The 124,954-nt window shown below is 42.1% G+C and overlaps 3 protein-coding genes across 7 annotated transcripts; 2 read left to right on the plus strand and 1 right to left on the minus strand.

The window, feature by feature from the left end:
- The first annotated feature begins 9,253 nt into the window (after window positions 1–9,253).
- On the plus strand, window positions 9,254–10,582 carry GJA8 (gap junction protein alpha 8). The gene has a single exon (XM_045776275.2). It carries the CDS (start codon window positions 9,254–9,256, stop codon window positions 10,580–10,582), a length of 1,329 nt encoding a protein of 442 aa, XP_045632231.2.
- Window positions 10,583–22,330: 11,748 nt separating this feature from the next.
- Window positions 22,331–79,181, plus strand: GPHRA (golgi pH regulator A). Of its 2 annotated transcripts, none has more exons than XM_045776273.2 (14): window positions 22,331–22,537; window positions 32,103–32,162; window positions 33,575–33,678; window positions 37,723–37,829; window positions 38,264–38,365; window positions 45,759–45,879; window positions 46,751–46,831; window positions 60,446–60,555; window positions 62,850–62,944; window positions 64,070–64,162; window positions 75,567–75,662; window positions 77,329–77,418; window positions 78,349–78,414; window positions 78,542–79,181. In XM_045776273.2, exons 1-14 carry the CDS (start codon window positions 22,496–22,498, stop codon window positions 78,746–78,748), a joined length of 1,374 nt encoding a protein of 457 aa, XP_045632229.1. In that variant the 5' UTR covers window positions 22,331–22,495; the 3' UTR covers window positions 78,749–79,181. The 2 variants fall into 2 exon arrangements, with proteins under 2 accessions (XP_045632229.1, XP_045632230.1); XM_045776274.2 differs by having other exon boundaries at window positions 22,332–22,537; window positions 62,856–62,944.
- Window positions 79,182–79,345: 164 nt separating this feature from the next.
- Window positions 79,346–115,142, minus strand: PDZK1 (PDZ domain containing 1). 4 transcript variants are annotated; one of them, XM_045776267.2, is made up of 10 exons: window positions 115,018–115,140; window positions 107,915–108,062; window positions 99,463–99,679; window positions 98,525–98,774; window positions 96,735–96,871; window positions 95,691–95,886; window positions 92,705–92,901; window positions 88,343–88,591; window positions 81,768–82,058; window positions 79,346–80,188 (listed from the first exon to the last, which is right to left on the minus strand). In XM_045776267.2, the coding sequence occupies exons 3-10, from the start codon at window positions 99,670–99,672 to the stop codon at window positions 80,135–80,137; spliced, it is 1,584 nt and encodes a 527-aa protein (XP_045632223.2). In that variant the 5' UTR covers window positions 99,673–99,679; window positions 107,915–108,062; window positions 115,018–115,140; the 3' UTR covers window positions 79,346–80,134. The 4 variants fall into 4 exon arrangements, with proteins under 4 accessions (XP_045632223.2, XP_045632224.2, XP_045632225.2 ...); XM_045776268.2 differs by having other exon boundaries at window positions 107,915–108,065; XM_045776269.2 differs by lacking the exon at window positions 115,018–115,140 and adding an exon at window positions 109,610–109,640.
- Between the last annotated feature and the right edge of the window lie 9,812 nt (window positions 115,143–124,954).

Below are 124,954 nucleotides of genomic sequence, written 5' to 3' on the forward strand. Positions count from 1 at the left end.
CCGTTTCTGCAGCCTGCGCTCCTCTCACCATGGTGATGGGGTAGCTGAGGAGAACCCAAGACCTTTAGTGGGGAGAGGGGAGGAATTAGGGGGGCATGCTGAGAGCCAGATCGAGGCCTGGTCTGGGTCCTGCTTGCTCTGCATGCTCAGCACAAGGACGGGAAGTGTGTCCCCTTCTGCCTAAGCAGATCGGGAAAGATAACTTTGTTAGCAGGAGAAGCCGGGGCCGAGGGGTCGTGCTCTATAGAATTGGCACAATCTGCTCTCATGCATGAGCTGCTCTGTTCAATAGAGTGCCCGGCCTTGTCCTGACAACCGTCTGTGCGGGAAATCCTCTCCCCGGTGAAAGTGACCCTGTCCCCCGCTTCCAGCCCACCCCTTGCCCCTCGGGGCACAGGAGCCCTTGAATCTCAGCCAAATGGCTGTGATAAAGAAGAATCTCTGGCTCACAACCAAACTGGCCAGGGAGGAGGGGCAGAGAGGGCAGGGGCTCGCCTCTGGGCCTCTCCAGGTGGCGCCAACGAGAAAAAGCAAGCATTGATCTCTCTGGTTAAGCAAAGAACCCTTGATCTCCTCTGGTAGTAGCCAGACCTTTCTCCTACTAGTGGTAATGGCAGTTACTACTCAGCCAGTGCTCACCGAACTAAGTACTAAACTTAGTTTTACGCACATTGTTTCACTGAATCACTCTGACTCTTTGAGGAGACGCTGGTTCCCATTTTTCAAGGGAGGAAACTGAGGAGGAGCCGAGGAAAGTCCCGTGAGCGAGGTCCAGCAGCTGACTGGGGCGATGCTGAACCAAACTCACTCCGAGGCCCGGCGTTTTACCGCTTCTCTGTTTAGCTTCCTAAGAGACGCAGGCCCCAGTTCTAAGGCCAAATGCGGAAACTGGGGCCTGGGAGACCAGAGCCCCCTCCACGTCCTCCCTCTCCTTGGGCAGATGGACGCAAGGCCTCTCTGCACACTCCGTGGGCTAGACATCACCTCAGGGCCTGGCCTTCATCCAACTTTGTGCCCCCAGCACAGTGCCAGGCACACACTGACCACTGCGCAAGCGTGTGGCGGAAGACAAGGGCAAAGTTGCACGCTGGAGGCTGGATGTCTCGTTCCTTGGTGTTGTCGACGTTTTGAAGACACGAAGGTGAACAAACCATACACGAATGAACAAGCAGGAGACGAAAATCACATCTCCTGGCATTTCGTCCACACCCACTATTCCAGCCCCGCCCTGGGCTGCCTGCTGCTGCAAGACTTGGCCTGGTTTATTCCTGCCCCTACACCCTCACAGCTCCCTCCCTCACCCTTTTTAAAGTGAGCTCAACCACATCTTCTCGGTGCGGTCTGTGTGAACACCACCTCTCCCGCACCGGCTCTCCCAATCCCTTCCCCTCGACATTCTTGTCCATCTGGCGGTAGCCCCAATCACCTCCTAACCTACTGAGTCATCCCCTGAGTTACTGCATTTCATGAGAATCAGCCACCTCCCCCACAACAAGAAGCTCTGCTATGGCAGGGGATCTTTGTTTACTCGTTGATGTGTCCCATGCATCTCATAGGGTGGGAGCTCCGAAAATGCTTGTGAAATGCATCTCCAACATGGCGCACCAAGTCAGAGCCAGACCTGGACATTCAGGGAAATAACCCAATTCACCCACAGCACCTGGTCCCGGGTTTCTCAGAGACTCGTTCTCCCTTGCACACACAAGCAGCTGGAAGAGAGAGATTTTGTGCCTCCTAATTCCAGTCATTGGGATTGACTGAGAACGGTCCTCTCAAGCCCCATATATCTGTCTGCCTGCCCTTCTATCCACAATAGGGCTCACCTGGTTCTCCCTAAGGAGCCTTGCTGCTGAGTGAGTCTATACCCCCTACACAGAGGCATCCAGAGCCAGGGAATGTGCCCGGGCCTCAGAGCAGCACCACGACCTCAGCATGTCATTTCCACCCTGAACTGGCTTCCCCCACCTGTAAAATGAGGGAATTGAGGCCCACAGTTTCTTCTGGTCTTGTCCAGTTCTGACATTTTCCCTGTGGAAGGAAAGCATATTATGACTGTAATCAAGGCACACTTAGAAACAAGCCGACCCATGACCCTAGGGCACAGAACACAGCGAGACTCAGAGGGGGAGGAGATCACAGCAAATGTAACTAATAAGTGGACAGAGATCCACAGCACTGCATGGGTTAGATCAGTCGCCACCATCATTATTAAAAGGCATTTTCACAAAACAGGAAAGACAGTCATTATCAACTCTCTTCCATAGTTGAGAAAACTGAGACCCAGAGACGCTGAGCAAACTGCTCACAAATAGAAAGTGAAAGGGCCATACCCAGAGCCAGGTCTTCCCACCGAAAATCCCATGATCTTCCCACGCATAAGTGCTTCACTGCTTCCCACACACATCCTGGTAAAAGAATGCCACCGTTACATTATCCAAAACATCAGTGATCTAATAATCCAAATTACAGAGCGTAAAAGTTGCATTTGCATTCGAAGGGGGATTACGTCCCATGTTCTAGAGCTTTATTTGCATCAAATAAAACAATAGAGCCACCACAAGAAGACTTCCCACTGAAAGACCTGAGATACCGACTCTAATTGCTGGTTAGGACATCTCTTAATGACAGATGAGCCTGGGATGAGCCTCTCTCCCACCTCTTTCAAAATGCTCCTCAAGAGATAAGGGATTGAGTGTTTATGTTTTCAAAGACTGCAAACAGAAGAACTGACAACAAAAATAATTCAATCAATTGGGCACTATTAGCAGAGTGTCTTCAACACCCATGGAGTAAATAAGCAAAGAAAGTGCTAAATTACAACTCTGAATTTGTCCAAACGTGAGAGGTTAGTTCAGGGCTCTGATGACATTCCTTATTTTTCCAGACTCGAACACATCGTCTATGACCATCTCTCACACAATGATGTCAGGGGATGGGGCTGCTCTACCACGCAAGCCAAGTTAGCCCGGGAAGCCCCAGATGAAGAAGTTCGTCTGAAGAGAAGTTTGCAGCTTCTGGAATATCTCAGAGAAAGCACAAGCTTCAGCAATCACTTAGCAAATGCTCTCAACAGAAACCCTGATTAGGTTTCCTTCCCTCTCTCCTCTGACTTCTCGCCTCATTGATATTGGGGAACAGCCTTGACCAGTTGTTTTTAACTGAGGGATTCTCTAGAAGCCTCTGGCCCAGTTAGACTAGTCCATCAAATTTGAAGTCTGAAAGAAATCAGAATTCTAAAGTAAATAAGGCTGTGGGCTAGCGAACATTAGAACATGATTGGAATTTGAGACTCATACGACTTTGGTACCATCCCGCTTCAAACCACCACCATCAAAATGCAATATGCCCAAGAGACCAGAAAGGACAGGAAATGAGGGTAGAGAAGAGGCAAGCACTTAGATTCTTTTTTTCTGGTTTACCCTCAAAGTTGCCTTCCATACAGTAATCATACATTGTAGATTTCCTAAAACAAATCCAGTTTCAACTATTTTTGGCTCCACTGTTTCCACACATAAACTTATATAATAAAATGCCCCACCCAGTTCGGGGTTTGGAAAATGTGGTCAAAACAACCATTTTTCAAACCAGTGCAATGGTCAGTCCCAGGCAATGGGAAGAAGGTGCGCCTCGGGGAGGCAGAAAGCACGCGTGCATGCCCTCCAAACTAGCTTCCCAAACATCATTCCTCATTAGGCCACACAGGTATTTCATCCCAGAGCTTCTTGCTGACCCAAACTTCATACCCCCATTTCGCGGTTGGAGGCAGGAGAGTCTAAAACTGTTAGCTGACACTGCATAATCCCCATGACTCCGCAACTTCTCAAAAGTATTTGTAATTATGAATAAAACAAGGTGGGGAATGTTATTATATTGACAAATGACACCGGAATTCTTTGGAGTATTAAGGCTCCTTTCAAAGAAAGAAAATCTGAGACACAAGAACAAACCCCCAATAGAAGATGATAGATCAACTCTTGAAAAGGACCAACCACTCATTTTCTTGGAGTGGGGGACTTTGGTACAGTCTGACTCGGGGCAGGGGAATGCACACCGGCAACCTCTTACTATCCCTACTTCCCGAGTATTCTCTAAGCTGATGATAAGGTACTGGGAAAATACCCCCAGGCTCAGGCCCTCTGGTGAGAAGCCAAAGGGTTTCTGCAGTAGAGGGCCAGGTCTGCTGCTAAAAGACACTTTTGGAGGCTATCGAAGCCCGTCTAAGCTTTCCCACATCAGCTTTTCCCCACCCGCCTCCCCTCTGTGCCCAACACAGCTCTCCCATTCTCTCTCTCCTATTGTTTTCCAAACATCCCTCCCTTCATAAAAGCTGTCTGGCTGGGAGCTTAAAATATTGCTGGACAGTAAAACCTACCCATCAGGGCCAATCCAGTCATATCTGCTCAGTCGTGCAGCACAGTAGGGGCGGGATAGAGAAGTGGGAGGTGGGCTTTTAGGTGCCAAAGGAAAGAGGCCAAAGTTGCCATTTTGCTGCTGAGCGCCAAGAGAGAAAGAGAGCACTTATTTCTCCGGGGGACCCTACTCCTATTGGCAAGTTTTCCTTGGGTTATATGGGTTTAGAGTCTTCCCCCCTGCAACTGGGGCTTCTTTTCCAGCCTAATCTAAGGGCCATATCAGGGCTTCTACAAAAGGAAAAAATTGTCACTAAGGTTCGGTCTTGGGTTGGGACGGCTGGATTTAGAGTCCAATTCTGAAAACCTTGGAATTGGCCTGAAAGCTGGCAGAGGTTTGGAAGGGAAAGGACTGTAGGAATGGGGGAGGGGAAAGGAGGGGAGATGCCCAAATTCTAACTATAACTTGACTTTTTAAGGTTTTCTCATTTTTCAGAATGAATTGACATGCCTCCAGGAATCCCAAGGGACCTAAAACAAGTATTTGGTGTTTATGAAAGAGTTTTGCACTTTTTCCCTTGAGCTCTGTGATAGGTGTAACAGTAATAACTATGGGTTATCAGTGCTGTGGGTGTAGAGGAGGCTTCATGCTCTGCATTTTCAATGTTGGAGCATTTAATGGCGCACAAGAACAGGTCTAGCTAAAGACCACAAAAGTCTTCCTGGGAGCCGGCTTTGTTGGCTCTCTAGGAGAGCTGCTCTTTAAAGTGGCTGCTCTGGAGACATGAAGGGAGGCTCATTTACACTCCCTTACCAACCAGAGTGCTAAGTGGCTCTCTAATCCTTTGGGGAACTGGCTAACATGGATGTAAGTGTGGTGCTCTGCCCCTTCACAAAGCCAAGAGAAGATGATGCTATACTGGAAACTGCCCAGGGCTTGAAGCTGGAAGACCAGGGCTCCCACCCTTGCTCTGCCCTCAATAGCTGAGCCCCCTTGGCAGACTTATTTAACCTCCGGTCTGCCTTCCTATCTGTTAATGGAGGCTGAAAATGCCTGGTTCACTTGCTCTCAAACAGTCGTTCTGTGGACCCGTCAGTTCCAGTCCAAGATGAACTTTTCAGCAGCCAGGAATAATAATGTAATAATCAAAGTAGTAAATTTTTCACCAACTTAAATGTGTTCAATTTAAGGGCCTTTTATCCTGAAATTATGTCTTTTCTAGTTTTCTGGTATGAAAATTCCCCTGTTATGAAATGATGGTGAAAATCCTCCTTTTATGAAATAATGCAGTCATAATTAGTGATTTAATAAGTTTCTTATTTTTATGGCCTTGCTTGGCAAAATTAGACGTTGGTAGCCCAATGTTGGTCACCCTATTCTGCCGTTGTTATTTTACGAGTCTGTGAAGTCCAAGTCTGAGAATCACTGGCCTCGTTTACAGGTTTTTACGAGGACTGAAATAAGATATGGAGAAGCATATCAGTTATAAATAGACAAGGGACACCCAAACATAAGCTGTCATTTTAATCATTACTCAAAACCATAATCCTCCGGTGGAACGTGCTGGTGGTTGCCCTGGGGGTGGAGGCTTGAACTTCATCAGTTTATTTTCTATCTGTAAAAGATCTGTTCTTCTTTGAAGACGAGAAAAGAAATATTCTTCCTTTGGTTTAGATTACTCCCTGCTCCAGTGGAATAGTTTGTTCGGATATACTCTGATCTGACTTCCATAAGTATAATTTTCATTGGTAGAATTCAGGACCCAAGGCACTTTCCCTTAGCACCACTAAAGATTCTCTTCTTTAAAGCATAGTTGGTCTGTTTCAACAGAATGAAATTGGAAAGATTTTGTCCTAAGTTAGTTTCCCTCCTTCCATTATTATGAGAAACTTTGTAAATAGGTATTAAAACACACACACACACACACACACACACACACACACACTCAATCCTAGCATTGCAGGGTAGGGTGTGGAAGGACAGCCCTGTTGGGCTTTAGTTTGGAAACTACTGAGGGGGTGGTCAGAAGGGTCTTCAGTTTCATGAATATGTGTCATGACAGTCACATGTCAAGAATAATTGTCCTTCCAGTTTATTTATACAAAACAGTCCCTCAAAACAGCTAGTTTTGGATCAATTTACTATCCTTTTTTTTTTTTTTTTTGGTATTTAGCATTTCTTTGCAAGTTCTCAGTCTCCCCACTGCTAACTGCAGCAAAGACGACTGGAGTTCCCTAGACTTTAAGTAATACTGGTACTATATGCACTCGGAGATCGAGAATTTCAGATTTCAAATTATTACCGTTGGTCCCATGCACTGGTATTTATGGAGCGCCCACTCTGTGAAGGTCTTTGTTTTGTGTCATGATGGTTCACAGAAGATGAAGACAAAATGATCCCTGCCCTCCAAGAGCTTTTGATTCTCAAAGGGAGAAAGAAGACTGATAGACATGCAGTCCTGAGAGTGTGTGCTCGCCGCGCACGTCCATGTAGGTACATGAGTGAAATACACACAGAAATCCCAAAGGACTAATACGGTACAATACAAGGAAGAGTGTCAAAACTGAGTTGCCATATCAACGGGGATAAGACATTAGCACACTAGATGTAGAGTGCGTTAAAGCCAGACTTGATCTTATAGGAATAAATTACATAAATTGTTGTTTTCACATGAATGTTCGATTGAACCATGTGATAAGAAACTGGGGTTTTCCTGGCTCTTCCATCAATAGGATTTACGCCTGGGCTGCTTACCTGATTGTGAGGTTTCCCATCTTTTCCCCCCAAAGGCGATGGAAATGGCTGCCTCTCACTATAGGGCAAGCACTAGATTTAACTGCACTTGGAGGAGTGTTAAATGCAGAAGTCTAACTAGACACAGGTGGTTGGGATTCCGAACATGCTTGTTCTGAGTAGAGGACCCTCCCCCACTCTGAGTCCCCCATTCCTACAATGAACTCTCCCCAATGCTGGAGTCATGACTGGGAAGCCACAGATGCTCTCACCTTCCCAGGGGGAGAGAAGCTGCTGTTGGATGCCCTACCTAACTGGGAGTTTCTGGGGCTCCAAGAGGAGCAATGCCCTGTGCTCTTCAACAAAAAGCAGGCAGCGGTTGTGCGTACCCTGAGAGCATAGGTTCGGCATGCTCATGCCTGCAATCACTGTCTGCCTCCAAGTGCTGTCTGGCCAGGCTCCAAACCACAGGTTGGAAGGAGGCTTTAAGGTGCCACTTTCTTTATCCTCTCCTAGCGATGAAAATCACACCTAATTTAAGATATGACTTTTCATCACTCATTCAAGTGTTTAACAAATATCACTGTCATTAAAGTGGTGAGCATATTCCTTAGCCCAGGTGGGCTTCTGATCCTATAGGGTGAGACATGGCTGAAAGAAGACCAGAGCAGCGTCCCCAGCATGGGTTCTTGCCCTGGTCTAAGAGCCACGATGAGGAAACACTACAAATCAGAAATGTTCAGGCTTGAAGGAGCATCTGCCACAGGTTGAGGTGGAAAGTTGTTTTTTTGTTTTTTTGTTTTTAAGTTTATTTATTTAAGTTATCTCTACACCCAAGTTGGGGCTCAAACCCACAACCCCAAGATCAAGAGTCCCACGCTCCTCAGACTAGCCAGCCAGGCACCCCGAGGTGGAAGTGTTGATCATAGTCCCTCATAGGTTAGCACACGTTTGCACTGGGCAAATGTCCCAGTTTACACACATCACCCCCATCAGTTCGATCCCATGTGCATTAGTCATTGCTGTTGCTAGGGGCATTATATGCTATCATGTTTAATGGTATTTTTTTTCAACAAATGTTTAGCTCTATTAAAGTAGCCACATGTTACAGACCCTAAAACCTTTTCATTCTGTGGGACACTAAAAATGTCTCAGCGGACCTTCCTCACCTGGTAATGGTTCCTCCCTGAAGCACTCTCCCCATTCTTCGGAGTTAAAAGAGTAATAGAAAAAACATAAATTAAGAGTCCAGGAGTTGCAGAATTTTGTAGTTCTGATCGAAAGCAATGTATCTCCAGGGTATAGTGGAAAGAACTCAGCCTCTGGGACCAGGCAGACAAAACTGGTGCTATTTAACTGTCTGATCTCAGTTTGTTTAACCTCTCTGAACTTCAGTTTTCTCATGTGTTCAAATCAAATTGATTAAATACTTTTTGAGCTTTCACTAGGTACAGGGCTCTGTGACAGGCACTGAGTACGCAGCAGTAAATGAAACAGGCATGGCCCATCCCCTTATGAAGACTATAGTCTAGCAGGATCAAATTAAATGAAATAATGTAATGTCAAAAGTCTGTCACAAAGTAGATGTTCAAAACACCTTTCTTTCCTTCCATTTGCCTCCAAACACATCATTATACATTCCAACACAGTCAAAAGTAAGATGCCTACAGGCAGTTTCACACATCCAAGAATTCTGTTGGGGGCCCAGGCACCCACAGTATAGGGTATTCTTCAGCATTATGCCTCTTGAAGCTTAGTTTAGCTTGTCGTCTTGATTTAAATCCGTGTCACCATGGGTTTCTACGTACGGTCAACAACGAACCCTTATTTGGGGTGGAATTCAAGGAATTATACACATATTGCCTCATTTATACTTTCAGACCACCACTTGCACAGTAACTGAGAACAGGTGTTAGCATTAAACCCATTTTTCAGATGAGGAAGTGAATGGAAGCAGATTCTTCATGCCACTCTTGTCCCCTCATCCTAGCCTGCACAGAGGAAGCACTCGATAGGTACTGTTTACATACTGACGGTTCCAGCAACTCAGAAAGGAGAGGTACCCCCCACCACCACCACCACCACCTAAGCATTAGCAGAGAGAGACTACCTGGGGATTGCACCGTGGCCGCTCAGCTCTTGCCTTCTCCCTCCTCCAGGTGGGTGAGAAATGGGCGACTGGAGTTTCCTGGGGAACATCTTGGAAGAGGTGAATGAGCACTCCACGGTCATCGGCAGAGTCTGGCTCACGGTGCTGTTCATCTTCCGGATCCTCATCCTGGGCACCGCCGCGGAGTTCGTGTGGGGGGATGAGCAGTCCGACTTCGTGTGCAACACCCAGCAGCCCGGCTGCGAGAACGTCTGCTACGACGAGGCCTTCCCCATCTCGCACATCCGCCTCTGGGTGCTGCAGATCATCTTCGTGTCCACGCCGTCGCTGGTGTACGTGGGCCACGCGGTGCACCACGTGCGCATGGAGGAGAAGCGCAAGGAGCGCGAGGCCGAGGAGCTGTGCCAGCAGGCGGCGGGCGACGGCGGCGAGAGGGTGCCGCTGGCCGCGGACCAGGGCAGCATCAAGAAGGGCAGCAACAGCAGCAAAGGCACCAAGAAGTTCCGGCTGGAGGGGACCCTGCTGAGGACGTACATCTGCCACATCATCTTCAAGACCCTCTTTGAGGTGGGCTTCATCGTGGGCCACTACTTCCTGTACGGTTTCCGGATCCTGCCGCTCTACCGCTGCAGCCGGTGGCCCTGCCCCAACGTGGTGGACTGCTTCGTGTCCCGGCCCACGGAGAAGACCATCTTCATCCTGTTCATGTTGTCGGTGGCCTCTGTGTCCCTGTTCCTCAACATTCTGGAGATGAGTCACCTGGGCCTCAAGAGAATCCGGTCTGCCTTCAAGAGGCCCGTGGAGCAGCCCCTGGGGGAGATCCCTGAGAAGTCCCTCCACTCCATTGCCGTCTCCTCCATCCAGAAAGCCAAGGGCTACCAGCTGCTGGAAGAAGAGAAAATCGTGTCCCACTATTTCCCTTTGACTGAGGTCGGGATGGTGGAGACCAGCCCGCTTTCTGCCAAGCCTTTCAGTCAGTTCGAGGAGAAGATGGGCACGGGGCCCCTAGGGGACCTGTCCCGAGCTTACCAAGAGACACTGCCTTCCTACGCTCAGGTGGGAGCACAGGAGGGGGAGGGGGAGGGGAAGCAGCAGCAGGTGGAGGAGGGGGCGGAGCCAGAGGTGGGAGACAAGAGGCAGGAAGCGGAGAGAGTGAGCACGGAGGGGCAGGAGACCTTGGCAGTGCCGGAGGGGGAGAAAGCGGAGACTCCCGAGGTGGGGAAGGAGGGTGAGAAGGAAGAGCTGCAGGCTGAGAAAGTATCAAAGCAAGGGCTGCCGGGGGAGAAGTCGCCTTCACTGTGTCCAGACCTGACCCGGGATGACACCAGACCGCTGAGCAGGCTGAGCAAAGCCAGCAGCCGGGCGAGGTCAGACGATCTAACCGTATGAAGTGAGGCCAAAGAAAGAAAGAAAACACCAGAGCTAACATAAGGCAAGATGAAACGTAAAGACGCCCCCATGATCTGAGTCTTCTGTCCCTCTCCTCACGCCCACCCCTGATTGGACAGGTGCTGCAGGGGCACAGTACTTGCTGTACAACTAGGAAACCACATTTCCCATATAAAAGGGCCACCAAGATAAACCCATTGTCCCATCAAAATCCCCAGTCTGGAATGACTGCCCTGCCCCTCTACCCCAACTACAATGGGGAGCTCTGCTTTCATCCCCATTTCTCCATAGAAATCCCTCCAATCGGAACTGTGGTTGCCTCATAGCTTTTTGCCAGTCATGACTCAAGCTCACTAGCTCAGCCAGATTTTTATCAGGCCAGCACTTCCCTAGCAGACACCACATGACCATATATCAGGGGGCCCAAGCTCAGATGCCTACACGATGCAGGCAGGTGTTTTCAATTGGTGGGGTGGGCCTGTTCTAATGCCATCGGACATCTAGGACTGTGAAGACTGGGGGGCAGAGGGCAGCTGCTGCTCAGCACGAGGCACTGATTACCAGGTGGTGTAACCTGACCATCTGATCTTTCCAGAGAAGCCAGAAGTCCAAACTTTCAGTGAAATTTTTAATATTGCCAATTAAATTTTAAATATGCCATGGGGGCCAAACAAAATGTGTGCAAGCCAAGTTTAACCTATGCGGCACCAATTTACAAGGTCAGCCTACGCTAGTGAGCCCAGCTTTCCCGTGGAATTGGTCATATTACTTATGGTCTCAACTTGTGTCTATGGCTCCCAAATCTCATTTCACCATTTTGGAATGTTTGGTTAAAATCATCAGTCCAGGAGATACCCAGTATTCTCACTGACCTTTCTTTTGGGTCACTGTAGCCCCTGGGTTCTGATTCAATTATATCCCTTGAATTGGTGGGGATTCTGCCCTGGGCACCATCAGAGAAAGAGAGCAAGACTCCTACCCTCTCCCTGAACTGAAAGGGCCTCGAGGTCTGGTTGCAGTTTTCTTCCCTGAAGAAAGAAGATCCCCTTCTTTCCTTTCCTTTTCCAGTATCAGGGCTCACCCTGAAATCCACACCTCCTTTCATCAGGGGCTGGGAGCAAGCCAGTCTGAGCCAGCAGATAAACTGCCCATTGGCCTGTCTTGAGGAGAGTCAACTCTCGGCCTTGATGAGACACAAGATGTGTACAAAGAGGACCATCACAGTGGTAGTAGGGAGAGCCTCTTATAAAGTGGGAGCTCAAACTGCCAGAATCCCAAAGTCTAGTCTCAGACCAGGCCTCATCTCTGGAAGGGACATAGAGACTAAAGGGAACAAGAGCGATCTCGAAATTCTCCTACCCTTTACCCTCACAACCAACACTCCTCAAACATAGAGTCCAGTCCAGGGAAATCCTCAAGTACAAGTACACATTTCACACGGGGAGCAATTTTTACCTGGAGCCAATCAATTCTCAGAGCTGAGGGACAAAGTGATAACCGGGATGGTTTATCTAAACCAAAGCTAGCATCATGGGCTCCAGTGCCAGGGCTAAGGAAGGTAGGATAGAAACCAAAGTGACATGGCAGAGATCTGGACAGGGGACCACCAGGGAACACAAAAGAAGTACCCAGAAAACTGCATTAATTCTATCTTTCCCTCAGCCAGCACCATCCCAAAGCTCGCAAATCCCTTGTGCTGCCCTCTGGTTATCACCTTCCTTTTACGACATTCATTCTAGATATGCTTCTCCAGAGCAAAGCCTCCTCCACAACTATTCCTCCCATGTGACAATATTCCCATTCCTTAGTGTCCCATTCCAAAACAGAGTGGTCTAAAAATTAAATTCATCCTAAGGTATGATTGTTTGATCATTACTCTGAGAAATTTTACATTTTAAAAGACAGCCTAAAATATATTTTACCTAGGTCAACCCAAAGTGACAAACTTTCAATGAAAGAACATATCAGGCAGTGGATAGTTGAATAGAAGAGGTATATTTATCTCAAAGACATGTGACTTTCTGGCTATGGCTTGAATCTGCCCTTTGCCAGCAACACTTTCCAGACCTTCCATCTGGGGAGACAAGTAGCACAGTCCCAGGCCTGAGAACGTGAGAGACTGTGTCACTGCACTCATCCCGACGGCCACACTGTTGCTCCTACAGTTTTACTCCCGAAGACTCATTTTAAGAAGATACAAACTCAGAGCCTGAAAAGACCTTGATCGTCACCAGAACGGAGTGTCTGTCTCAACTAGGACCTAACCCGAAAGAGGAAAGGAAAAGAGAAGGGCACCCTGCTCTAGATGAAAGCTGCTCGGTGCTGTTTGGAAGCCGTCGCAGGGGCCTAGGTGAAGGCTGCTGGCCTCCTGGTCTCAGCGAGGACAGAAGCCTTTGAGTGAGTGTATCTCCTTGGATGAAGCAGTGTCCTGCCTCACGGTCCGTACCTACCCCACCACCATGGAAGTTGCCATTTTCCCTCTTAGTCTCCCCAATAAAAGAGGAAGACTGTCTGGGGGAAATAGACATAGGCTTCAAGGGACCAGGATTTTTGTTTCTATTTCTGCCGTTTAGTAGCTGCATTATTGTCATCCCTTAACCTCTCTGTATCTTGGTTTCCTGTCTACAAACTCAAGATGGTATTCACCACCAACCTACCTCCAGGGGTATCATGAGGAGTAATGAGTTGGCTGCCAAGTGTGGAGCCTGCCAAGTGTTGCCATTCCCTGAAAGATTCGTCTAGCAGCAGGGAGACTGGGAAGAAAAGGAGGTGGGTGGTTTCCTTCCCACCCTCTCAACCTCCCTTGTAGTTACCCAGTGAGAGCTTTTCAATATGGAATAGACACTCTGGAGATCAGTTTTCTCAGAGAAGACTCAAAATAGAATCTGGACCCCATATGTTTAATAGGAACCTGAGGCTCTTTGACCTTGAGAAATGACGGGGGGACAGATTGGCAATTACTTTCATCCTCCGGAAAAATGTCCCAGGTTCCGTTCACAGGCAGCTGTGCGTCCGTGGAGGCCCTTACCCTATACAGCTGGATCCCTCAGTATCTGTTTCGAGGCAAATAATTACGACCAACTCAGGATTATAATCCCCCCCTGGGCTCCATTAGGTCGAGCTTTAAATCCTACTCCTGGTCCATCCCTTGCTAGACTAAAACCCTTAGGGCACATAGACCCACTGATAAAAAGAAGCAATGGACCGCTGCCTCCAGGGGAGAAGGGCCAACAACTTAATAGCAGTTATAACACGTCTATCAGGGGAGATCTGTGACCAGGAGGGACAGAGTTACTCACAGTTCAGTTAGAAACTTCAAACCTGGCTCTGTAATCCCTAGGCCTAGCATTTGGGATATTATAAAAAGGCTTATCTGCTTTTCACTATGACTTTGTCACTTGCCACACAGATGACACATCCAACACAGAATTAGACAAAGGCTCCTAAAGGTCAGTGTGACCTAGGGGGAGAAGATTTTCCCATGAAAAACAATGAAGTTCAAGTCAGAAGCGTTGGCTACCCCTTGTTGACTCTCAGGACCCCAAGTGTCACTTACCTGCTCCATATGACAATTTCCCCTAGGTGAATCGGAGGTAACAAATTTTACCCCTCCTTCACAAGGCAGAACAAGTGAATTGAAATCCAGGAAACACTGAGTGTACTAGAAGAAATAAGTGGGTGTTTTTAAAAACTCACTAACCTGGAAACAAAAGGAAAGGGAGGAAGGCCTTATCCAAATTTGTGAGAAGTCCTTCCTGTAAAATGTAGACTGAAGCAATGACAGCCACCACTTCCAAATCCTGCACAGATTGTTGACTAAGATCCTGACAAAAAGTGAGCTACTAAGTAAAGGGAAGGAAGTAAATGAGGAAGGGAAATGGTCAATATTTCTGTAGTCCTGAATTCCTAAGAATCCACTGCTCAAGGTGGTGCTACAGAGAGTCGGCTTCCCAGGGCTCACATGAAGAGGCACACCAGCCCCTGAGACTGTCTCTGACTCATGGCAGAAGTGAGCCCCTGGCTACTGAAAAAGCTATGTGGAGGAACTCTTCAGATTTAAGCCATGTGGAAGGCCTGGGGCAAGGCTAGTGTGGGCCGTTGCTCTTCATGAGTTCCTGAGGAGGGTCGTCAGGTCATGCTCGGGGTGAAAAAGGAGCATACCACCCACACGGCACATCCCATCGCACTCCACATCTCTTCCTCTCTCCTTCTCCTCATCCCGAATTATCCCTCTATGCGTACTGTGTACAAATGGCCACACAACCCAAGTTAGCAAAATTTAGATGAAAAAGGTTTGCCCGGTTGGGTGGAAAACTCCTCTAAGCGTAAATACAATCTGTAAAACAAAGTAAGTGTGTGCCTAGAAGTGATACTGAATAGTCCGGGAGACTCCCCCGTCTTGTAATTATCATATTTTAACTAAATATGTAACCGGGAAGGAAGGAGAAAAAGGAAACAAAACTCTAGGTTGAGCAGTTAGATAAGATGAAAGAAAGATTTTTATAAAAGATGAGTCACTCTCCACTGCCCTAGAGACACTGTAGCCCCCAAACCCAGCCACCAAGGTAGCAGTGGTGTAAGCTGCTGTAAGCTCCAGCCCCACTTCCTTCTGGAAGTTCTTTCTCTAGGGCAAACAAAGAGAATTCTGGAAAAATACATGAAGTTTCCTGGAGGCAAAAGTAGATGGCTGCATTGCCTTTTTCTGCAAAAGTTTCCATCTATGACGGGATTAGTAAAGACTCAGCTAAGAAGCGCATTCATTAACAAACTTCCTGGGAAGATCTTTGGCAAGGGAGAGAGGCATTATTGGGATTGTGTCCTGAATTCTCCAACCCTCCACATCCTTATGTTAGAGCTAATAGTCACATGTTAGACTGTTGCAAAACAAATAAAACTAACTTGACTTTTCACCATCTTTGTTTTGTTTTTTTTTTTTTCTTTTGACTTGTCAACCAAACTTGACTGTGAAGAGACTCCCAGGTTCTGGTTATTCTTCCTTTGGAATTAAGGGGTTGGGGACCAAGAGGATTGGGGTATGGGGAGGGGGCAGTGGTATTCTGGTAAACATTCCACAACTTGCTCTCCGTAGGATAAAGATGTCCTTCCTGGTTTATAGTGTTCGTCAGTTTCCTTGGTGTAAATTCTCCTACCATTGCCCACTAATTTCAGGTTCCCAGCCTAATGTCACTGAACACACAGCTGGGGAGAGATGTAGAGTAGCACAACATTATTAAATATTTCCACATTTTAATACATATAAATAACCCATTAGCGTAGATAATAATAAAATAATTAAGAAGCAATGAGCTTTGAAAATTTACTACCTTGTGTTTCATATTTTCTTTATGTTTTATGTGGTTTGTTAATAATGACTGTAACTTTAACAACTGGCTCGCAAAATTCCAGGAAATTTAGCAAATGATTCTTAGGGGCCAGTATAAGCCTGTTCCAGCTCACCGCTGGGTAGAATGGAGGAGACTCTGATTCAGAAAAAACATGAAAATTCTCCTTATCAGTGAGATTTGGTCATTTTGTTCCCTGTTTTTCTCTATACAAACATCAGGAAAAACCAAAAAGTATACTTACTTGGCCTTCTGGGAAGAGGCAAAAGAATAGGATTTGTTCTCTTCCATGTTTCTGACAACTGTAGAAGAGTTAAACTATTCATTACAGATCAAAATAAATAGATAACTCAAAATAAAATTGGCCAAAAAATTCTGCCTGGGATTTACCACGTCACTTCTCTGCTTAAAATCCTTCAACAGCTCCTCATTACATACCCGATAAATTATAAATTCCTTAACACATCTTACAAAGCCTTTATAACTGACTTCAACCCACCTAGATAGGACATCTGTTTTTACCTGCCCAGAATCTATTCTCCCTTTTCCTATAATAACATCTCGATTTTATCTAGGAGAAATACACTTCCTAGGTTAGCGATTGGCTTGGTAGAACTCTAAGCAACGTTTATCCAACTTCTCCTGGTTAAGGGTCAGTTTCCTTTCTTTCTTTCTTTTTTTTTTTTTAAACCAAATGGGCCAATCATACCTTCTCTCCCTGGAATGCAGAATCTTGAGTGGAGTAACAGAGAGCTCTACTGCAACTTGGTTGGAATACATTAATCTTGACAGAAGCCCCTGAACAGACCCACAATGAGTTCCTGCTTATCTAGATTTCTGGGCCATGCTTGGTGCCTCTTTTTCCAGATCCTGGTCATAGCCTTCCTTCAGTTTGCTAACTATCCCAGAGTTTTGTTTGTTTGTTTCATTTAACCTAGCCAAGATTATCTCTGTTGTTTGCAAGGCCTTGACTTCTGTACCACCTTTGTAGCCTCATCTCCCACACCTACCCACACCCATATGTGCCCCAAACTTCTGGGACCATTGGCCTGTCCCTAGTATAAACAGGCCTGGCCCATGGTGGCAAATGAATTCCATGATGTTTCAGGACTCTGCCCTGGCCTGCCTTTTTCTCCATGGTCAGCTTCTTCTCAACCTTAAACGTTCAGCTCAGTTGTCTCCTTCTTTATGAAATTCCACGAACTTCTCAAGACAGAGTTAGTTGCTCCCTCAATACTGGTGTGCACTTCCACCATAGCATCTATCAAATTGTTTTATCTCCTCCTTTTCTCTCATCTGACTGCAAACAAATTTAGGATAGAGATTACTTCCTATGTAATTCTGAATATTCAGTACTTATCAGAGTGCCTACAGTAATGTTTGGTGAATGCATGAATGAGTACTGAGACATCTCCCAAGGCAGGAAGGAGATAACTGGCCAAGCACTCCCTGTCATCAAAGGGATGTACTGTAGGCTGACACTACATAGGAATATTTCTGAGGAAGAAATTCCCTAAAGGTCCCAGGGGTTCCAGGCTTAGAAGCAAGCGGGCTTGCTTTGTCATAAATAAAGGAAGGTGGTGGGGAGGGGGATTTTCATATGAATTGCTGGATGTCATCACCCAGAGCAAACTTGGAAGCCATATGTTGAAGATGGCAGTCAAAGTATTTGAATGATTGTAGTTCAGAGGGCCTTCCCATCCCTATCAATTTATAACTGGACTTTTGAACTTTGAATTAAATAAAAAATAAACTTTGTAGTGTTAGTCCTCTGAGATCTCAAGATTTATCCATTATAGGATCTAACAATACCTTACCTATTATAGAAACTGAGGTTAGATGTGGTTACAACAAAAACCTAAAATCTGTTGCTTTGGCTTACCAGTTGACAGTGAATAGTGAAGAGATGAAAATCAAATGTTACAAGGCTAGAGCTCCAGGCTATGCCATGCAAATATTTAGTAAAAATGTCACCTGTGATGATTGATGTATTAGCTTTCTGTTGCTGAGTAACAAATCTTTCCAGAACTTAGTGGTTTAAAACAACAATGAGCATTTATCATCTCTCACAGTTTCTGTGGGTCAGGAATTCTGGAGCAGCTTGGGATCTCTCACGAGGTTGCAGTCAGATATTGACAGGGCCTGCAGCTGGGGTGGTAGGACCGAGTCACTCACATGGTTACATGACTAGCAAGTTAGCACTGGCAGGTCGGTTGCTCTTGGGTCTATGAGGGTCTCGTGAGCTGGTAGCCACTTTCCCCTAGAGCAAGGATCTAAGATATCAAGGCAAAAGCTTCCAGTTCTTTTATGACCTAACCTTAGAAGTCACATACCATTACTTCCATCATATTTTATTGGTCACTTTCCCTCGGACTGTCCCAACTCCTATGGAAAGAATGAACTAGTGAGGAGGAGGATTTGAGGTAAAGACATCAAGTATGGCTCCTTTTTCTTTGTTTTAAGGATTTCATTGTATACGTGATATGTGTTTTAATCTGCTCCAAATGGTCTTGGGAGTAGGCAAGATTTGAATAGATGGTAACTATAATGCTAATTCCAGATGGCTGTGCAATTGCTACCATGAGGGAAGCCCTTAGCCAAGGATGACGTCTGGTCATGACTCCTTGGGCCAGGACAGAGTTTTGAGGGGCATCCCCCCCACCAGCTCCTCTTTCACTAACACTCGTTTTCCTGAAAAATGTTCAGTTTTTCTAATTCATCCAGGTTTTCCAGGTCTATTTTTCTACCTTTCTCACTTGCTACAGTTATCATCTCTACACTGGCTGGACCTATAGATGGAAAAAAGACCCAGGCATCTCCAGAATTGAGTTAGATTAATAAAACCAACAGAAAATGGCTGAGATCAAATAAGTGTAAATGAGCTGAACCCACAGAATATAATGTGACCCAAAAAACCTCAATCACGTCTGTAAGGCAGACACAATGACAAAGGATGTTCTTATGGCATTACAACAAATATGGACATCTCTAATGTATCTCAGATCAGAGCTTCAACTTTCTCCAACTTCTTTTCTCATGATTGTAACAGGCTGAAGCCACAATTTCTAGGACAACTGTGTATTATTCTTGAATTGAATATTAACTGTCTTCCCTTTAAGTATTTTTTAGTTACTCATTTATCCAGTAGTCAAAGACCCTTCTTCTTGACTTTTTAAAAATCCTGTTGAGCTAATTACTGTGTCTAGTTAGGTTCCACAAATATACTGAGATAGAAGAGTAAGAGACAAGGAAAACAGCTAACAGCCTGAAGAAAACAAACAGTGGACACCAAAATAAAAGAATAGCATAATTTCAAAAGGTATTTACTTAAAAAACAAAAGTAAGCTTAAAATCTGTTTTGTGCGCTCAAAAAATTTTTAAAGAAAACATGGACTCCATAAAGCAAGAAATGAAGCAGAAGATAATAAGACTGGAGTTGGAAAGGGAGCTGGCAGAATTAGTAAACAAAGCCACAGCAGAATTTAAGAATAAAGAGCAAAATTAGCAACACATAAAGCCAAATCAGTGCCGCAAAGAATCACATCAGGAAGTCTCCCAGAATGCCAAGAGGAGGAACAAAGGTATGAAAATTATTACAGAGGAGATAAAAGACATGGGGAGAAGGCCATAGAAATCCAACACAGAAATATGGATCCTCCTGAAAGACAGTCAAGACAAAAGAACCATAAGCATCAAAGATCTAATGGGAGAAAGCTTCCTTGGAAAGTCTGATAAAAGACCTGAAATCATAAACTGGAAGGAATTCATCATGTCCCAGGGAAAAAATCTAGACAAATTTTGATTTGCAAGTAGAAAGGCAATCCTACAAATTTAGAAATATAAGAAAACAGCCCCTGATATTGTTTGTGTAATGCTAATGAACAGTTATGTTGTCATCTTCTTGTCCAATTGTGAACATAGAGTAAGATCCTACCCTGTCCATAGGAGGTGAGGCTTCCTGGGAAGAAAATGGATATTTCAATGTCAAATCCTGAAAAGAGAAAGATTCTAGGATGAGAAAAGAAATAGGAAGAAGAGGGAACTCCTTTCTCTGTCTGAGCCTCATTCTCCTAGGCCTGGAATCCAACGAGTGCCAATGTACTCAATATGCTTCCAAAAGAAACAGAACAAGTGTGTCTGCCATATAGAGGCAAGTCAGGAACTAAGGGAGTTAATGAGTTAGTACATTTCAGGATCTAAGAATAGTATCTGTCACATAGTAAGCACTTGGTAGATATTATTCTACGTGATATAATGACTGCCATAGTCTTGCATATGACTAGCAAAATTTTATTGTGAAATGATGTAACTTAGACTCAGCCAGAATACAGAGATTTAAGGGAAGGGTCTGTGCACTTGTTCCGCAGGGATTGAGAAGAGAGATCTCCTTTCCTCTCAGAGGCCATTGTTGGTCATGGGGATTGGTAATAGCTCTAATAGGAAAGAGAAGCGAAGGTGATGACAAAAAAGCAAGAACTCATGGCTCTTGGTTTCAGCCATCCCTCCCAGTGCTTTCAGAGGTGAGTCAATTGGACATAAATCTAGTATGAAGGTTTCTGGACACATTCTGCAATCAAAAATATGGGGCAGTAGTTCTTTGGGTCACCAAAACCTGTCCTTGACTTGGACCCAGGTGTTACAGCAGGGAAAATCCTGAATGGTGCCATTCAAAGCTTTGCACAGGGCTGGGGCCAGTGAGACTGCATGCCTTTCTCGGCTATGCCAAGCTCACTGAGACCCTGAATGCCACCATGCATCCCAGTAAGCCACCAAGGTAAACTGTTTGCCTTGATATGCTCTCCCAGAATTCTGCACTATCACACAGCCTTGAATCTCAGTTAGATGAAATTCTAATTCATCATGTAGCATCTGTGCGGGCATCTACCTGCATCCTTGATAGATGTAGCCAAGGACATGAAGTTCTCTGGTTTGATTCTCCCATAGTAGGGGTACCTCCATGGTTTTCTAGCCTTCTGGATAAGGGATTAGACATCTGACAGGTGGTTTGGGCTGCTTAGTATGGCAGAGTTCAATTCCAAGAAGGAGAGACACCTTCCCTTGTGTGTAATAAATTTGTGAGTCTCAGTTACTCAGATTTCAGTAGTCTAAACACTCAGGTCCTCAATGCCAGGTGCACTCGAGGCTGTGCTTCCAGGTATGGACTACAGCAGCTCCCACACTGGGTCATTGCTATATGGAGCCAGCTTCGAGTGCTGTGAGACTATAGGAACTACAGGACTAGCTAGAGCCCTAGTGCAAAAGAATAAGCCTCACAGCAGTGCATTAAGGCTCATGAAATGAGTATCGAATGGATGAAGTGGTGATTCAGTCTATATTTGAGCAACTACAAGGGAGAGGGACTATTTCCTAAAATAATTCATCTTTAGACCCTTAAAGAATTATTCCTTGTTTTGAATTAAATCTAGCTTCATTTAACTTCCAGTCCTTTGTTTTACATATATTTCCAGGGGCCATATCAATTCTACCCATTCTTTCACACAAAGATAACCATCATGTTCCTGAGTCTCCTTACTTCAGTTCCTTCCATCGGTACTCATCTGGTGGCTCACCTCTGAACATGCTCCAATACATCTCTATGCCTCTTGAAGTGTGGTACAAAAATGCAGTACTCCAGGTGTGGGCTGATGGGTACCAAATTCAATGAGATTATCACTCTGTTATAGATTGTGTGCTTTTTTGTTGTTGTTGTTGTTGTTATCACATCAGAAATTTACCTGTTTAGCTATATTTGCTAAAAATATCATCCGCCTTTCCACTCTTCCTCACCTGTAATTAAGTAGTTGTTTGTGTAGCCAAATTATAAGTAGTAACATTTAAAACACAGTGCCTGGGGCCCCTGGGTGGCGCAGTTGTTAAGTGTCTGCCTTCGGCTCAGGGCGTGATCCCGGGATTCTGGAATCGAGTCCCACATCAGGCTTCTCTGCTGGGAGCCTGCTTCTTCCTCTCCCACTCCCCCTGCTTGTGTTCCCTCTCTTGCTGGCTGTCTCTCTCTCTGTCAAATAAATAAATAAATAAATAAAATCTTTAAAAATAAAAATAAAAAAAAAAAACACAATGCCTGAATTATGGTCTAGCTCATTATGATCATTAACTTCATCTTATTAGTCATGACCATTACAAAATAGAATTACCACTTAAAATAAGATATTAGCTCAGGCCCCACCATCTTCCACCTCAGAAATGAAATGCTACTTTGCATTACATCAGCTATGGGATTCTCAGACCATCTAATTGTATCCCGCCCCTTTTTGCCAGGCCATCTCTAATTAAGCCACGCCCCCAGAGCCCCGTCTCCTTGGCCCCGCCCCCGGAGCCTCTGCTCCCAGGAGCCTCGCGTCCGCCCCGCCCACTCTTAGCCCGGGGCGGGAAGCACTAGATATAACCACTGATTGGTTGACTGGGGCGCAGCTTGATGGCGTCGGGCTGGCTAGCCGCGATCCCGGTGGTGGCCCCCGGGCGAAGGCCGCCTTTGTGAAGGGGCCTGTGGCCCGAGCTTGCTGTGGCCGCAGGGAGTGGAAATTGGAGGCACGAGCCTTCGCTACACTTCGCCATGAGTTTCCTGATAGACTCCAGCATCATGATTACATCTCAGGTGAGCTATTGCCTCCCACCCCGGGACCCCAGCCCCGTGAATTGTCTTCTCGGGTTTCAGTGACGCCGGCTGGCCCAAGATCTCGCTGTCCTCGTCCACTGCCTGGACCTGCCTCATCGGTTCCCAGAGCTCGGGGAGAGTGTGGAATTGGCTGAGTCCGGTTCCCTCAGCCCTCATAGTGGGAAGGCGCCCTGCGGCCGTCGGCGCCCCCACCCAGCCTCTAATCTTCCCGCTCTGTCTTCCACTTTTGGAGAGAATCACGCGGCCTCGGTCTCAGAGCCGGTGCCGCGAGAAAAGAGCGATCCCCATAGCGCCCCGGAGCTTCTGGACTGTCAGTCTGACCCTTGGTTCGGGGAAGAGTGTAGTTCCGGGCGTGGAGTACGCAGCCTACCAATGGGAGCTGGCTCCTGGGGACACGTGAGGTCCTTGCTGGTTAGTTGTCAAATCCTGAATCCCCTTTCGCAGGAATTTGCCGTGGTTAGCTCAGAGACCTTAAAAGTACTGTAAGGTTTGGTTTGTGCACCAACACCTCATCCTTTAATCCTCCTTCTGCTGCCCACGCTCTTTGGATCTTTTTCTTGACCCACCTTTCTTACCCATTGGGCACCTTCATTCATTCGCACTGTCAGCAGACTTTAATGGACCATTGTATAAAAATTCCCAGGGTACAAACCTAAATAAACACTAATTCCTTGTTCTGTACAGCTATGTCTAGGAAGCCTCTTGCTTTTTAATTTAAATTAAATTAATTAACATATAGTGTATTATTAGTTTCAGAGGTAGAGTTTAATGATTCATCCTTGCATGTAACACCCGGTGTTTATCACAAGTGTCCTTCTTAATGCCCATCACCTAGTTACCTCCCCTCCCGCAACCCTCAGTTTGTTTCCTATAGTTAAAAGTCTCTTATGGTTTGTTTCTCTCTCTGATTTAGTCTTTATTTTTCCTACCCTTCCCCTATGATCCTGTTTTGTTTCTTAAAATTCCACATATGAATAAAATCATATGATAATTGTCTTTCTCTGACTTATTTTGCTTAGCATAATACCCTCTAGTTCCATCCAGGTCATTGCAAATGGTAAGATTTCATTTTTTATGGCTGAGTAATATTCCGTGTGTGTGTGTGTGTGTGTGTGTGTGTGTGTGTGTGTGTGTGTGTGTACCACATCTTCTTTATCTATTGGTCTGTCGATGGACATCTGGGTTCTTTCCATAGTTTGGCTATTGCGGACTTTGCTGCTATAAACATTGGGTGCATGTGCCACTTCGGATCACTTTGTTTGTATCTTTTGGGTAAATACCTAGTAGTGCCATTGCTGGGTGGTAGGGTGGAAGCCTCTTGCTTTTACCAGCTTTCATTTGTTCAGCTACTCTGTTTTCTTCATAGCATTTATCGTAGCACTGATATTTATGAATTTATTTTCTTTGAGGTCCTGTTTTGTCCAAGACTTATCTTCCCCTCCCCCTTTAAGTACAAGTACTAAACACAGTTACTTGCTGGCCAACTGTTAATATTTGTAGAAGCTCAGAATATCTAATTATTGATTTCCCCCTCATTTCCCCAGTAGTTTAGAGTATATTTCAAGTGGCAAATGACAGAAACAGTTCCTTTTGAAGGTTTTAACGAAACTAAATCTTTGATCCAGCTTTCATATTCCTTCATCCTAATGCTTCTATCTTTGGAACAGAGCACTGTTCATGTCTCTTGAAAAACTTTAATTACAACATTTTAGAAAATATGAAACAAGAAACACTCTAATAAGATAACTTTTAAAATTCACCATCCTTGGGGCACCTGGGTGCCGCAGTTGTTAAGCGTCTGCCTTTGGCTCAGGGCGTGATCCCAGCGCTCTGGGATCGAGGCCCGCGTCAGGCTTCTCCGCTGAGAGCCTGCTTCTTCCTCTCCCACTCCCCCTGCGTGTGTTCCCTCTCTCCCTGGCTGTGTCTCTCTCTCTCTGTCAAATAAATAAATAAAATCTTTTAAAAAATAAATAAATAAAAGTAAATAAATAAAATTTACCATCCTTTATATAGTTTTCATAATTGTTTTTATTGGCTGAATAATATTCAAATGTATTAACACACAAAAATCTGGACGCATAATTCTCTTGTTTTTCTAATTTTCTTAAGCTTTTCTAATTTTTCTAAGGCTGATTGCCCTTTGTGACAATTCAGGTTTGTTTTTAGCCCTACTACCAACTCAGAAAAAAATGACACTATTTCGGTTGCATTTTTTTTACTCAGTTCTTAAAAAAGAATGTGGATGAGGAAATTGGCATTGCATTGTAGTCTCTAAGATTTTTAACACAGATATAATAAGTTGAAGCAAGAAAGTGGCTTTCTGATTTTTTTACATTATATAAAACTTTAATTTTCACACATGCATTCACATGCATTATTAAATATTTAACGCTCTTTACAAATGAGGAACTAAGACCCAAAAATTCATTTGTGTGGACTGTTCTCTGACCATATATTTATGTGGCTACTTCATCATTATTTTGATATCAGTAAAAATATCACTTTAGAGAGGTTTGTCCTGACTCCCTACCCCCATCACAGTAGCACCCATTCCAGCCACCTTCAATCCCATTTTCCTGTTTTATTTTCTTCTTAGCCTCCATCACTATTATTTATGTCTGTTAGATGTAAACTCCAGGAGGTCCAGGTTATTCTTTCTTATTCTCTGCTGTATCCCCCAGCATCTAAATCAGTGGCTGTTAAACAGAAGCCTAGTAAATATTAAGTAAATAGAGATGTAGTTACGTTAGAAATCCCTCTTCCTCATTTTTCCTGTTTTATGTGAACTGAAAGGTTTATTTTAAATGAAGTCTGTGGGGTGCCTGGCTGGCTGTCATAAAGCATGTGACTCTTGATTTCTTGTGAGTTTGAGCCCCACATGTGGTATAGAGATTACTTAAATAAAACTTTAAAAATCAAACAAATAAATAAACAAACAAACAAATAAATAAATAAATAAATAAAATGAAGTCTGGGGGCACCTGGCTGGCTCAGTCAGTAGAGCATGCATCTCTTGATCTCGGGGTCATGAGTCTGAGCCCCGTGCTAGGCATGGAGCCTACTTAAATAAAATTAATTAAATAAATATTTCAGACTTCATTTTATTTATTTTTCTTGAAATAATCAGCTGTTTATTCCATTCCCCTCATAATTTCTCTGAATCTTTATCACTGTCCTCAAAGCCCCCTTTTCCATGCTCATCTCTTAAACTCTAGCAGATGACCTTGCTATATGACCTTAGCAGATGACCCTACTGTATCAGTAAAAGTGAGGACAAAAGATAACAATCTCCTTCTACATCCTAGGTCTTCATCTAAGCATTTATGTATGTCTACAACCATTCCCAGCTGCCTTCCTCCCATGTCAGAAAATAAAGTGCCCCTTACCCCTTCCTAAGGTCATCCTCTCTACCTGTGCCTTTGATCTTAGTGCAGCTTATTGTAAAGTGCTTAAAAGCACAAGCTTTGGAATCAGCCATACAGACTGCAGATTGGATCCTGATTTTGACAATTACTATAAATTAATTAACTTCTATAAACCGCAGCTTTCTCTGAAGTGAGGATAGTCACACATACTTTAGGGTTTTATGATTTATTGAGATTACAGTGCTAAGTACTTAGAGTTCCTAGGATATAGTAAATGGTCAATAAAGGTTAGTTGCTGCTAATCGTAGTAAATTATTAACATTGTCAATTCAGTTTCCCTGTAAGCATCTTTGTCACAAGTATTTTTGCCACATAACTAATTGGCCATAAGGCAATTTTATGTAAAAGATAAACTCATCAAAAATAAAATGGGACATTCATTTTTTTTTTAAGATTCTATTTATTTATTTGACAGAGACAGCCAGCTAGAGAGGGAACACAAGCAGGGGGAGTGGGAGAGGAAGAAGCAGGCTCCTAGGAAGGAGCCTGATGTGGGGCTTGATCCCAGAACGCTGGGATCATGCCCTGAGCCGAAGGCAGACGCTTAACGACTGCGCCACCCAGGCGCCCCATAAAATGGGACATTCATTTAAAAGGACATAATGAAATGTGAAAAATGAATAACAAAATTAAAAAGACTTCATTGTGAAATACAAAACATTTGAATACATCCAAAATATGTAGTATAAATTCATGGCAATACTATGCAAATAAAATGATTTCATTTTGTGGATTGTACCTAAGCACTTGTCTTCAGTCTTTCATTCATAGCATTATACATTTTGTTTGTTTGCTCGTTGAGTTGTCTCCTCATTTGGTATCACATTTTTTTTCTTTTTTCCCTAAAATTTCTCCCTTCATTAAGAGAAGTATCATTTTCCAAATACTGGGATATATATTTGTAACTAATCTTTGCATTGTACTGTGAAAGCCTTCTACAATGTTGTTTGTTCTTGGTACATTGTCACATGCCCATTGATAGGTGGATCAAACTTCTATGGTCAATGGGGGTACAAAACTGTGCCACTGTATAGACCATTATGAGGGCTAAGATTTATATAATATAAAAATGGAGGTACAGTATCAATGAAGAAATGAAATCAAACTGTCAACCAGCTATTTTTTCTTTTACAGCAAAATTGCATTGTGGCAAATTAGTTATACAGCAAAAATACCAGACGTGATAGCTCCTCCTCTAGTGTCCCATCGGTCCCTTCTCACATGTGTTCACCCCCTCTTACTCAAGTATACTACGTTCTTCCCTTGGCCTATAAACTTTCCCTTTTCCCCACATCCTTCCCTAGGCTACTATCTAATATTTTCTCTGTTTCATTCTTTTTAAAACAATTTTTGTCTTGTTTTTTAATTGAAGTATAGTTAACTCACAAAGTTACATTAGTTTGAGGTGTACAAAATAGTACATGGTCATCCACAAGTCTTGTGAGTTACCCTGTGCTCACCACTACTGTAGCTACCCTCTGTCACCATATAATGCTATTACAGCAACATTGGCTGTGTTCCCTAGGTTGTATCTTTATCCCCATGACGTTCATTCCATAACTGGAAGCCTGTATCTCCCATTCGCCTTCACCCATTCTGCCCATCCCCCCACTCCCTCCTCTCTGGCAACCGTCAGTTCTCTGCATGTATGTGTCTGTTTCTACTTTTTGTTTATTTGTTTTGTTTTTTAGATCCCGCATATAAGTGAAATCATGTTATTTATGTCTTTCTCGTCTGACTTAATTTCACTTAGCATAATACCCCCAGGTCCATCCATGTGGTCTCAGATGTCAAGATCTTATCCTTTTTTATGGCTGTATAATATTCCGTAGTGCATTTGCACATGTGTGTGTCTGTGTGTGTTTGTGTGTACATACACACCATATCTTCCTCATCCATTCTTCTATCTATGGATCCTTGTGTTGCTTCTGTATCTTGGCTTTTGCAAATATGCTGCAATAAACATAAGGGTGCACATATCTTTGCGAATTAGTGTTTTTGTTTTTAATTTTGTGAGAAACCTCCATACTGTTTTCTGCAGTGGCTACACCATTTTATATTCCCACCAACAGTGCCCACGGGTTCTTTTCCTCCACATGTTTGCCATCACTTGTTATTTCTTGTATTTTTAATAGTAGCCATTCTTCCAGGTATAAGGTGATAATCTCGTTGTGATTTTAATTTGCATTTCCCTGGTGATTAGTGATGTTGAGCATCTTTTCATGTGTCTGTTGGCCATCTGTATGTCTTCTTTGGAAAATTGTTCATTCAGTTCTTCTGCCCATTTTCAATTGGAATATTTGTCTTTTGGTTGTTGAGTTGTATAAATTCCTTATATATTTTGGGTATTAGCCCCTTATTAGATATATCATTTGCAAATACCTGCTCCCATTCAGTAGGCTGTCTTTTTGTTTTGTTGAGGGTTTCCTTAGCTGTGCAAAAGGTTTTTTTGGTATGGTCCGAATAGTTTTTGGTTTTTTGTTCTTTGTTTTAAGATTTTATTTATTAATTTTTAGAGAAAGAGCACAAGCGAGAGTGAGGGGAGGGGCAGAGGGAGAGAGAAAGAATCTCACGCCGACTCCATGCTGAGCACAGAGCCCAACACAGGGCTCGATTCCATGACCCTGAGATCATGACCTAAGCGGAAACCAAGATTCAGATGCTCAACTGACTGAGCCACCCAGGCACCCCCCCCCAATAGTTTATTTTTGCTTTTGTTTCCCTTGCCTGAAGAGACCTATCTAGATAAATGTTGCTAAGGCCAGTGTCAAAGAGATCACTCCTTGTGTTTTCTTCTAGGAGTTTTATAGTCTCAGGTCTCCAATTTAGGTCTTTAATCCATTTTGAGTTTATTTTTGTGTAGAGTGTAAGAAAGTGGTCCAGTTTCATTCTTTTGCATGTTGCTGTCCAGTTTTCCTAGCACTGTTTATTGAAGAGACTGGCTTTTCCCCACTGTATATTCTTGCCTCCTGTGTCATGGATTAATTGACCATGTAAACTAGGGTTTATTTCAGGGCTCTCTGTTCTGTTCCATTGATCTGTATGTCTGTTTTGTACCAGTACCATACTGTTTAGATTACTACAGCTCTCTAGTATATCTTGAAATCTAAGCATGTGATACCTCTAGCTTTGTTCTTCTTTCTTAAGATTGCTTTGACTATTCAGAACTTGTGTAATTCCATACAAATTTTAGTATTATTCTAGTTTTGTGAAAAATGCTGTTGGTATTTCTCATTCTTGGCTGTCCCTAGGTTAATTTGTTCATTGTCTCTATTGCCTTACCCTCTTCAACCTCAGCCCACCTGCGGTCTGGTTCCTGGCTCCATTTCAGTATTCACTGTTTTCCTTAAGGTTAGCAGTGACCTTCAAGTTACCAAATCCTTTGAACAATTTTCAGTCCTGGTTTTATTGCCCCTGTGCTTCAGTTAACATTCCTTGAAACTATTCCCTTGATTTCAGGATACCACCCTCTCCTGGGTCTATTCTCTGTCCACTCCTCTGTCTCCTTCCTGCTCTGTTCTTCCCATTCCTACCCTCCGCTGTTTTCTTGCCATATTGCTCTTCTCGCTGTACATACTATTCCTGGGTGATCTCATGTACTTTGGTGGTTTCAACTCTTGGGTGTATCTGAGCTCTGCCTTCATCATCTCTTTTATGTTGACCTGATGGCCCTCAGGCACTTAGCACATCTAAAAGTGAACTCCTCTCTTAATCTCACAGCCTAGTTCCCAGACCTTTTCTTTATCCAATATTCTTTATATAAATTGGGTGGCCTCGTTCTTCGTTGTATATTCCAGACTAGTCAAGCTTGGTTCCTCCCTGCTATTTAACCTTCTAAGTACTCAAATCTGTTGCCTCCCCTCCAGCCACCGGTGTCTTAATTCAGGCCTTTATCATCTATCATCTGGACTGCTGCAGCAACCTCCTGTACGGTTTCTCTTTCTGCAGTGTTGTTTCCTTCAAATGCATCTTCTACATGGCCACCATAGCGCTCCATATAGAGCAAACTTGGCCGTGTCTTCTCCCTACTAAAATATGACTCATCACCTACAGACTGCAAGCTCCTTAGGGTGGCCTTCAGGCCTCTGAGTTGTTGGTTTCCTGCTCCTCCTCTCTAAGCCTCATTTTTAACCACTTCCTTCTCGAAATTTTAGCTTCCAGCAGTACCAAACCATGTGTTGTGTATAGCCATGTATATTCCCAGCATACTCCCACGTAGATGCCATGCAATTTCTTAGTTCTGTGCCTATACTTATGTTCTTTGCTACCTGGAAAGAAAGCCAGGTCTTCCTACCCCATCAGCTGTCTTTTACCTACCTACTGCTTTTTCATCCTTGAAGAGGGTAGTTCTTTAATATTTTAGCAGTGGTAGAAACCTCTGAGTGTGTGATAAATACCTTAGAGCCTCTCTCTAGAAAAATACAAATATTCTCCAAATTTGCACATGATATAAGATTGTAACCCGAAATTAAACACTCCTTCAGCTAAGGTATTATATTTTCCAGAAAATCCATCCTAACTCTCTATATATCTTTTTGCTCTCCCTTTTCCCATATTCTTTTACATGATGTATATATTTTTATCATTGCATGTCCCATGTGACATTATAATTATTTAGTGTCTTCATTACTATACTTCAAATTCCTTGAGGGTGGTGACTATCTTACTCATCTTTGTATCCCCAGAGCTTAGCATAGCATATATCAGTTATCACCAAAAAATTGAGGTTGAGTGTTCATAAGAACAAACCGTCTTTCACTGTGGACCGTTTACCTATTCAGCAAACATTAATGAAAAGCCTGCCATGTGCCAGGCATTGTGCAGGGTGCTGGGAATACAGATTAACATTAAAATATCCTTGTCCTCACAGAGCTTACAATCTTATGTCTAAGAAAGTGTGTTTAAATTAGACATTACAAAACTGTGTGGCAAGTGCTTTGGAAATACAGGATAGAATAGGATTCTATAAAAAGATCAACATATCTTTGAGACTCGGTCAGAGAAGGCCTTCCCGAGGTAGTAATAATCAAGTTAAGACCTGTAGGCACTGCAGAGAAGTTCCTGTCAGAGGACAATGTCCGTAGAGGTCTTGATATGAAAGAAAGAATATTGTACCTAAAGAACCATAGGCAGTTCCGTGTGGCTGAAAATATGAGTTTGGTGGGCAGGAGGGATGCAACAAGAGCCTGGAGGAGTCTTCTAAACCATGCTCAAGAGTTTACGCTTCCTTCTAAAGTTCGTGGGAAGGCATAAAAGAATTTGATTCTTAAAGTTCCTAACTAATAGAAGAAAAGAGGAGTTATGGGTCACCTGGTTGCTAAGTTAGCAGAGCATCTAAGTTGCTAGAGCATCTCCAGGTGGGTGAGCCCCACGAAGGGTGTAGAGGTTACTTTAAAAATAAAACGAAACTGTTTAAAACAAAAAAGAAGAAGAGGAGTGTGTCAGAATGTGTGCATATGTGTATATAGAGAAGGTTCTGCTCACCAGTAAAAAACAACCAGCTTTTAGAACACTGAACAGTGTGTCATGTGGCTGCTATCTGATGCCAACTTGAACCAAAACTGACAAAGTGGGATCCTGCAATCTCTTGGCTCTACACTGAGATGGAAACCACTTTATATAGATGAGGCAGGATTATGGAGAAGCTAAGAAAGCTCCATGAAAGGAAATACGTTTAAAAATCAGTTTTTCTACCACTTTCCTTTTTCTTTTTTTTTTTTTTTTTTAAGTTTTAACTCCTCTCCCATAACGTTTTGTTTTTTTAAATACTTGCAAACAGGGATCTAACATAAGCAAGTTTCACTGGCTCCTTTTCTGTTTGCTAGCTTCTCTGGCTAAAATGATAATCATAAGATTGCAGGAAAAAATATATACTTTCATTTTTGCCTAACATAAACAATGTTCTAAGACATGGATAATTTCAAAAATTGAAGAGCATTTTGTCATCTTCTCCCAGTGTTATGGACTTTAATAAGTAGATCTTATATAAGTGGATCTTGTCTTTAATCTCTGAAATAAGTTAATTGTCTGGTTAGAAGACCTTTTATCTTAAAATAGTCTGTATTGGGCATTTCTCAGAAGATTATATATATTGACATTTGATCTTCTTTCTCCTCCAGATACTTTTCTTTGGATTTGGCTGGCTTTTCTTCATGCGCCAACTGTTTAAGGACTATGAGGTAAGAAGAGATCATTTTGGTTATACTGCTACTATATGAATCTAGATTGTTTTAAAATGGGCAAGAATGGGGTGGCTCATTCCACTGAGCACCCCACTCTTGGTTTCAGCTCAGGTCATGATCTCAGGGTCAGGAAATCAAGCCCCCTGTTGGGCTCCACACTATGCATGGAGTCTGCTTGAGATTCTCCCTCTCCCTCTGCCCCTCTCCTCTCTTGTGCAAGCGTGTTCTCTCTCTCTCTAAAATAAGTAGATCTTTAAAAATAAAAATAGGGGCGCCTGGGTAGCGCAGTCGTTAAGCGTCTGCCTTCAGCTCAGGGCCTGATCCCAGTGTTCCGGGATGGAGTCCCACATCGGGCTCCTCCGCTGGGAGCCTGCTTCTTCCTCTCCCACTACCCTGCTGTGTTCCTTCTCTCGCTGACTGTCTCTCTGTCACATAAATAAATAAAATCTTTAAAATAAATAAATAAATAAAGTAAATAAATAAATAAAATAAATAAAATGGATAAGAAAAATGCCTCTGTTCAAGAAAGGTCATGTTTACTTCCCAGATAGGAAGTTTTAGCCAAATGAGTACTATATAATTCTTAAATTGGAGAATACGATTAGGCTTCATTGTTTAAAAAAAAAAAAAAAAGCAATCCTATAGCCCAGGAGCAAAACCGGCAAGCCTTAGTAATATCAGTATATAGAACAACAGCAGACAGTTATTTTTTGGAAGAGAATTTAATATACAGTGTGTCATAAATGTTCCCATTCGTTCGGGTATCAGACCATCAGTGTTAATGACCTAAGTCATCCTAAGTTAATATCAAAATCTTAAGGCTGATCTGGTTCCTAAGCCGTGAGTTTGTAGAAACACCAGCCTAGACTGGACATTTCCTTATTAATCCTCATTTAGTGATAAGCTCAATGATTGTGGGCTACTTTTAGATCATTTCTAAGATGTTCACCATTAAACCTCTCCAAGGAGTTTGGTTTGTTGTCTGAAAGAGCCCAGGATTCTAGAGATTCTGCTCTGCTCGATACTTTAAGCCCTCCCAGGGGAGGTTCCAGAATTGGTCCAAGGTCCGCAGAGTGTTGAAGAAACCCTTTTAGCACTAACCTATATACATGTGTAAATCTATCCTTTTTATGTCAGTGCATCAGGAATTCTAAGTGCTACTTCTCACCCTGGCACTTCTTCTTGTGCTTTAATTGTCCATCCACAAGAGGGTAATGGTAATAGTGCCCCATGATTTAGAAATACTACCTACTTACATCTATTTCTTTAGTTCCCGGCAGTATGCTATTATGGCCCTGTTTCCAATGACTTGAGAATTTTTTCATTGAGTTTTCTGACTTGTGACCAGATTATTAATTCAGTATTTCACACAAGGAAATGACTTGTATTCTCTATTTGACTTTTAATAGGTACGTCAGTATGTGGTACAGGTGATCTTCTCTGTGACTTTCGCATTCTCTTGCACCATGTTTGAGCTCATCATCTTTGAAATCTTAAAAGTATTGAACAGCAGGTGAGTGATACTAATTAGCTCTTCTCATGAAGAGAACTGTGGGGTCAGGTGGAAGACTTACCTGAATTCCGTAGCTGAAAAAACCCACCATGTGGTTAGTTTAGTTTCAGTAACTGTAAAAATCGCAGCAAATAGGGGTCCCAATCACCTAGTAACTGGTTTGACACAGATTGTGAAATAAGGAGGAAAAAAAAAAAAAAGTCTGACCATTAGCTCTGAAGAGCTAATTGAGAATGAGGCTGTGAGAGTCTAGGCCCCAGGCTTCACTCCTAGAAGTTTTATTTTTCTCAGGCTACTCTTTGAATCCTGCTAATGACCCTTCATATTGTTGTGCTAATGAAAAAAATCTCTACCTGAAAAGATCGGAATTCCTCAGAGTTAGTTAGTTATGTATGGGCTTCTCTGAAGTCTCAGCTCCAGCTTTTACTAACTTAGGTTACCTTTGTTGATTTCACAGGTACGGTGAAGTCTGATTGAACTTAGTATTCTTTTAAAGCATTTTTTAAAAGCAACTCCTATTCCCCTCCAAATAACAGACCTGTTTATTAGACAGCCTGTCCAAAATATTTCTAGCTTGTTAAACTGCAAGCTTGAGTTGTTTTAGACCATTGTTTGTATGTAGAGTACATCAGCTCTTCCATGTTGAAAACTACTTTTGTAGTTTTTATCACTGCGTGGAAAAATCTTTTAATAAAGTGGCATTTGACTCTGTAATCAGGAATCAGTGCTGAGCTAAGCTATATAATTTGTTTCAGACTCCTGATACTTGAGACTTACAGAGAGACAGTATTCTAAGATTCCCTTGAGAATCAGAGTTGATAATTAGTCTCTTGATAAATTAAGAATTTGTAGTATGATAAAACAAGAGTATATCCTGACTCTTATTTTAACTAGTTCTTTAATAATCCAAACCTTTTTTGGATGAGCAGGATACAGATCCTATGACTATCAAGAAGAGACAAGTGTTCTTTTACTTGCTAATTACAAATAATAAATCACAACCAGGAACTTTCACTGCTCTCTAACCAGAGGTCAGCAAGTCATTCTGTGAAGGGCCAGATAATAAACATTTTAGGCTTTGTAGGTAAAAGGTTTCCATCACAACTACTCAGCTGTGCTGTTATAGAGTGAAAGCAGCCATAGGCAATGTATAAACAAATGGGTGTGGCTGTGTTCCAATAAAATGTCACTTATAAAAGCAGGTGTCAAAAAAATAATTAAAAAAAAACAATACAAGCAGGTGTCTGGCAGGCCATAGTTTGCCATCCTCTAATCTAAGTATCAAAAGAAAAGACTATGGCTCAAATATTCTATAACCAAAATTATTTTTGATAGATGGTGTCCCCACCTTTTAACTCATTTATAATTAATCCATAGAATAAGACACATCACCCAGTTACTGTGATATGTATTTCTTAAATAGTTTATCTTAAAGAATATAGGAAGTTGCATTGCTAAAATCTGGTTGTTCTTTGGGTGCTTTTTGGGGGGTTGGGTTTGTATAGACTGAGACATGTTCAGTTACACCTATTCCTTTCATACTAACATTTGGCCCTACAATGTAACAGAAATATGAGCCTTGATCATGCATTATTTTGGTGCATTGACTTCATTCAGAATAGTTTTCAAAGAAGAATCTTGGCCCTAACAAAGAGTATTCTTTTGACACCTCTGAGCAGAAGTGGTGTGGTCTCCTATTCAAATATATAATCTTGTTAGGATCCTTAATTTTCTCAAGAGAATGTCATTTACTCTCAGCTCAGAAAAAAAGTTAAAATACATGTTCACTTTTAATTGGCAATATGGGTCACACTTGTCATTTCAAACCCACTGCCTCCCAATATCTTTTAGAAATTTAGCTGAAATACTAAGTACAGTTGCCCAGAGAATGTGCAGCTTATTTGTTTCTTTAGGTGCTCTAAAGTGGATTAATCCAGAAGAGTAAAAAGCTGTCAATAGATCTAGACTGAATGGTATTGGCTTTTGGTAGCATAGCTTTTAATGAATAGCTCTTTGTTTTATGATGCCTGCTGCCTGTATTGGGGGGGAAACGGACCACCCTCTGAAACTCATCCTGATATTTCTCTTGAAAGGATGTTGTTGAATACTTTAATTGCCTTCACATTTTCTTCTTTAAGAAATCTTTGGAGAAATTTCATTCTTGGTAATAATTCAGTAATAATAAATCAGTAATAATTATACTTCCTTGAAGCAATGGGTTTTCCTATAACACTATCACTTATTGAACTGATCAAATTTTCTATTTCACATCGACCATTAGAAACTTCAAGCTAAATTTATGATTCACTGATAATCAAGTTTCTAGAACTCTGTGGTGGGTATTTTCATAATAGTCATCAGACCTGGCCTACTTTTATACCTATCTTTCCCATGTTTTTCCTTTCTTTTCCTACTTTCTTACAGTTTATTTCATCATCCTTTATTTCATATATCCTCATAAGCCACTTAACCATTTAACTTTTTGAAACAAGGCCCAAGTATAAGTTTAAACAAAAGACACTATCAAGAAAGTGAACAGATTCCCCAAGAATGGGAAAAAAATTTTGTAAATTACTTACCTGATAAGAGACATCTATCTAGTATATATAAAGAACTCTTAATAGTTCAATAATAAAAAGCCAACACATTGAAAAATGAGTAAAGGATCTGACTAGGCATTCCTCCAAATAAGCTACGGATGGCCAGTAAGCACATGAAAAGATGCTTAGCATCATCAGCCATTTGCAGGGAAGTAGCAGTCAAAACCATGATGAGACACCACTTGATATCCCTCAGGAAGGTTGTAATCAAAAAGACAGTAACAAGTGTGGGCAAGGCTGTGGAGAATTTGGAACCCCCCTGTACTACTGGGGAGAATGTAAAACGATGCAGCCACTCTGGAAATAGTGGCAGTCCTCAAAAAATTGAATAGTTATCATGTGACCCAGCAGTTCCACTCCTGGGTACATACCTAAAGAGAAATGAAATATGTCCACACAAAAGTTTGTACCCAAATGTTCATAGCATCACTGTTTATAATAGCTTAAAAGTGAAACAATCCAAATATCCAGCAACTAATGAATGGATAAACAAAATCTATATCCATATCCATACAATTGAATGAATATTATTTAGCCATAAATAGGAATGAAGTGCCTTGAAAACATGCTAAGTGAAAGAAACCAGACATAAGGTAACATGTAATGTCCAGAATAGGCAAATCCGTAGAGACAGAAAGTAGATTGTTTCCCAGGGCTTGGGGCAATTAGGAGAGAAGAAGAGTTAATGGGAACAGTTCCACTATGGAGTGATGAAGTGTTCTAAAATGTATTGTGCAGATGTTTGCACAACTTTTTGAATATACTAAAACCATTGAACTGTACACCTTAAATGGGTGAATTATACCTCAGTAAAATTGTAATTAAAAAAAAAGTCCACGGTCAGGGGTTGGGCAAAATGGGTGAAAGGGAGTGGGAGATACAGGCTTCTAGTTATGGAATGCCTAAGTCATGGGAATAAAAGGCATAGCATCAAAAAAAAGTCCTAAAAATATTTTAATCAATTCATAAAATACAGTTTATAAGCAGTAATAAAAGTAGTCATGCAAATCAAATGTTTATATTGAAGATGCAAAAGAAATATTTAAGTCTTTATAGCACATTTACTATTTATAGCAATTACTATTAACATTTATTTTCTTTTAATGATGAGACTCGCAGTGGTAAATGAAACAATAGTCATTTTCTACCAGTAATAGTATATGTTGATATGTTATTATACACTGCCTATGAATATAACTAGAGCATTAACATTCTCATTTGAATAAGTAAAATTCTTAGGAAGTTAGGATGTTCATATATACTTTTCAGAACTCTATAATATATTCTTTAACCTCTGTAAAGAAGCAGGCAGTAACAGCCTACTTGACTAATTGGATGGGATATATTTGGTATTGAGTTCAAAGAGTAAAATTTAGAAGACTAAAGACAATGAAAGTTGCTGCCTTCTTCCCCTCCTAGTGATGTTCTTTGATATTTATTTCAGTTCCCGTTATTTTCACTGGAAAATGAACCTGTGTGTAATCCTTCTAATCCTGGTTTTCATGGTGCCTTTTTACATCGGCTATTTTATTGTGAGCAACATCCGACTATGTGAGTATTTGTAAACGTGAGTATTTTACCCTCTCATGTCAGCACATAGATTGAGATGAGGATTTGTGAGGCTTGAGGCTGGAGAGCTTCATTTCTATGTGACATTCAGTAGCAACTGTTGTTTGGGGATGCGTCACACACAGCATCTTAAAACGCGTGGCACAAAATCAATGTCGAATGATTAGGTAATTTGTGCTGCTACAGCTGTATTTCTTTTTGTACTGTAATATCTCCCTTAACTCAACCCACATCTTAAATTCAGCCAAATTCCTCTTACGGTGATTAGGATGCTTTCTCTAAAAACTGTATCATTCCATCACTCATTTGCCTGGTGAACAACCCAGCCCAATACTGGTATGATTCCCTATCTGTAAGTAGAGCAAGCTCTTTAACATAGCTCTGTTTAACCTTACAGTCTTTCTCTTCCTTCCTAGTGCATAAACAGCGTCTGCTCTTCTCCTGTCTCCTGTGGTTGACCTTCATGTACTTCTTCTGGAAACTAGGAGATCCGTTCCCCATTCTCAGCCCAAAACATGGTAAGTGTGTATGTGGTGGGGAGGGGGAAATAATTGTTTATCATTTTCTAATTTTGAAAAACAACTATTTTAAAACTTCTGATTGTGGGAAATATAGCAAGTTATTTCTGTAAAAACAGTCTGGTTTTAAACTGAATTTCCTTTCATCCTAGGAAATACCAAATACTGGCTTTGGAAACTACTTCTATGCTGTTAGAGCAAGAGTTTTTGACCTTAGGTTAGTGAATGAACTTCAAGAGAGTAAGGGGTGGGGAACATTGTCTTTAAATTTAAAATTCCTGATATTGTCTGCAGAATTATGGGGCAATATTTGTATGTATATTTGGAGCTAAAGTATCCACAGGCTTTTATTAGATTCCCAAAGGGGTCAATGACCCAAAAGATAAATGACCACTGCTCAAGTAATGATAAATATTGTCTTTAGGGAGTGTATGTATTTTAGGAAAGAGCAGTGACATAAAACAGCCAAAATTAATAGTTAAAGAAAAGCTTTCTAGGAATCAGTGTCTCTCCTTACACAAAAAAGTTCATTTTATTTTATTTTTTTATAATAATATTTTTTTATTATATTATGTTAGTCACCATACAGTACATCCCTAGAAAAAAATTCATTTTAAATACAAGAGCAGAGGCGCCTGGCCGGCTCAGTTGGTAGAGCATGCAACTCTTGATCTTGGGGTAATGAGTTCGAGCCCCACGTTGGGTATAGAGATTACATAAATAAATAAAAACTTAACAAAATCTTTTAATACAAGAGCAGATCATAAAGCCCTAATTTCTGTGCTAAAAACCATGAACAATGATCTGTCAGCTAAAAGTCCTTCCAGAACTACTTCAGAAATATATATGTGAATATATATATATATGCCACCTATAATGAATATATTGGCACTTTGATACTGGAGGTTTAAAAAAAAATACACATCTATTCATTTCACTGTCCTGCTGTATCAGGATTCTTATAGCAGAAAACAGAATCTACTCTAATTTAAAGCAGAAAGTGATTTATTTTAGGGTATTAGGGAGTTTATAGAATTTTTAGGGAAGCAAGATGTCAAACTTTTTTTTTTTTTAATTAATGATTTTTTATTATATTATGTTAGTCACCATACAGTACATCCCCGGTTTCTGATGTAAAGCTCGATGATTCATTAGTTGCGTATAACACCCAGTGCACCATGCAATACGTGCCCTCCTTACTACCCATCACCGGTCTATCCCATTCCCCCACCCCCCTCCCCTCTGAGACCCTCAGTTTGTTTCTCATAGTCCATAGTCTCTCATGTTTCATTCCCCCTTCTGATTACCCCCCCTTTCTTTATCCCTTTCTTCCCCTACCGATCTTCCTAGTTCTTATATTCCATAGATGAGAGAAATCATATGATAGTTGTCTTTCTCTGCTTGACTTATTTCACTTAGCATTATCTCCTCCAGTGCCGTCCATGTTGCAGCAAATGTTGAGAATTCGTTCTTTCTGATAGCTGAGTAATATTCCATTGTATATATGGACCACAACTTCTTAATCCAGTCATCTGTTGAAGGGCATCTCGGCTCCTTCCACGATTTAGCTATTGTGGACATTGCTGCTATGAACATTGGGGTGCATATGGCCCTTCTCTTCACTACGTCTGTATCTTTGGGGTAGCAAGATGTCAAACTTAAATGCTGCAGAGTGAAGAGTAACATTCAGTCATGCCACAGTAGTCAACTGGAGAAAACCCCACTGAAGTTGTCACTGCCACTGGGGACCTATGACATCAGGGATCAGATAGTAGGACTACTTCAGTGACCGCAGTCCCAAGTGCTGTCCACACTCCCATGTTATTCACTTCTGTATTTGAGGTATCACATGGGCATGTGAATCTGTACAACCTAGGTACATTCAGAACCTTAGTTTCAAGGAAATCTGGGAAAGAATATTTGGCTTTCCAGATTCTGTAATACAAGAAGACATGCTAGAAAGGTATTAGAATGAATGTTGAGTAGATCAGTGTCTAGAATCTACCATGAATCCATCTGTGTCTACTCCTTGCCTGTAGCAGGGATCTGGAAGAAAGAAGTTATGAGATTATGCTGCAGGAGGATCAGAGAAATTGCATGGTTTTAAAAAGCATATGCAGGGGCATCTGGGTGGCTCAGTAGGTTAAGTGTCTGCCTTCAGCTCAGATCAGGGTCCTGGCATCGAGCCCTGGGATCGGGCTCTCCCACTGCCCCCCACTCCCTCCCCTGCTTGTTCACATGGTCACTCTCTCTCATATAAATAAATAAAATCTTTAAAAAAAATAAATAACATATGCAATATCCTAACTATTTTTAAATTAGAAATAGCTACTTGGAAATTTCAGATAACATTTAAGAAGGTCAAAAAAGTTAAACACTAGGCTACCAAAAACATTCAAACTCTTAACATGACGTACAAGACCTTCCGTGGCCTGACTACTCTCTTTCTCTGTGTCCGTCCTCCAGTCCTACTGAATTACTTAAAGTTTCTAGAGCTGTTCTGTCAGTCAGGACATTCCTTCACCTCTTGTTTATTTAGAAAATGCCAATTCTTGCAATATTCAACTCTTATCAATTCCAGATTTTTCTGGCCATCATTAGAAGATATTAATTGCTCTCACCTCAGTGTACTTATATCACCTATAACTATTATAATGACTTGTTACCTTTTCTGACTTCATGAACTCACAAGCTCCCTGAGGACCCTGGGGTCAAAAACTATATCTTACTTGTCTTTCTATTCCCAGTGTCTAGCCTGGAACCTAGCACATAAATGTTTAATGCATGTTTATTGAATCAGTGAATTAAAAAAAACAATTTTGGTCTCTCCAAGGTAGTAGATGAGTTTAAGAATGTAACAGTCTGGATAGGAATTTAAGATTTGCTTATGTGAGTAGCATGCACATGTCCGTAGGGGGAAAGATTTGGAGTATAGAGGCCCTGACAATATAGCTCTCATGTAAACTTTCAGATAAGCCCAAGAGAGACAAATTCGTGATATCAGAAATGAGGGAACAAGAATTATAAAAAGACCCCAAGGCTGCTTACAATGATAGCACAAGCTGACATGCACCCCAAAGACAAGACTCTGATGTCTGTCTCCAGCTTTCTCCTTGTAAGCAGTCAGTTCACATGACCAGTGTAGCCAGACCGTGCCTGGGGGAAGATGAAGACCATCAAATCTTTTGTATCTTCGTCCTTTTTTCAAAATTCTGTGGAGATATCCTAAAGAAGACACTGGAGGGAAGAGCTAGGGAAATAGTTTCAGTTTTAGTCTTCCTTTGTGCTCCAGAAAATAAGCATTTTGGTTTTATGTTTGATGCCTAATTCATGTGACTAAGAGAAGTAAGTAGGAAGAAAAGTTTAGGCAATGGACAAGAAGCAGCCAGGCTTACCCTGCCATCTTAGAGCTTTTCTAGGACTGTCTCAATAACCAGTATGATTTATTACCGTGGAGACCACAAAAAGACTGTAAGACCCAATCTTTATCTATAATAAAAAGATGTCTGTGAAAGTACTCCTTGTGCAGTGCCTGAACCGAGGAAGGTTAGAAGGCATTCCATAGTGGGAAAGAGTAAGGGAGGCTAAGAAAGTATATGAAGTGTGACCAAAAAATAATAAAACTTAAAGTGTATGAAGCTAGAAGGAATCTGTGTAGCAAATGGCAACAGTGAGATGGTCTTCTGCCTGCCACTTCATCCATCTGACTTTGCACTTACTAGCCAGAAAACAAGTAAAGGTCATTAACTTCATTGAAATGCTAGGATAACGTAGATAATATCTTCAAAGTACTTTAGACCGGGGAAAGGTATTTAATAAAGGGACACCACCTTAAAGGGAATAAAAGTAGAGGGGACATTTTTCTGGTTTTTTATATTTAATAACCTGTATTAATCTCTTGGATTTTGTTGTTGTTGTTACTGGATAATTATATATCTACAGTCAATAAACACTTGCTGAACACCTTCCATGTGCCAGGCAGATCAATAAGATATGATTCCTTTCTAGAAAGAGGATGTAAAGAGGTTTGTGGGAAGTAGAATGAGCAGAATTTGGATGAGGATTTAGTCATTCATATAACAGTCCACAAATACTTTTTGAACACCTAGTTTTATTTTACATGCTGGAGATCCAACCATGAACGAAACAAACTTGGTTTCTGCCCTCCTGAAACTTACCCTCCACCAGGAAGGACTGAACAGTAAATATATAAACAAATAATTGCCAGTTGTGATCATTATCAAGGAGCAAACAGGTTACTGTGATAGACAACAGTGCAGATAAGGATGCCAAATTCGATGCGAATGGTTAGAGTCAGCTTTTATGAGGAGGTATTTAAACTGAGATTTAAAGGACAAGACCAAAGGCACAAGAGACATTATGTAAAGCCCTGAGGTATAAAAGACTGCTATATTCAAGGGGGAGCGAAAGACAGAATGGAGACTAGAGGTATAGATTTTTCTATTTTGGTGACTAGATAGTTGATGATGCCATTTTCTAGGATGGGCAATGCAGGAGAAGGTAGATAATTCGAACTCGGGATACGTTTTATTTGAGTTGCCTGTGCACATCCAAGTGGTGTTCAGCAGGGAGCTGGGGACACAAGTTGGCAACTTAGGAGAAAGGTATGGATTTATTAATCCTATGGAAGTAACTCCAGGAATCTAAAAAATTAGGCACCATCAGATAAACGTTATTAGATGAACCTGGGGAAACTGGCAAGATCACACATGGAAAATGTACAGAGTGAAGTGAAAGAGGATTCTGGCTCATTCTGAGCAGAGAAAGACCAAGAAAATAACAACTAGAGAAGTAAAAGGGATAATTGAGGTAAACGGTATAAAAGCCAAGAAAGGAAAATGATTTCAAATAGCAATGATTCAGGCGCCTGGCTAGCTTAGTCGGTAGAGCATGAGACTCCTAAATAGCAATGATTCAGTGTCATCAAAGATCAAATAAAGCATGGATTGGAAAATGTCATTGAATTTTCCATCAGAAGAAAATGCGTGACCATATTATAGTAATGGTTAAGAGCATAAGTGGTAGAAGTACACTGCTTGTGTTTGAATCCTAACTGTGCCACTTACCAGCTGTGTGGCCTTGATTAAGTTACTTACCCTCTCAGTGCTTCTGTTTCCTCATCTGTAAGATGAGGCTTTCGCTGATACCTGTCTCACAGGGCCGTCATGAGGAGTAGATGAGCTCATACTGCTTCAGACAGTGCCTGCTATGTAGCAGGCGCTTGATGAGTTTTGCTGTACTATTGCCATTACAATTATTAGTGAAAGCAGTTTTCTTCAGGTCGGAGCATGGAATGAAAGCTGAATTGCAGCCAGTTGAAGAGTAAATGGAGGTGAAGAAGAGGGGATAGTAAGTGTAAGTTCCTTTCGAAAAGTTTGGGTATTAAGGGGGAAATAGAGGATTGGCAACTAGAGGTAAACTCAAGGCTAAGGACAGACTTGCTTAGGAAGGAGACTTGAAACTGAAGGAAAAGAACCAGCAAAGGAAGAAAGATTGAAGACAAGAGACAGGACAGGTGATGGGACAAGATTCTGGAGGAAGTAGAAAGGAAGTAAGATCAAAGCACCAGTAGAGAAGCCTTATCTTTGGACACTTTCTTGTTCTAGGGGGACAAGTTGGGAAGATGATTGCAGATGTGGATATAGCAGAGTGAAAGGAGTAGATGTCTAATAACTTCTGTAATAAGGGCATTAGCTAAGGAGAGCAAGGATTGGGAAAATGAATTAAAGATTTTCTGCTGGGTGGGGGTGGTGTGGCACCTGGTGGCTCAGTCAGATAAGTGTCCAACTCTTGATTTTGGCTCAGGTCATGATCTCAGGGTTGTGAAATCAAATCCCATGTCAGGCTTCACACTCAGCAGGGAGTATGCTCGAGGTTCTGTCTCTCCCTCTCCCACCGCCCCTCCCCACCCTATGCTCATGCTCTCTCTCTAAAATAAAAAAAATTTTAAAGATTTAATTAATTTATTTGAGAGAGATGGAGCAGAAGCAGGGGTGAGGGGTGGGGGAGGAAGAGCAAAGAGGGAAGGAGAAGCAGACTCCCCACTGAGTAGGGAACCCAACATGGGGCTGGATCCAGGACCCCAAGATCACAACCTGAACCATAGGCAGATGCTTAACTGACAGAGTCCCCCAGGTGCCCCTAAAATAATTTTTTTTTTAAGATATATCTGCTAAGGGGAGTGGGAAGAGATGGCTGACCAAGGGCAAGAAAAGGATTTCTCAGTAGTGCCATAAGCTCTGTTAAGACTAGAGACCATAAACCTGTAATGGCACCATTATCCCAATGCATTCTAGCTGTTTCAGCAGCTCAGGCATGGGCACAGGGAAGACGGAGTGTTAGATTGATCCAAGATTGGGAGTTTTCAGGATCAGCGCTGAAGAAGGAGCAGAGTCCTAACGAGAGAGGTTGAAGCAAGTAAACTTGGAGTTCAGGCTCAGTGAAGAAGGAAATGGAAGGTAGGAAAAAGCAAAAGACTATAGAGACCAGAGGTCACAAAGAGCTCTAAAATAGTATAGTGGAAACACAGGAGCAGGAGGACCGGAATATTGGAATTTCAGTTTCAAAGCTAACCAAATTCCTGAATGGCAGCTCTGGTGTTAGGTCAGAGTGGATAATGCTGAAGTGGATTCCATCCTAGAAATAGAAAGTGAAAACAAAACTCGTTTTGTCCTGCGATTCCAAACTTCCTGGCTTATTCTTCAGCATCGCTTTCCCTCATTTATCCCAAATATCAACACATTTATTTTAACTACATTTTCAGCATTCTCAAATAATCAGAAACAATTGATAATTAGAATACAGCTGATAATCTAAAACTCTCATATCTGCCTTTAAAATACTCATTCATGTATAAATTCAGCTTGTCCGTTAGATGTCTTATGTGTATATTGACAAAAATGAATAAGACATAAGCTCATAAGACCTAAAGAGCTTATTATGACCTAAGGGGGAAATGTATATATTGATGGTAAGTATAGTGGAAAGTGTAACCTGGTATTTATACTTTTCCAGCAGATTTACTTTACTAATATTTTTTTGCCAAAGCTTTAACTAAAAGTAGTTTGCTTTGTTAGAGTTCACACTACCTTGAGTAAACAAAAAGTATGATTTGCAAATATTATTTTAATATTACCATTGCCTAGCAATAGAGATGATTCTGGAAACGTATGGGATAGGAGGAAAATCAATAGACTTTTATACATTTATTATGGAAGAGCTACATATTGATAATTAAATTTAATTTTAAATTTAATATTGATAATTAAAATTTGGCTTAAGTTGTATGTAATGGTTGATGTTTTCTGTGATGCTTCCTCTTGCAGTGCAAGCATCTTTATCACCTGACATTAAGGTGCTTTGATGTTTTTAGGGATTTTGTCCATAGAACAGCTCATCAGCCGGGTAGGTGTGATTGGTGTGACTCTCATGGCTCTCCTCTCTGGATTTGGTGCTGTCAACTGCCCATACACTTACATGTCCTACTTCCTCAGGTAAAAAGAACCTTGTCTCTTTTTTTTCCTATTACTTCACGAATATATATGTTCTATCATGCCATCATCATTAATACTTAAATATTAGATCTGTGACACTGGCTTTTTATTCTTTCCCTTGTCCTTATGGACATGTCCTAGTAATCTCTCCAAATATAAGTCTTATCACTTATATTGTTTGCTCTTTGTTTGTCCTACATTCACTTATTTTTAAAATGGTTATTTCGGGGCGCCTGAGTGGCTCAGTTGGTTGAGCGTCCAGCTCTTGATTTCGGCTCAGGTCATGATCTCAAGGTCGTGAGATTGAGATTGAGCTCCACATCGGGCTCTGCACTGAGCAGGGAGTATGCTTGAGATCCTCCCTCTCCCCCTTCCTCTGCCACTCCCCCTGCTTATAGGCATGCACGCACTCACTCTCTCTCTCTAAAATAAATAAATCTTTTTAAAAAATGGTTATTTCAGTCAAATTCTCTTTACTTCCTCTTATACTTTTTAAAGGCACATTTCTCATGGACAGCAATGTGCTAATCCCTACTTCAGTAAATCAGTTCCTCCTAAAAGTGGAATGGTAGAAGACTATGCCAAGTTGCAAGAGTGCTTCCGCATACATCATAAATGTCACTGGATCAAAGCTAAGAAAGCCGATAAGAGAGCCAGTTACCTTCTACTGCCCTGAGACTGCAAAACTTTTAGCTATAAAAAATGACAGCAAAAGTATTTTTGCTTTTTATAGTCATTTTAATATTCTCTAGAAAAAGTTCCTTGAATTACTGGGTAACAACTAAAGTTTAGGTGTTTCTCCAGCTGCCTTCTATTTATTATGCCCAAGGATGGGCTCCCAAAACATTGCTAACCGTTGTGCTTATTATAGAAATGTGACTGATGCAGATATTCTAGCCCTGGAACGACGACTGCTCCAAACCATGGATATGATCATCAGCAAAAAGAAAAGGTAAGATATCAGCACATTAAAAACCTTGTACTCTTAGAATTTCTCAACAAGAAAATGTGACTATGAATTGGGGCTAATAGGGAATTTTATCTTATTCGTTTTTATAATAAATTAAAGCACCATCAAAGACTTAGTGTCTAGTCTTGCATGAAAGAAATTTTCAAATTCCGTTTATTTCCTGACTTTAGATAAATTCTCTTGAGATAAACTGTTAGTATAACGTTTACATTTGAAGGTATTCTGCACTCGATGCTTTAAAAGTTATTGTCCTACATTTTTATAAACATTTGTATGCCTGATTATTTCAATCTTTTCAACTTCCTTTTCTCCAGCTACTTTGAAAAATCCTTTAAGTCTTCTGGCTGTTGTCATTTTTATCATTTAATAAGTACTTTTACAATGTATGCTTTTAAAGTGGCATTCTTAGAAATCTGTATCAGGTGGGTTACAGTCTAGGCTGTAGACTCAGACTGTCTGAATTTGAATCCTTGGCCCACAATTCACAGTGTGGCCTTGAGGCGTTACTTTCTGTTCTTGGTTTCCTCATCTGTAAAATGGAAATAATGAATTGACATGTAGCACTCTTGGAACAGAGAACCATAAAGAGCTAAAGAAAACTATTGAACTTACTAATAATAGTCTCTGGAGGACAATGATTAGGTTTTAGTGCTTTGTCTTCATTTATTCATTCATATATTTTCATTCTCTTAATAATTATAGGAAGCCTAGTTTATGCTAGGTACTGTACTAAATGCTGAACTCAATACAGATAGAATGAGGAATAAGATAAGTTTCTGGGATACTGGGTGGCTCAGTTGGTTACGCATCTCTCCTCGGCTCAGGTCTCTATCCCAGAGTCCTGGGATCGAGCCCTGAGTCATCAGGCTCCCTGCTTGGTGGGGAGCCTACTTCTCCCTTTGCCCCTGCCCCCCCAGCCACTTGTGTTCTCTCTTGTGTGAGCTCCCTCTCTCTCTGTGTGTATCAAATAAATAAATAAAATCTTTTTTAAAAAAAGATAATAAGTGACTGTCTTCATGAAGCTTCATGAAGACAGTCTACTGTCTTTTTTAAAGTTCTATTACCCAAATAAAAACAGTGACATAGAGGTTTTAAATTGCCTGAGTGTTTCTGCGTTCATGTTTTGTCTTTCAACATTTTTCTATAATGAGACCCATAGTCAGGTCAGAGAAGGCTTAATGTAAGAGATAACAATAGACTTTAGAATGATAAAGAGGGCCAGATTTACCAGCTCATTATTTGTCTCCATTTCTGTACATCTGTACTAGGGTATTGATAGTAGATACACATGTTGTATATACATTTATTCTTTGCATTTTGTTCACATTCATTCTGTACAGTTTATTTTACATAAAAATGCGAATGTAGATTTAAAAAAATAACAGTAAAAGCAACCTTATTCAATATTGAAAGATAATTATAAAGGAATAATGGATAAATAATTATAAAGGAACCCTATTTTGGTTCCCGTGATTGTTCTCCCGTTTACTGGATTTCTTTCATTCATATGGGGAAATGAAAGTAATGACCCGTGTCAAGTGCGGATGTACATTTTTTTTTAAGATTTTATTTGAAAGAGAGAGAGCATGTGTGTGCATGTGGGCGCGGGTGGGGGTGGGCAGAGGCCAGAGGGAGAGGGAGAAGGAGGCTCCCAGCTGAGCAGAGAGCCCCACGTGGGCACAATCCCAGGACCCTGAGATCATGACCTGAACGGAAGGTACGCTTAACCAACTAAGCCGCTGTTTTCCACAGTCAATGCACCAGTTTACATTCCCACCCATAGTGCACGAGGCTTCCCTTTTCTTCCACATCCTTGCCAACACTTGTTATTCTTGTCTTTTTTTATTGTAGCCATTCTGACTGGCATGAGGTGATATCTCATTGTGGTTTTGATTTGCATTTCCCTGATGAGTGATGTTGAGCGTCTTTTCGTGTGTCTGTTAGCCATCTGCATGTCTTCTTTAGAAAAATGTTTATTTAGGTCCTCTGCCCACTTTTAATCAGATTATTTGTCTTTTTGATGTTGAGTTGTATAAGTTCTTTATATATTTTGGATATTAACCCCTTATTGGATACATCATTTGCAAATATCTTCTGCCATTCAGTAGGTTGTCTTTTTGTTTTATTGGTTTCCATCTCTGTGCAGAAGCTTTCTCTTTTGATGTTGTCCCAATAGTTTATTCTTGCTTTTGTTTCCCTCAACAGAGGAGACATATTTTTTGGACAGTTTGAGGAGAATAGTTATTAACTCTTCTTTGTGTTTGGTAGAATTCACCTGTGATTCCATCTGATCTTAGACTTTTGCTTATTGGGAGTTTTTGATTACTGATTCAATTTTGTTGCTAGTAGTTGGTCTGTTCAGATTTTCTATTTCTTCCTGATTCTGTTTTGGAAGATTGTATGTTTCTAGGAACTTATCCATTTCTTCTAGGTTGTCCAGTTTGTTGGCATATAATTTTTTGTAGTAGTCTCTCATAATTCTTTGTATTTCTGTGGTGTCAGTTGTTGTTTCTTCTCTTTTATCTCTGGTTTTATTTGGGTCCTGTCTCTCTCTCTTTCTTTTTTTTTCATGATGAATGTGACTAAAGGTTTATCAATTTTGTTACCTTTTTAAAGAACCAACTCTTGGTTTCATTGATCTATTTTCTGTTTTTAGAGTCTATTTCATTAATTTCTTCCTGGTCTTTATTATTTCCTTCCTTCTACTAAGCTTGGGCTTTGTTTTCTTTCTCTAGTTCATTTAGGTATAAGGTTAAAGTGTTTGAGACTTTTCTTATTTCTTGAGATAGGCCTATATTGCTATAAATTTCCCTCTTAGAACTGCTTTTGTTACGTCCAGAAGATTTGGGATGATTGTTTTTCCACTTTGATTTGTCTCTATGTGTTTTTTATTTCCTCTCTGATCTCTTCATTGACCTATCGGTTGGTTAGTAGCCTCCATGTGTTTGTGTTTTTAACAGTTACTTGTGATTGATATCTTGTTTCATACCATTACAGTCAGAAAAGATGCATGTTATGATTTCAGTCTTTTCTAAATTTATTGAGATTTGTTTTATGGCCCACATGTGATCCATCCTGGAGAATGTTCCTTGTCCACTTGAAAAGAATGTGTATTTAGCTGTTTTGGGGTGGAATGTTCTGTATGTATCTATTAAGTCCATCTAGTCTAGTTCAGAGATGCTGTTTCCTTATTGATTTTTGGCCTGGATATTCCATTCATTCATGTAAGTGGGGTGTTAAAGTTCTCTACTATGATTGTTATTACTGTCAATTTCTCCATTTATGTCTGTTAACATTTGCATTATGTCTTTAGATGCTCCAGTGTTGTGTGCAAAGATATTTACAGTTGTTATATCCTCTTGTTGGATTGCTTTCTTTATCATTACATATTGCCCTTTTGTGTCGCTTGTTAAAGTCTTTGTTATAGAGTCTGCTTTGTCTGCTAAGTACTGCTACCCTGCCTTCCCCCCCACCCCCCACTTTAATTTGCATGGTATATGTTTTTGAGCCCTTCACTTTCAGTCTGTATGTATCTGGGTCAGAAGTGAGCCTCTTGTAGGCAGCATACAGATGGGTCTTTTTTTTTTTTTATGCATTCATTCATTCTATGTCTTTTGATTAGAGCATTTAGACCATTTACATTTTAAAGTAATTATTGATAGGTATGAACTTATTTCCATTTTGTTCATTGTTTTCTGGCTGTTTTTGTAGTTCTTCTGTTCCTTCTCTTGCTGTTTTCTCTTGCGATTGATGACTTTCTTTAGTGTATGTTTGGCTTTCTTTCTCTTTTTTTTTTGGTTATCCATTATACATTTTGGTTTTGTTGTTACCATGAAGTTCATATATAATATCCTAAGTATGTAGCAGTCTTTATTAAGTTGATGGTCACTTAAGTTCAAACACATTCTAAAAGAACTTTTTTTTACCCCCCCCATTTTGTGTATATGTTGTCATGTTTTGTATCTTTTTATAGATATAAAGATATATAGATATAAAGATAGATAGATATGTATATACATATATATATGTACATAAGTGTGTATACTTTTATATCATCATTTTCTTCTACTTAGAGCCTTCTCTTTTCACTTAATGAAGTGCCTTTAACATTTTGTCTAAGGCCAGTTTAGTGGAAATGAACTCCTTTAACTTTTTATGTCTGGGAAACTCTCTCCTCCTGTTCTGAATGATAACCTTGCCAGGTAGAGTATTCTTGCATGTAGGTTTTTTTCCTTTCAGCACGTTGAATATATTATACCATTTCTTTTTGTTCTGCAGAGTTTCTGCTGGAAAATCAGCTGATAGCCTTATGGGGTTGTATATAACTATTTGCTTCTTGCTTCTTTTAAGGGTCTCTTTAAAAGTTGACGTTTTAATTACAATGTGTCATGATGTGGACCCCCTCGGGTTCATCTTGTTTGGAACTCTTTGCTTCCTGGGCCAGGATGTCTGTTTTCTTCCCTAGAGTAGGGAAGTTTTCTGCTATTTCTTTAAATAAATTTTCTGCCCCTTTCTCTCTCTCTCCTTCTGGGACCCCTATAATGTGAGTGTTTGTTTGCTTGATGTTGTCCAAGAAATCCCGTAACCTGCCCTTATTTTTAAATTCTTTTTTCTTTTTGCTATTCAGCTTCGGTGGCTCCCATTACCCTGTCTTCTAGACCACTAATCCATTCTTCGGCATCCACTAATCTGGGTTGATTCCCTCTAGTATATTTTTCATTTCAGTTATTGTATTCCTCAACTCTCGTTCTTTTTATGTTTTCTGTCTCTTTGTTGAAGTTCTCGCTGAGTTCTTTCACCCTTCTCTTCGGTCCGGTGAGCATCTTTATGATCACTGCTTTAAACTCTTTATCAGGCATATTGCTTATCTCCATTTCATTTAGCCATTCTTTTTCTGAGGTTTTGTTTTATTCTTTAGTTTGGAGCATGGTCCTCTGTCTCCTCATTTTGTCTGCCCTTCTGTGTTTGTTCTGTGAATTTGGTGGAATTGCTACTTGTCCTAAACTCGAGGGAATACTCCTGTGTATGGTCATCCTCTGTGTAGACTGTGGGTGACTGGTAATTTTGATTGACTGGCTGGAGCTGTGACTGGCATGGGCTGGGGATCCTGGAGCACTCCATTCTGGGTCTGCCCTGGTGGGATGTTTGGAGCTGAAGCGGGTATGATCCAGGATGGTCCTGGGGCTCTCTGCATAGAGAGTGCCTTGGCAGGACAGCTGAAGGCAAAGTGGGTGCGGGGGGGGGGGCATGTCCGGGGCCTCTCTCTGCAGAAAGGGCACCCTGGCAAGATAGCTGAAGCTGCAATGAGTGCAAGCCAGGGTGCCCAAGGCACTCCATGAAGGAAGAACCCTGATGAGGTGGCTGGAGCCAAGGCTGGCACAGGCCAGGATGCTGCACTCAGGGAGTGCCCTGGCAGGACAGCTGGAGCTGAAGTGGGCACAGGCCAGGGTTCCCAAGGTGCTCCACACAGTGGGTACACTGGCAGGGTGGCTGGAGCTGGAGCTAAAACATCCATGGGCCAGGAGGTCCCAGAGTGCTCTGCACCAGGGGGCCCCCAGCAAGCCATCTGGAGCTGAACTGGTGTGGGCCTGGAGTGTTCTGGGGTGCTTTGCACCTGTGTCACGTGGTGAGATGGCTGGAGCTGTAGTCAACACTGACCAGGGTGTCCCAGTGTGCACAGTTTTGGGGCTGCTTTGGTGGGACAGCTGGGGCTTATGTGGTCTAGGGGCTTGGGGCTCACTGAGGTGGTAGTCTGACTAGGGTACCCAGACTCTGCTCCCTTCTGCACTTTCAAAGTGGAGGGGGAACATAAACTGTGGTGCTTGCCACCTGAAGGGAGTTCCAGCCGTTCCTCTGCTATCTGGTAGGGTTCTAGAGCTGGTTCCTTTATATTCTAGTTGCTATTCTAAACCACAGCTTTTTTTCTGTGCCTCAGGGCAGAAAAATCTCCTCAATCCTTCAGTACTATTTCTTCCCCCTGCCTACCCTCCCCAACCCCGCATTTCACAGCATTGGGGGTGGGGGTTCCCTTTCATACTAAGTCTCCATCTGTTTTGCTGTTCTCTCTGTGATCTATCTTTTGTTGTGCAGAAGCTGTTCAGTCAGCCCTCAGTTATTCTTCAGGAGAAATTGCTCTATAAATAGGTGTAGATTTGGTGTGTCTTTGGGGGCTAAGTTCAGAGTCTGCCTACATCACCATCTTTGACCTTTTCCTTGGATGTGTGCTTTTAAGCCATTTCACCGTAATGGTTAGGAATTCCTTTCCCATGGTTAGGAATTGGCCTTGATCCACACATGTATCCCTATAGGTTTTGTCTAGTCAGAATCTGGGATGGTTTGTGGTCCTGCCGTAGATCTTACTAATTTGAGTGGCTCTCAGAAGAGTCAGCCTCCCAACTTGGCCTAATTAGCACAGCAGTGGAGCTAACAGGGCAGATAGACAGCTAACATGACAACGCTGGGGCCATTGGGATTCATACTAGAAAAACTGTTTTCACGAACACTCATAGCTGGGGAGGAGTAGTGTCCAGAAATCATTTTTTAATTTAACAGCAGAGGGCCATAGTGAGATGGCATACAAGAAAAATAACATCTGTTATGTACACAAATTAATGGTTGAAAATGGCAAGAAAGAGACACACTGTGTTCTCACTTGAAACACTGAAGATGAGGTTTATAGTATTTGAAAAACATTCATCAAAATCCTCATTCAATTAGTATGAACATGCTGGTTTAGTGGTCAAAACCTTTAGCTTTTTTCAGGTTGAGAGAATTAAGTCATCTGTTACATTGTTTTGTTTTTCTGTTGACTTAGATATTAAAGCTTTTATTTTGGTATAATATGGTATAGCTCAAATATTCACAAACAATACAATTTTGAAATTGTGGTTTTTGTGGAAGATAGAAAATACAGCTATGCAACTACACTATGGTATAATGAAAAGAACTTCAGCTAGACAAACACTTTATAATTGTGTTAAGTGATCTTGAGCAAATACTAGACTGTCTTAGCTTCCTCATAAAATGATGGGGTTGACTAAAGGGTCTCTAGGATTCCTTTCAGCCCACAATTCTTAATTTATCATTTTTCAGTTTGTGACACAAAAACTAGAGTTTTATAACATGTAAAAGTTTAATGCAAGCTATTACTGTGGAGAAAAAATTTTAACCTGTACTCTGCAGTTGGAAATATTTATATTTTTAGGTTCTCTTTTGAAAATTTGTAGGGATAGAGAAAAAAAATGAATTCACTGGTAAAATTTTAGCACCAGCCACAACTGCCTTTAAACTATGGTACTGCCAAGAGTTTAACTAATTCCTTCTACAGAAAACCATAAAAACTAGAAAAATTGTTTTTAAAAATATATATATATCTATATATAAATATACATATTTATATAAAATATATATATAATAGATAGATAGATATAGATATATGTATTCAAAGGCACTGGAAAATGAACAGACATAAAATTTTGAGAAGAGTATCAGATTACTTCATGTTTGTGGCTTTCTTGCCTGGAGTTGCTCTTTAACTGCTGCCTACTCTCTGGCACCCACTCAGACTGACAAATTTCCAGTTACTCTGATTTGAACTTTGAAGTGAAATTTTGGAGGAAAAAGAGATGCAGAATTACTAAGATAAACTGTCTGAATCCCTGCCTCATCACTAAACAATGCATTTGCAGAGTAAATACCAGAGAGCCTAAGAAAAAGTAGGGAGAAACTAGGAAGGGGTCTACCTTTGAAAGACATAATTACCCCTTATTGTGATTTGCAAGTGTGTTGTGCCTTTGGTTGAGTGCATTGCCTGAACTATGTGTAAGATGGGCACAGAGCTCGAGTGACAGAAAGTGAAATTCTTACTGGCTTGAGGTGTCACAAGGTAGAACTGAACTGGCAAAGCATTTAGAAATTTTGAGAGGGGCGCCTGGGTGGCTCAGTTGTTAAATGTCTGCCTTCGCCTCAGGGCGTGATCCCGGAGTCCTGTGATCGAGCCCCACATCGACCGAGCTCCCTGCTCCGCTGGGAGCCTGCTTCTGCCTCTCCCATTCCCCCTGCTTGCCACTCCAGCCCTCTCGCGGGCTGTCCCTCTCTCTCTGTCAAATAAATAAATAAAATTAAATTAAAAAAAAAAAAGAAATTTTGAGAGATCACTAGAAACAAAGGGACCAGAGAAAGGATAAGTCTTAAAATCTGACTATAAAATCTGTTCAGATTCTTTGTTAACCACTAACCTGCTCAGGCTCAGCAGAGACTGTCAGAGTCAGGCTAAAAATAGAGCAGCCGGATGCTGAAAAACTAAGCAAAGACTTGAGTTGCTGCATACAGTAGGTACGATAGTTTCACAATTTGAGCCCAGGGAAGTTAACTGCTTAATAGAACAACAACAAAAAAGTCCTCAGAAAAACAAAACAGATTTCAAAGTACTGCAACATAATATTTACAGTGTTAAATTTTCAGCCAAAATTGATTAGACGTACAAAGAAATGGGGCCTTGCAATCCATATTCAAGATAAAAAGCAGTTAATGGATATTTAACCTCAAGTGGGCTCAGATAATGGATTCAGCAAAAAGACTTAAAAGCAGCTATTATAAATTCTAAGAAATGAAGGAAAGCATACTATTAGGGAACAGATAAAGCATCCCAAAAGAAAAATGGAAACTATTTTTAAAAGAAAACAAAAGGAAATTCAAACGTTAAAAAGTACAGTAACTGAAGTGAAAATTTTACTAGGTAGGTTTAGCAGAAATTGAGATAGCAAAAAAGAATCAAGTTGAAGATCAGTAGAAATTATTCGGTTTGAAGAATAGAGAGAGAAAAGACTGAAAAAAATGCAGTGTCTCAGTATGAAACAATATCAAACAGTTCAACATGGAGTTGGAGTCCAAAAGAGTAAGAAAGGGGCAAAAAAATATTTAAAGAAATAATGGCCAGAAACTTCCCAAATTTGGTGGAAAATGTTAATTTACAGATCCAAAAGCCTAGAGAACCCCAACTAGGATAAACACAAAACTATACTGAGGTTCATATAATCAAACTGCTAAAAGATGAAGGTAAAGAAAAAATCTTAAAAGCAGCAAGAGAAGAATGCTACGTACAGGGGAACCATGCAAACGAATGGTTGTTTAACAAGATTGCAGGGTACAAAATAAACATACAGAGATAAATTATATTTCTTTATACTGGCTATTAGATACAATATCAATTACAATACAATGCCAATTACAGTCATTGGAAAAATGAAAGGTATAAGTCTAGCAAAACATGTACAGGACTTACATGCTGAAAACTATAAAATGCTGATGAAAGAAATCAAGTATCTAAATAGAGAGGCATAACATGTTAAAAGATTGGAAGGCTCAAAATAGTAGAGATGTTAATTCTGTCCACATTGATACACAGGTTTAATGTATATCCCAACAAGATTTTTTGTAATCTACACAAAACTATTCTAATATATAGAAAAATAAAAGTACTAGAATAGTTAAAACAATTTTGAAAAAGAATAGAATGGAAAGAATCAGTCTTCAAAACTTACTATACAGCTGTACTAATCAAGACTGTGTGACATTGGCAGAGGTATAGACTTACCAATGGACCAGCGTAGAGAACTCAGACCAACACAAGTATGCCCAACTAATTTTTTACAAAGATGCAAGAGCACTTCAGTGGAGAAAAGGTAGCTTGTTCAACAAATGATGCTGGAACAATTTGACATCCACAAATTTTTTTTAAAAATGAATCTCAATATAAAGCTCACATCTTAACACAAAAATAAACTGTAAAACTCTACAACTTTGGGGGAAAAAACATAGGAAATCATAGGCGGGATCTAGGCCTAGGCAGACTTCTTAGACTTGACACCAAAAGTGTATTTTTTTTTAAAGATTTTATTTTATTTATTTGACAGAGATAGAGACAGCCAGTGAGAGAGGGAACACAAGCAGGGGGAGCGGGAGAGGAAGAAGCAGGCTCCCAGCGGAGGAGCCCGATGTGGGGCTCAATCCCAGAACGCCGGGATCACGCCCTGAGCCGAAGGCAGACGCTTAACGACTGAGCCACCCAGGCGCCCCCCAAAAGTGTACTTTATAAGAGGAAAAATTAATAAATTGGACTTCATCCAAACTAAAAACTTTTCCTCTGAGAAAGACATTTCTCAGAAGATGAAAAGACAAATTATAGACTGGGAGAAAATATTTGCAAACCACATATCTGGAAAAAAAATACTAAAATATATAAAGAACTTTCAAAGCAGAGTTTAAAAAAAAAGTCCACTTAGAAAATGGGAAGAATGAAGGGGGGTAAACAGAAGGGGGAATGAACCATGAGAGACTGTGGACTCTGGGAAACAAACTGAGGGCTTCAGAGGGGAGAGGGGTGGGTAATTGGGACAGGCCGGTGATGGGTATCAAGGAGGGCACATATTGCATGGTGCACTGGGTGTTATACGCAAATAATGAATCATGGAACATTACATCAAAAACTAAGGATATAATGTATGGTGACTAACATAACATAATAAAAAATTATTATAAAAAATGGACAAAAGATGTGCAGATATTTCATTGTAGAGCATATACAGATGGCAGTTGAGTACATGAAAAGATGTTTTAACATCACAAGCCATTAGAGAAATGCAATTAAAACCACAGGTAACCAATATACATGTATTAGAATGGCCAAAATAAATAAGTGACACCAAATTCTAGTAAGGATGCAGAGACACTGGATCACTCATACACCACTGGTTAAAATGTAGTAATAGTAGTAATAGTAATTCTCAACCACATTTAGCAATTTCTTTAAAAACTAAACATGAAACTACCACACAACCCAATGAATTGCATTCCTGGGCATTTATCCCAAAGAAATGAAGGCTTATGCTCACACAAGGCTTGTACACTAATGTTTCTAGCAGTGTTATTCATAGTAGCCAAAGATGGAGATAAGCCAGATATCCTTTAATGAATGAATGGTTAAAGTGGGGCGCATCCATACCACGGAATACTACTGAGTAGCCAAAAGGAGTGAACTATCAATAAAACAGCCTGGATGACCCTCCAGAAAATTATGCTGAGTGAAAAAAGCCAATCCACAAAGTTTACATACTATATGATTCTGTTTATGTAACATTTTTGAAATGACAAAATGGAAATGGAAAACAAATTTGTGGTGGCTGGGTGTTAAAGAGGAGTTGGAGGTGAGAGGAGGGAAGTGGGCTGTACAACATGAGGGATTCTTGTAGTGGTGGAAATCTGAAGTTCTGTATCTTGACTCTGTCAGTGTCAATACCCTGGTTTTGATACTGTACTATAAATGTGCAAGATGTTTCCATTGGGAAAAGCTGGGTAAAGGGCACATGGGATCTCTCTGTTTTTTTATAACCACATGTGAATCTACAATTATCTCAAAATGTTTAATTAAAAAAGAAAAGTGATTGCTGAATTCCTATCTTTCTGGTTTCCATCAGAAAACTGTAGAATGGCATATTTAAACCACAGACCTTTTCCATCCTCTTGACTTGCAAGCTACCACCAAACCTCAGCCAGGTGCATATGTTTTTCCAGACTGTGGGTTTTTTAATGGCATTCAGCTAATAATGAATAGATAAGTTCTTGATCTGGACTGCCCTTGTTATAAAGAGGCAGTAGGAATGATGATCACAGTGGGGTGGTGATGATAGTGACAAAAAGTTCAGGATAAAAGTTACGGACTTCTCTAGTACCTCATACTATTTTTTTCTTTTTTACCACATCTCAGGAAGTTTGATATTGTTACTGTTTCTTTCAAATATATATATTTATTTTTCATCTGAAACTTATTTGATAAGAGCAAAATTGATTTAGAGTTAAGTGATAAAAGTGAAAGTAAGTTGTTTAGAACAAGGTCATGCTGGGGCGCCTGGGTGGCACAGCGGTTAAGCGTCTGCCTTCGGCTCAGGGCGTGATCCCGGCGTTACGGGATCGAGCCCCACATCAGGCTCCTCCACTATGAGCCTGCTTCTTCCTCTCCCACTCCCCCTGCTTGTGTTCCCTCTCTCACTGGCTGTCTCTATCTCTGTCGAATAAATAAATAAAATCTTTAAAAAAAAAAAAAAAAAACAAGGTCATGCTTGCTGTGTGCAGACAACCTTCACTTCTTCTAGTGATTATTGCTGTCTCCCTGTTATGGGGCTATGATACAGTGTCAGTCACCTTTATACAGCCAGCCAGTTCCACTCCACAGCCAGTCGTTGTGTTTGTTGTCCTGTAGGCATGAAAACTAAGGATAATAGAAATGGGTGTCTGTGTTTCCTCTCTCCCCAAGGCCTGTCCTTTAATCCAGCATGGTAAACTGAAGTGAACTTTTAAATGAGTGAAATAGAACCTCTTCCTTCTTCATACACCTGTTCCAACTTTTCCACCTATGAAAATGGGAAAACTAAGGGTTAGGAGTCTTGCCAAGTCAAAATCTCCCTAAGTCTGAGCCTCTTCTCAGTTGTTAATTACATCTTCCAACAATGCGGAGTTACAGTGAACGTATGTAATTAAAGAAAAAGACAGCTAAAGCTTGGAGCTATATTTCATTCACTCATTTAGGGGAGGAAACAGTTAAGTCAGCATGGCCCAATACACTTAATGTTCTTATTGTTAATATCATTTTAACCAGTGGCTTAAAGAACCAGAAATACTATTTGGTAAATTGGTACCATTTTGTGTTGGTTCCAACCATAAATATTAATGCCACTTCTTCCTCCTTACCACTTTTGTCTCTTGTCACCCAAAAATCTCCATCTTCCTTTCAATTTTTCTTTAGTCCTACTACTCTATGTCTGTTACACTTAACCTGGTTTATTTTAGACCAGTAGGCCTTGGCCTGTTATACCTTTCAGGTAACCATTTATGTACAAATGATCTTCCTTTTCCTTACAAGGATCCCATTCTTAACACCATTGTGGTAGCCTGGAACATGCCAGCATCCTCACTGCTGAGGCAGTGAGTTCTCCATAGACCGAGAGGACAAGAGGAAGTTTCTTGTTGACTTATTCAAGAGTTGGGGGGGTGGGGGTTGGAGTTAGAGAATGATGTTTTAGAAGAGGCTAGGTTTATGCGATCTTGCTAGGTTTATTTTTTGTTCTTTCGTCTGCTTTTGAAAAGGAAGGAAAAACATTTTTTTAGTTCTTACCCTGAACCTGGTCCTTTAGGTGTGTTAACTATTTTGTCCTTAAATGATAACGGTAATAATTATTAATACATGTGTAGTGCTTTGTAGTTGATAACATGAGTTCTTAAATACGATTTCAGTGATCTTCACACCCATCAGAGATGAGTAAATAGAAACTCTGAAGTCTCACAGCTTCTCAGTTAGAGCCAGTCTCCACATTTACTGTCTTCTCCAAATTCTGTGCTCCTTTGCCTAGGCCACATTGCTTTTTGGGAATGTATAGTTTCCCTTCGGTTGTAAGCAGTAGAAAAGCGGGACTCCAGAGTTTGCATTCTTTCCTGAACAGCCCAGCAAAGGAAAGGGGCAGTTATGAGACTAAAAGGTGGATAAGAACAGACCATGAGGGTCTAAGCTCCCTTGCTGAGGTTTTATCTTTTCTTTCATTTCAGGATGGCAATGACACGGAGAACTATGTTCCAGAAGGGGGAGGTGCATAACAAACCATCAGGATTCTGGGGAATGATAAAAAGTGTTACCACTTCAATACCAGGAAGTGAAAGTATCCTTTATCCCTCTGCTTGATTCTTTTTCTCAACTCTGGACCAAGGCCAGAAGAAAAAAAGTAGTATTGGGATGGTCTCTCCTAAGGTACCTGACTGCATCAGAGTCCAGGTGGCCAGGGCCAGGCTTAGGAAACACAGAGTCATCTTTCCAACACCCCTAAAAGATCATAAAACCATTGTCTTTGGCTGAAGAAGTCCTAAAAATCACTCTTTCCATTTTACAAATGAGAAAATAAACCCAGAGAGGTTAAGTCACACTGTGGTTTGTGGCAAAAATAGGACCTCCTCTTAGTTCTTTCCACTACCCTCTTCTACCCCAGGTCTGAACAAGCAGCCTAAAACACAGTGGCTCCCTAAAATGGATGGTTTGTATATATGTATGGGATGGTAAGGGCCTATTTTTAAACAAATTTTAAGCAGCACTATATCTTCAGTGACTTTTGGTTTAAAGAATCAAGGAGATTGGGTTAATGGATTGTTCTTGGCCCAGCTGGTTGCAGTGTTAAACTGATGCCCAAATTGAGTAACAAAATCTCTTTGTGGCTACCATGCTATTAAGTCAAAACTCGGGGGGCCTGAGGTGAGATAGCATATTCCTGCTTCCTTCTCTGGCCTGAGGAAGTACAAATTCCCTTTTGCTTCAACTGGAGGAAAAGGATGTAGTCTGTTCTTGCTATAAATTGTGGCATATCTTTCTGGTGTCAAATATAGGTAAGAATTAGATCAAAAAAAGGCAGGATGATATGACCACTAGAGGGGGAAAAAAGGATTACATTGAATTCATTTAATCCAGAAACATTTATTTCACCTCTCCTATTTCCAGGCAGAGTCCTAAGGGATAAAATGATGAACAAAGTGTACTCTCTCTTCTCAGGAAACTGACTATCTAATCATGGGAAAGGTAAACATGGAACTTGTTAAACGCTGTTGTTTGCCTGGACCACGAGAGTAGCAGCCACTATTGAGGAAGGAGCTGAAGGGCACTTGGTAATTTGAGTATTACAGGCATATCTCAGAGATGTTACAGTATGGTTCCAGAACATCACAGTAAAGCAGATATCACAATGAAGTGAGTCAGGTGGATATTTTGGTTTCACGCTAGTATAAAAGTTATGTTTATACTGTATCCTATTGAGTGTGCAATAGCATTCTTACAAAAAACAATGTATAAAAAATGTTAACCATCATCTGAATTTTCAGTGAGTGGTAATTACTGATCACAAATCCCCGTAACAAGCATAACAATAATAGTTATTATTATAATAGTAATGATGATGAAGAAGTTTGAAATAAGGTGAGAATTACCAAAAGGTGACATAGAGACACAATGGCACCAATAGATTTGCCCAACACAGGATTGCCTCAACCTTCAATTTGTTAAAAAAAAAAAAAAAAAAAAATCTGCAGAGTGCAACAGAATGAGGTATGCCTGTAGTGAGAAAAATCATAGTAAGGAGAATTTGGATCAAAGTGAATCTTCCAACTTGGGCTCTCTTCACTATTTTTATTACTTAAAAGTCCATAAAAGCCAAGTTTAGGTTTAAGCTATCTTAGTGACAATTAGTCAAGTCAGCAAAAGTACCAGGATTATTTCACTATTCTGAGCCCCTGTCTCCTAAATGAAGAAAATAAGACTTCAGTATAAGTTCTTGAAAAGTAGCACAGTGTAATGGAAAGAACAGGCCTTGGAGGAAGGCAGATCTGACTTTGCATCCACACCTTTAGCTGCATGACTTTGAGCTAGTTACTTGACTCTCTGAGCTTTGCTTTCCTATCTGCAAAATGGGTAAATAATACCTATCTCATGGGACTGTTAGGAGAATAATAGAAGATAATGTCTATAAAAAACTAAAGAAGTCATGTTTATAAATCCCAGCCTGTATTGGAACTGATTAATATTAGTTCCCTTTCCTAATGTTACATTTATTCAGATAATTTAGGGGGAAACTATGATATATTACAGGTGTTTTACTATGTAACTATTTGAGATTTCAAAATTATATTTGACTTTAACCAGATCAAAGAAAAGCAACAATGAACAAAACCATCCATCTGAGCCACTTGAACTAGTGAGAAACTGAGTAGTAGGTGTTTGGTAATGGAGAAGCTTTTACACCCCTGTGCTGGAGGCTGGGAACATTGTTCTAAAGGAATACTCTTGTCCATGAAGCAGGAAATTGAATATATAGGCAGTTCCTAGAATCTACTATAGGAGAAACCAAAGGCAAATGCTTTTTTCATTGCTATTTCTTGAAACTTCTATGTGATTTAAGCCTTGACGCCCATCTTGTGCCAGATCTTACTCTTATTCAACAGGAAGTGGATGCTTTGGAAGAACTAAGCAGGCAGCTTTTTCTGGAAACAGCTGATCTATATGCTACCAAGGTAAAAGGCAAGGAAACAAAAGTGTGGTTTTTACCAGTATGATTGAAGAAAGAACAACACTGAATAGCTTTTTGGTGTCCTCTGTGGCCAAGCAGTGCAAGAGAGACCTCGTAGCTCCAGTATCAGCCATGAAGTATAAGGAGTCTGCATTCTTCATGACATTGCTCCTACCCCCAGCAAAATTCTTACTGGAACACTCAATAATAAAAATTAGTGGGATAGTTGAGAGGTTTTTCAACTTCAGAAGGTGGCACCCACCACTTCCTACTGATTCAGGGTCAAGATGGTAGCTCCTCTGATTGCTTTTTATTCCCTTATAAATTGGTAATATTATAAGAGCAGTGCCATGATCCAGCCATGTTTTAAAAGATCCAGATCAAGGGGCATCTGGGTGGCTCAGTCGTTTGAGTGTCTGATTCTTGATTTTGGCTCAGGTCATGATCTCAGGATCATGAGATTGATGCGTCAGGCTCTGCACTGGGTGCAGAGCCTGCTCAAGATTCTCTCTCTCCCTCCCTCCCCACCCCCCACCCCCACCCCCCACTGCAAACCTCCCCCACCCAGGTCTCTTTCTCTCTCTTAAAAAAAAAAAAAAAAAAAAGATCCAGATCAAGACGTGACCTAACTATAGGAAGTAACTTTCCTGTTTCCATCTAAAATGCAATATAATTTAAATATGTAAAATCTATTAGTTAAGTTCATTCAAACTATTTTTATCCTTTTCAAGGATCACTTCACAGGAATAGCCATATAGGGTAGAGGCTAACATAGGCTTCGAAGACAGACCTGAGCCTAAATTCCTCTACTCGCCAGCTGTGTGACCTTGAGCAAGTTTTCTAACCCCTGTAAGCCTCAGTTTTCTCTTGTGTGCAATTAAGATAATAAAACATAAAAGAGTTGTTATAAAATTAAAGTTGATAATGTATGTAAAGTGTTTTTCCCAATTTCGGGCTTAAAGTAAGCATTCAATAAATGTTGCCGACTCATATTATTTTAAGATTAATATCACGTGTGGGTATTTCACTCTGGCAAAATAGTAATTTCATAGAGCCAGGAATGTTTTGGTTGAGTATAAGTTTACATTTTGCTGAGACTAACCATGTTTTGTTGTTTTTTTCCCCTCAGGAGAGAATAGAATATTCCAAAACTTTCAAGGGGAAATACTTTAATTTTCTGGGTTACTTTTTCTCTATTTACTGTGTTTGGAAAATTTTCATGGTAAGTATATTAGTTTTAACTCTCAGTGTTTAGGTTATTTATTTTCCCCACTAATGGCAGAGAGAAAAGTGGGTTTGACTGAGGCACTGAACTAATTCCAAATCCAGTTGAGTCAACAGAGAATGCTATCTTTCACATCCCCGAACCTGACTCCTACTCCTCTCTTTTTTAGGTCACCCAGAGATTGCATTTTTCTTCACTCAGAAATCATTAATAAGATCATAGTTTATAAACTATATGAAAGGAATACAAAAGTTTCTTATTTTACACTCGGCTTTCCATATTACCCTTGAGTGTATCTATGTGACGCAATCCCTACCTTCAGCTCAGTATAGAAACCACCTCCTTTTTAGTAATCTGTATATACCTAAAAAGGTTCAATCCAAAGTAAGTTCTACAAGTAAAACATATTTCTAGAGATAAATTCATTTTATGTGCTTTTAGCTCTCATTCTTTTGTGGCTCTCTCTTAATGCTCTATTCTTTATGCGCATTTTATGTACATTCTTTTTGTGACTCATCTGTAGATATTCACGGGTTTCAGTGATTACAGAAAAGGCTGATTGGACTTTCTGGTTCCGTGACTTTCCTACTGGGGCTGTGTTTGCACAAAGAGAAGCTTTATCAGCTTGTTAATTTTAGTTAATATAGATGAATGGAAGATTCTGGATTTTAAAAGATCTAATATTATAATAAATTGATGTCAATACCTATTCAGAGAACAATTTTTAAATCTTCATTCAGTGGGAGAAGATAATTGAAGATAGTATGTTCAATTAGCTAAGCTACTGAAAAGTTTTTCCTGAGTTGTAGACTTTAGGGAAGCGTATCTTTATTGAGGTTTAATTGACATTTAATAAACTGCACATATTTAAAGGGTATGGTTGGGTAAGTTTTGACAGATGTATACACCTATTTATCACCACACTTAAGATAGTGGCCATATCCATCCATCACTTCCAAAACTTTCTTGTGCCCCCTTGTAATGTCTCTCTCATACATCCCCAGTCAACCACCAATCTGCTGTCATTATACATTAGTTTATATTTTCTAGAACTTTGTATAAATGAAATCTTAAAGTAGGTACCCTTTTTCTGTCTGACAGCTTCTACTCAGCCTAAGTATTTTATGTTTCATTCATGTTATCATGTGATCAATAGTTTATTCCTTCTCATTGCTGAGTAGTATTCCATCATATGATTATACGACAGTTTACCTGTTCATCTGCTGATGGGTATTTGTTTCCGCTTTGGGGATATTACAAATAAAGCTGCTATGAACATTTGTGTACAAGTTTGTATGTGGACATACGCTCCCTTTCCTCTTGGGAGAAAACACTTAGGTGTAGCCTGGCTATGGATGGCTGTACATACACCGCCATCACATGGCAGATGGATGTTAAACTTTTGAAGAAATGGCCAAACTTTTCCATTTTACATCCTCACCTTCATTGTTTGAGAGTTTCATTTACTCCACATCCTTGCTGACATTTTGTAGTCTTTTAAATTTTAGACATTCTAGTAGGTATGAGGTGATATTGATTGTTCAATTTGCGTTTCTCTAATGCCTGGTGGTGCTAAACAACTTCTCATGTGCTGATTTGCCGCCTGTGTATTTTGGGGAAAGGCAAAATTTGTTGCCCAATTTTTAAAATAAGATTTCTTTTTATTGGGTTTTGCAAGTTTTTTATTATATTCTGGAAACCCTTTATCAAATATGTGATTTTCAAATATTCTCTCCCAGTCACTAGCTTAGCTTGTCATTCTCTGCACAGTGTCTTTCAAAGAATTGAAGTTTTTAATTTTGATGAAGTCCAGTTTATCTGTTGTTTTCTATTATGGGTTATGCTTTTGGTGTTGTACCTAAGAAATCTTAACCTGACCCAAGGTCACAAAGATTTTTTCATCTTTTATTCTATAAATCTTATAGTTTGAGGTTTTTACATTTAGGCATATGATCCATCTGGGGTTAATTTTCTCAGACGATGTTGGAATGTGGATCCAACATTTTTTTCATATAGATAGCCACTTGTTCTAGCACCATTTGTTGAAAAGATTATCCTTTCTCATTCAGTTGACTTTGCAATTTTGTCAAAACCTAATTGATCGCATATGGGTGGGTCTGTGTCTGTACTCTGTTCTTTCCTATTGATATGTATGTCTGCCTTTCTTTATGCCAGTACCGCTCTGTCTTGAAATAAGTCTTGAAGTCAAATCATTTAAGTACTCTTTGTTCTTCTCTGCACTTGTTTTGGCCATTCTATGTCCTCTGCATTTTCATATGAATTTGAGAATCAGCTTTTTAATGCTGCTGAATACAAAAATACCTGCCGAGATCAATGTATTAGAATGTCTGAATCTTCAGATCAATTTGAAGAGAAGTGACTTCTCCATATTGAGTCTTCTAGTTGATGAACACAGTGTGACTCTTCATTTGTTTAGATCTTCTTCAGTTTCACTCAACAAGGTTTAGGTTTTAGCGTACACATCTTTTACATCTTGCGTCAGATTTATCTCAAGTATTTAATATTTTTGATGCTATTATAAATGGGACTGTTTTTTATAATTTCAGTTTCTAGTGTTACTCGTATATAGATACACAATTGATTCTTGTCTGTCGATCTTATATTCCACAACCTTGTTAAATCCCCTTATTCTAAAAGCTTTTTATAGATCTCATAGGATTTTTTCTACATAGACAATCAGATCTCTGTAAATGAAGACAGTTTTGCTTCTTTGTTTCCTATCTGGATGCCTTTTATTTCTTCCCTTCCACTCCCTTCTTTTTCTGTCCTATCCCATCTTTCTTCTTTCTTCTCCTCTTTTAGCCTTATTGCACTGATCAAAACCTCCTGTACAAAATTAAACAAAAGTGGTAAGAGCAGTCATCCTGATCTTGTTAAATATGGTGTTTTTCCTAGATGCCCTTTAGCAGGTTGAGGAAGTTACTTCTACTCATAGTTTATTGAGTGTTTTTAATCACGAAAGTGTGTTTGATTTTGTCAGATGCTGTTTCTGCATCTTTTAAGAGGATCATATGACTTTTCCTTTTTAGTAGGCTGGTATAGTGAGTTACATTGATTAATTTTTTCATATTAAACTGGCCTTGAATTCCTGTAATAAACCTTACTTGGCCATGGTGTACGTTGTTGGGTTTAATTTGCTAACATTTTCTTAAGAATTTTTACATCAGTGTTTATGAGGAATATGAGAGTATATTTTCTTGTATCGTCTTTGGCTTTGGTGTCAGAGTAATGCTAACCTTAGAGGTCGAGAATAATTCCTTCCTCTTCCAATTAATGGAAGAGTTTATGTGGAATTATTATAATTTCTTTCTTAAATGTTTGGTGGAATTCACCAGTGAAGGCATCTAGATCTAGAGTTTTCTTTGCAGGAAAATCGTTTAACTACAGATTTAATTTCTTTAATAGATAATAAGGTTTATTCAGGTTATATATTTCTTGAGTGAGCTTTTGTAGTTTTTGTCTTTCAAGGAATTTGTCCATTTTTATTGGAGTTGTCAGATTTATTAGCATAAAATTGTCTTAATATTCTCTTAACTATCCTTTTAATATCTATAAAATCTGTAGGGATGCTACCCCTCTCCTTCTCTTTATATAACACCTTTATTGAGATATTCACCTACAAAAAAATTCACCCATTTCATGTACAGTTTGGTGGTTTTTAATATATTCAGAGTTGTGCACACATCAAGACAATCACCCCAAAAGAAATTCTACACCCATTAGCAGTAATTCCTTATTTCCTCTCCAGCCTTAGGCAGGCACTAATCTATTCTACGTCTGTAGAGATTTCCTACTCTGGACATTTCATGTACACTGAATCATACAATATGTGGTCTTTTGTAATTGGCTTCTTAGTAAATGTTTTTAAGGTTCATCTATATTATAGCCTCTATCAATATTTCATTCCATTATATGGATGAATAATATTCATTCCATTATATGGATATACCACATTTTATTTATCCGTCCATCAGTTGAGAAACATTTGGGTTGTTTCCACTTTTGAGCCATTATAAATAATGCCGTTGTGAGCATTTATGGATAAATTTTTATGTAGATACATGTTTTCATTACCCTTAGGTACATACCTGTGAACGTAAAATTGCTGGGTCATATGCTACCTATATGTTTAACCTTTAATGAACTCCCAGTCTGCCGGCTGTTTTCCCAAGTAGCTGCACCTGTTTCCATTCCCACCGGCAGCGTAACAGTTGTAATTTCTCCACATCCTCACCAACGCTTATTTATCTTTTTTATTAGAGTCATTCTAGTGGCTATGAAGTGATATCTGATTCTTGATGTTGGTAATTTGTGTCTTTTTTTTCTGTTCAGTCTGGATCAAGGTTTATCACTTCTATTGAACTTTTCAAAGAACCAGCTTTTGGATTAATTGACTTTCTGTATTGTTTCTCTGTGTTCTATTTTATCGATTTCTGCTCTGATCCTTATAATTTCTCTTCTGCTTATTTCAGGTCTTTTTCTAATTTAGTAAAGTGCAAGCTAAGCTCATTGGTTCAAAACTTTTAATATAGGTGTTTTAGTGCTATAAATTTCTTGCTAAGCATCTCACAAAATACAGCGTTTCTGATGTGTTGTATTTTCATTTCATTCAGTTCAAAATATTTCTAATTTTTCTTATTTGATTCATGGGTTATTTAGAAGTATGTTATTAAGTATTTGGGGATCTTATGAATATTCTTCTGTAATTGATTTCTAATTTAATTCCATGTGATCTGAGAACATACTTAGTATGATTTAAATCTCTTCAAATTTTTTGAGGCTTGTTTTCTGCCCAGAATATGTTCAGCCATGACTAACATCCCAGGTACAATTGAGTAGAATGTGTGTTTTGCTCCTGTTGGCTGGAATGTTGTATAAATGTCAATTAGGTCAAGTTAGTTGATTGTATTGTTAAAGTTTTCTATATCCTTGCTAATTTTCTACTACCTTATCAGTTATTGGGGGGGTGATGAAGTTTCAAACCATTGTTGTAGATTTGTCTTTTTTTAGTTCTATCAGTGTTTGCTTCGTTGTTTTTTTTACCCAATTATAATTAACATACAGTGTTAATTTTGGTGTGCAACATAGTGATTCAACAATTCAATACATTACAGAGTGCTCACTGTAAGTGTAGTCACCATCTGTCACCATACAATGTTATTATAATATTATTGACTATTCTCTGTGCTGTACATTTCATCTCCATGACTGAAAGTTTATGCCTCTTAATCCCCTTTATTTATTTCACCCGTTCTTTCATTCACCTCCCCTCTGGCAACCACCAGTTTGTTCTCCATATTGAAGAGTGTGTGCTTGTTTCTTGTTCTTTGCTTTGTTTTTAAGATTCTTCTTATAAGTGAAATCATGTGTTATTTGTCTTTCCTTGTCTGACTTATTTCACTTAGCATAGTACCCTCTAGGATTGTTGCAAATGGCAAGATGACATTCTTTTTTATGGCTGAGTAATGTTCCATTACGTATATGCACCACATCTTTTTATCCATTCAACTATCCATGGACACTTGGGTTGCCTCTGTATCTCAACTATTGTAAATAATGCTGCTGTAATCATACGGGTGCATATAGCTTTTCAAATTAGTGTTTTCATATTCTTTCAGTAAATACCCGGTAGTGGGATTACTGGATCAGATGATATTGTTCTATTTTGTTCCATTGATCTATATGACTGTTTTTGTGCCAGTACTGTACTGTTTTGGTTACTATAGTTTTATAGTATATCTTAAACTCCAGGACTGTGAGACCTCCAGCTTTGTTCTTTTTCAAGATTGTTTTGTCTATTTGGGATCTTTTGTGGTTCCATACAAATTTTAGGATTATTCATTCTAGTTCTGTGAAGAATGCTATTGTCAGCTAATAATCTCGTGCGTTGTGAGATCAAGCCCTGCACCAGATTCTGTGCTCAATGTGGAATCTGCTTGGGATTCTTTCCCTCTTCCTCTCCCTCCATCCCTCCCCACCCACCTCTCTCTAAAATAAATCAATAAATATTTTTTTAAAAATTGTTTAAGAAGAATAGGTATTAACTCTTCGTTATTTTGGTAGACTTGACACACAATGTTACATTAGTTTAAGGTGTACAAGCATGGAGTATCTTTCCATTTGTTTGATTCATCTTCAGTTTCTTTCATCAGTGTTTTACAGTTTTCAGATATAGGTCTTTCACCTCTTTGGTATTAATTAACTCTTTGTTAAATATTTGGTAGAATCTCCCTGTGAAGCCATCTGATCCTGGACTTCTGTTTGGGGGAGGTTTTTTTTTTTATTACTGATTCCATTTTATTCCTAGTAATTGCTCTGTTCAGATTTTCTATTGCTTCCTGATTCAGTTTTAAGAGATTATGTTTCTAAGAATCTGTTTCTTCTAGGTTGTCCAATTTGTTGGCATGCAATTTTTCATAATAGCCTCTTATAATCCTTTGTATTTCTGTGGTGTCAGTTGTTATTATTTCTCCTCCTTTATTTCTGATTTTATTTGAATCTTTTTCTTGATGAGCCTAACTACAGATTTACCAATTTTGTTGATCTTTTCAAAGAAACAGGTTCTGGTTTCATTGATCTTTTCTTATTTTCTCTCTCTCTTTCATTTATTTCTGCTCTAATCTTTATTACTTCTTCCCTCTGCTAGCTTTGGGTTTTGGTCTTTTTCTAGCCCTTTTAGGTGTACAGTTAGGTTATTTACTTGAGATTTTTCTTGTTTCTTGAGTTAGGCCTTTGTTGCTATGAAATTCCCTCTTAGAGTGGCTTTTACTGCTTCTCAAAGACTTTGAACCATTGTATTTTCATTTTCATTTGTCTCCATGTGTTTTTTTTTTCCTCCTTGATTTCTTGGTTGACCCATTCACTGTTTAGTAGCGTGTTATTTAGCTTCCATGTATTGGCATTCTTTTTAGATTTTTTTCTTGTGATTGATTTTTAGTGTCATATCATTATGGTTGGAAAAGATGCATGATATGATTTCAGTCTTCTTGAATTGATTGAGACTTGTTTTGTGGCCTAAGTTGTGATCTATTCTGGGGAATGTTCAACATGTACTTGAAAAGAATGTGTATTCAATGGTTTTTGGACGGAATGTTCAGTATGTATCTGTGAAGTCCATCTGGTCTAATGTGTTGTTCAAAGCCACTGTTTCCTAATTGATTTCTGTCTGAATGGTCTACATTGATGTAAGTGGAATGTTACAGTCACCTGTTATTATTGTATTACTGTCAACTTCTCCCTTTATGTCTGTTGATTACTGCTTTTGTATTTAGGTGCTCTTATGTTGAGGGCATAGATATTTACAGTTGTTATATCCTCTTGTTAGATTGATCCCTTTATCATTATGTAGCACCCTCCTTTGTCTCTTGCTACAGTCTTTGCTTAAAAGTCTACTTTATCTGATATTAAGTATTGCTTTCCCAGCTTTCTTCCTGCCTTTTGCGTGGTGTATTTTTTCCAGCCCTTCATTTTCAGTCTGTATATGTCTTTAGGTCTGAAATTAATCTCTTAAAGGAGCATATAGATGGGTCTTGTTTTTTTATCCATTCAGTCACCCTCTGTCTTTCAATTGGTACATTTAGACAATTTACATTTAAAGTAATTCTTGATAGTTATGTACTTATTGCCATTTTGTTCATTATTTTCCGGTGGTTTTTGTGGTTCTTCTCTGTTCCTTCTGTTGCTCTCTTCCCTTGTGGTAGTGTTATGTTTGGATTCCTTTCTCTTTATTTTTTGTGTACCTATTATAGGTTTCTGATTCGTGGTTGCCATTAGGCTTGTGTATTATATCTTAGGTGTATAGCAATCCATATTAAGTTGACGGTTGAACTTAAGTTCAAGCTTAAATTCAAAAACATTCTAAAAGTACTACATTTTTACTCCCCCTCCACTGTGTTTTACGTATATAATGTCATATTTTACATCTTTTTATTTTGTATATTTCCTGACTGGTTTTTGTGGATATAAATCATTTTACTACTTTTGCTCCATACTGGCTTTATAAGTGATTAATCTACTACATGTATTATACGTTTGCTTTTACCAATGAGATTTTTTCCTTTTATAACTTTCTTATAATTATGCCTTTCTTTCCACTCAAATAATTTCCTTTTACATTTCTTGTAAGGCTGGTTTAGTGGTGGTTAAATCCTTGAACTTTTGTCCGGGAAATTTTTGTCTTTTTTTTTTTTCTGAGTGGTAACTTTGCATTGTAGAGTATTCTTGGTTGCAGGTCTAACTTTCAGTACTTTGAATGTATCCTGCCACTCTCTTCTGGCCTGTAAAGTTTCTGGTGAAAAATCAGCTAACAGCTTTATAGGGTTTTCCTCATAGTGACTTTTTTTCTTCTCTTGCTGCTTTTAGAATTCTTTCTTTAGAGGCACCTGGGTGGCTTAGTCAGCTAATAAGCATCCAACTCTTGATTTCGGCTCAGGTCATGATCTCAGGGCCGTGAGATCAAGCCCCACATTGAGCTCCCCAACTCAGCTAGGAGTCTGCTTGGGTTTTCTCTCCCTCTCCTTCTGCCCCTCCCCCTGCTTGTGTGCACTCTCTTTCTCGCTCTCTCAAAATAAAATAAATCTTTAAAATTCTATCTTTATCATTACTTTCTGCCATTTTAATTATTATGTATCTTGGTGTGGACTTCTTTGAGTTAATCTTCTTAGGGCCTCTCTGTGCTTCCTGGATTTGGATAGCTGTTTCCTTCCCCAGATTAGAGAAGTTTTCAGTTATTGTTTCTTCAAATAAATTTTCTGCCCCCTTCTCTCTCTCCTCCTTCTGGGATGCGTATAATGTGAGTGTTATTACACTTGATGGTGTTGCTGAGTTCCCTTAACCTGTTCTCCTTTATTATTATCCTTTTTTCTTTTTGCTGTTCAGCTTGGTTGCTTTCCATTACCCTGTCTTCCAAATTGCTGATCCATTCTGCATCCTCCAGTCTACTGTTGATTGCCGCTAGTGTGCTTGTTTTATTTCAGTTATTGAATTCTTCATCTCTGACTGCTTCCTTTTTATATTGTTGTGGAAGTTCTCATTGAATTCGTCCATTTTTTCTCAAGTCCAGTGAGTATCTTTATGACCGTTACTTTGAATTCTTTATCCAGACATATTGCTTATCTCCATTTCATTAGATCTGTTGCTGTGATTTTGTCCTGTTCTTTCATTTAGGACATATTCCTCTATCTGCTCATTCTTTCTAGCTCTCTGTTTATCTCTCTGTATTAGAGGGTCAGCTATGACTCCTGGTCTTGAAAGTAACGGCCTTGTGTAGAAGAGGTCCTGTGGTTCCCTGTAGTGCAGTGCCCCAGGCACCAGAACCAGGTGCTCCAAGGGTGTCCCCTATGTGGGCAGCGTTCACCCTACTGTTGTAGCCGAGTTGCATTTGCCTTAGTTGGGTGCAATGACCTGCGTTGCCTGCTGTGGGCACACTGGGCAAGGTTTGGTCCCTGCACAGCCAACTAAGAGGCTCAGCTGTTGGAAATGTGGGCACACTGATGTGTAGGGTTCTCTCTGTCTCTCCAGGGCTGCAGTTACTTTTGGAGTGGTGTGGGTCCTGGCTTAGGCTGCTTGCAGGGTGTGGTGGGGCAGGAGTTGTGTTGAAGGGCCACCTGCTGAGGCAGGCAGGTCCCCAGGTGAAAGTTGGGGCCGGATGCTAGCAAGATAGGTAGACAGTATTAGTGCTAGTTACCACAAGGGTCTGGCTATCTAGGCTGGGGGAGGAGAAGAGAAATGGTGCCCACCAGCACTTTTGTTCTGGAAGTCTCCTGAAGAGAAGACACCCTGACCATCCAGCGTGTGTTGAGATGAGTAAATGAATATCCTCCTCATATACCCAGGCACTTTTCAAACTGCTGTTTCTGTGCTGTCTCTCAGGCCAAGTTATCTTGTGCAGCTCTTTAAGGGCAGGGACTTAGTTTCTGATTGCCCTCTGGCTCTCCCAGAGTTAAGCCCTGCTAATTTTTAAAGTACCTGGCTTAAGCCCTGCTGATTTTAAAAGCTCCCAAAGTTAATCCCCACTGGTTTTCAAAGCCGGATGTTACTGGGAATTTACCATCCCACTGCCTGGGGTGCCTTGTGTGGGGTCTGAGCCTCTCTGCTTCTCTATGCTTGTGGTGTCCCTCCTGTTTGTGGTTAGTCTCTTAAGGGGTTTGGTTCCCAGGTGTGTCTCGGCCCCTCCTACTCTTTTCAATGTGGCCTCCTCTCAACAGTTAAGTGTGGAGGGTCTGTTCTATCAGTTTTCAGGTGGTTTTCAGAGTTGCCCAGAGGTAGCTATTATCTTGGTGTGTTTGTGAGACAAGATGAGCTCAGGCTCCTCCTACTCCACCATCTTCCTGACACCCCTGCTTCATGTATTTTAAAGCTCTGTTATTTGGTGCATACATCTTCAGGGTCATTTGTACTCCTTGTTGAAATGATCCTTTTCTCGTTCTGAAATGACCCTTTTAATCCCTGGCAGTATTTTTTCTATGAAATCTACTCTGATACTAACATAGACCTTCCAGTTTTCTCTTGATTAGTGTTAGCATAATATACCTTTTTCCATTCTTTTACTTTTAACCTATTTGTATCTTTGTATTTAAAGTGGGTTTTTTGTAAGCAACATATAGTTGGGTCTTGCTTTTTTATCCAGTCTTAGAGTCTCTGCCATTTAATTGGCATGTTTAGACTAGGATTCAGCCACCTGCAGCTCATAGGCCAAATCCAGCTACCACCTGCCATTGTAAATTAAGTTTTATTTGAACACAGCCAAGCCCATTCATCTACATATCATCCATGGCTGCTATCAGTACAGTGTCAGAGTTTGCCAACTCCTGGTTTAGACTGTTTATATTTAGTGTAATTATTAATATTGTTGGATTTAAAACAACTGTGTTGTTACATGTTTTTTGGTTGCCCCAGCTGTTCTTTTTTCCATTTTTCCTTTTTTTCTGCCTTCTTTTGGATTAATTGGGTATTTTTCATAATTCTGTCTGATTTCTTGTTGGCCTGTTAGCTATAACTCTCTTTTCATTATTTTAGTGATTGCTCTTAGAGTATTCAGAAAATAATCAGAGTGAATGACCCTGGAATTCTTGATTCTCTTACTCAAACTTCATCTGCCAGAATGTTATCTTCCTAACTTCTGTGAAATTAAGGTGTATATGCCATAGCCTTTTTTCCTTTTATTCTTTACAGAAAAGAAAGATAGGGTAGGTAAGGACTTCGGTTTGCCAATATGTGAATAGCCAAAATAAGTGTCTTATATATGATTTAGATTGAGAATAAAATTGCATTTTTAGGAACATCCACCTGTAAGATATGTTATATTGATTGATTATTTTGAGTCACTTTTTGAAATAGTGATTATTGAGATGCTCTAATATAAAGGTCCATGTCTTTGCAGGCAACCATTAATATCGTTTTTGACCGAGTTGGGAAAACTGATCCTGTCACAAGAGGCATCGAGATCACTGTGAATTATCTGGGGATCCAATTTGATGTAAGAGTTGTATCAAGATCCTAGTTTAATATGTTTCTATTTTATCTGCTATAAATTAAAATTGTTAAGATATTAATACCTTCCTTAATTCTGCCTTTGTTCTTTCCTACTCTCCTCTGTTTTCTGACATATGCATCTGGCAGATTTGTAAAGGACATAAAACCATAAGTGATGGCTGTTACTTATTACTGCCTTACATGCTGATTATTTCTGTAGTTCCTCCTCCGCTTTTCTGTAGCCAGCTACCCCTTCCCACTTTCTCCCAGACCAAATATTGGATACTTCTCTCTCAGATCTTCAAAGCCAAAACTCACCTCTGATTCCTCTAGTAGAAGATTAACTACTAATTAGTGTTCCATGTTAGAAGTGAAATTATGTCTGTGTAAAAAACTACCAATTAATTAATGTGGACTTTGAGCTAAAGATGGTGACTGTAACCTGTGCAGTTTTAATCCTCTTTCTACCTGTTTTATAATACCACTGTCGTCACACTCTTGTCCCAATTTAAGTTTAATGTCTTTATTTGTAGAAGAATATATTTTCCAAATGTATGTGTGTATATATGTATGGACAGTAATTCCAGCTGATACGATAGTAAGACCAGAATCATGTTCTGAGTCCCTCGGAGGGCCACTTAGCTGTGCTATGATTCTAGTGACAGGCTGCGTGCTACCCCCAGCTACCCACCTCAGCTAGACACGCTCCTAGTAGCTGGATAAGATGAAAATGAACCAGAGCAAACTGAGCTCCAGTCCTTGACGGACAACTCAAAGCACACGTTTTTTGATAGCAGATCAATAGTGTAAACTTTTTCATGTGAAGGAACATGGTATCTTTCCTCCAAGTAGTTTATAAATTATACCGTAAAATAGGCTTCACTATTGCTGCATATGTGTTCTCTTTTCCTCTTTTAAAATTTTTACTAGGCTCAATTATTAGAAGTGTTCTTCCTCACCAGTGCTTTCTGAGGCTATTTAGTTGCTGTGGTGTCTGTGTATTTCATCTATAATCCATCTGTATACTCCACGTTTCAGAACTCTGAATAACATCTTTTAGATGTTAGTAATAGCAGTTCCCCCACAGATACTTTTCAGACCCGAATCAAGCACAGGGTCCCACAGCTGCCTTCCACTATGAAGCAAACCAAGAGGAGAAAAAGGTAACATCATGTAATTCAAGTGAAAGGTCAACTATTTCCGAGACCATAGCTGAGACTATTTACATACTCTTTTATTATAAAAAGAAAAATTTCTTTAAGTTTTGGGTGATCAGGGGACTATCATTCACAGATGTTAAAAATAATTTAGCTGCTATTTAATTTCCTATTTAGTTTGTGCTTTTCACTTAACACATTGAGGCTGCATCATTAGTTGCATCTGTGTTTCTTCAGACTGTAGTGTTGTTTTCATCACCACTGCACTTGCTTGCTTCCGTCCTAAGTTTTGATTAAGTCTGCTTATTAAGATATCTACTGCGGTCTTCCTGGGTGTTGTTGTTGCCCCTTATTCATTTTCCTCCCTCCCTAAATTTTTTTTTTTTAATCAGGTAGGTCCTAGTGAAATTCCCTCTCAGTCACATAAGAGATCAGAATGCATCAGAAGAATAGCCTTCACATGCCTCTCAAGAGAGATTTCACACGTACTTTTCCTTCCTTTTATGGTGGCAGGTGAAGTTCTGGTCTCAGCACATTTCCTTCATTCTGGTTGGAATAATCATCGTCACATCTATCAGAGGATTACTGATCACTCTTACCAAGGTATATCGTATCACTGAATCTAAATTATTATTTGCAGTATGTCATGTGGCACCAGGAGATAATTTTACCTAATTAAGACTCTTGCCTTCAGAGAACTTAATAGTCACAAATATTTAAAAGACCTACAATAAAATTTTTTAAAAGTGAAACTGCTAAATAAACTGATGATGATGGATTTACATCATACACCAATCAGATGAGTACATTTACCAAAGGTCGTAGAATGAGACCACGGTCTGTTTTGTACACTGATGTGGCACCAGCATCGAGGAATAGAAACTGGCACATGGTAGGAGCTCCAGAGATACTTGGAATAGATGAACAAGGTACGTATTTGAGATTAGAGTAACTTTGAGAGTCTCTTAGAAGGAGGACATGTAAGTAGGAGAAGCAGAATGCTTGACTATTTTCGAATAAACATAGGAAGGCTTTCTGGAGGCAGAAGTAAGTCTTCTCTTGGAGAAGAGGTGTGGGGAGCCCAAGATCCGAGAGTTGTTTGAATGAAAGGAGTGAAGAGGTTGGGAGGAGAGAAGAGGAGAAGGGCTCTCCAGGCATCTAGCACAATTTTGGAAAGAGCTCAGGAGCCTAGTAATAATTACAAGGGCTTGGAGTGGCCTGGAGTAATCCGTTTTAATGTTTTCTATGAAAGTCATTTGTATCACATAGTTTCTGGAAAGTTTGATAGCGATTGGAATCCTTTCATGTCATAATGTAATTCTTAAAACCACCAGCTATCCCTCTGGGCACACCCTAGCTGGGTCCTTTGCTATCAGTCTGTTTCTCTTCTTCTCAGTGTTAATCATATCAGTTGTTCTGCACTGGTTTGCTACGTGGAAGAGACACTTTTAATTAAATATTAACTACGCTACTTAATGTCCTTGACACAAGAATCTAGCAGCACTGCATAAGTTCTTCTCCCTTTCTTGCCAGTTCTTTTATGCCATCTCCAGCAGTAAGTCCTCCAACGTCATTGTCCTGCTATTAGCACAGATAATGGTAAGTTTAATGACCTAGTTTTATGCTTACGACTGTAAACAACCAGAAGCGTATATACTTCTGAATATTTTAACAGTTCCCTTCGGTCCTTCACCCCATTCAAAGTGACTTCTGGATTAACTTACAGGGCATGTACTTTGTCTCCTCCGTGCTACTGATTCGAATGAGCATGCCTCTAGAATACCGAACCATAATCACTGAAGTCCTCGGGGAACTACAGTTCAACTTCTATCACCGTTGGTTTGATGTGATCTTCCTGGTCAGCGCTCTCTCCAGCATACTGTTCCTCTATTTGGCGCACAAGCAGGCACCAGAAAAGCATATGGCACCTTGAACTCATGCCTATTACAGACTGCTACAGGCCAGGGGTGTCAGAATTTGGATATAAGAGAAAAAATGGAGAGGACCAGGGCCTCGTGTTTTTTTAAACAAAATGCTGAGGTAGCATATTCCGCCTGCAGCGGCTGCCTTCCTGCTCTGGATACTGTGATCATGAGTGGCATCAGCTGGAACGTGACTGCGTGAAGGAAACTGCAGCCAGCACGCAGCCGAGAGAATCCTGAGTGGGTTTGAGGCTGCTGCAGCATGGGGGAAAGGGGATGGAAAAGAGCCAAGAAGCTAGTGGGGGGAATGCACTGGAACTCTGGGGTAAGGGCAAGTCTCAGGTAGCTGGGCCGAACACCCAGAATTTCTGTTCAAGGCTCACATGGAGGAGGGTATGGCTTTCCCTTAAGATTGACTAGCATTAAAATCAGATTATAACCCTTTGGCCTTGGCTTCATTTTATCAAGGCTGACTCGGTGTCGAGTGCTTGTGCCATCGAGTTGGCATCCCCCTGCCAACCCCTGCCCCATTACAATAATCAACAGGTTCTCTGTTCTCGTCTGGGAACGGGGTGGTGTGCTACTGAAATAGATTCTACTGAGAGCAGTCGGGTATATCATCTTTATTGATTTCCTTTTAAGCTAGTAGTATTTGAGAGTGAATTGCTGTACAATCAATTTGGCGATGAGGTCTCATTTTTTCCTTTCCGTCGGCCCCTCATGCTGCGGAGTAAAACAATGAATAACTGTTAATTGGAATAAGTCTATTCCTATCCTAGCCCCTACTTTCTCCATCCATGACAGGAAAATGCTGGAAAGTTTATAGAACATTGAGAAATGCAATTTAAGGAAATCCTAAGATCTTATTCTGAATTTTATTATGTTTTGGGTTTCTAGAGGCAAAATGAAGATTAAAGCATAAAAGCAAGTTTACCAAAAACAAAAACACCATTAAGGTTTTATCAGCTAACAGGGAAGATTCAAGTACATTCTACAGGCATTCTTAATGGCATCTATTTTAGCAACCACAACATTCTTACAAAAGCATAATTTTAATAGGCTTATCTGCTCACTTTATAGCAGCTCTCACGTATACAGATGTATGAATCATCTTTAGTGCTCAAGGAGCCTATAGAATTACGAGGAAATGTAGTGAAGTTGAAGCTTGAAAGAGATCACATGAAATCTGGGTCCTGCCTTAAGTTGACCATAAATAAGCTATCATTGCAGTAGTCACCCCCAAGACAAATGACAACAGAAGACAGTCCCACATAATGAACTGGTTTCCAGAGGAGGTCCTCTCTGAGACAGTAAATGGATGGCAGCGCATTCTTCAGGAGAGGATTCCTACTAAATACCCAGAAACAGCTGTCAGCCAAAGCCATTATTTGCTCTCATCACATCTCTGTATCTTCAGAATTGGAAGAAGAATGTGAGGCTGTACTGTACGTCTGTGCAAAAGAAAACAAAAGATGTGTAAGTGCGAGAGTGTGGATGTCAGCAGTTGCCTGACTTAAGGCAGGGAGCAGAGTCACTTGCTAGAAGCCAGCTGACCTGAATTTCACACTTGGCTTTGTTTCCAGCTTGCTGTTTGACACTAACAAATTTCTTAATATCTGTAGATCTTTTCTATAAAGCTAGCATAGGCCTATAATTGACTTGCTATAGAAACATAAAATTTTTTAAAGACAAGTAGAATGCTTTCTTTGCTAAGCAATCAGGAATGCAAGGTCAGTGGCTGTTGTGTGTGCTGTGGTCTGAATGTTTGTATCTCCCCAAAATTCATATATTGAAATACTAATCCTAAGGTCAGGTGATGATATTAGGAGGTAGGATCTTTGGGAGGTGATTAGGTCATGAGGGCGGAGCCCTTGTGATTGGGATTAAGGCCTTATAAGAGAGTTCCTCCCCGCCCCCCACGGAGCCCCATGTCCCCTTCTACCATGTGAGGACATAGCAGGAAATTGGCCATCTACAGCCTGGAAGAGGGCCTTCCCCAGACACCAAATCTGTCCTTCAAAACTGTGAGAAATAAAGGTGTGTTGTTTATAAGCCACCCAGTCTATGGTCTTTTATTGTAGCACCCCAAACTAAGTATGTATTCAGTCACAAATAGTATTTAATTTATATGACCAATCTGTAAAATTCATGGAAATGGAGTAGAATGAAATGTAACGTAAAGAAGAATGATATAAAACTTTTAGAGTCTTGGCTTTGCCATACATTTCCTTTATGAACTTGGACAAAAATATAAAAGGCTTATCAAGGATTTTAATCCAAATACAGAGTAATGCTTATTCCTCCCTATTACTAAAACACAAATACCTGCCAATTATCTTAAAAACAAGTCTCTAACCACCACCATTCATTTTATGCTTACCATTATTAACCAGGCACTGTTTGAAGCACTTCAATAGTCTTAGTTAATAGGAAACAAACAGAGGGTTGCTGGAGGGGAGGTGGGGGGGGGATGGGGTAACTGGGTGATGCGCATTAGGGAGGGCACGTGATGTAATGAGCACTGGGTGTTACATGCAACTGATGAATCACTAAACTCTACCTCTGAAACTAATAATATACTATATGTTAATTGATTTTAAATAAAAAAATTAGTAAAATTTTTTAAAAATAGTTAATATAATCCCAATAATCCTACAAATTATCCTTGGTTCGCAGGTGGGGAAAGTGAGGCAGAGAGCGAATAAATCCATTTGTCCAAGGCTGTTAAGTGGCAGAACCAGAATTTGTATGTAATCTGATTCACGTTCTTCTGGTTGTTCCATTATAATTTTGATAAACTTTTATTTCTTGATTTTTCTCTGGACAGTTACTGTCAACTCCATGCTATGAAAAAGCAGCTTGTCCTCCTGCCACTTCCTCTCCACCAAAATAATTTGACTTGCTTGTTACCTTTGTCATTTTCTAGTATTCTAGGAAATCTGTGGTAAACATAGATCTGAAGTGTACTTATTAAGGACTTTATCATACCCTGATAGGTTAGATCACTAAAAGAAGTCTGTCACCACTCACTCGTTCTTTTGCCATGTGTGAGTCATGCTCTGGTTCTGCCAGTGTTTCTTCTTTGGAATCGGCGGGGGCAGCCAGCGGATCAGCCATGGAGGAGACAATAGGAATTTTCTTAGCCCGGAAATAATCATAGGCCTTCTTTCCGCAGACTAAGAGTGTGACATTCTTCCCACTGCTCTGGATTCTGTCTACCACCTTCTCGTAGGGTTCATCCTCCACATTCACTCCATTCACTTCGATGATGATATCCTCATCCTCCAGCCCTGCCACTTCGGCAGGGCTGCCGTTCTGTACCTGTGAAAAGAAGTTCTGCATGATCACTTCAAGACACGGATAAAGGAATGTTAGATTAGCTTCCCTTCAGAGGAGAGAGGAGCTTGAAAATGTATTCTTAACCATGTTGTTTCTCCCTGAGGTACAGAAGAAAGGTGCTCTAATACTTTTCTGCTTCTGAAAGCTCCAACTTCCATACTCAAATGAGTACCGTGGGAAGAGGGGTCCAAGATGATGGCACAAGAAGACTCTGAACTCACCTCCTCCCCCAGACACCAAATGTACACCTACATAAAGAGCAATTCCTCCTTAAGAACTGAGGGCTGACTGAGCAGCTTCTGCACAAAAAAAGGACAGGCCACATAGAGAACAGCAGGAGAAAGGGAGACACAGTAATGATGAACCCCCCCCCCCGCCTTGACACTACAAAGTGCAGTAGGGAGAGAGAGCACTGAGCAGTCTGCACGCAGATTCCCCAAACCTGGGGCACAGGGAAAAAATAGCAGTTTAAAGAGCAGCTAGACAACGAAGGGAACCAATTTACTAACCCTAGAGCATCCACCGAATGGTAGGGAAACTCTCCAGGGTCACAGGTACTAACAAGTACCGCTGTTTACGTTCCCTCTCCAACTTGATAGTGCAAGACAGACCCAGGGTCCAGGTGCTCTAGCCATCCTGCCGCCTCAGCAAACCCTGGAACCCTAGCCCACACCAGCTCCAGGCGGGCCCACTATGGCACATACCAGGTCACCCTCAGCTGTCTCACCAAAGCAGTCATGGCATGGGCACCCCAAGATCACCCCAGCCCATGCCTGCTTCAGCCATGCCACCAGAGCTGGCTCCGCCCAAAGCCAGTAGGTACATGCAGTCTACACTGGGGACATTTCTACACAAGATCACTCCTTTAAGACAGGGAGAGGTAGCTGTTTTGTCTAATTCATAGAAACAAACACCAAAAGTGAAACAAAATGAGACAGAGGAATATGCTTCAAATGAAAGAATAAGACAAAACTTAAGAACTGAACAAAATGGAGATAAGCAATCAACCTGAGAGTTCAGAGTAATGGTCATAAAGATGCTCACCAGACTTGAGGGAAGAATAAATGAATTCAGTGAGAACTAAAAGAAACAGAAAATATATTCTTTATCTCTGATTGATTTTTATAATAACTGAAATTTAAAAATACAGTAGAGGGAATCAACAGATGATACAGAACAGATCAGTGATCTGGAAAGACAGGTAAGCACCCAAGCTGAAAAACAAAAAGAAAAAAAAATTTTTTTTTTAAGATTTTATTTATTTATTTGACAGAGATAGAGACAGCCAGCGAGAGAGGGAACACAACCAGGGGGGAGTGGGAGAGGAAGAAGCAGGCTCCCAGCGGAGGAGCCCGATGTGGGGCCCGATCCCAGATCGCCAGGATCACGCCCTGAGCAGAAGGCAGACGCTTAACCGCTGTGCCACCCAGGTGCCCCAGAAAAGAAAATTTTAATTGAGCTTAGGTTAAGGAATCTCTGGGACAACATCAAGCATAATAACACTCATGTCATAAGGATCCCAGAAGGAGAAGAGAGAAAGGGACAGAAAGCTTATTTGAAGAAATAACAACTGAAAATTTCCCTAACCTGGGGAAGGATACAGACGTCCAGGAGAATCCCAAGCAAGATGAACCCAAGGGAGAACACAAGACCCATAATAATTTAAATGTCAAAGATTAGAGATAGAGAATCTTAAAAGCAACAAGAGAAATGCAACTAGCTACATATGATGGAAATCTAATAAAGGCTATCAGATGATTTTTCAGTAGAAACTTTGGGATTATACATATAATCCCACTCCCCCTCTGGCCTGCAAAGGGCTGAAAGGAAAAAAACCTACATGCAAGAATGTTCTACCCAGTAATATTATTTTCAGAATTGAAGGAGAGAGTTTCCCAGACAAAAGTTAAACAAGTCACAACCCCTAAATCAGCCTTACAAGAAATGTTGAAGGGCCTCTCCAAGCGGAAAAGAAAAGGCCATAACTAGAAGAAAATTATAAAAGGAAAAAATTTCACCAATAAAAGCAAACATATAGTAAAGGTAGTAGATCAGTCACTTATAAACCTAGTGTGAAGGCTGAGACACAAATTAGTAAAACCAATCATATCTAAAAAAATAATAAATAAGAGATTTACAAAATAAAAGATGTAAAATAAGACATGCACTAAATGTGGAGGGAAAAGAATAAAAATGTAGTGCCTTTAGAATGTATTTGAATACGGGACACCTGGGTGTCTCAGGCGGTTAAGCATCTGACTCTTGATTTCAGCTTAGGTCATGATCTCAGGGTTGTGAGATCAAGCCCCCTGCATCGGGTTCCACTCAGGGCATGGATCCTGCTTAGGAGTCCCTCTCTCCCTCTGCTCCTCCCTCTCCCATGCTCATTTGTGCGTTCTCTCGCTCTCTTTAAAAAAAAAAAAAAGTATTTGAATTTAAGTGACCATCAACTTAATATACACTGTATATATTTAGGATGTTATATAGGTAACCATAAACCAAAAACCTGTAACAGATACCAAAAAAATTAGAAAGGAATCCAAGCATAACACTAAAGAAAATCAAGAGTCACAAGGGAAGAGAGCAAAAGAAGAAAGGAATAGAAGAACTACAAAAATAGCCAGAAAACAATTAACAAAATGTCATAGGTACATACGTATCAATGATTACTTTAAATGTAGGTGGTCTAAATGCTCCAAAAGACAGAGGGTAACTACATGGGTACAAAAACAAGACCGATTTATATGCTGCCTATAAGAGACTCACTTCAGGCCTAAAGACACAGGCTAAAAGTGACAGGCTAAAAAACATACCATGCAAATGGAAGCCAAGAATAAAGCCAAGGTAGCAATCCTTACATTAGATAAAATAGACTTTAAAACAAAAACAGTAGATAGAGACGAAGGCACTACCTAATGATAAAGGGAATAATCCAACATAACAATTGTAAACATCTATGCACCCAACATAGGAGCACCAGAATACATAAAGCAATTATTAACAGATGTAAAGGGAGAAACTGACAGTAATACAATAATCACAGGTGACTTTAACACTCCACTTACATCAATGGATATATCATCCAGACAGAAATTAATAAGGAAATGGTGACTTTGAACAACACTTTAGACCGATAGACTTCACAAGTATATACAGAACATTCCATCCAAAAATAGCTAAATACAAATAAAAATAGGGGCGCCTGGGTGGCTCAGTCAGTTAAGCATCTGACTCTTGGTTTCCACTCAGGTTGTGATCTCAGGATCATGAGATCGAGCCCCACGTTGGGCTCCACACTCAGTGGGGAGTGTGCTTGGGATTCTGTCTCCCTCTGCCCCTTCCCACCTCTCTCTCAAATAAATAAGTAAATCTTTTTTTAAAAATTGGAAAAGGAAAAGAAATAAAGGACATCCAAATTGGTAAGGAAAAAGTAAAACTGTCACTATTTGACATGATACTACACATAGAAAACCCTGAAGACCCCACCAAAAACTAGTATAGTAAATGAATTCAATAAAGTTGCAGGATACAAATTTAATATCGAGAAATCTGTTGTGTTGGTGTGCACTAATAACAAAGAGAAATTGAGGACAAATTCCATTTGAGGGCACCCGGCTGGCTCAGAAGAGCATTCCACTGTTGATCTCAGGGTTGTGAGTTCAAGCTCCATACTGAGTGTAGAGATTACTTAAATAAAACTTAAAAAAAGAAAAAAAGAATGAAAATCCCATTTACAATTGCATCAAAAAGAATAAAATACCTAGGAATAAACTTAATGAAGGTTAAGAAAGAGGTTTGAAAGGCCTGTACTCTGAAACTCTTAAGATGGTAATGACAGAAACTGAAGATGGCACATAAATGGAAAGATATTGCATGACCATAGACTGGAAGAATTAATAGTGTTAAAATGCCCATACGACCCAAAGCAATCTACAGATTCCATGAAATTCCTATCAAAATTCCAATAATGGTTTTCACAAAACTAAAACAAAAGATTCTAAAATTTGTATGGAACCACAAAGATCCCACATAGGTAAAGCAATCTTAAGAACAAAGCTGGGGTCTCACAATCCCGGATTTCAAGGTATGCCACAAATCTGCAGTAATCAAAACCGGGTGGTACTGGCACAAAAGTAGACACGTAGATCAACGGAACACAATAGAGAGCCCAGAAATAAACCCACGCTTATATGGTCAATTAATCTACAACAAAGGAGGCAAGAATATACAGTGGGGAAAAGACAGTGTCTTCGGTAAATGGTTCTGGGAAAACTGGAAAGCTACATGCAAAAGAATGAAACTAGACCACTTTCTTACACCACATACACAAATAAAGTCAAAATGGATTAAAGACCTAAATATGAGACCCGAAACCATAAAACTAGAAGAAAACACAGGTCATAATTACTCTTACATCAGCTTTAGCAACATTTTTCTAGATCTGTTTCCTCAGGCAAGGGAAATAAAAGCAAAAAGAAACCATTCAGACTATATCAAACTAAAAAGCTTGGACGCAGCAGAGGAAAGCATGAAAGGGCAACCTACTGAATGGAGAAGATATTTGCAAATGATATATCTGATGAAGGGTTGATATCCGAAATATATAAAAACTCCTACAACAACAAATAACAACAAAGAATCTAATTAAGAAATGGGCAGAAGACCTGAATAGGCATTTTCCCAAAGAAGACACACACATGGCCAAGAGACGCGTGGGAAAAGAGGCTCAACATTATTTTTTTTATAAGATTTTTATCTATTTATTTGACAGAGAGATAGAGACAGCCAGCGAGAGAGGGAACACAGCAGGGGAGTGGGAGAGGAAGAAGCAGGCTCATAGCGGAGGAGCCTGATGTGGGGCTCGATCCCATAACGCCGGGATCACGCCCTGAGCCGAAGGCAGATGCTTAACGACTGCGCCACCCAGGCGCCCCAATGCTCAACATTATTAATTAGGAAAATGCAAATCAAAACCGCAACGAGATATCAGCTCACACCTGTCAGAATGGCTAGTACCAAAAAGATAAGAAATAACAAGTATTGGCAGGGATGTGGAGAAAAGGGAATGAAGCCCAGTGTGCTGTGGGTGGGAATGTAAACTGGTGCAGGCACCATGGAAAACAGTATGGAGATTCCTCAAAAAATTAAGAATAGAAATACCATAAAGACCCATTGATTCCACTTTTGGGTATTTCCCAAAGAAAACAAAAACACCAATTTGAAAAGATCTGTGCACCCCTCTGTTTAGAGCAGCATTATTTATAATAGCCAAGATTAGGAAGCCACCTAAGTGCCCACTGATAGATGAATGGATAAAGAAGATGTGGTGTGTGTGTGTGTGTGTGTGTGTGCGTGTGTCACAATAGATTATTACTCAACCAAAAAGAAGAATGAAATCTTGCCATTTACAACATGGATGGACCTAGATAGTATTATGTTAAATGAAATAAGTCAGACTGAAAAAGACACATGCCTCCTGATTTCACTTATATATAGAACCCAAGAGACAAAACAAACACTGGTGGTTGCGAAAGCAGAGGCAGATGGGGGGATGTGGGCAAAATAGGCAAAGGGGATTAAGAAGTACAGACTTCCAATTATAAAATAAATAAGTCACAGGAATTAAAAGTACAGCTTAGGGAATATAGTCCACAATATTTAATAACTGTGACAGTGGCAACTACACTTACCAATGATGAGCACCTGTAATGTATATAATTGTTAAAACACTATGTTGTACACCTGATATAACATTTTATGTCAACTATACTTCAATTTTTTAAAAAATCATTAGGATCATCAGAAGAAAAAAATGTGTAACATTACAGTGGTTGAATATCATATTGTATGTCTTCTGGGTTGAAGGCATTAATTCACCTTCATAGGTTCCCTTTTTACATTTCCGACTTGAGAGCCATAGGGCTAGTCTCACTGTCAGCCCCTACAGGCGAGGGACATGTGGCTAAATGCGTAAAAGTACCAAGTATCACTCCCCGTGATTGTCAGCTAGAGTCGTGGAATCTGTTTGATTTGAAAGTATCTAAAGACAATTAGGTGTTTAAGAAAAACAAAAGATGGGAGCTTAGGATGTACTAGTCATTATCTTAAAGGGTACAGGACCTCGACGGCATTTATTTAAACCCAAGGGAGGCCCTCAGTGTAGGCCTCAATGTAACCTTTTTACTAAGCCATCAGTGAGTGGGAGAAACTACAGCTTTCCTAACCGTGGCTGTGCTCATTGGGCTGCTGGAACCAGATGACCATACCTCTTTGATGAAGGAGCCTGGCTGACCCTGAATCGCGTTTAAGTGAAAGCCATAGCCATTTTCACCTTTAACCAGCCGGCAGAGCTTAGGCTTATGATCTCCTACTTCCTCTGTAGTATCTGGACTGGAATCTTCTAGAGGAGCAAGAGCAGGAGCAAGAGCGGGAGCAAGTGTCGGAGCTGGAGCCTCCTTGACAGAACCATTAGGCAGTTCTTGACTTTGATAGTAGAGAAATGGAGAAAAATGAGCCTTTTGAAAATAAAGGGGAAAAACCCATTAATTGTAAGTATGAGTAGCTATACTTTAGTACATGTGCCTAATTCCCAAGGTCTCGCATATGTTGCACAACACTGGCAGATACGTCTGATTGCGGGCAGTAAAATTCCTACACTACCCAACCGGGAAAGGTATAAAGAAAGATTGAGCTTGGCTGCGGAGTAAACAGATGCACATATACACAAAATAAAAGCAGTTCAGGATGTTTTACAAAGATCCAAAAATAAGTAACAAAAATGCTCGTTTCTTCTGACTTTGTGATAGTGAGCAAATCACTAACCACCGTAGGCCGCCTCCCTGTGGGAGAGGACACACATCGAGTGACTTGCCCTGTAGCTCGGGCATAGTAGGTTCCTCTAGCCCTTCCTCCTCAGTGAGATGGTCCTCGGGCCTTAAACACATCAGAGAAAGTGAAACAAACACTATTTTTATCACCATCTGAAGTACACAGAGTAATCTGTTGTACTCATTTTACTACTTTTTGTTGTAAGCATGAGCTGACACTCCTGTTATGCCAAACCCCTCAGCATATTTAAATACTTCTAATCCGTCTCCAGTCTCAGACCATCCTTGTGAAGAAGGGAGCGATGGTCTTGAATACAGAAGAGACATAGAAGAGGAGACATGGGACTGATTTTTTGAAAGAATTAAAAGCTTAGTAGAGTGTGGGTTTTAATTGAGAGAATTTAAAGGGTAGATTTGGGTATGGTAAGATCCTGGATCAGCAGTGAAATTGCTGCCCACAAGTATCCAGGACCTTTATTAGGCACGGAGTAGAAAATCAAGCAATTGAAAGTGAGTACAATGTGTGCTCTGCCCCAAATTGTACTGTTCAGAAGCCTGGTTAAAATTAGATTGGGGTCCTCTGGTTATCATCTCTCTTGCTAACCACAAGACCACATCTTCCTTTCTAAACAAGAGTAGCACCAGCTAAGAACTCCTAGTTACCCAGTTCAACTAAATTTCAGACCTTTCAGTGATATACTTGCAAATGTCCCACATTTCTTTCCGTCTTTAAAATGTGGAAAGTTATCAGTGACTCATTACATACAAAAATACCTCTGACATCACTACCCAACAGGCAGGTCAACTGTATGAGAGAGTAGCCCCTGATCCTCAAGATAAGTACAGTAACATTAAACACTTCGTGAGTTTTAATTCACTTCCAAATATTTGGGTGCCTAGTATGTGCCAGGAGCTGGTTTAGGTGTTTGTTTCATTCACCGATACATCTCAAAGATCCCCACCACCACCCCCCGCCCTGTATGGAACCTACTTTAGGGGGGGTTTGGGGAGGGGGAGGGAGAAGATGGGGACAGGCATCTTTTTAGATCAAAGTTCTCTCTTATATTAAACCAGAACATTATGGTTAAATCATTGTCATAAAATCAGGAGGGATTGGAAAAAAACCGATGCCAGAATCCCCCTTAGCAGCTACAGCAGTGACCTCCTGACTTCTGCCTAAACTTTTCTACCAACTGGGAGGTCACCACTTGGCAAAAATGGCTCCCCCTCTTCCTGGCAGCTTCAGTTGTCCTTAAGCCAAAGCTAGCTCCCTATACATTCTCTATTTGGTTAAGCTATGCCCCATAGAACACCTCAAAAATAAGGACTTCTTGCATGTAATAGCCTTCTGAATTCCTTCATATATATAGATCTATGCACACACACACACACACGCACGCACACACACACACACACACACAATTTACCACTTTTTTAATGCTATTCATCTGTCAGTGGACACTTGGGTTGATTCCATATTTTGGCTCTTGTGACTTAATCTGTGGTCTAACATATGGTCTGTCCTGGAGAATGTCCTATGTGCCCTTGAGAAGAATGTGTTCTGTTGTTGGGTAGAGTGCTCTGTATTTCTGTTAGATCTAGCTCGTTTCTTTTGTTCAAGTCCTTGAGTTCCTTATCTTCTGGCTGGTGGTTCTATCCATGATAGAGAATGAGATATTGAAGTCTCCCAGCAATTATGGTGGAATTGTCTGTTCCTACTTTCAAGTTTGTCAATATTTGCTTCATGTTTTTTCCAGCTTTAATAAAGTGTAATTGACAAACTGTATATATTCAAGGTGGATGGTGTTATTTGATTCACATCCACATTGTGAGGTGATCACTGCAACAAGGTAATCAACATGTCTATCACCTCACATAGTTACCATTTAGCCTTTCAAATTCTTGAAGATGGTCTCCTTTCTTCCCCAAAGTCTATGCTTATTCAAACAAATATTCACATGGTGATTTCCAAAACCTCTGCCCTGATTACCTTTCTTGACACTGCCCTTCTTATAGTCCTGTTCTCAGAACTGGACACTGTTGATTTAACAAACATAACATTTCTGTGTGCCAGGCGTTATTCTGAATGTTCTAAATATTACCTCACATAACCCTTCACGGTAGCTATCCCCATCTTACAACTAGGGAAGCAAGCACAGGGAGGGTAACTTGCCCAAGATTACATTACTGGCCATTTCAAGTATGGTCTGAACAACTCAGTACAGTAATGCTATCATCTCCAAAAGCCAAGTGTCAGTTAAAGTAACTTTAAATTCCCTTTTTGGGGGTGGGGGCAGCTACTTACAGTATCATCAGGTTTCTGGTCTTTTTTTGTAGTCCTCAAATCAGGTCTCACCATTTGGCATTCATACAATTTAGTTTTAAGTTAGTTTAGTACCTGAAATTTATTCTTGTTTAAACTTAAACTTATTAGTTCTTATTCTTCTTTCTATCCTGACTGGATATTTTAAATATTATAATCTCTAGTAAATTAATTATCCATCAACACATTAAGCCATCTGTATGACTTAAGTATGTTAAATGTTTCCCATGTCTCCATCCAAATTTGGTAATAAACTAGCTTAGGGTAAGAAGCATACCAGTGGAGACATCTATTCAGACTGACTTTGTTCCAATATCAATTATTCTTCATGTATGGTTGTACAACTAGCTAAAAACCCATTAATTGTTCCATCATCCAGTTCACTCTTTAATCTTCTTTACGCAAGTATCTTGAAATAGCTAATCAAAATGCGCTGAGAGGGTATATGGTATAATGAGTTAAGAACTTGGGTTCAAATACTGGCTCAGGTGGGTGACTTTTTTTAAAAATGAAGTTTAGAGGGGCGCCTGGGTGGCGCAGTCGTTGGGCGTCTGCCTTCAGCTCGGGGCGTGATCCCAGTGTTGTGGGATCGAGCCCCACATCGGGCTCCTCCGCTGGAAGCCTGCTTCTTCCTCTCCCACTCCCCCTGCCTGTGTTCTCTCTCTCGCTGGCTGTCTCTCTCTGTCAAATAAATAAATAAAATCTTTCTTTTAAAAAATGAAGTTTAGAGAGACTAAGAAATTGCTAATCTATAAAAAGGGGCTAATAACGCCCCCTACCATATCCCTCCCTCTGTATCATTGATGCACCTTTGGGTGCTTCCCTTATTGTATATCACGTGGAACAAGTACATCTTTGGCCAACTCTGTGACTGTCACTTGGTGAGGCAGATGGTATGTAGAAGGCCCCCAAAGGCCAGTTAAACTAGACTGAACACCTCAGTTCTTGTGATAAAATTAAAAGATTATTTAAAAACATCCAGATAACACCGGTTGTGATTAAAAGTTGAGAGCAAATAAGGTTAGTTTGACACTCAGGTTAGTTAGTCTTGGTGAATCCATGTTTCTATTTGCTTGCGAAGGGCTTAGAAGCTGTTTAATCCTTTCTAGACGTCTATGTGGGGTTAATGGAACTTATTGGTCTATAGCTTAAAATCCGGTTGTTTCCTATTTGGGAAAGTTAGGGCTACATCTGCCTTTTTCCAGGCTATTGTTCACAGAGTTTTCTCAGATCACCAAGAGTCATTCTGTAATTACATTTGCAAATTCTCTCAAAATTTTGAATCCAAGGACTTAAAACTCATTTACCAATCACTTGGCATTCTCTTATCACCACCAATTTGAACTTCAGTGCAGCCTTAATGATGATTGCTATGCCCTTCCAGTTTGAAAATCAAAGTGGTAACTTAGCCAAAGTTTGAGGACTTGAGTGAACCAACCCAACCTTAATGCACGAATACGCGATCTTAAATTATTTACCAGTCTATACATGTTGTCCGTCTCTTTGTCTACCACCAGCAGCGAAGTCTGATCTCCACCCTTTCTAATCATTTCCACCACACTGTCATGATCCAGGGACTCCACAGACTCGCCGTTGACAGCAACTAACAGGTCATTGTTCTTCAAGCCAGCCTCCTCTGCTGGACTTCCAGAATCTATGTCCTTGATGACTTGACCTACCCACCCCAAAAATGAAATAAAATTATCAGAAAGACCCCTAAATTAAGCTGTGGAATTTCTGCTGGAGCCCAAGGCTCTGATAAAATAAATTTAAAAGGCATGCTGAATACTACTGCCCCTCCCACTGGCATCCAAGGATAGCCGATAAGCACACTCTCCAGCCTCATTCCCTGCCCACAACTTACTCCAGGAACAAACTCAGCCATTACCGATGAAAGGATCTTAAAGAATCATGTTGTTGCTGAAAGTGTCTGAGACTCAATCTTGACAAACTAGCATGCTAAGCATTAAGAGTCAGCAAGTTCCCAGGAAGTCAGTGAGCATCCTTGTACCCACACATCTTATGCAGAAGCTAAGCCACTGGGGTGCCTGGGTGGCTCAGTCGTTAAGTGTCTGCCTTCGGCTCAGGGCATGATCCCGGCGTTCTGGGATGGAGCCCCACATCAGGCTCTTCCGCTATGAGCCTGCTTCTTCCTCTTCCACTCCCCCTGCTTGTGTTCCCTCTCTCGCTGGCTGTCTCTATCTCTGTCAAATGAATAAATAAAATCTTTAAAAAAAAAAAAAAAAGAAGCTAAGCCATTAAAATGGGGCAGGAAGAAGAAATAACAAAACTAAAGAACTCAGAGCCTAGGAAACATATGCTGGCATTTTAGTAGCAAATTGGGTGCATTCAACTGGGAATGTGTCTGTGTTCATGCCTCAACGATGTGTCTTTACCCCTCCTCTCCTGACTTGAACTGTCTCCACCAGATGCTTTCAGATCTCTCACACTTTTTTTGTCCTTCCCACTATTTTAACAAGCCCCAGTTTCACTTTTCCAGCTAGCTACTGAGCATCTCCAACTAAATAGCCTATAGATCCCTCAAATGTAACATATTCAAACCAAAAGTCATCTCTGCCCATCTCCCCCATTCCAAAGCTCCTCCCCTCAGTCACCTGTTCATGGCAGCTCCATCACCCTAGTCATTGACATTTAGCATCAATTCTTCCTCAGTATCCACTCCCCGTATTCTAATCAACTGCTGGGCCATTTGATGTTACCTTCATATTTGACACATCTCTTCTCTGGCCCCACTTCTACCTAAATGCATGTGATATTAGTTCCTGCCTTAAATTCTACCTAACAACTACAGCACCTTACCAACTGCTCTCCCTATCCCTAATCCTTGCCTTCTCCAATACAAATCTGCCTTCAGATTCATCTTGATGCAATGTCTGACCAAGTCGTTCCTCGGTACAACAGCACAAGTGCAGGCTTTAGAGCCGAAAAAGACCTGAATTTGGTCCCAGTTAAACCACAACTATTTGTCCTTATAATAATTACTGTATCTTCTCCCAGCCCTCAATTTCAGAAATTCTTCTTTTTTTTTTTTTAAGATTTTATTTATTTATTTGACAGAGATAGAGACAGCCAGCGAGAGAGGCAACACAGGCAGGGGGAGTGGGAGAGGAAGAAGCAGGCTCATAGCAGAAGAGCCTGATGTGGGGCTCAATCCCAGAATGCCGGGATCACGCCCTGGGCCGAAGGCAGACGCTTAACCGCTGTGCCACCCAGGTGCCCCCCAATTTCAGAAATTCTTCTTGCAGAATTATTAGGAGTAATAGAGATGCGTAAAGCCCCCAAGATGCTGTAGGCTTAATTTTTCCTCTCCCACTGTTGAAAAAACCTTTCACTCCCCATCAACTACAGAGCCAAGTCCAAACTCTTCAACCTGACATTAAAGGCCCTCATCATCCCTTTCCAACCTCCCTTTCTAACGTGGTTTTCTGTGCCATGCATTAAATGCCAATCAAACTACGCCCATGTTTCCCTGATTTGTTCACACAATCCTATCCTCATGGAACGGCCTTCATTGTCCCCATACCATCTACTTGTCCAAATTTTGTTCGCACTACAAAGCCTGAGCTCAGGTGCTATCTCTACCATGAGGCCTTGTAGTACTTTTTTAGTAAGAAAAACTTGCTCCAAGCTTGAATTCCAGTAGTTCCCTACCCCATATTAAGGTGCGCCTCACCATCCACCTTCAGTTATGGACGTATGTGTTATATCTCCTCTACTAAATAGTGGGCTCCTTGACTGAAGGATTCCTGTTTGACTCACTCGATATTCTATAAGGCCCTGAGGATGTTTTTACATAATATGAATGAAATTAATATTTGGTGAATTAACATAAATATACATAATGAAAAGAAAATAGAACGTCTAGGATAACAGTTTGCAAATGGCCTGAGCCTGCATTCCTTTATATATTCTGTTTCTTATAAGGCCCTTAGTTCTTTCCTTATTGAGTTACAAGGAATCACAAAAATTCCTGATTCTATTTGATTCCGGGATCCCGACCTACACCCCTGCCTCAGATCCAGTGGTGTATTGGAGTTGGCTCACACCAGCTCATGAGAACCAATTCTGTTCAAGACTTCTTAACTTTGCATTCTGTGACAGCACATTGGTAGGTTGAAATAAGGTATATTGGGAGTATGTATACCACAAAAAAAATAAACAAAAAAATCAACAAATGCTACAAATTAGGGCATTTTTTTTCCAAAGAGCAAATTTACAGCATACTACTGCCCAGATCCAAAATTCTGCCTTATCATTCTGCTAAGGAAACCTTGAGATGCCCATCATGGCCCCCATGGGAACTGACCCAGCTATGCTCTCTAGCGTCTTATGTCCCCTCATGCAACTGGTAGTGACTCGGAGGCCTAACGGAACTCTGGAGTCAGACTGGCTGAAGAATTAGATGGTCACACCACCAAGTTTTCTGCTCTTCCAGTGCCTCACCTTTCTGTTCTGGGCCTGCCCGTAGATAGAAACCATAGCCATTGCTTCCCTTCTTCATCTCCACAACCCGGGGCTGGTGGGGTAGCAGTTTCAAACTGGCTGTTTCTCTCTTGAATTTTATCTTCTGTTCAGCATGGAGCTTGTCAGTCTCCTTGTCCACCAGCAGGAACATGACACGGCTTCCGGAGTTCTTCACCTGCAACAGCACACACAGGTGAGACTGACCGCCATCTCCAAGGACAATGCTGGGAAGCAGGAAAGTTTCTTCCCAGAGGCACTCGGTCTCTAGATTTGATAGAAAATATGGAATGTAAGGCCCGAGTTTAAACTATGACACTTTTCCCACCATCTCACTGGTGTTTCTCTATCTCCACGTCCACAGTTGTGTTTGCCTTTGCTAAGTATGACCTCACCCACACAGATGCTAACGGAACCCAAGTGAACGCTAGAATTTGAAAACCCAGAAAGGTATTTAAGTGAGATACTTAAGTCTATAAAAGGAGTTTGGAAAAGCAAGTAAAGGTCTACTTTGAAAAATTATTCTACCAAGAGAAGATAAAGTTGGTCAGTTTTCAAGGTTCCATATGACCTCAAAGGAAAACCTCAGAGTGTTATCCATGTGTCATGGAACTGCGCTGGGACATAAGATTTGAGGTAACAGGTTTTCCAACACTCCCCACGTGTAGCTCTATATTCATCACCACATTGGTTATCTGCCAGCTTGTATTAAAACATTTTAGTACAACACTGACTTTTTTATAAATTCAGAGGGGCTCCCAATCAGATACAAATAAGATCCAAAAGATAAAGTTAATGATTCTTTAGAATGTTTTTCTCTGAAAACCTGAAACTAGCAAATGCCTCATTCCAAAACCGTATGTTAATACTGCCCACACCATTAGGGAGTCTGTTCACTCTTAATACAAAGGGCTGGTCAATTTCTCATCATTATATTTCTCCCATCATAAACTACCATTCATGTCTTCCTGTCACTTCCAATAAGAGTAGAGTGAAAGGTAAGAAAAGTACCCCTTTGGGCTATACCTTTGCAACCACTTCCTCATGGCTGGCATCTTCTACATTCTCTCCATTCACTTCAATCAAGTGATCATCAGCCAGGACACCAGCTTTCATAGCCACACCTTGAGGCATTATGTCAGTCATGTACACTCCCTTTTTACCTGAAAGGGCGTGGACAAGCATTACAACTCCATTACACAGAAAGTCCAACAATAAGGGGTTTTCTTCCAATAATGCAAAATTACAACTTCCAGTCTTAAGGCTAACTCAAATAGACTTTGTTCTAATCTAAAATTAAAATTACAGCTCCTAGCACAAAGCTTGATACAGACATTATTCGGTTGGTTTCTACTGATCTGAATAGAATTTCTGAGCCCAACTAAATGCAAGGAAGTAATCTCAAGGGCAGTGGCCTCTTAGACCAGAAAGCACCGAGCATGCCCATGCTGCATCATTGTGTCTTACTCCCGTTCTTTGCCTTTGTGGAATTAGAAGGCACCTGTTCCGTTCTGTCCTTTTAATTAGTACTATCACCAACCATCACATACCCATAAAGTCACTAAATCTCACTCATGCAGGCTTAAGAGGACAGAAGCACAGAAGGGTGGGGATGTATCCACACATACAGTCGGTCTGGATTAGTAGATGATGTGATTTAGGGGCTTCTTACAGAAATGCTGTCAATTCTTTCAAGATATTAATATTTCAACCTTCATAATGACAAAATATATCATTTGTAAGGAATAACAGTATAAACTGCCACTTTAAAATTTCTCCCGTTACCTTGTTTTACATTTGTTGTGAAGAAAACATTTTCTTCATAAAGCTAATTTAAATCATTTATTATGTACATTAGCACAAGAGTCAAATAAATAGAATCTGAATTATGATCATTTTTTCACCATTTTGCTGATATGGACTACTAAGAAATGCCAAGCTTCCCCTGCCCACCTGCACTATAATGTTTAATAACTGACAAACTTGAGAAATACCTCTTACAGCTACTTTATATCTCTTGCTATAGGTTAAATAAGTCTTGGAAACAATTTTATGTTTACTATTGTTCTGCTCTTTATTACTTACCCAGTTATGACCAGTGCTTCTGCAGGAGCAGAAAGAATATGGGAGGAGCAACATTCAAGGAGGAGCCAAAAGGTTTATATAGCCTCTACGGCTCCAACCTAAATCCCAGACACACCGTTACAGAACCACGGTCAACTGAGCAAAAGCCAGCCTGCATCTCCAAAACTCTAGAAACAGAGCTTCTAGTATTTCCTGATGGACGCACCTCAGGGCAGTTGAGGCTAGGCCACAGCTGAAGGTACTGTTTCAATGTCACAGGAGGGTGGGGATGAGTATAGCATCCTCGGCAACTATAACAGGGTCTGGCCCATCAACAGGTGCTCAAGAATTTATTGAATAAATTATCACCTGGGCACTCAGAAGTGAAAAGATATCATCCTATTCAAAAGTAGCTATTATGAAGAATCTCCTTTTTCTTGCCTTTTATTCCCTCTTCTCCCCTCCACCCTCACCCTAAGGCAGCTAAGAAAGAATGACAAAGAAACATCAGCCCTCTAACCCTCTGGCCTCCGAGGCTCAGCTAACAAACACTGGGGGACAAGAGTGTCCAGTGGCCCTCCCCACCCTGTGCTGGGTCCAGTGTTTTGATCCCTCATGACACAATTGTCAAAGCAAGGGAAAGGCCAGGGAGGGAGGGAGAAGCTGCAATTGGATAGCCATAGCTTCTGAAAAGTTTAAGTCATTAACCAATAACAGTATCTTTCTTCTGTATATTCCACCCTCAAACTCACCTTGGACAGTTTTCAGAGAGAAGCCATAGCTGTTCCCCTCCTTCACTAGGTAGCAGAGCCGTGGCTGGGTCCAAGTCTGTGCTCCTTCGTTCACCACAGAGGCCAGTTTCTTATCATTCAAACTCGGCTCCTTCTGACTTTGTCCCAACTCTTTCAAGTCTACCTGGTTTTTCATTGCTTTCTCATAGGACTCCCCATCCAGCACTAGTAAAGTCACCGAATTCCCACTCTTTCTGACCAGATCTACAACCTAGGAGGAAGAAAAAGATAACTTTCACCAAGAACTCTATCAGATGCCATAAGGGGACACTCACCATCTGGCCCATTCTCTGAATCTAGAGATTCTGAATGCTGACCCTGAAGCCCAAAGAGTCAGCAGATGGTGCTCCAGCCTCTATACCCCATCCCTTCTTAGAGCAAGCGGCAGATTGGAGGGGGCAAGGCTCTAGCACTGTTGGAACCTAGAGTGTGGCCCAATCCCAGCTGGGCTCATGGGAACAGGGTGGGGTAGTGGAAGGAGCATCCACTAGGAGGCAGGCAGAATGGGAGTAAGGTCAGACCCTCCCAGGTATGCACTGCATAAACACATTAGCAAGCGAAGTTCTCTGAGCCTCTGAGCCCTCTTCTGAGAAATGGTGATATGTAACCTCACGGGCTGTGATGAGGGTTCAACAAAATAATGAATATGAAATTGCCTAGCAATAGATCCTGGCATACAGCAAACAGGATGCCTATTGGCTGACACTATTCAATCTAGGAATAATCCTACAGTTCCCAGTTAACTGGAGGGGACTTGATTAGCAGGCAGAAAGTACAGCCATAAAGGGATCTGCCTTGCCAGTGGAAGCTGGGAAATCTCCACTGACCCCAAAAACTAACCAGCAGAGATGTGGAGGCTAAGGAGATCCTGGAAGAAGAACCCCAGATGTCCCATTCACCTGCGTATGCTCTTCTTTGTCCACAAAGACACCATTGATCCTAAGAACTCGGTCTCCATCCTGGAGGCCCGCCTTCTCCGCTGGGCTACCCTTCTCAACCACCCGGACCAGGTGGCCATCAGTGTCCTTCTCAATTCGCAGGAAGAAGCCATAGCTTTGCCCTTCTTGTTTAGACAGCTCACATTCTCGTGGATGGAAGGTGGAAGCCATTTCTGTGCTGAAAAACAAATGGATAAACCCATGGGAAAGAAAATCTGCTTGAAGAGAGAACCCTTGTCCTCCAACTCCCATAATCTTATTCTTCTAACCACGCCAAATCTAGACTACAGCAACACCAGGGGCAAAGGAGGCCACCTTCCAGGACTTGCTAATGATTTCCAGATCTACTTCCCCAAGGATGATCTTTTTACTCGAGTTTCAGACCCGTGTATTTGGCTGGGTCCTGGACACAGAATTTTCAGTTTCAATAGCTCCAAAACTAAATTCTTCTTTGTCCCCGATCTAAAGAAAGTAGGTCTAAATACCTGATCTAAAAATTTTAAGAAAATCCAAGCCCACTTTCATTCAAATATTTGAAGAACCTCCCAAGGACTAGGCCTGAAGGATAAATCTGTGAGCAAGACAGACCTATACTTTGCCTCTCAGATTGGGCAGAACGTATTTTTACAACAACACAGAATGAATGATGTGCTAGGGAGGAACAGAGTGATAAGACAGAACATAACAAAGGGCACTGGGAGTAGGGGATGGGACGGGCAGAATTAAGAATGGCTTCCTGGGAAAACAACTTTCCTAAAACCTGAAGGACTAGTGGGAGTCAGGTGAGGCAGGACGGGATCAGGAAGACCTCAAACAAGTAAAAACAGAGACACCAGCCCTCGGAGCTGGCCTGATCTATTGGAGAGGAGATAGAAAAGTGGTTGACCAGGACCATGAAGTTCTAGTCAGAGCAGAGTAGGGATGCCTCCAGAGAAAGGATTCCTGTGGCCGGGTCTGACTTCTCCCACCTGAAGCAGCTTCCACTTCCATCCATCCTGCCCTTCCTTTTGCCCCACTGCCGGAGCAAGGTCCTTAGCCACAGAAGAAGGGACAAGTGTGAAAAGCACCAGCTGGGGCTCAGGCACCCAGTTCCTATGGGGAAGTCTCCTGCCAGTGTCCTCCCTCCCTCCTAGCTTAAGCGTTTTCTTTCACAGGAGAAGAAAAGTAGAGGCCAGAACGGCTGGTGCAAGGCAGAGGCCCGAGAGAAGAAGACTGGCCTCTGCTGCTTACACTGCCTGCAGGGCGAGCCTTGTGTTCAGCTCGTCACAGTTCCCTACCAGTAAATCAGAGAAAAAACCATCTGTCCCTGCCCTCCTGCAGGGACAGGAACAGATGAGCGTGGAGGGCATGGAGGGTGGGGTGAAAGAGAGACAGCAAAGCACTGCAGGCTCCCTGGAAGCCACGCCATGGTGACTCCAGATAGCCATCTCTGACCTTCATGCCCACAGAGACACGCAGTACAAACAGGCAGAAAGGCTCCCGCTGTCTGACAACTCGGCCATTGCAGGTAGGAGTCTCAGCCAAGTCTGGCAGCCATGCCACCAGTGGCATGAATGACTAAGCAGTCAAGAAAACAAACAAATAGATACCGTTTCAAGTGATCTCTCGCCAAGGGCCCAGGGCCTGAGCCCTCCCCACTGCGTCTCCAGGGAAGAGAAAAGTAGAGCCACAGTCGTGTGGTCAGCAGCCACCCCTGGGGGAAATTAGCAGCTCTCGAAGCATGACCCACTGCCAGGAAGACACCGCTTTGGGAGGAGACAGGGAAGAAGGGTACTGGGGGAACTGGGCATCACAAGAGGGGGGTTCCCTTACATGCAGGTACCTGGGCTCCCTGAACCTTTATCTTTTGGCTTAGCATCTGGCCTGCATGTATCAGTTCCATTTTCCAGCTCATATCCACATCTATGTTCAGACTCACCTCTAGATCCTTCTCAACTTTCAACTTTATAGGACTAAAAACTGGAAAAATCCAAAGCCCTCTGAAGTGTGGGGTAACTGCAGAGAAACTTCAACCAAAGCCTACAAACTCTACAACATGTCCTTTTCATCAACATGAAGGCCATTCGATGCTGTCTGTGGTCAGCACATGTATGCTCATTTCTAAGGCGCCCACCCGTAAAATCCGGCGATCTCACACCCTGGGTGTCAGCCACAGGATCATAATCTCTCTTGTCTGAGGATAGAAAGTGAAACCTCCATGCCGGCAACATTTTCTTAGCTCTCATCAGAGATACACAAGGAAAGACAAAGGTCTATTTCTTGGCAAAATCCCAAGTTGTTCATTAATCTGGTGAAAGTTTTCAAAGGACCAGACAGCAATCACTCAGATCTGCACTTGTGTCTTTGAAGCCTCGGGTGCTGGCTGGGAAATGGCCGCTGCTCTGAGCCCCCTCCGGCCTCCTGCCACCACGTCAGCCCCTCCCCACAGTCCAGCCACTGATGCTGGTGCCCACGCCACATTGATGAAATGTTTAACACCTTCAACCATAGCAACAGAGAAAAGCAGATTGAACCCCAAAAACCAGGCCTTCCATGGGACCCTTGGAGCCCTAAAACTATTTCCTTTACCATCTTGCCAAGTGACAACTCAACTAGGAGCCAAAAGGCTGGGCTCTGGTCCAGCGCCAGACCTGGGTCCATCTGGCCCCTAAATCAGGTTTGGGATCCATGACTTTGGCAAGACTATCACTGCTCCATGATGAGGATGCCTGGGACTCCGGAACACAGGGCCTAACAGGAAGGATCTTTGTATTTAAGGATACTCATTCCTGTTTCCTCACCCCCAGCTCCATCTTCTGCTTTCTGAGAAAATCCAGATCCCTATGGTGGACTCGTATTTAACTAATGAAGGCGTGTGGATTTTTATAATATCGTGCCAGCAGTCATCCAATGCTGAAGTCCGTTAAATCTTCAGCAGCCTTTTCCCCCAGTTCAGATAGCCAAAATAAAATACTGGAAATGAAAGAAGGCTATAACCCTGCAGAGCTCTGGGAAGAAAGTCAACTCTTGGCAACGAAGTTGCTTGTCTGTGGGAAAGAGAACAAAGCGCTGGCTCGTGGTCAGGGCTGAGAGCCAGAGAGTTTTTTTTTAATCAATCTTAATTACTAATCATACCTTCAGACCCCACCTTCTTCCAAAAGAATTAGATTATTGCTACCAGGAAAGAGAATAATATGCCCATGGTCAAGAAGGAAAGCTCGTCACACTTTAGAAGTTGGGAAGGTGGGGCAGTGAGAACAGAGGACGGTAGGCAGGACCTCTGGGTGTGGCCAGAGAAGAAAGAATTGAAGCCACTGGACTATTTTCCACAGGAAAGAAATAGCTGGTGGAACCCAGGGACTCTTCCAAGCCCAAGGCAGGTCATGACTTCTCAGCTCCCAGGCAGCCATCGACATGGGCCCGTCTCTGACCCCGAGTCCACACGCCCTCAAACAGCAGCCTGAACACAGAGCAGAAGTCTGAACCAGGAGCTGCGCCTGAGGGGAGCGTGAGCCACATAAACAAGACCCAAAAAGCCAGGAGAGTTCGGCTTAGTCGGCTGAGGCCAAGAAGTCATCTCATTTTCCCTCCATGTGTGTGTTTGGGGCTGGAAGCCGCAGGACTTTCCTCAGCAGGGCTAGCCAGGGAGGTGGTGAGACTCCAATCAATTGATCCTGGTGCCAGTGGGAACTTGTAGTGAAGTGTCCCTGCCCTGTCCCCTTGCACATCAAAAAGTTCTCCGTTCTACCAAAAAAAACAAATAATCTGATTGTTAAAAACAGGCAGAGGACCTCGATAAACATTTTCCCAAAGAAGACATTCAGATGGCCTAAGGGGCACATGAAAAGCTGCTCAACATCACTAATCATCAGGGAAATGCAAATTAAAACCACAAGAGGTATCATATTACACTTGTCAGAATGGCCAGTAACGGATGGGTGGATGGATGGATGGAAGGATGGATGGATGGATGGAAGGAAGGAAGGAAGGAAGGAAAGAAGGAAATATATATTTCTTTCTTTCGTCTATATATATGTGTATATATATATACACATATAATATAATATATATATGTATACATATACATATACATATGTATATATGTGTGTATATATATATACATATATATATATATATTACTCAGCTATTAAAAAAATGCAATCTTGCCATTAGCAACAGCATGAAAGGACCTAGAGGGTGTAATGCTAAGTGAAATAAATCAGAGAAAGACAAATACTGTATGATTTCAGTTATATGTGAAATCTAAAAAAGGAACAAACAAAGCAGAAACAGGCCCATAAATACAGAGAACACACTGGATCGTTGCCAGACGGAAGGGGGTGGGGGTGGGCAGAAAGGGTGAGGGGAGAAGGAGAGACAGGCTTGCAGTCCTGGGGCTAGAAGGCAGAGCGCAGAGAACACAGTCAACGGTATTGTAATAGCGTCGCACGGTGACAGATGGCAGCTACACTTGAGGGGAGCACAACATATAAAGTTGTCCACTCACTAGCTTGTACATCTGAAACTAATGTAACCCTGTGCCAACAACCATACTTCAAGAAAAGATAAAAATAAAAAAATAGAACATTCTCTGTTCTAAGACAGTGATTATATGTGGAAATTTCTAATTAAAAACTATCATCAAGGGGCGCCGGGGTGGCTCAGTTGGTGAAGCATCTGATTCTTGATCCCAGCTCAGGTCTAGATTTCAGGGTCGTGAGTTGAAGCCCTGTGTTGGTCTCCACACTGGGTGTGCAAACTACTTTAAAAAACAAAACAAAACAAAACTGTCATAGGCGCGAATGCTCACAAGCCTACCCGGTCTAGGAAACAGAGATGGGAGCGAAGGGATTTTAAAGCCACTTAGCTCATCAAAAATCCACGATCTAAACATATTTGAGAGTCTGAAGGTCAGTGGGAGCCTGATAAGAACACAAAGCGTTTCCCAACACAGAAGTCTCTGAAACATTCCCTGCTCCGAAACAGAGTGTCTCACACCTGTGAGCTTTGCGTATTATTTGGGAGAGGAATCCTGAAGTTGCTGAAGATCATCTGAAACACAAGTCAGGAAAGATCAAATTCTTCTGGGGAAGGAAAAGAAAGGGCAGCTCCTAGAAAAGTAGAGCAGGAATTAGAGGGTCTTCCTTCACCTCCTCAAACCCGGGAGTTGCCCACTCGTGTGCAGAGGTAGCATCTGGTCTCGTCTGAGCGAAGAGAGACGCTTGGCTGAAGCAGGATCAACCTACAGCCCTTCAGGAGACGCCGGCAATAACCAATCACGTTGCCGTTTGAAGACTCACTACGTGTCAGGCTCGGGACAGAATCTCACCGAATCCTCACCGTCACCTTACGGATTTGATTTTTCAACCCCCACCGGTCCCCAGAATCACCTATAGAGGTTTGTAAAAACAGATGCTTAAGCCTGACCTCAGATCTGCTGACTCAGTCTCCCAGCTTGAAACCTGAACATGCACATGTTGAGAACCCCTCACTAGCTTAAGAAATCAGTGCTTAAAACCACCCCTTGCTGCTCCTAACTGCTGTTTTCTCTCTTCGGTCTCGGGATAGCACCCTCATGGGTCAGAGAGAATGTCAAGGTTGGGTGAACTATTAACGCCACCTTAAGCTCACCTTTACTCAACATGAGAAACCAACGGGGCCGCTCGGTTAGGGGAGGCCCTTGCCACACTGTGCGGTCCTTGGGGTCCAGCTCTGTCTCTCGGCAATGCCCTGGCCAACGGTGTAGCAGTGTGTGCCTCCCTCCCCAAGTCCCAGCTCTGAGCCAGACAAACAGAATCAAGCAGATGGAAACAACCTTGAAGAGTTCCCATGTGCTCTTGATTCTACGACTGAAGCGTGTGGGGCTACCGCTCAGCCCCTAAATCTAACCAACTCAAAAGCAGAAGCCATGCCTCCTGCCCCATCACCCTGTAGGTGGAGTCTCAAGCTCCATTCTTGTCTGAGGCCCTACCCGTCATCCTGAGAGCCCCTGAGGGAGAGTGGTGCTGGCTGGCTCAGCTCTACCTCGCAGTTTCTTGCTCCCTACCAACCCCCCCCCACCCCTTAGTTCCTTAGTTAGCATACTGGAGTGGGTGAGGTCTAGTTAGGATCATGAACAAAGGTCCTTCAACTTTCTCCTGAACATCAAGAAGACCTAGGACCCCAAACCTGATCTCATTAGTCCACGCCACCAATGTTTGCCCCACACTTAAATGCAAAACACTCTTAAGTGGTTGATGGGACAAAGTTAAAAACCACCTCTATTCTCAAGGGACCTCTATTCTCAAGGGACTTTATATTTGAATAGGGGTGAAGGAAAAGTTTTAGTACAAAAATAGTTACCACTATGAACAGAGTATAAATGCTGTAAGATCTATAATATGGGACAAGCTCAGGAAAGTTCCATGGATTAGGTAGGACTTGATGTAGACCTTGACAACAGATAGGTAGGATTTCAGCAGGTATGAAAGTAGGAAGAGAACGTTCTAAACAGAGACTAATGTAAACATCAGGCGTGGAAGTGGGAACATTCTGGGGTATGGTCAAAGAAGAGTTAAAAACCAATGTGACTGAGGAACAGCCAACATGTCCTTCTGTCATGGTCACACGTTAGACTGTAAAGGTCTTGAATGCCAGCCCCAGAGGTTCATGCTTATAAGCAGAGGGATGACAGGATCCAAGCTGGGCTCCAAGAATCGCAGGTGGGATGAACTGGAGCAACGACGCCCGGTGGGAAGGCCAGTAAAAGGCTCTTGTCATAATCTTACTCACAGGCAGTAAGGCCCTGACCTAGGATGTCAGCTGCGAGAACAGAGCGGAGGTGGCCGTGGTGGAGGAACTACGGCGAGGAGAGATCGTACCAATTCTTCAGTCCTGCTGCTTTGGATGTACCCACACACAGAGGTGGCCACAGACAGGGCCGTTTCGGTAACACCAATGTCCAAAATACTTCTTTACACTCACTGTGACCACCGAACAGGAAGTACGACAGGTCTGCAGCCCCCGGGCAGTGTCAGGGACCCCCATGCCTGTCCCTAGCCTCTGCTGACCTCACTCCCGTGCAGCTTGCTGCAGGAAGGGCCTCTGCTGCACTGAGCGGCACAGGCGCAGGAAAGCCTTCGGAGGCCACAGCGCAGTTTGCACACAGCTGTGCTTTGGGCTGCTCTGCGTTCTGAGCTCCGAGGATACTCTAATTCTGCAGTCGTCCTCCCATTCTGTCTGCTGCTCCGTAAAGGCCACGTGTTACCTGGATCCATGAACTTCGCTCAGTTCTTTCTGCTACCCGACTTCGATAGCTCTCCTCCTCTGAGCCCTAGACTCCCCTTCTGTACGGACTGAAGAGTCCCTCCCAAAATTCTTACGTTGAAGTCTTAACCCTCAAGGTGATTATGTTTGGAGATTGGGCTTTACAAAGAGATAATGAAGGTTAAATAAGGTCACTGGGTGGGGAAGTAACCCAGGAATCCTTATAAGATGATGAAGAGATACCAGGAGTGCACGTACCCAGAGAAAGGCCATGTGGGCACATAGCAAGAAGCTGGCCATCCGCAAGCCAAGGAGAGAGGCCTCAGAAGAAACCAACCCTGCCGACATCTCAGCCTTGGACTTCCAGCCTCTAGAACTGTGCAGAAACAAATTGCTGCTGCTTAAGCACTCACACATTCCACCGCCCGGTCTGTGGTATTCGGATTGTAGCAGTGGGGACACTAATGAGTCTTCCACTTGGGCAGGGTGTTGCAAAGGGAAGGTGTCAGAGAAAACCAAGCTCATGCTGTGGTGACTAACTGCAAAGTGATACCATTAAAAGATGGTGTTATCGTGACAACGCGACGGCAAAGTTGGAGATGAGCTTAGGTCAGAGGACTTGCAGAACACCCTGCAGGGGGACGGGAGTGTGGGCCTGGAGATCAGGGACAATGGACTGGCTGTGCCGCAGAGTTCGGGGAAGCCCCCGAGTAGGCACATGGAGGGACGGGGACCCAGGAGATGTCCTGGGGTAACCCTATATCCAGGCAACCAGAAGAGGAAGCAGCGAAGGAATAATCAGGAGGCCAAGATTTTACAGCATAGTCAAAGCTGAAAGACACATTTCAAGACTGTAATTAGCAAGGCAAAATGACGTTAAGAGGTAAAGAGAATGAAAACAGAACATGTCACTAAGCTTAGAACATGGGAGTCCAGGACGGAGAAGCTAGTGAACGGTCACAGAGGCAATGAATACAGACATATCTGGAAACAGATGATGGAGAGAACGGGGACAGCAGCTTGAGGGGAAAGCAGGGCTGATGGCTTTACTCTGACCGTGAGGAAAATGAGCAGCATGTTGGTGTATCAAGGGAGGGTATGGGGACTGGGTCTCACCTCGATGGGATGGAATATTCCCACTAGAGCAGAAGTTTTTTAAAAAGGAGATGAAGAAGAAAAGGTCACTTACCACAGCTCCAATCTCTCCTGCAGAGTAACGAAGACAAACCAGGAACTCTGAGGATGTGGAACAAGATGTCTAGCAGGCTCACACGGACAGATCGCTGGGGCTGGTCAGGAGAGGCCTGTGGATTTGCTGCGTTGAGCCCCACAGACAGCTGCTGGGAGGGAATCGGAACAGGAGTGCCGGATCTGCCAACTGCTCCAGAGAATCTGGAGATCCAGATTTATGCAAAACGTCCCCACTGTAAAAGGCTGACAGCTCTTTCAAATTTCTGAGAAACTCCGTGTAAACTCAACAGACTTGAGCCCCTGGGCTGGCAGTTTATAACTACTGGCCAGAAAAGATTTCCGATAGCCACAGCATTGTTTCACTACAATGAGTCAACAAATTGAATACAATTCTCTAAGAAACAACGTAGGTTAATTTTTTCCCATTAGATAAATAGGTCAATCTCATTAATTGATAGCAGACCATTCAGGAAGGGTTCTCGTCCTTTTCTCACCACAGTGTCCATCAAGAAAAGGAGAAAGTAGTAACTTTTACCCTAAGTTGGGGTTTGACATGTTTAAAAAACAGAAGGCTCGGAGATGAGGATTTCTATAGTTACAATGAGCACAGAGCTGGAATGTGAGACCAACGTGAGTTGGCAGGTAAGAGCGGCCAGGGGTAGGACTGCAGAGATGACAACTGTCAGGGACGGGCGGAGCAGGATGAATGGGGAGAAGGAAGAAGGAACGGAAGGAGTAGTTTCAAAAATTAAGGGGTCGACACAGGAAAAATCGTCTTAAAATATCTGCAGAACAGAGTAATTTCTAGTCATGAAAAGTCTAAAAGAAATGTCTAGGTACGTAGCTGATGCGAAGGGAACTGGTATTTTTATTTCCATCTTCCCACTTCCTTCAAGTCTGGGTGAGGACATCAGTAAGAACAAGCATTTTGGGGATAACCCAATTTTTAACCCCAGTGTCACCACTTTTTAGCTGTGAGAACATGGGTGACTTCTTCATTTTGAGCTGAAGGCAGAGGTCCACCTGGAATAGGAAACGCAGATGGACCCGTTGAAGATGGCGTAAGACAGACCACATAACGCATCTCAGCGCAGTGTCTGGGCATAGACGGCGAGCCGCGCGCACCGTCCTCCCTGTGCTCTGGCGGCAGCCCCGAGGCGGTGCGGATCCCTTCTCCTGTGAGAACACGTGAGCCGTGTTGCCAGCTTTCTCTCTGAAGCAGACGAGAAGGGCCGGGCCGGGGATAAGCGGGCACCTAGGTTACCAGGCCAGTGGCTCTCCACCTGCCGCGGGACACACCCCCGTGAAGTGAGCGTCCGCTGTCGGAAGGACAGGGCTGAAGATTTTGCTCCTCGTGAAACAAAACTCACAGAACAAACTCAGATTTCTCTGAACCCAGAAGTAGCAGTAAGTCTGAAAGTCGGAGAATTACAAAAACAGAACCAAATACCATGTATCAAGGAAGTGTAAGTTTCCAGGGAGCTTTTTACAAAACTTCCAGACTAAGTGGGCCAGGGGCGCCGCCACCGCACGCAGACGAGCTCTACCAGGTGTGCACACGAGGTCACCAGCACAGGCACCAAGGAACAGACAAGGGTGGAGAAGGTGACTGAGGGAACCATGACCTTCTACACAGAAAGCCGCTCCAGGTATGGACCATGGTAGCCAAGGAGGAGCTAGTGAACAGGCTCACCTGTCAGGCAGCATCACTGAATTTCCTAAAAATTAAAGAAAGGATATAGGAGAAACCGCGTTCCGTTTGGAGGCAGAAAAACAGAAGGGTGCTATCCGCCATGACGGACAGCCAGGCGCCATGACTTCATCAGGAGAGAAGGAGCCTGGGGACCGTCTTCTGTCTAGGATGCAGCAGGCTTATTCTACAAGCACGGCGCCCTACAACCGCTAGTCACGACGGATCCAGTGCTTCCTGATCTAATACTTGGGAACCAATGGCGCAGCGACTACCAGACCACAAAGAAAACATAGGCTCTCCTCCAAGGCCCTTATGTAACCAGCACCCGAGCCATGAAAAACTACACAGTGATAACTAGCAAGACAGCAGGCGAGTAATGTTTAACCCTAGTAATTTTGACAGTGGATGGCTATTTGACTGTATAACTGGGATGTACCACAGAGAAATTATTTCTTTTTCATCAGAGCGTGAGAAGAGAGGGCAGGAGCCCAGGATAACATTCAACCTGAGTGGTATTTGCTTTGCTCTGATCTCCTTGCTGGTCTATAAAACCCTTGGAACTTCAGCAAGGAGAAGGCAACATTCCTGGGAAGCTTGACGAGGCGTATCGGCACATTGTGCTGTCACAGAGAATGCGGTTCCTCCCCCACTCGTGTGCATCTGTGTAATGAGGGCAACAGACAAAACGCTCAACTTCTGTCAGAAAAACACTGTTGGTGGAGACTGTGAGATATTAAGTCAGCACGTGGACAGGCCAAGAATCCCTGACAGTCATCAGCCCTGACCAAGGCGTCCTCCTGCCCTGGGCCAGCATGTCCGCCTTCCTTCAAGGCCAGCCTCAGAGCCTCAGACATGCAGTTCCTTCCAACAGCTTAAGAGGAATCCGATCGTGTCCTAGCTGGTATCGACAGATGTCTCCAGCAAGGAGGAGATAAAGCAATTCAATTTCATCTTTTTTCAAAACCATTTCACCTAGAGCAGATCCTATGTCTTTGCTGCAGATAATACACTTAAGACCACCTGGATTCCTTCTTGGAAAAGCAAGACCTGTGGAAATTCAAACACTCAAGTGTATTCATTTTAAAGAATTAGTGTCAAAAACAGAAGGATAAGCGGGGCCCTAAGATATGTATTTGCTAACTTTACTTTCCCATTGTCACAGTTACCATCTGGTCTCAGCCAGCAAGAGATTTCAAATGCGGGAAATTAATGAAGTGCATTCCACTGAGCATTATGTGGAAAAGAGTGATCCCAGGCCCAGTGAGTAATTCTTATTTCTCATTTATGATAAGGAATGAATCTGCTTATCTCGAAGTTCATTTGGCCTGCTGGTGCTACATACTGCCCCCAGCGCCCAGGCACCATGAAAGGTACTTTGTCCTATATGGCAGGCCTCTGGCCTGGAGGTCAAGGTCTTTCACACTTGACTTGCTTACCTAAGAGTTCTGCAAGCTGGGAGAAGGTCAGAGTCAATATTTTGTGGGAACAAAGACGCCCTCAGAGAGGATAACTTTTGCTGCTGGTAAAGCTGATAAAACCTGAAAATACCCAAACCATCCTGAGGGTTGGCTGGAACACGGGCTATCCCTTCAAACTGGCATCTTGTTCTACAAGACCTCTTGACCTGGCATTTCTACCCCCTCACTGTTTTCCTCCTGCCCCCAGGCTCTCCCACTCACTGCCTTGAGATCTGGCCGTCATCATGTCAGGTTCTAAAAGAATCATTCAAGGGGCACCTTCGTGGCTCTGTCAGTTAAGCCTCTGACTCTTGATTTTGGCTTGGGTCACGATTTCAGGGTTGTGAGATCCAACCCCATGTCATGCTCCACACCGACCATGGAGCCTGCTTAAGATTCTCTCTCTCCTTCTACCCCTACCCTGCTTGCTTGCTCTCTCTCTCTAAAAAAATAATAAAAATAACTAAAAACAAAAGAATCATTCAAGAAGCAGAATCCAGACTCCTTGCTCAGGCTGTGAGGCTCAGCATAATCCAGCCCTACCTCATTCCTCCAGGCTCCTCAGCAGACACCCAACTGGCCTACGCGTGGTCACCCACACCCAGCCTGCCCTTTGCTCATGCCACCTGCTCTGCCTGGAGTACCTTCCCCACTCTGATTACTTATTCATAGTAGCTCCTAAGCAAACATTCTTTCCAAGAGAATGGATTTAAAACCTGCCCATTTTCAAGGCTCAGTTCAAATTTTAGGTTAAACACAAATCCTTTCCTGACCACCAGAGTCTGAAGGCATCACTCCATTGTCTGAATTTCAAGTATCATTTATATAATCAACAAGTGATATTTAGTTCCCACCATGGGGCAGACAGATCCCAAGGCCCTAACCGGATTAAACTCTGTCCTGCCCTCACCAAGCCCAATAGTGCAGTGGGGGAAGTTATAAACGTAGTTACCCAACAATGGCATGGGTGCTGAAATATTTAAAATGTCTTGCTGTTGTTAAACGTATTTATTGAGCTCCTACTAAGCACCAGCCTACGTACCTTTTATGAGTTCACATTTAATCCTAATGGTCCATTCCACAAGTAAAAAAAAGAAAAAAAAAAAGATTCTGAAAACTTAAGTTGGTTTCCCATGGCTATTTGGATAAGCCACAGAGCCCGGATTCAAACCTACTTGAGTCTGGGCTCCTTCCACCATCTCCCCAGCCTCCCACCGTGAGGCGTCTGCTGTTAGAGGACACAAGTAGTCAGACGGGAAGGAGGAAGGCAGCCCAGATAAAGGAAGAGCACAGATGTGTTCAGGAATGGTGAATGGTTCAGAAAGCCCAGAGAAGAGGTATATGTGGAAAGGAAGAAGCAGGTCAGGTAAGACTGGGAAGCACCTTAGGCTCAGTCCTAAGATGACAGGAGAGCACCAGGGTTTGTGTCAAGTCAAGCTTAGAGCCTCAGAAGCCGGAGGCCACCTCAGACCAAGAGCACACCCGGCAGAGCTGCCATCAAGTTGCCTAGGGGCTATCCTTCTTATTTATCAAAACTCCTTGCTGCTGCCTGGGCTCCTTCCTTCCCTGGGATCATGCCCACGGCAAAGCTGTCTGAAGGTCATCAGAACAGGGGCTCAGACGGTTAAGCGTCTGCCTTCAGCTCAGGTCATGATCTCCAGGTCCTGGGATGGAGCCCTGCACAGCGGGGAGTCTGCTTCTCCCTCTCCCCCTGCCACTCCCCCTGCTTGTGCTCTGTCTCTCTCAAATGAAGAAATAAAATCTTAAAAAAAAAAAAAAAAAACCAAGATCATCAGAATAGTAAGCGAGGCCCTCCGTTCTCCCACCTAGTCCTCCGGACACTACAATGACGTGCTACTGTGCCTCCGTCTGACGGAGAAGGACACAGTCTCAGAGAAGAAGAATGTTTCTGCTTGCTGCACTTTCCAGTGTCAGTGTCCACGCTCTCCATCACTTAGCCACGAGACCACCAGGCAATGAGATTAAGAAATCGTGAGGCAGTTCCTCACAGAATGCCAAGGACAGGAGTCGCTGAGACCTTGAGGAAACCGGTCTCATGGAACTTGCTACTCTCACCAAACGCCTATGCAACAAATATGAAAATCATTTAGCCAAGATGTGACGAGAGACGTGCACCCCGACATGACCAAACCCAGGACCTCAGATGATCCGAGAGTATTCGAGTCCTTAAGCATCCTCTCCTTAAGAGCAGTTTATCCAAAGATTCCGATTCTATTCTTGCAGCTCATTCGCTGCCACGCTGACTTCCATTTAGCCCAATACCCGAGCATCTACTCCACGCCAGGCGCCCTCCTAACAGCCGGGATTACAGCCGCTAACACAAACGACAAGATCCCTGCTCCTCAGAAGCCTGACGTCGGGCAGGGGTGCCAAGTAGGAAGTAAACGAGGGGACTTCTGGTGACAAAGGCTATGAACGAGGAAACGTGCTGGTGGGACGGAGGGGGACGCTGGCCTGGAAAGCCCTTCCTGGGAAGGTAGCATTTGGATTCATACCCTGATGACGAGAAGGAGCCAGCCTTCCAAGCTGCGGGAAATGAGGTCCTCATACTTAGAGCTCCACCTTGGACCTGGTGGGCTGACGAGGACGTTAGCCGTGATCTAGTCCCAACTCCTGATTCATAGGTGAGTCTACAGAGGCTCATTGAGACGAAAACACCAGGACGAGGTGCCCCACCTGACTGCAAGTCTGTTTCTTCCCACAGAGCCTTTGGACACACACTGGAAATGTCACACCTTACGTTGGTGCTTTTAATCCCCTCAAACACGTCCTATTTATAATTTGATTTTCAGTACAACCCTGGGGAGAGAGAGGCCCTCACTGATAGGTGGTCAAACCGAAGCTCCCGTTGGCCGACTTGTCTAATGGTCTGTCACTAACAACCAAATCACAGGCTCTTTGCAGTCCAGTCCCATGTCCTCTCCCCTGGAGAAGCAGCGGCTGTCTAGCCAGCGGTCTATGAGCACAAGACATCATTACCAGCAACTTCATAGTTGATGGTGCAAAGAACATATGAAAGAGTCAAAGATAACAATTTACTTAGTCATAACACACAAACTCAAAGTCCCTGAGTTATTTGCTGCAGGAAAGAACATGCGACAACCAGCTCCTGTGACTTCTGGATGCAGGGCTGAGAGCAAGCACATCAGCACAACGTTGCAGGGACAGCTGAGGAGGGAGGAACCAGACCAGAGGTCTCCTTGCTGGAGAGCCCTTACGTGAAGTCACATTTCAGTCCCTTGGACTCTTCTGCTTAGGAAGTGGCCAGTGCTTCCCAAACCTGGCTGCACACTAGAATCATCTGGGATGTTAAAGAAACAAAGATTTTCAGACCCACACAAGACCCAAAGAATTATTAATTCCAAAGGGTAGAGCCTGGGGAGGTTGCTTTAAAACTCAGCCAGGCTAGAAACTCACTGGTTTTTCCTCATTTCTTAGTGCTGTAACGTGATGAAGAGGGGGTGCCTGTTTTTATTATCCAGTGAGTAAGTTAAGTTAGGTTTTATCCTTTAAGGGCTGCTTCTAGAACAAAATCTCTAATACACAAAGCCCTTGTCTAGTGGGGAGCTCCGAGGAGTATCCCTCTGGTGACCTGTGAGATCTGTTGTCACGCTCCCTTTTGGCTGCACACCAAACCCCCAGGCAACCCTGGGAAAGCTTTTTCTGAGGATCAGTTTACCAATTCCCTTGCGAAGCAGACCCTAACCTGCAAGGGTCAGGCATCACAAGCAGAGAACCTATGAGTGTGGACAATACCTCACCACCACCACCACCACCACCACCACCACCACCACAAAAGGACCCTGGCTCCTTCCCCATAACCCTCCCTGGACAGCCAGCCACTGCTTGGAAAAGGAGAAAGGAAAAGAAAGAAGGTGGTCCAGGCCCAGGCGGCTGGCGCCCTTAGGGGAACACAGAGTCAGCTCTTACCTGGATCTGGGAAGAAGAAAAGCTGGTCCGTTCACCAGGGAATTCTCTCTCTGCTGGTGAGCTCTAGTCTTGGAACCCACTGGACTTTGAACAAAGATTGATTTAAAAGCTGATGTATTTAACAGGGACCTGTGGTCTGAGTTCAAGTGACCTCTGTCCTGCTTCCTGCCAGCTGGTGGGCCCTGAGCAGCGCAAACCTGGGACAACCCGCTGCAAGCCCAGGGCCGGCCCTCCCGCCCAAGCCCCGCGGGGCGGAGGCCGCTGCTCGCCTGCCCCTCCCAGAGCAGAGGGGGGAGAGAAGGGAAGGGGCAGCGGGGGAGGAGGCACCTCTGCCTTCCTCGATTCTCTCCCTTGGCAAATGCCTTGGCCACACCAACCAACACTCACTGAGCTAGGAACCTCCACCGTGCCCCCCACCCCCAGGACTGGAGCTCAGGGTCACCACCGGGGCACCCTCGCACCCTGAGGCCTCCCTGGCAAGCAGGAGCCCCTGCTACCCTCTCCCTAGTAGAGGGCCTGACGGGCCAACAAGCCACAGTAAATGGAGCAAAGCCCCTCAGGCGCCCTCCTTCCTCCCCTGGGCGTTTCTACCTGCATGCAAAACCCCTGCCCTGATTTCCCAGACTCCCCTCCTCTTCTTGCACGCTCTCTCCTCGCTCCCTTTTCTCATCCGAGGGTGCTCTGTCTCTATTTTCCAACCTCTTGACAATTGTTTTCCCCTTCCGCCCACTCAGAGCCTCTCAGGCAAGCCCAGCAGGGAAAGGTGGAAGGCACTTCCACAAACTCCTCAGCGTGGCTGCCTGGGCAGTGGGGAGGGGCCCCGGCGCCCCAGAGCCAGAGCTCATCGCTCTCAGCAGCACCCACACAAGCAGACCCAGAGCCAGGCTTCTGAGTGACCCGGATCCTCAGCCCACACTGGGAATCAGGGCAAGAAACTGCTCTAGGCAGTATGGCAAAGCAAACCCCAGGCTGAGCAGGTGACCTCACCCTTCTCCAGCCCTGCTGGAAGGGCTACTGATCGTGGTCGGCCTTGGCTTTTCCCAAGAAAGGCACGGCCCAAGCTAGAGTGTTAATGGCCCAAAGTGAAACATCTGAGCAGCTAACTCAAACCAGGTCCACCTGGATGGCCCTGCCCCCTGGGCCTCCTGTGTCTCTTCCTGAATGGCCGGGGAGAATGGAAAAACCTTGATTTAAGATTAGAACACCTGTGTTCAAATGCAGACTCCGCCACTTCCCAGGTGCTTGATCGAGAGTAACTCATTTCTAACTCTGAGTCTCACTTACCTCCATCATCTGTAAATAACTGTTATTATATTGTTTTTAGAGTCATTTTATTTTTAATATCGAGTCTCACTTCTGCCCATAAACCTTAACGGTTCCCTCTAGGGCTATGCTAGGTCTAGTCTAGTCTACATAGCAGCCCTTCAGATATTTAAAGGCTGTTCTATCCCCCATAAGCCGTCTTTTCTCTGGGATTCAGTGAATGCCCCTTATTCCCTAAGGTGATCTGCCTAGGCTGTGACTTCATGGCTTCTCCCCCAGGGGTCCCCAGCCAATTGGTCAATGTCTCTTAAAATCAAGGATCTAAAGGGGAAACTTCGAAGTGAGGGAATCGTTCTATATGTTGTCCTATATCTTGAATGTGGGGGTGGCTATGCAATTGTCTAAAATTACCAAATTTCATCGATCTATACACGTAAAATAGGTGAATTACACTGTATGTAAAAGATACCTTAATTGCTAAGTAGCCTAAGTCAGGAATATTTATTCTTGACATTTCTAAAATTTAAAAAGCTGGGTGACAAAAATAAAAATAACATAACATAACGTAACATAGCATAACATAAAATAAAATAAAAGACAGCCCTCACAGTAGAGCATATACTCATCAGGAGCCTTCTCAGACTTGCCCTTCATCCCAGCACCAATGGAGAAATAGCCACAAGCCTTGAGGCTGGAAACAGAAAAGACCTCGAAATGCAGAGAAAGTGGGGAGCCTAGGTGGCTCAGTCAGTTGAGCGTCGGACTCTTGATTTCAGCTCAGGTCCTGATCTCAGGGTCTGGGGATCGAGCCCCATGTTGGGCTCCTCGCAGAGTCTGCTCGAATTCTCTGTTTCCCCCTCTCCCTCTCTCCCTCCCTGCCACTTGAACTCTAAATAAATAAATAAAATCTTTTTTTTTACAGATTTTATTTATTTATTTGACAGAGAGAGAGACAGCCAGCGAGAGAGGGAACACAAGCAGGGGGAGTGGGAGAGGAAGAAGCAGGCTTCCAGCGGAGGAGACTGATGTGGGGCTTGATCCCAGCATGCCGGGATCACGCCCTGAGCCGAAGGCAAACGCTTAATGACTGAGCCACCCAGGCGCCCCAATAAATAAACTCTTAAGAAAAAAAAAATGCAGAGAAAGTGTTGGTTCAAAATTAAATAGAAACAAGCATTTTTTTTAAGTGACTCAACTCTTTCCCAGTGGAATGTTGAATGGAATGAGGTTTGCCCTTACTAAAACTTGAATTTTCAAAGCTCTCAGGCCTATGAGTGGATCTGATCTGATTAATGCAAAGCAGAGTCAGTCTTTTTACTGATTGCTTAGATCTAGACATTAATGAGAAGAGCAAATAACATTATCTATTATGTGCCTGGTGACCCCTTATATCCATTATTCTGTTTAACCCTCAGCACAACCCCTCAGGCCGGTATCTCCATTTACAGATAAGAAAAGCCTGGACTCACCCGGTCAGTTATCCTGCCCACGATCACTTGGCCCAGAGGAACTGAGGAGCCTGTCTGTGGCTGGTGTTGCACCTGTGCGATGAGGCCCCCAGCCACCCAGGGAAGGAACGTGCTCCGCTTGGCTAGGGGTGTTCAGAGAGAGGCTGGTGGCTCTGCATGGGTCCAGGGAGATAGCCTGCACTGCCAGGGAGACCGGAGCAGGTGTCAGGGAGGAGGAGTAGCCTGGTATTAGACTCGGCTCTTCCGGCTCGGGTCTCTCCCCACTCCGAGATCCTGGGACCCTCAATACCACGGATCTAAGACGACTCTGCCACGGCGGCGCGTGGCGCAAGCCCTGGTGTGTGCCGAAGACCAGGTAGTAAGAGTTGGGAGCACGGGCTTTGGCATCAAACTGATGCTGTATTGAATCCTAACTCTGCCATTAATAGTTTTGATAATTTTGTATATTTTTAATTGTGAGCTCAAGTGCGGGCTTCATCTGCAGGAACCCTTGGCAGCCTGGGTGGAGGGTTTGCTTTTGTTTTTGTGAGGCTGCACCTCTCCGTACCCCTAGAATGGTGAAGAAAGTCACTAACAACAGGGCCAGTTTATGTGATTACTTGCCTTAGTGTTTCTAGATCATGCACGTCATTCCCATCAGTTACAACCCCAGCCCCTTGTCTTTTTTTTTTTTTTGAGGGGGAGGGGCAGCGAGAGAGGGCGAGAGAGAGAGAGAGAGAGAGAGAGAGAGAATCTTAAGCAGGCTCCATGCTCAGCACAGAGCCCAATGTGGGGCTTGATCTCACGACCCTAAGATCACGACCCTGAGATCATGACCTGAGCCAAAATCAAGAGTTGGATGCTTAACCGACTGAGCCACCCAGGCGCCCCAACCTGAGCCCCTTCTAAAGGCAAATCAATGATTGGGAATTCACAGGAGGAAATTCTTTTTTCTTCCCAGAGTTCAGGCCAAGATAGATGTTTTCCTTGCTATCCTTGATTGGTTTTTCCCTGTTCTGTGTTTTCCATAAATAGATCCCTCCTCATCATACTTATATATTATGTTTATTAATTATTCTCTGTCTCTCCCCCACCACAATATATACTCCCCAGGGGCCAGACTTGTATTTGTCACTGCATCCCAAGTGCCTGGAATAGAAGCCTAAATTATAACAAGCTTTCAAAAAATGAAATTGAGCAAAGGAGTGAAAAGATGTATCTCATTTTGCCAGCTTGGATTTTATCAGGCCCTTTCACTAAGAACATAGACTTTTGAGGGTCTCTGCTGTATCCAGGGTCTCAGTTCCTAGGTCTTAGCTCCTATCCCAAAGCAACCCTGTGAGGACAAACTGCTCGCCGACTGTGTTTCCAGCGTCCTCTTCACTTCTGTACCTTAGAGATTTCTTTCCTTTCTTACAAGTTTAACTATCTATTGAAAACGTATTTGATATATTTTAACCAGCATCTTTATGGACTTTGCAGAGGGATGATTTTCAGGTTATCTAGTCTGCCATGTTTCCAGAAATGGTTCTGCCACTTAGCAGTCACTTTGCTTCTCAAAGCTCCAGCTTTTTCTTCTGTAAAATATAGATAATATGAACAACCTCATAGGATTTTTAAGAGACTCAAGTAAAAAGATATTGTACATCACCCAAAACCTGGTATATGCACAGCACATAATAACATTATTACTATTGTTTTTGCAAGTCATGCTCTCTTGATTTATGGGCACACATCGTACAGACGAGCTCATGCAAATAAACAGGCTAGGAGTACACCTTGGGCAAGTCAGGAGTTCAGGATGTTTGGGGGCATTATGGATGGCATTCCTGCCCACCCAAGACACAGCACTCTGTGCAACTGATCAAAAGCAGAAAACTTCAAAGCCTTCCCAGCACCTCCCAGTACTTTTCCCACCATGTCACACAGAGAAATGAATACTTGTCTAGTTCACTTGGGTAAACAGATGAGGTTTTCAAGGCTGGAGGGACCCACCTAGGACCAGCTGCCCTAAGCTCTCCCAGACTCCTCAAAGGTTAAAGGGATTGATACTTCGCCACACTCATAGGAAACCATAAAATGTTACTGAGAGGCGCTAAAGAAAACGTAAGTAAATGAAGATTATACCATACTCACGGACCGAAATTGCAACACCGTAAAGATGTTGATTGTCTACAAACTGACCTACCGATTAATGTGTATTTCCCATCAAACTTCCCACAGAGCACATTGGTTTATTTGTTTGGTTGGGTTTTTTTGGTGGAAGTTGACAAGCTAGTTCAGAAAAATAAGCGTAAGGAAGCCCTCCTGGGTAACAAGACAGCAGAGAGACGGTAATTACTACAATATGGCATGGGGACCAGATGGACAAATGGGCCGATGGAATAGACTAGAAACCACCCCCCAACAGACCAATACAAATAAAAACAGCTGATTTATGACAAAGAACAGAGGGAAAGGTTGGTCTTTTTCAATAAATTGTTCTGATGTATTCCTTTTGGTTCTGGTTTATTTCATCCACTATCATCGTCAGATACGTCCATATTGCTCTGTGTAGCTGGGGTGCATTGGTTTTCATTCTGGGAGTCCGCTTACATAACGCCCAAATGTCAGGCAGAACTTTGGGTGATGCCGCTTAGGTGGTAACACACTATCCTGACTTTTGAGATGCTGGCAAGGTTCTAGCTCTTGAGCTGAGGGGTGGGGAATAGGTGTTTATGATTACATATGGACCTATGCGTTTTAGCTTTGTGCGTTTTTCTCTATATATTTCACAATTAATAAGGTTAAGAAATAAGAAATTTTAGAAGTTAAGATATGTGTAAGGCATACTGGGGTAAACAGAAAAAGCTCCGCAAGGCTGAAGGTGACCTACCCCGAGGGTTTCCGCTGCATGGCCTGCTCAAAATTGGAAGGGACCAGTATTTTCCATTACCTCTGCACCTTGGTCAGGAATCTTTGATCTCTCCACCTCAGGGCTGTTTTGCTTTTGTTTTTGTTTTTGTTTTCACTGTAGTGAAATACACAGAACATAAAATTTACCACTTTAACCATTTTTGAGTGTATCAGGTACATTCTCATTGTCACGGCCACCATCACCACTATCAACCCCCAGAACCTGCTGATCTCCCCAGACTGAAACTCCACACCCAGCAAACGACAACTGCCCACTTTCACCTGCCCCCAGGTCCTGGCAACCACCATTCTACTCTCTGTCTTTACGAATCTGATTACCGTAGGTATCTCACATAAGCGAAATCATACGGTATCTGTTTTATTGGGACGGGCTTATTTCACTTAGCCAATGTTTCCAAGGTTCATCCATACTGTAGCATGGGTCAAAATTTCCTCCCTCCTTGATGCTGAATAATATTCCATTGCATGTACACACCACATTTCACTTATCCGTTCATTTGGTGATGAATGTTACTTCCACCTCTTGGCTGCTGTGAATAATGGTGCTGTGAACATGGGTCCCCACTTTCAGTTCTTTGGGGTACTTACCCGGAAGTAGACTTCTCGGACCATATGGTGGTTTTATGTTTAATTTTATTCGGGAATGCACGCACAAACAGGGGGAGGGGCAGGCAGAGGGAGAAGCAGGCTCCCTACTGAGCGAGGAGCCTGATGCTGGACTCGATCCCAGTACGACACCCACCTGAGCCAGCCAGGTGTCCCAACAATAGACATCTTAATGGCTGTGAGGGGACTTCTCATTTGAGTTGCATTCCTCCAAAGATTAATGCTGCTGAGCATCTTTTCACGTGCTTATTGATCTTTGTATATCTTCTTTGGAGAAACGTCTGCTCAAATCTTCTGCCCATTTTTTAATCTGCTTGTTCGATTTTTTGTTGTTGAGTTGTACTGCCTTAATTTTTTGGCTATGAAACAAAGACCCAGAGAGGTGAAGTGACTTAGCCAAGGTCACCTCAGGTTCATGGCAGAGCCATGGCTACAACCGAACACTTTTATTCCCTAGGCCAAGGCCCTTTCCTACTACACCAGTCTGCCTGGCTCAGTCCTAGATAACAGCCTCCAATCCTCACATTCGAGATCCATCCCCGATATCCCCAAATTTTTACTCCAACTTCAGATCTGATTATCCCTGTCTTACCTTGTCTTTTTAGTAGCTCATTAACTTGGAGCCTAGCATTTTCAGCTCCAGTGGGTTCCTGTCCCTGTCCTGAGTCAGTGTTTATGACAGTCCTCCTCCCCGCCTCTGACTCCCCTTGTTACTCTGGCTTCATCCACCACTTGAAGAGGCAGCCTGCGTAGTCCGCATACCTGTGGAGGAATTCATTAGGCCAGGGTCCAGATGCAGACCTGAGATAAATGTTTTACAGCAGTGCAAGGCCACTCTTCTCCGCTGCATGGCACATTGGGACCCCACGTGATTGCTGATCTGAACTTTCTCGTTTTTCTCAGCAACCAGGTGGCAGGTCAGGGGAGGCCTGAGGACCCCTAGAGAGCTGTGAATTATTAACACTTGCAAGCTGGCTGCAAATGATACTTTCCTCTTTTTTTTTCCAGCCGAGGGGGCAGAATACACAATACTTTTTCAGTAAAAGGAAAACTGAGGTGCAGAACAAGAACAGGCCTGGGTTCCTGCCTAGACCAAAGTCTGGGTCCTCTCAGAGGAAGGATTTGGGTCTCCACCTGCCTCTTTCTGAGAAACACAGAAAGAGAGGATCAGTGGTCGTTGGGAAATTTGGACCCCTTCTCAGGGGCCCCAGAGGGACAAGCTTGGGAACAGGAGAACAGCAAGGAAAGTGCCAGGCACCTCAAGGTCACAGCCTCAGCCTGACTCTACCCCTCACAGAGAGACCAGGGATCGGCCTACCCAAGGAGGAAGGGCCAGTGAGAGAGAATTAAGACCAGGAGCAGCCTAGTGGCCCCAAGTCTGCGGCACGATTTAAAGACACACTTGCCTAAGCAGCTTAGTCAGTTAAGCATCCGACTCTTGATTTTAGCTCAGGTCCTGATCTCAGGGTTTTGAGTTCAAACCCCATGTTGGGTTCCATGCTGGGTGTGGAGCCTACTTAAAATGAATGAATGGATGAATGAATGAATGAATGAATGAATAAAAATAAAAGACACCCTGGCCTCAAACTATTGCCTCCTTCGGGATGGTTCTAGGGCCTCCTGACATTCCAGTTTGGAGCACAAACTGATCTGTGTACACACTGTTTTTTCCCATTGTTTAGAATTCTAACATGCCAGAAAAAAGATGCTAGCAATGCTTGCCTTCATTACCCACTGAAGAATGTACATTTTCTTCTCAGAAGCCCAGGTCAGGACAAGAATAGTCCCGTCTGATCTGCCTTCAGGTAGGGTGCGGCCTCTGGGCCCAGCCAGCCAGAGGAATGCCTGTGATCCCACGGCTGGCAGGTACTCTTTGCTAGACACTATCTTTTACCTTTCCCTTAGATCAGCCTGGAAATACCTTGGAGGACAAAATGTTAGTCCCTGATTCAAAGAATTGGGCATCGGGAAGGCCTGAGGTTCCCAGGGGCTGTGGGAAGGCTGAGAAAGTGCAGATGTCACAAAGTATGGGAGGCTGGTTTCCTCAGCTCCTGTGGCCCAAGGCAGAGCTTGGCCGGAGCTCAGGGAGGAGCTCGGCACTGGATTCACATAGCTGCTCTCAGGCGGTGAGAAGAAAAGGAGGATGGGGCATCTGTAGCTATAGGGCCGTGTGCTGTGTGACTTTAGTGTCCGGGAGGCAGTGTGACCCTGAGCAGCAGAGAGGAGCCATTTTCCTGTTTGTTCACACAGCACAGCGCGGCTCTGTGGTAGAGGTGAGCGTGCAAGGCAACCCAGAGGCCAGACAGCTGTGACTGCAGCCATTTCTGCCGTCAGGCTGGTGTGTCCCAGAGAAACCCAGGTTACCTCTGCACAGATCAGTGGGTGGGGCAGGTGGCCTGGTGACTGCTGAGCCAGCGGTTCTGTGGGCCTGGGCCCCTGTCAGCACAAGGCCTGGCCTGGCTGGTGTCCTCTAGGACCAGAGAGCGACCAGACAGACTCCCTAGCGCACCATAGCGACCTGAGCAGATTTTCTCTGCCTTCTGTTTAAAAAGACAGAACTCCAGGTTGATATTCCTGGGGAACCATTCACTACAGACTGGAAATTAGATTTGAAACTTGAGACATTCTCCCCAAGGCTTGTTCTGTCATCTTGATACTCAAAGCCCGGAAGCTGCCACCCAGTCTCCATAGTAAAACAGCCCTGACTCCCTCCTCATATATGACCAAGGACTCTGGGCAAGAGGCCAGTGGGGACAGTGGCTGGGGATGGGGACTGAAATGCCTACACAGCTTTGCTTTAAGTGCCCTCTGGCCCAGAGTTTTGGTTTCCTTCCAGAGAACTGTTGGCTGTGACAGAGGGGCCAGTTCTCCTTCTCTAGGGAAGATGCTGGGTCTGCCACCAAGCCCCTGGAGCCACGAGGGGATGAGGCCAAGGCAGAGAGGGGTATAGATCCTTCAGCTTCTGACGTCCTTCCTCACAGTCACCTGGGCTCCTAACCGTCACACTAGTCATGAAACAGGTGTAAGCCCCAAGTCCGATCAAGGATCAGAGGTGCTCTCCCCAACCAACACCCCCACAAACACACACAGTAAGAGCCTTGTGTGGATGCAACCAGGCAAGCTTTGGCGGGAATGTGACAGAATGACAAAATTTTCCCTCTGCGTGCAGACGTCGGCCGCTGGCATCCTCTTTGTCTAAAAGCCCAATATGGTCAAGTGACATGTGGAAATTGGTCACAAAAGTTAAAGTGATCTTTGATTGCAGTGAATAGATGAGGCTCTGACTATGCTAGGCAGGGGGCAGCTCTGAGCCCCACACGTACGTGACAAGGGAACTTGACAAACTAGACTACGTTCAGAGAGAGTGACGAGGCTGAAGGACACACTGACACTGCACCATAAGGAAAAGTTGAAGGAGCCGGGGACATTTAGCCCTGAAAGGAGAAAGGTTAGCTAGTATGGTGAACTTTCTTCAGAGATTTGATGGACTTCCATGTAGAAAGCGAAATGAGGTAATGACATTAACTAACATTTACTGAATACTTACTATGTGCCAAGTACCACACTGTTTTCCATACATTTTCTCATTGAAACTAGCCATCGATCCTATAAAGAAGTGCTATTATGATGCCCACTCCACAAAGGAGGAAATTAAGAAAAGTCGAGTGACTTGCCAAGGCCAGCTTATAAACAGTGGAGTCAGA

Source organism: Ursus americanus, chromosome 12 (assembly GCF_024610735.1).
Source record: "Ursus americanus isolate L20-20 chromosome 12, mUrsAme1.1.p, whole genome shotgun sequence".
Classification (NCBI taxonomy): domain Eukaryota; kingdom Metazoa; phylum Chordata; class Mammalia; order Carnivora; family Ursidae; genus Ursus; species Ursus americanus.

What these genes read in the sequence shown, in the direction of transcription:
- PDZK1 (XM_045776271.2), bottom strand. Translation starts at nt 99,672, where the DNA reads ATGGCTTCCACCTTCCATCCACGAGAATGTGAGCTGTCTAAACAAGAA. An exon ending in CTCTCTGAAAACTGTCCAAG is followed by an intron (nt 96,872 to 98,524) that starts GTGAGTTTGAGG and finishes ACGCCCTTTCAG; the next exon opens with GTAAAAAGGGAGTGTACATG. An exon ending in CAGGCTCCTTCATCAAAGAG is followed by an intron (nt 82,059 to 88,342) that starts GTATGGTCATCT and finishes TTCTTTTCACAG; the next exon opens with GTACAGAACGGCAGCCCTGC.
- GPHRA (XM_045776273.2), top strand. Translation starts at nt 22,496, where the DNA reads ATGAGTTTCCTGATAGACTCCAGCATCATGATTACATCTCAG. An exon ending in ATCATCAGCAAAAAGAAAAG is followed by an intron (nt 46,832 to 60,445) that starts GTAAGATATCAG and finishes CTTTCATTTCAG; the next exon opens with GATGGCAATGACACGGAGAA. An exon ending in TGCTATTAGCACAGATAATG is followed by an intron (nt 78,415 to 78,541) that starts GTAAGTTTAATG and finishes ATTAACTTACAG; the next exon opens with GGCATGTACTTTGTCTCCTC.
- GJA8 (XM_045776275.2), top strand. Translation starts at nt 9,254, where the DNA reads ATGGGCGACTGGAGTTTCCTGGGGAACATCTTGGAAGAGGTGAATGAG.